Source organism: Geotrypetes seraphini, chromosome 10, assembly GCF_902459505.1.
Source record: "Geotrypetes seraphini chromosome 10, aGeoSer1.1, whole genome shotgun sequence".
NCBI classification, from domain to species: Eukaryota; Metazoa; Chordata; class Amphibia; order Gymnophiona; family Dermophiidae; genus Geotrypetes; species Geotrypetes seraphini.
This window is the reverse complement of record NC_047093.1, coordinates 4,725,505-4,847,400: the sequence shown is the minus strand read 5'-3', so window position 1 is coordinate 4,847,400 and position 121,896 is coordinate 4,725,505. Positions and strand designations below refer to the sequence as shown.

At 47.8% G+C, this 121,896-nt stretch overlaps 1 protein-coding gene across 3 annotated transcripts; it reads right to left on the bottom strand.

Annotated features, from left to right (window-relative positions):
- Window positions 1-276: 276 nt before the first annotated feature.
- Window positions 277-90,519, bottom strand: CYTH1 (cytohesin 1). Of its 3 annotated transcripts, none has more exons than XM_033960190.1 (13): window positions 90,094-90,519; window positions 29,102-29,184; window positions 28,448-28,512; window positions 27,737-27,803; window positions 24,777-24,895; window positions 24,380-24,460; window positions 23,684-23,796; window positions 21,751-21,899; window positions 21,005-21,116; window positions 7,224-7,300; window positions 5,682-5,753; window positions 1,348-1,502; window positions 277-962 (listed from the first exon to the last, which is right to left on the bottom strand). In XM_033960190.1, the coding sequence occupies exons 1-13, from the start codon at window positions 90,122-90,124 to the stop codon at window positions 884-886; spliced, it is 1,203 nt and encodes a 400-aa protein (XP_033816081.1). In that variant the 5' UTR covers window positions 90,125-90,519; the 3' UTR covers window positions 277-883. The 3 variants fall into 3 exon arrangements, with proteins under 3 accessions (XP_033816081.1, XP_033816079.1, XP_033816082.1); XM_033960188.1 differs by lacking the exon at window positions 90,094-90,519 and adding an exon at window positions 53,606-53,740 and having other exon boundaries at window positions 7,224-7,302; window positions 21,004-21,116; XM_033960191.1 differs by lacking the exon at window positions 90,094-90,519 and adding an exon at window positions 47,378-48,049 and having other exon boundaries at window positions 7,224-7,302; window positions 21,004-21,116.
- Window positions 90,520-121,896: the final 31,377 nt, after the last annotated feature.

Sequence of the window (121,896 nt, the reverse complement as noted above, 5' to 3'; positions counted from 1 at the left end):
AAGAGGACATGTCCGGGTTTTTTCGGACACCTGGTAACCCTAGTGTTAGAAATCGTTGCCGGTTGGGAGGTTACCTCAAAGCACCTGCCCTTCCAGCCCTCTCCTTCAAATGGAAAGGATTACACATCTGTTTAAAGGAACCTCCCTGCCATGCTGCTCCTTGGTATAATGAGGCTGACACAGGACACTTTTTAAGAGTTATTCCATTTATAGCTTCTTCAGAAGTGGCCACTTTACCATCAAACAGCAGCGACAACGCAAAATTAGTATAAAACAAGCACCAACAATGCTGTGTTACCAGCGTCACGTCTGCCCTCCCTCGCCCTGGCCCGCAGGGATTCTAAACAAAATCCTAGTATATAGAAACTTTACAGAACACAAGCAGGCACGTAAGGTAGCGTCAACAATACGTGAATGAAACATCCCCCCTTCTCAGGGCTGGACCCTCAAACCCACTCGGGGTGCTCAGCACTGCTGGCATTTTCACTGTACACAATTCCTCCATCTAGAGAAGTCCTTGAGGTTTTTTTTAGCTGTGTCACTCGCAGCCCAAGAAAACAGACAAGGAGTTTTCAAGATATTTGGACCTCTAGTCTTTTCAAATTAAAAATATATATTATCTATGTACATTTCTGGGCTCCTCTTTTCTGATTCAGCCTATATTAATACAGAAAGTGCCGAGGTCCAGACTCAGGGCTTTTGGTTTGCCGATGATCAGCGACTGCAAAAAACTTCAGAGATACCACAGCCCGGATTCCTCGGTCAGCTTTCTGTGCAGCAGCATCTCCCTGATCAAAAGGCAAAAAACCTTGTAAAACCTGAACAGAAAAATCCGTTAGACAACCCAGGCCCACTGAGAACTGCAAGGTGAAAGCAGCAAATGCTAATGTCGCTTTGTCGATGACACCTTCTTCTTGCGGGCGGCTAACATCTCATAGAAAGGATCCCGGCTGATAGCTGCTCTGGAAACAACAAAGCAGACACAATGGATCAACACACACGAACATCCAGAAAGCCACTGCAGTTTACAGGTTACTAACCAAAAGCCCACAAGACTTCTCCTCACATTACACTGCCTCTATTCCAGCTCTGCCATCCTCCACCCCCCACCAGCAAACAGGCCCCTGCAGCGGCTTAACCCTTGAACATCAGAAAAAGAGAGTTCCAGCAGTCGAAATAACTTTTCCAGTTCTGTGAAACCAGTCTGCCTTCAGGAAACAACTGCTCAGTTGCCAGTAGCCTCTCTCTGAGCTTCACAGAATATCCCGGTATCTATCTCGCCAGTTCCTCTCCAGGCTTCCAGAATATTCTGGGATGTAGCTATTATTCATGCTTATGATCACTTACTTTATGCATTTTATCCACTCCTCCTTCTCCTCAGGGGTAGGAGCAGAAATTCGATATACTGTGTGGTTGCCCTCCACCACCCGTCCATCAGCCTCCGTCTTACATGCTTTAATAACCTGGTCCTTGTTATCTGGGATGTAGAGTTCAAAGCAGTTCTGAAAACAAGAAAGAAAAAGGTAATTGGGAGCTAGTGACCCCATCTTCAAGCTAAGCACTACACCCTCCCTCCCTCCAGCAAGGCCAGATACATTTCCTTTCTCTTCCCCAGGAGCACCAGCACTGGCCACTGAGATTCAGGACATAGGAAAGAAGGGAGATGCTCTGGGGGGAGCACACGAGGGGGGCTCCCCCAGCAGCACACTTGCCAACAGTGTCAGTGAGGGGAGTGTGTGAGCACCCTGTATCCCATTCAGTGCCAGGATGGGGCAACCTGCACATCCCTGGAGGCTCACAAGTACTGCTTCACATTTCAGATCAGTGGAGGCCACTGGAATGAGGGGAAAGCACAGGAAGGCAGCCACATAAGTGTGTGTTGATTAGGTTGGGAGGGTAAGAGTGGAAGAACAGATGTGGAGATAGAGGGAAAGGGAATAGGAACTTGTATACCGCCTTTCTGGGGCTTTGGCATTTCAAAGCAGTGGGCACTGGAAGATTAAGTGACTTGCCCAGGGTCACAAGGAGCAGCACCGGGATTTGATCTCACAACTTGAGTGCAGAGGCAGCAGCTCAACCAGTTTCCTTGTGCCATTGGAAACAAAGTCTGTGAAGGGAATGAGAAAACAGTGAAAGGGGAGGAGGGTACTGGGAATCTGGGTATGAGGCAAAAAAAAGGGCTAAGCGGATGAGGCAAGAAACACAGAAAGCTGGCACTGAGTGGTTCACGCTAGAGCACTGTTCTTCAACCGCAGGTCCGTGGACCGGTGCCGGTCTGCATGAAATTTCTGCCAGTCCATGCAGGGCCAGCGAGATGGATGAACTTCAATTTCCTGCCAGTCCGCACAGGTCCGGCTTGATCAATGAGATGTAATTTTCAGGTGGTCCGTGCAGGACCAGCGAGATGGGGAGCCTCTGACAATGGCTTTCTCCCCTCCCAGCAGCTCTCCTTACTTACCAGCGCAGCGATTCACGAAGGCAGCCTTGGGATTTTTGCTGAGTCATGGCCGCCTCTGATGATGCAACTTCCTCTTTCCTTAAAGGTGGCGCGACCCATCAAAGGACCTGAGGCTGCCTTAGTGAATCGCTGTGCTGGCAAGTAAGGAGAGCTGCTGGGAGGGGAGAAAGCCACTGTTAGAGGCTGGGAAGCTGCTGGGCATGGTAAAAAAAAAAAAAAGGGACAGCTGCTACTGGACCTGGAGAGAGGGAGGAGAGATGCTGCTGGGAGGGGAGAAGGGAAAGGAATCTGGGAAGCTGCTGGATAAGGGAAAAAAAGGGACAGCTGCTACTGGACCTGGAGAGAGGGAGAAGGAGATGCTGCTGGGAGGGGAGGAGGGAAAGGAAGCTGGGAAGCTGCTGGACAAAGGAAATAAAAGGGACAGCTGCTATTGGACCTGGAGAGAGGGAGAAAGAGATGCTGCTGGAAGGGGAGGATGGTAGGGAGAAGGAAACAGCTGGCAGGGAGATTAGAGGAGGGGAAGGGGAGAGACAGGAATAAGAATGTAGAGAGATTGATAATGGGAAGGGTCAGCAGAGAAATAAGCAGAGAGGGACAAAGATGCTAGATCTGGTGTAGGAGAGATAAAAATGAAGAGAGCAGTGAAGCTGGAATGAATCATGTAAAAAGGAGAGAGGAGGCGCAGTCTGGATGGAAAGGGGAGAGGGGCATAGAAAGAAGACAGATACCATATGGAAGGGAGAGGGCAGACAGTGGATGGAAGGGGCAGATGCTGGATTGAAGAGACGGCAGACGCTAGAAGGAAGAGAGTGAAAAGAAGATGAAAGCGGAAACCAGAGACGATAAAAGGTAGAAAAAAAAAATTTATTTCTATTTTGTGATTAGAATATATCAGATTTGAAATATAAATCCTGCTAGAGCTGGTGTTAGACATAACTGGGGACTGCAAAGTCCAGGCAGTGGCTTAGGGTTCTCTCTGACCAGGGGGGAGTTGCCCTAGTTGCACTTCCCTAACATTATTCCTGTCATGTGTGACTGCGGTATTCTGTTACATGATATTTCTGTGTAGCATTATGTAATAATTTGGCTTATTCAGTTTTCTTGATAGTAGAGGGGATATATGTGAAGGGGAGGGGAGACAGGGGTTTTGTTGATCCTTGCTCTGTATTATTTGTATTTATAAAATGACAATTGTACAGAATATTGTTTCTTTTTATACTTTAATAAAATACATTCAATATAAAATCATAACTGAGGCTTGTGTGGATGGGATCAGATGGTTTGCGGGGACCGAGCTCGCGGAGACAGGGTGGAAACAGGGTTTTTAAATTTTAGTCCTAGTAGTTTGCCAGTCCACAAAATAATTATTTTATTTCCGCCAGTCCATAGGTGTAAAAAGGTTGAAGAACACTGCGCTAGAGGGCAACTGAAACCAAACCAACAACTGAAATTTGCAATTTGGGTTTGGCTCAAAACAAAACCCAAGAACTCCCCCCATAAGAATCACTCTCAGAGCCCCCTGCCCGCCCCCATCATGATCACTCTCAGCACCTGCACCCACTCACCATCTGCCATTGGAGACTGGAACCAGCTTAAGCAAAAGCCATCTCAGAATGGCTGCCAGGACTTCCTATGGAACTGGTGATTTCAAAGGTATGCCCAGTAAGGACCTTTGAGTAATGGACGATTGTGGTGGGTAGACAGGTGTGGAGTGGGCAGAGGGCCCTGGGAGGGTGGAGAGGGGGTGAGAGTTTCAGATTTCAGATGAAAATGTATTGGCATTTTTGGCCAAATCCCGAACCTGGATTACTACTGTATAATGCACTCTACAGTGGTCCAATTACAAGGATTTTGCATCAGCTCCAACTGACTCAGAAGGTTGTAAGTGAAATGACCACATCACAGCATTTCTGTCAAAACTTAGCTGGCTACCAGCACACACAGGGCTAAATGTAAAACTATATCTGATCTTCAAGGCCCTATTTGAACATGATCTCCCTCTACATACCTCCAAGGTCCTCCTAAGGAGCATAGCTAGCCACATCCCCAGCAAAGGATAATCCCTGCTGTCCCTGAAAGGCTTCACAAAGCAGGTGAAAGCCTGGCTCACCTTCCAAACCTTTCACTGAAGAAGCAATTAATTAGCTAGTCTCACAGGGACTAACACCGGCTGCACAAACTAGCGGGATTTTATGTGCAATTTCAGTCATCCTCATCACTCTCTATACATTCCACCTCTGCTTGCTCCCTTTACTGTCTGTTAAGATGTTTTCATTGTATTGTGTTGACTGATGTAAGTAACAGATTATGCTATGTATCCTGTTTTACAAGATACAAATACTCCTTGTTCATTGCCAATGTCCAGGTTATGCCCTTTATATGCGCTTAGACTACTGCAACTCGCTACTCTCAGGCCTTCTGCTTAGTCATCTCACTCTCCTCCAATCTGTCCAGAATTCGGCTACACGACTCATATTCTGGGAGAGCTGCTTTACTCATGTTACCCCTCTCCTAAAGTCACTTTCCATCCATTTCTGAATACAATTCAAACTCCTCTTACTGACCTATAAATGCACTCACTCAACTGCCCCTCAGCTGGTAAGTCGTTCCTTTCTGTGCCCTTCTCTTTTGCTGCCAACTCCAGATTCCATCCCTTCTGCCTTGCTGCGCTCTATGCTTGAAACAAGCTGCCTGAATCCCTATGGCGGGCTCCGTCACAGGCAGTGTTCGAGGCCCAGGTAAAAGCTCACCTCTTCGAGAGTGCTTTCAACTCTTTCCTCTCACCTTCTCATCCCCAGCCCTATATCTTGTGTCTGTCTGTCCAAGTTAGATTGTAAGCTAAGCTTTTCCGAGCAGGGACTGTCTATAAATGGCAAAATGTACAGCGCTGTGTACGTCTTTCAGTGATAAGTAGTAGTAGCAGTAGTTATACACTGCTTCGGGTGACTTTTTTCATAAAAGACCAGTGGGAGAGGGGCCAAATTTAAGACCTGCACAGGGGTCCAAGTACTCACCACTCCTGCCTCTGCATTTGGGAAAATGTCAAAAGTTCTCTCTTAAAATGAAAAGATGTGTCAAGTAGAAAAAGAGGTTTTAAGGAAACATTTTCCAGGTAGGTGATGAAGAATGAGAAGCTGTGCAGAAGCCCAGGGAGGGAAATCTCATGGGGCTTATGAGGACACAGGGGAACCATTCGGTGTTCGAAAATATGACAATTGCTCACTGGCTTTTTGGAGTCCTCCACCTCTCTGATGCTCAGGTTTTCTAGAGGAATGATTCCCCGAGGTTCCTTATCCTGGAAGTATACAAGAGACACATTACTCTGCATAGAACAAGCATTCTCTGTCTTGTCTTAAATGGGCTGATGCACGTTTGATTTTCCTGTGCTAGTCTTACTCCTGATGGGAGTACAACCCCTGCATTGAAGAACAGGCAATTGGGCGTGCAAAATACAGGTAAATCACTGCTTAAGAAACTGCTCCTGTGAAAACACAACTTTTATATGATCTAGGGTTTTTTTTTTTCCTTTTTTACTCCTTATAGAACTGAAGCTTTATTCCAGGTAGAGTGTGAGGAAACCCCCCCCCCCTTGACCTCACAAATGGCCCTGTTGATCCCCTGGCTCGCCCATAACTGACTGAGGTGGACTAAGTGCCCCCACCCTACCCATATACCTCTGAGGCAGGTGCAAGTCGTACCCCCAAGTTTAGAGGAGTGAGTGTTAGGGGAGTAGGGAAGGTAAGAGAAGACCCATCAGGGTCCCCTGAGGGGTTTTTAATCATCTCCTTTCCTGTCAGGAAGGAAGAGGTTTACTTGTGATGCAACCAAAGGCTACACCTCTCTGTTGCTAGTGCGCTGTTTTTCTCAAAAGGTGCACTTTATAACACAGTAGTGATTTGCATGCTACTGGTTTACTGCTCTGGGACGAGTGCCGGAACTTACTTTAACACCAACACGCAAAGAAATGGGTTATGAGAACTGACAAAGATGTCCACCAGCTCAACGAACACCTCTGCTTGACTTGCCCTTTATATGCCCGTGTTACCCAAGTCCCCACCCCCTAAACTGCCTACGGGCTCTGTACACTTCTCCTTGATGATCATTTGTTAGCCTTTAATATTGTACCTAAGTTCCCTCTGTTAGCTCGCTCTCTGAATCTGTGTTTGTTCCACTGTTACCCACCCTGAGCTTTCTGCGAGGGCAGGAAATAAACAGAAATACATTTCCGTGATCAGTATAATCGGATCTCAGAGAAAAGCAGCAACTATTCACAGAAAGGCCCAAGATTTAAACATTGTTTTTACCCAGTTCACCATTTCAACCAGTGAAATTAAAATGATTAAACCATTTAAGCTAAGGGGAGTCAACTAGACTGGACTGAAATAAACTACAGAGGTTACAAAAATGTCCAAAGCAGACAATATCTAAGCAAATCTCTTTTCTGCATATTCACTGGGAATATTCTCAAAACCTGGATTCCTCTGGTTTAAAGGTTCAGCAGAAGGAACAGTGAGAGACCTGCACACTGCCCAGCAGCCACCCACCCACCCACCCAAATGGGTTAAGCGAGGCCCAATTCACCCCTGAGAAGACAGAGCCAACCAACGTTAAAAATTAAAACACTCACTCACCAGCGAGCTGTGTCATTTCTACTTCTTTAAGCCCAACCCATATGAATGCGGTGAACACAGCAAAAGCATAACCAGGGGCTCCTTATCACACACACACTTTCATGCATCCTGAAGAATCGCCTCCTGTCACTCACCGTTGTGTACTCAAAGTAGTAAAGACAGTTATCTGTCAAAATGAACCAACGTCTCTTCCAGGTCTTTACTCGACCACCTGCAGTGCAGAGAAACATATTAAGACATACACAACCCCCCCAGCATTTACTTCTGATGGAGACAAAAGGGAGATGGGGGTAATGAGAGGGACAAAGGACTGAGGGAAGAAAGAACATGAGATAGAGGGATTCGGGAGAGGGCAGTGCTGCAGTCAGGTAAAGGGGCCTAATAAAAAGCAACCTTCATATGATTCTTCAAACTCAAGTGCTACAGCTGAAGCATTGCAGAAGCAAGCAGAATCTGTCTGCGTGAGGGACTCTAGGGTTGGGGGCAGAAGGGGGACAGGCAAGATTCTGGAGGTAGCAGGCAGAATGGCTGCACATCAGCAAAGCAAGAAAACAAGTGGATGTGGAAAATGTGTCTTCAGGAGGTGCAGCTAGGAGAACCCCCCCACCCTCCCCCACTTACAACAGACCAACTAAGCAAGTGGTGTCCACACTCAGTCCTTGAGGGCCCAAAACGGGTCAGGCTAGCTTAATAAAAATACATGGTTCTGGTGCTTCCATTGCATGAGCTTTTCAATGCTTCTTTAGGGTCTGGATTGATCCCTGAGGACTGGGGGAATGGTGGATGTGGTCCCTTAGCAGAAGGAGGAGGTTAGGAATTACAGGCCTGTCAGTTTGGACAGCAGGAAAGGGACTTGTCTATCGCCTTTTTGTAGTTATACAACTACAATTAAAGCGGGTTACAGACAGGTACGTTAAGCATTTTCCATATCTGCCCCTATTTGTCCTTGGGTCAGCCCTCTTAACATCTTTGAGGGTTATATTGAGGAAGGACCATCTGTAAAGGCTTCTCTTTTCGCAGATTATGCAAACTCTATAATAGGATAGACACCCCAGAGGGTATGGATAGCATGAGGAGGCATCTAGAGAAGCTTGAAGAATGCTCCACATATTGATAACTAAGGTTTAATGCTAAAAAATGCAGGGTCATGAACTTGGACTGCAAAAATCCAAAGAAACAATACAGTACAGGAGGTGAAGTACTTCCTTGGACAAAAGAAGAGCGTGACTTAAACGTCATCAAATCGGATGATCTTAAGACTAGCAAAACAGGTAGAAAAGGCAACGGATGCACAGAGAGACGAATGGCCATTAGGAAAAAGGAGGCCATAGTGCCATTGGAAAAGTCTCTGGTGAGGCCCCACTTGCAAGTTGATGGCGTCAGTTCAGAGGGCTGCTACGAAATTGGTTAGTGGTCCCTGTCATAATGCGTATGGGGGAAAGAGGGGCTATGACAGACATTTAAATATCTCAAATGAAGGAAAACTCCGGAAGGAGAGGACATAGGCTCAGGAGTCATCTAAGGAAATACTTTTTTTACAGAAAGGGTGGTGGATGCATGGAAAAGTCTCTTGGTGGAATTGGTGGAGACGGACTGTTTCTAAATTAATGAAAGCGTGGGATTTTTCAGGGAGAACAGTAGATAGTGGATGGGCAGATTGGATGCAGATCTCTCATGTATAATCATTACAGATATCCTGAAAATGAGACCCGTTGGCAGCCCTAGAGGACTGGGAGTGAAAATTGCTGACGGTAGATTCCTAGAGATTGGCGGTAGATTCCTAGAGAACTGTACAAATAGCTGCCAGTCCTTTGGGATGAATACTACAAATTCACAGACACCTAACTCCAGGGTAGGGTAGGGTAGGGTGACTCCCGTCCCCCCCCCAAAGACACCTCCTATCCAATCAGTGGTCTGGACCCAAAAGATCCTCTAGCTACAAACCAGATACTGTAAGCCCTCTGTTATCCCCACATTTCCACCTGCATCCCCTTGAAGAACAGATTCAGTCTAAACAAAATGCTCCAACCCACATCCATGCTGAGACACCCCCCAAATCCCTCCAGGGGTGTACAGCCTGAGGCCTACTTTTCCAGCTTAAACAGTTTAACCCCTTGGCCTTCATCCCCAGTTCTTGAATATGCATGAGAGAGATTTGCATAAAACAAGAGGTACTAGGCATGCAAATTTGTACCATCCATATTCATTAGAAGTATAGTGGAAACCGGACTTGTTGGCAGCCCTTGAGGACAGAGAAGACCAAGGGTTTAACCCATGATGAGAAAGGCAGGGAGCTTTCTTTAGAGAGGAATCCATGGTCACATTAAAAAGAAACCACAAATCATATCCCACTGATGTAACAAGAACAGCTGCCAGCATAAGAGAGTGCAGACACACTGGTATTCTTAGCACAAAGAAACAACGGCTAACGAGGAAGAGGCAGACAAACTCAGTAGTTAGAACAACAGTCCCCAAGAACTCCAACCTCACCCCTCAAAAACACCTGCCTCCTCCATCAATCCTATCTTCCCCCTCTGAACTTGCTGGTGCTTCTTTTGACTCTCCCCTGATTATCTAAAGAGCAGCCATGTTGGCTAATGTATCTCAAGCACTGTTCTCACTCTGAATTGCTCTGTTGACCTAATGTTGGTGATTTCATCAATGTCATGATGAGCTAGATCAGATCCAGAATGGGTTAATCTATTTTCATTAACCTGGCATTCTCTCTGCTTTCTGCACCTTGGGTTCAGGGTGTTCTGACCTATTAGAAGCTCAGAGCATCCTGACCAAGTGTAAAAAAAAAACCAACGGTGGGGGTGTCTTTATCTATTCTCTTTCACATCCAACTGCTGATACCATGGGCTGAGCTGAAAAGGCAACCCACTTCAGAGGGAGAAGACACCTGGTATGCAGGTGCCTGCAGGAGCTACAGAGGAGACCACCTGACATTCCCCTCTCACCCCGACCAATTTCTTAAGGATGCTGTGCTTGTCCCATCCTGGCCGTTGTTCACACACAACATTACCAAGAGCTGACCAAAGGAGGAGCCCTCAGCACAGATGGAACACCTTTGAAGGAGCAACTGGTTGGTTATGCAACCTTGTAAGCTGGACTGGGTTTGGGGGCAGCTTAAACAAACATAAGCAAAACCCAGAAACATAGAAAACAGTTCTTGCTTCTCAAACCAGGGGTTACTGCGATGGGTGCTTTATTCTTATTACAATATCCATGCAAGTGCATAGTAAAGTATAAATCTTGTAATTACGTATTTTTTTGAACCTTCACAACTAACGGGCTTTCTCTCCATGAAACATCTTGAAGGGGATATAGTAACAACTTAATTAGATTTCTCCTGTGAATCACTTTCAGCTATCCGCCTAATTGATAAAATTGTTATATTCATTAGTTTTTATTTTTCACTCAAGTTTACCATCTTGGATCTTAAATATGGGATTTTAAAATTGATTAAGCAAATGAGTAATTCTCTAATTTTGTATTTAGTTTCTTTTTTTGTAATATTGCTGATTGTCTTGATCATATTCTGAACAAGAAGTTATTCTTGATAATTTTCAATAAAATAAATAACTAATTTAACCCCTCCCCCCAAAAAACCCAAACAAACATAAGCAAAGCCATTAAGTATAGCTGAATTTTCTGTGTCCTAGTAAGAAAGGAAGGATACTTTGCAAGGTGATAGAGTTTCTGAACCGTTTGGTTTTGTATGTGTTATTTATAACATATTTCATTGTTCAGTGAATGGTGTTTTCTGAATTTTGAACCATTTTGGGGGACCCTTCAAGACGGGATATAAGTGTAAAGACAGATAGCTAACTAAAGCCAATATAACTTTTATGCTTTTTCAGATCATTTATGAATAACTTGACAGCGTTGGCCCATTCCAAGACACCTTTCTGCCTTTTCCACTATGAAAAATCATTTAGTATACGTCCCCCTTTTTTTCTAATGTTTAGCTATTGATCCATTAAGAGGGAAGTTTTCAAAGCCATTTATCTATGTAGAGAGCTACATAAATGCTGCCCACTCTACTTGTGGGTACAGCTAGGCCCGATGCTCACACAGGAGATGTTCCTGGAGCTGGGGTCAGGAAGGGATTGTTACAACACACACACTTTTAGGAGTACATGCGTTTTGGTTCAAAAACGGTGGTGCTAGTGACTGTGGGGGTCTTTCCTTTGGAAAACTTGAAAAGCAATATTTATACTTTCGTTCACTTTGAAAATCAGTAAAACGTAACTACGTTGGAAAAAGAAAGTTTACCCTCTAAAAGGACAACTTTGTTTCACTAATAGTCTTTAATGAAGGATCTAATCAAGAGATTCAAAGAAAAACCCCTAATCCTATTAACTGGATCTTCTTCTGCCTTTAAAGAACTCCAAAAGAAGCTGTGCCAATCTTTTCTCAATATCTTCCATTTATCTATGCGACATTTATAAAGAACATGATCAAATTAGCAGTTTAATGATTCTAATAGAATTAAGACCTATTATTCTAAGTTCCATCAGTCACCTGTAGAGACAGCACAGTTACTTACCGTAACAGGTGTTATCCAGGGACAGCAGGCAGATATTCTCTACATGTGGGTGACGTCATCCACGGAGCCTCGACGCGGACAGCTTTTCAAGCAAACTTGATTGAAGATTTCAAGTTTGCTGATGCTGCACCACACATGTGTGTGCCTTCCCGCTCCACTAAAGGGCGCATCCCTTCCTCGTGGTCTTCAGTTCAGATAGCTAGCAAAGAAGCCAACCCTGGGGAGGTGGGAGGGTTGCGAGAATATTCGCCTGCTGTCTCTGGATAACACCTGTTACGGTAAGTACGGACAAGCAGGCAGCATATTCTCTACACGTGGGTGACCTCCAAGCTAACCAAAAAAGGGACGGAGGGAAGTTTGGCAATTTAGGAAAACAGATTACGCAAAATCGACTGGCCAAACCGGCCGTCGCTCCTGGACAAAATATCCAGACAGTAGTGTGAGGTGAAGGTATGAACCGAAGACCAAGTGGCAGCCTTGCAGATCTCCTCAATTGGCGTGGACCTGAGGAAAGCGACAGAAGCCACCATCGCTTGGACTTTATGTCCAGTGACCCGACCATGTAGCGAGAGACTAGCCTGAGCGTAGCAGAAGGAAATACAAGCAGCCAACCAGTTGGCAAAGTGCGCTTGGAAACAGGACATCCCAACTGATTAGGATCAAAAGACAAGAAAAATTGAGGAACCTTCCGATGAGACTGGGTGCGTTGGAGATAGAATGCCAACGCCCTCTTACAGTCAAGAGTATGAAGCACCACTTCACCAGGATGAGAATGGGGTTTAGGAAAAAACATTGGAAGAACGATACTGATTAAGGTGAAAATCTGACACCACCTTAGGCAAGAATTTGGTATGAGTGCGGAGGACCACCTTGTCATGATGAAAAACAATAAAAGGAGGGTCCAACCAAAGCCTGCAGCTCACTAACCCTTCGAGCAGAGGTGAGGGCAAGCAGGAAGATCACCTTCCAAGTAAGGAACTTCAGATGAGCTTTGTCCATGGGCTCAAAAGGAGGTTTCATCAATTGAGCGAGAACTACATTGAGATCCCAAACCACAGGGGGAGGCTTGAGAGGAGGATGGACATTCAAGAGACCCCCTCATAAAACGAGAAACCAAGGGGTGGACAGAAAGCGTCTTCCCATCCAGCTGCCGATGGAAGGCGGCAATCACACTAAGATGTACACAAACAGAATTCGTCTTGAGGCCAGACCGAGACAAATGCAGCAAATAATCCAAGACCGAAGGTAAAGAAGCAGACAAAGGTTCCACCCGATTCGAAGCACACCATGTGACGAATCTAGTCCACTTCTGGGCATAACACTGCCTAGTAGAAGCTTTCCGAGAAGCCTCCAGAACATCCCTCACCAACTGGGACAACTCAATGGAGGAAGTTAGGTGGAAAGGAACCAAGCCGTCAGATGTAGAGACTGCAGATTGAGATGCAACAGTGAACCCCGACTCTGAGACAGCAGAGAAGGAAACACAGGCAGAAGTAGAGGATCCCTGACACTGAGTTGAAGAAGCAGGGAAAACCACGGCTGCCGAGGCCACCGAGGAGCGATCAAAATCATGGAGGTGCGAGCAGACCTGAGATGGACAAGCGTCCTCAGAATCAATGGGAAGGGAGGAAACGCATACAGGAACCGTCCCGTCCAATCCAGAAGGAACGCATTGGTCTCGAGACGATCCAGGGAGAACACCCTGGAGCAGAAAAGAGGCAACTTGTGATTGAGGGGTGAGGCGAAGAGATCTATCTGCGGAGTCCCCCACTGAAAAAACACCTTACGCAGAGTCTGGGAATGGAGAGATCATTCATGCAGCTGCAGGAGGCGGCTTAACTTGTCCGCCAGGCAGTTGTGCTTGCCCTGGATGTAAACCGCACGAAGAAAGACGTTGTGGCGTAATACCCAATCCCAAAGGCGCAGAGCCTCCTTGCAGAGAGACAGGGAACCCGAACCCCCCCTGCTTGTTGACGTAATACATCGCCACCTGGTTGTCCGTGCGTACCAGGACCACCTGATCCTGAAGCAAATGACGGAAGGCCACCACCGCATTGTAAATGGCCCGAAGCTCCAACACGTTGATGTGGCAACGACGGTCCGCACTCGACCAAAGGCCCTGCGTATGCAGACCGTTGAGATGCGCCCCCGAAGCACACGCCAAGGAGTCCGTGGTCAGGACTTTGTGATGCTGAGGAGCGAGAAAGAGCAACCCTCTGGAAAGATTGGAAGAGCTGGTCCACCAACGGAGCGAGCATTTCAAGGAGGGAGTCACCGCAATGTGATGAAAAGCGGGATCCCGATCCTGTCGCCACTGAGGGACCCTTAGATGTAGTCGCACGAATGGTGTGACATGCACAGTGGAGGCCATGTGTCGCAATAGGACCATCATCTGCTTGGCCGAGACCGAAGCTAGCAGGGAAACCTGCTGGCTCAGCTGCACGAGCGTGGCCTGCCGAGGAGGCAGGAATGACTGGAGGCGAACCGTGTCCAGCACGGCCCCGATAAAATGAAGGGATTGAGAGGGGCACAACTGAGACTTTGGGAAGTTCACCTCGAACCCCAGACTCTGAAGGAAGGTAATAGTCTGATGGGTCGCTGAAATAACCCCCTCTTTCGTTGAGGCCTTGATCAACCAATCGTCGAGGTATGGAAAGACCTGAAGGCCCCTCGACCGCAGAGCCGCCGCCACCACCACGAAGCACTTTGTGAAGACTTGTGGGGAGGAAGCCAGTCCGAACGGGAGGACCCTGTACTGCAGATGCAGGTCCCCGACCTGGAAGCGAAGGAACCGGATGAATCGGCATGCGAGTATAGGCCTCCTTCAGATCGAGGGAACACAACCAGTCCCCCCCTCGTTCATCAACGGGTACAAAACAGGGAGCGAAAGCATCCTGAACTTTTCTCGAACCAGGAACTTGTTCAGCTTCCGGAGGTCCAGGATAGGACGGAAGTCTCGGTCTTTTTGGGGACCAGGAAGCACCTGGAGTAAAAACCCCGTCCCCGCTGACAAGGGGGAACCTCCTCCACTGCCCGAAGGCGAAGAATGGCCCGAGCTTCCAGAAGGAGCAAGGGAAGCTGCGCCCGATTTGAAAGAGACACGACAGGAGGACTGTCTGGAGGCAACTCCCGAAAGTTCAGCGAGTACCCCTCTCTGACAACGTTGAGGACACAAGCGTCCAAGGTAATGCGGGCCCAATGGGGGTAGAAAGCCCGAAGACGGCCCCCAATAGGAAGAGGGGCGAACGTCAAGGCAGCGGGGGCCAGCCTCCTGCTGCCCAGCCAGTCAAAAGGACAGCGCGGGCTTAGACACAGCCGGGGTCTGAGGTTTCGGAGGAGCCTGCTGCTGCTGCTGGCGCTGAGGAGGAGGGCGAGAGAAGGCAGGGGTAGACTTTTGCGGGTACCGCCGGGGCGGCAGCCGATAAGCCTTAGGAGAAGTGGGCTTCGGCTTGGGCTGCACCAAAGAGGCAAAGGAACGCTTGTGCTCCGAGAGGCGCTTAGTGGCCGCCTTGATCGAGTCGTCAAAGAGTTAATTCCCCAAACAGGGAAGATTGGCCAAGCGATCCTGCAGATTGGGGTCCATATCGACGATGCGGAGCCACGCCAAACAATGCATGGCCACCGTAAAGGCGGAGACCCGAGAGGAGAGCTCAAACACATCGTAAGCCGCATGGAACATGTGCAGATGCAGCAACAAAAGAGAGTCCACCACCTGCCCAAACTCCGCACGGCGGTAGACGGGCAAGTCACCCTGAAAAGCGGGCAAGGACTTGACCAGGACCTTAAGATACGAGGTGAAGGTAAAATTATAATTTAGGACCCGGTTGGCCATCATGGAGTTTTAGTAGAGACATCTGCCAAACTTATCCATCGTCCTCCCCTCCCGGCCAGGTGGGACCACCGCGGAGATCCTGGAGGGATGACTCTTTTTCAGAGAAGATTCCACCAGCAGGGACTGGTGGGAAAGTTGTGCCTTTTCAAACCCCAGACAAGGGACGGTCCGGTATCTAGACTCCATTTTGGACGGAATGGCCGGGACCGCATAGGGGGTCTCCAAATTCTGGAAGAAAGCCTGGCGCAGCACTGGATTCAAAGGGAGCTGCAAAGACTCCCGAGGAAGACAAGGTAGGTCCATCTCCTCCAAAAACTCCTTGCTGTATTTTGAGTCGGACTGGAGTTCGAGATGGAGCGCCTTCCCCCTGTCCTGAACAAACCTGGTGAAGGAAGATGGCTGACTGTCCGACCGGCCCTCGGGGGTGGTCGAACGAGACCGAGGCGCCGCTAAAAAGAGGGAGAAGCCTCCCGAGAGTAATGCGACGGCCTATCAGTGCCCTGTCCCGAGCCCCAAGATGCCCTGCTGAGGGAATGGGGCAGGGTTGAGGATTGCCGACGCCTCGAGGACGGCTAAGGCGAGGACCCTGGGGTCCAAGGCACCGAGGTCCTCCGACGCTGAGGCGACATTCCGCGGGAACACGGGAAGCCGCGGTCTCCCAGAGCGGAGCCCCGGACCGGGAAGGTGACTTAAACAACCGGGGATTGGATAAAGACAACTCCGAGACCCGGAGATCACTGGCAGGGTAACCACCCGGGGACCTACCCTGCCTCGGGGGGGGAAGTCCCGGGGCTGTTTCGCCGAACGACAAGACGGGGTCGAGGCACGCCTCGACCGGCGCTTCGACCCCGAATGCCCCGAGGGCGAAGAACACCTTGAGAGTCGAGAAGAGTCCGAGGAGGGCTGCTGAGACCGATGCACCTTGCCCCGAAGGGCCTCGACACTACGCTCAGGCTGGTCCAGTGCACGTGAGGCCAGGGTCAAATGGGCCAAAGCCGAGGAGAGCTCCGAGGATATCATAGCCCTTAACATCTCCTGGAACACAGGCACCGAAAGCATAGAAGGCATATCAGGTGCCAAGGTGCATTCCACCGAGGGCGACCTCGATGTTGAGTATTCCCTGGAGGCGGAAGCACGCTTTAAGGGCTTGGCCAGTCTCGACAGGGCCAGTGGAAGAGCACTCCCACCATGAACGGCCGGAGACTCCAAGGTTGGCTTCCTCGTCAGCGCTGACCCTGAAGAGGAAGAAAGAGGGGACTTACCCGGAGCTGAGGTCTTCGAGGCCGAGGTCGATCCCTTTGAGGCCGAGGTCTTACTCGGGGCTGAGGTCTTCGAGGCCGAGGTTGAGGCCGGGGCCGAGGTTGAGGCCGAAGCCGAAACCAGGGCCGGTTCCACAGCAAAAAGTTCAGCCATGCGGGCCCGACGACGTTGCAGGGCACAGTTCTGAAAAGTCGCACACCTGGGACAAGCGTCGGTCGAATGGTCAGCCCCCAGGCACAAGATACACCACCGATGCGGGTCGGTGATGGACAGCAGCCGACCGCACTGGGTGCACTTTTTAACCCGGTAAGAGGCCGGAACATAGGAAAAACAGGCCGCAGCCGAGCGAGGCCCAGCGGCCATGGCAACCCGGGAGCCCCCAGATGCCGAGTCCAAAAGAGGATTTTTTTTTTTTTTTAACGATCTAATGAAGGCAAAAAGGCGCACAGCGACTCCTAGACAAAACAAAGCTGTGGTGCTAGAAAGGCACGGAACACATGGAGAGAAAAACAACAGGGCTTTCTGGCTCCGCGGAAAACTAAGAACTGAAGACCACGAGGAGGGGATGCGCCCTCTAGTGGAGCGGGAAGGCACACACATGCGTGGTGCAGCACCAGCAAACTTGAAATCTTCAATCAAGTTTGCTTGAAAAGCTGTCCGCGTCGGGGCTCCATGGATGACGTCACTCACATGTAGAGAATATGCTGCCTGCTTGTCCTGGGATAACTATTTAAACAGGGAAGTTACACTGCTAACCCTCCTCTCCTCTGGCATTGAGCTAGTTTTAGTAGCTGTCAGTAGCTTAAGGGGGCTTATCATGTTTCTATGTAAGTAGCTGTGCAATTTCATATTTAAACTGCTAGAACCACTGGGTGATTGCCATCTGGTTCTGATGATTTGCTACTTCCTAAATTATGAATTGCTTTAAATTACCTGTCCCCTTACTTTGAAGTAGTTCTTCAAATTTACCTCTTGATTTAGGAATTTCTCTGTTATTCTCTTTAAAATCAGAGAAATGAAATGAAGAAACTTGATGGTAGATAAAAGGCCAAATGACCCATCCAGTCTGCCCATCCGCTATTGGCTAGTACAGAGGACTGTGCATCAAGAGACCCAGGTTCAAGTCCCACTTCAGCTCTATGATATGGATAGGCAGGCTAGATAGGCCAATATGGTTTTTATCTGCCTTCATGCAAGCAATTGCTTCAGTTTCTGCTATGGACTTTTCTACTAAGTGCCTTATAATAACCCTGTCAGGCAACAGCACCACTGATTCTGTATTAGACTTTTATTTCTTTGGTATGATAAATGATTTCTGACCTTCCCTATCTTAAACTTTGATATTTAAGCTATTAAGGGCATCCTGTCTCCAAAAATTGCCAATCTAGGTCATATGACAGAATTGCTCAACCGATGATTCGAATGGGGAGCTTCCTACCCTGTTGCTCACATCCAGAAGAGGTGGCAATTCCTATGTCTATCAGGCAAGACCCGCCCTCCAGAGGTTCGGCTACACTTTTTAACCCAGCAAACTATTGCAAGCCTTGACTATGTCTTTTGAGAGAAACTGCCAGTGTTTATTACAATTTAATCGCTTGTTCTCCCCTGTTGCAAGCAATGTACAAAAAAAAAAAGAAAAATGAATGAAAATCCCCCAAATCAAAATTAAATAAACAGCAATGATATCTTACAGTACTTTAACAAGTCAACCTATTCAGGAAAACTAAACAGCAAAAACCTAAACATTTAATAGTCAAAACAATTTGTCCTTTAGATTAGCAGATCCTGAGAATTGTGCCAAATAATGTACAAAAACCTTACCATGTGCCTTTAAAACGAGCTCCCTGAAGGCCAGATGACGTTTGACTTTACCAAAAGGTTTCACGATTTATGGAGTCTAGAATGAACCCTTTGGCATTTGTATGATTTGACCTTTTAGTACAATGCATTTTATTAATGGCTTCCCATTCACACCTTCAAAACTAAAACACAACAAATAAGATAAAATGAAACCTTTTTATTGGAGTAACTTAGGCCCCTTTTGATCAAGCTGGCCGCTGCAGCCGAAGTTCCAAGGCTCACAGAATTCCTATGAAAAACCCCTAACACGGGCCTAAGCACATTATTTGGCTAACTTTCAAAGACAGAAGCTTCTTATTCAGTTGAGAAAAGATAACAAATATAAGAATTTTATAAGTGTAACACAGCTGTCGTCTTTTCCGCATTTCTGATCTGAATAAGGTGATTAGTTCATAGTTCAACAAAAGGGATCATTTTATCTTCTTTATTTCCTACACCATTTAGTGCGGTGGGCTGAAAACCAGGGAACTGGGCTTGATTCCCACTGCAGTTTCTTGTGACTTTGGGCAAGTCACTTAACCCTCCAATGCCCACTAGGGACAGAGAAAATAAAAATGTGAACCGCTTTGGCTGTACAACAAAAAAGGAGGAGATTGAATTCATGAATCCACACCGGCAAAAGAAAGCACAATCCAGGCCAGATTTTCTCCATCAGGCCATGCTTACTTATCCAGTCATTTTGTCTTTTTCTACTGCACGGAGATGTCACGTTCACTGGTGACTAGAGAATGACAAGGGGACAATTTGCCCCCGTCTCCGCAGGAACTCAATTTCCCTGTCCCATCCCTGTGAGTTTTGTCGCTGTCCCTGCCCCATTCCTATAAGACAGAGCTTGCTGGAATGGGGCAAAGGCAAGAAAAGAACTCGCCGGGACAGGAAAAAATTTGTTCCCATGTCGTTCTCTACTGGTCATATTCTTGCATAGATTTTGTACCTTTGTCTTACTCATTTGGCCATCAATCTTATTTTTTTTGGGGGGGTCACAGGGCACATATTTATTTTACTTTGAATCATTTATAACCCCCCTTCTTCAGCCTCCTGTAGTTCTACCTGTTCTAAGGCAAATGTAACTTTTCATCCAAGTCTGAGACATCCCTTTCGCACACTGTGTAAAGTCACGTGCACTTGTGTGTCTTAATTATCCCATTGTGCTTTCTTTTGATGGGTCTCTGTTTTTCAAACAGACTTGGAATTAGATTCCCGCTTGTACCATTTTGTTGCTAAGCAGCTTCCTCATTCTTGTTGAGCGTGAAAGTTCAGGTTCTTAGGTGTCAAAAAGGGCCCAAGACGAATTCGAAGCAGGTCATAGCACTGCTGCACCTAGGCCTGCCTTTTCCCACGTATGTGTGTGTGTTGACTTACATGGAAACCTGCAAGAACCTACTGAATACCAAAAATAAATGACAGTACTCTCTTTACATCCCCCTTCCCCACAGGACATCCCTGGGGACTGTGTACTGAAGAAAAGCAGCACGAGGTCCATCAAACAAGAAACAGGGAAAGAAAAGCGGCCATCCTAGCGCCCAGCGAGCCAGCCATGAGCTGCACTTACGTACCTCCTGAAGATTTGGGCAAGTAAGAAAGCAGCCAAAGTCAGGGAAACATACAAACAAGGGAGAAAAGAAAATTAAAACCAGAAATACAGCCTGCAACAAAAGATTCTTAACAGCAGTTGGCAGGTACTTTTTACAAAACAAGCAACTGTAAAGAGAGTAACAAGCTTCTCAGCTCCTTGTCCCGTGACACTGCAGAATGCCACATGCTAAAAATAATCATCAAATAAAGAAAAAGATTTGGCTGGTGCCACGGCAGCTCCTGAGGGTCCAAGGGCCAAGCATGCAAAAGGTTCTTCAGCCACCGGTTACATATCTGCTTTGATGGGAGTCCAAAATGCTCTTCAATATATTATTGCAATTTTTAAGCACAAAACTTTTTTTAAAAAAACTTGATGTTCCAATGTTTTAACTAAATAGTTGCTCTCTTCCTCTCTCCCTAATGTTTTGATTTACTGGAATTCAGGGGCCTCTCCCCATTTTCAAAATCCTTTCCAAACTCTGCTCCCATCAGGCCTCAAAAAAACTAAAAAAGAGATTTACCACATTTCTCTATATATTTCCACACCCAGCTGAATACATTATATACTCATCTGTGTCTGGAAACCTGATCAGAATCTCTCTGTAAATGAAGGGTTGTGTAGAGGGAGAGCCATGCACTCAGCTCTTGTGCTGTCAAGAAGGACAGGGGAAATAAGAAAGAACTGGTTCTTCCATAAGCAGGTATGAAAGAAAGTCACTTCTGTGCAGCTGACCTACCTGGGAAAGTCTCCTCTTTCATAGAAAGGGAGTGTACCTATGCTCTCCAGGCTTCCACATAGCTCCCTCACCACCCCGTCATCTCTCACGTATACTCACCGAGTTTAAGCAGCCAGCCCTCTCGATCAGGGTTGAAAAAAGTATGCGTGAGGTCATTACCATCATCCTCTGGGATTTTAAAAGGTTCGTTCTTGATGCTGTCGTAGAGATTCTGTAAGATAAAGAAATACTGCACAGTTACCTGCTGTGGGTGGCATCAAAGATTTCACGAGAAAACAGGTTTATTTCTCATAGATAAGCGCACTGGATTACAGAAGAGTAGTGTCTCCAAATGCAGAAACAGGACCACTGCTCAGTTGGAACATAAGAAAAGCCATACTGGGTCAGAGCAATGGTTCATCCAGACCAGTCTCCTGTTTCCAGAAACCCAAAGAGTAGCAACAATCCATGCTACCAATCCAGGGTAAGCAGTGGCTTCCTCCATATCTCTCTCAATATCAAACTATGGATTTTTCCTCCAGAAACTTGTCCAAATCTTTCTTAAACCCAGCTACTCTAACTAAGGCTTAACTATTCTTTTCCTTCTATTTGTTTTTAAAGTATGTGCATGTAATTTCATTGCGTGTCCCCTGGTTTTTGAAAGGGTGCAAAAGTGATTCACTTTTAGATGGCTCATTCTGTAACACAGATCCTGAGGGGTTTGATTTGTGGCTGGAGAGATGCAGGCGGGAACTTGCTAATATATCCTAAGCTTTTCATATAGCCCTCGATATAGCATACAGTGAGCCCCAGAGGACGTTTTGACATTGCTGCTATCCCCTTCCCCCACGATTCCTCATACTGACCCGCAGCAGCTCCTCAGGCAGGTCTCCTCCAACATTGATGCCCCGGTTCATGGCAATGAATCTCTCCACACTCGGCTTGTCTTTGACATTGGGGTTATGCAGGCTGGTATTGAGCATGATAATGGCAAAAGACAGAACGTAGCAGGTATCTGCAAAAAAAATCAGAAAGCTTGCAGAAATCATCTGTTTAACCTCAAGAGGGAGGGGAGTCACAGTATTCTTTATTTAGCAGGACAGGCAACATATAGCCCCAGTACCAGAGAAAAATGTGACCCTTCTCGTTCAGAGCCCATCGACCTAAGAAGCTGCTCCAGAGCTAGGTGGAATTGGACGAATGACCAAAGCAAAAATCCAGTGCAAGGCAGCAGTTCTCCCTACCAGCCCAAATTTAGCTTCCATACCTCTCTCCTGCACCTTGCTGTGTACCGTGAGAGCCAACCCTTCTTCAGACCTCTCCAAGCAAGCCTCACCAATAGCTCTGCTACTTAATGCCCTGCCCTCTTCTGTGCAAGGATAGTGTATTTCTGGAAAGACAGAGCCAGTCAACTGGATCACTTCCTGCCACTCCAATAACCAGACAAGGAAAAGAGTGGAAACGGACAATGGACAATCCACAGGAGCCAGCAGGATAAAACAATGCTTGTTTATTTCAGTCCAAGATATTGAAATAAACAGGCATTGGACTGAAATAAACAAGCTGGCTCCAGTGCATTGTCCGTTCCCAGTTTTCCTTGACAACTTGGCTCATCGTTTTCTCGTCCATCACAGCTCTGCCATTCTGGGCTCCAGAGATGAAGGCTTTCTGGACTAGGTGTACTCAAAAGGCTTCTCCAAGGGCAGACAATCTATGCAATAGACTGGCTAACCCCCATTCTGCTGTTACACTGCTGTCTTTTTCAAAATATTTTGATAGTGTTTAATGAAGGGAGTGGGGATGCTTAAAATTTAAGCTTCTTAAAATGCTGATCTGCATTGTCCTAGAGATTAGGTGAGGAGTTTATTAGTGTACCTCTCCGGGGTCTATGAATAGCTTATTGCCTAATCTACTGAGCCCCCCCTCTAAAATCAGCTGGAAGAATGATCCAGAACTTGGCTAAAAAAATGTACAGTCAAAGCCCAAGAGAGCAGTACAATTCAGGAGGGTGAAGAACTTCTGGGCATGAAAGAGGAGCAGAATTTGGATGATCTCAAGGTGGTCAAATAAGTAGAAAAGCAGGTGATAGTGTCTGAAAACCCGACCTTCAAAGAGATATAAACAGGACAGAGTTGGCTCAGAGGGCGGCTGTTAAAATGGTCAGTGATCTCAATATGGAGGGAAGGAGATATGGCAGAGATGTTTGAGGTATAAATGCACAGAAGGCTCATAAATTGACACTGGCCCAATCATGGAAGCAAACTGCGATTCCTGATATAAAGAAGATGCTGCACAAATTGCATTAGATGTGTTTAATGTCAAAATTGACTGCATACAAATATGGTCGAGTGGAACTGAGGTGCATTGGTTTATATCTGGGATTTGATCATCATTATATGCTGGATAAATGGGGGCAAAAGGTGAAATGGTTTGGGAGGTTTGTTTCTTTCTAAATTCAGTGCACATCACATGTATAGATTTCTATGAGGATATGTGACTTTAGCTTGTATTCCCCGATTAACCGATTGTGATGTATGTATATGAAAAATAGTCAAAATAATTGGGACAAATACAGGGGAGGAGGAGAGAGGGTGTGGATGGGCAGACTGGATATTTATATTAAAAAAACCAACTTACCGTCTGCTTGTAGCCTCCAGAAACTCTACAAAAGTCTTCTCTCTCTTAAGCCTTGCATCCACGGACTAATACAACCACCCTGCACAACCAGGTGTGTTTGCAAAAGCTTTACTATCTGCCATCCTTTTCTCTATTTCTATTTTCCCCCACCCTACCATGTACCTGTGGACTGAAAGACACCTGGGTTGCACTGACAATACCGCTGTGCGAATGCCTCCATCATCCGATCAATTTTCTGAGCCTCTCCTGGCAGTCGGAAGCTCCACAGGAACTGCCTGAGGAAGATCATAAGAACATAAGAATTGCCGCTACTGGTCCATCGTGCCCAGCGGTCCGCTCCCACGGCGGCCTTTAAGTCAAAGACCAGTGCCCTAACTGAGACTAGCCCTACCTGTGTACGTTCCGGTTCAGCAGGAACTTGTCTAACTTTGTCTTGAATCCCTGGAGGGTGTTTTCCCCTATAACAGCCTCCGGAAGAGCATTCCAGATTTCTACCACTCTCCTGACACAAGTGGTGTATATCGCACTCCCCGTCTGCACTGGAAATAAAGCTGCCGGTCCAAGAAGACTAGTGTGTGCCAGACACAGCAGTTGCATCAGGAAACCCCTCCCCAACAGGCTGCCAGTAATAGTGTATGGCAAATGCAGTATCAGCACCAGGAAAAAGACCCCCCCAAGCTAAAGGAATGGTGTATGCCACTAGCTGCACCAGAAAAAATGTTTCTTCTCACCCCCCAGGCTGACAGTAATGCAGCCCCCCAAGGTTGAGGGTAATAGTATATGCTAGACACAGAAGCTGCACCAAATTGAAATAAGGCCCCTCCCCTCCTGTGAGACAGAAGGCTAATGTACACTCACCGCAGGGCCTGCACCAGGTTGAGATCCATGAACTCGTGCAGAACTACAAAGGCATGAAGCACCTGGATGTTAAATTCATCTCTGGAAAGAGAAACAGAGCAAGTTGAAGCACATGGAGGAGGGGGAGAAAGCAAATCCTCCAATATCTGTAGAGAAAGGAGCAAAACACTCAGCACAGACAAGCTGATATCACGAGCTTTATTCCCCCCTCCCCCTGACTTACAAAGCCCTTCAGATGGCCTTGTTTCATCTAGCCCCGAGGTGATAACTGCAAGTGGATGCTGCTGTGCTGTGTTCCATCAGAGACCCCATCCTTCCACTGTACAAGGAAAAGAGGCCCCTCCTCAAACACTGTGCAGGGCCTGTGCCTTTCTCAACATTCATGAGCTCCACCAACCTCTCTCCCAGGTAGTCCCCGATGGCGGTCTTGTTCAGACCCTCCCCTTTATAGAGGAACTGCGCAATGTCCTCACACGTGTTCTTCAACAGCTCATTCTCAATCAAGAACTGGATTCCCTGGAACAGAAAGATAATTAGACGGGGAGGAAAGAGAGACAGAATCCCTTCTCTGCACTCGTATTCTCTTCCCATTTCTCATAATTCAGTTCCATGTTCTACGCCAGCGGTCTCAAACACGCGGCCCGCGGGCCACATGTGGCTCTCCAGGTGTTATTTGCGGGCCGCGGTCTGGATGCGATCAACAGCATTTCTCTTCCCCTTTCCCTTCCTTTTGGAGCAGCAGCGTGTCTGGCCGGCTCGTTCCGTTCAAAGCCGCGGGTTGGCGGCTCCTCGCGCTATCCACTCCTGCATCGGAAGACTCTCTGACGTCACAACATCATAGAGGCTTCAGACGCAGGTGCGGATCTCGCAAGGAGCCGCCACCCGCGGCTTTGAACAGAACGAGCCGGCCAGACACGCTGCTGCTCCACAAGGAAGAAAACGGAAGGGGAGAGGGAAAGAGAAATGCTTCTGCTACATAGGAAAGGGGGACCCTAGGGAAATGCTGCTGCTGCTTTACAGGGAAAGGGAGAGGGAGGGAAAGGGGAAGAGAAATGCCTCTCCTGCACAGGAAAGGGGGAAGGGAAATGCTGCTTCTGTTGCTGCTGCACCCAATTGGGGAAAGAGAGGGAAGGCAGGAGAAGGGAGAGGAGAGGAACAAGAGAAGAAGCCAAGTTCATGGGAGGGAGGGAAGGAAAGGAGATATCAGACCATGGAGGGGGAGGGAGAGATGCCAGGGCATGGAGGAAGGGAAGGAGACAGATGCTAGACCAGGGGAAAGGAAGGAAGGAGGGAGGGAGAGAAAGGAAGGAAAGAGATGCCAGACCATGGAAATAGGACGGAAAAAGAGAGAGATAGGAAGGGAAGACATGGAAACGTAGATTTTGAAAAGAAAGCAGAAATATTGAACATTAAGTTAATGCCAAAGATGGATGCAAGGCAGAAAGTGAAGACGGAGAGAAAAACAGTCAAAGGACAAGAAGGCCCTGGAAACATAGTTGAAAGCACAGAAAAATAAAGTCACCAGACAACAAAGGTAGAGAAAATGATTTTATTTTCAATATAGTGAATGAAATGTGCCAGTTTTGAGAAAGAAAAGATATTAAACTTTAAATGTGAGGGCTGCAGAAAAATAGTTAATGTCTTATTAAAGAAATGACAATTTTGCATAAGGTAAAACTTTATAGTTTATATATCTTTCCTTTTAACTGTTAAAGGAAAGTTTTATCTAATATAATAAAACGGTAAGCCGCGCATGCGCACTTCCTATGCGTGCGTCCGTTTTCCATGAGCTGTAGCACATAGGAAGTGCGCATGCGCGGCTTACGGTCTGGCCTCACGCGAGACAAGACAAGTGGCATGCGCGCCCTTCCCTGCTCTCCACCGCTGCCGACCGCTAGCACCCCCTGCCCTCTCCGTCGCCTCCCGGCTCCAGCGGCGTAGGCAGCACTATAAACATGCTGCTTCGCGCCCTTCTCTGCCGATTTCCTCTGCCGCGTCTCTGATGATATCATCGGAGACAGACGCGGTAGAGGAAATCGCCAGTAGAAGGCAGCGAAGCAGCGTGTTTAAAGTTCTGCCTACGTGGCTGGAGTCCCGAGGTTTGTCGGTGGTGGGAGGGTCAGGAGCAGGCCGGATCCACAACGGCAGTAAAAGAAGGGGGAGGGGCCGAATGGAGCAGGGAAGATAAGGTAAGAAAAGGGAAAGGGGGAGTGGGGGAAAATGCTGCTACTGCTTCTACACAGGAAAGGGGGGGGGATAGGAGGGAAATGCTGTTGCTGCTGCATAGGGAAATGGGGAAAAATGACAGACAGACAGTGGGAGGGAGGGAGACAGAACGAAAGAAAGACACAGGGGCAGGGAGAGGGACAGAAAGACAGACAGAGAAAGGGGGCCAGAGAGAGTCAGCGGGAGAGGGAAAGGGGGCTGCTTTGGGGGGAGGGGTGTGCTTGGGGCAAACAGCTTTGCTCTGGGGGGGAAGACAGAAGGGGCCATGGAGAGACAGGGAGAGGGATAGGGGGCTGCTTTGGGGGGAGGGGTGTGCTGGGGGGAGACAGAAGGGGCCATGGAGAGATAGGGAAAGGGGGCTGCTTTGGGGGGAGGTGTGCTGGGGACAGACAGCTTTGCTCTGGGGGGGGAAGACAGAAGAGGGCCATGGAGAGTCATTTGGGGGGGAGGTGGGTGCTGGCCGCAGACAGCTTTGCTCGGGGGGGAGGAGGAGACAGAAGGATACAAACAGCGGCCAAGGAGAGAGAGATAAAGAAACACAGACAGACAGACACATCTATTCTAGCACCCGTTAATGTAACGGGCTTAAAGACTAGTAAACTATAAAGAGTTTTACCTCATGCAAAATTGTCATTTCTTTAATAAGACATTAACTATTTTTTCTGTGGCCCTCCAAGTACCTACAAATCCAAAATGTGGCCCCGCAAAGGGTTTGAGTTTGAGACCACTGTTCTACGCTGTTGTGTCTCTGGTTTTCTGAGATTGTTTCATGATTCAATTTGCTCTTTAACTTTTCCTCATTGATTTATGTTTACTGTTATGTTAATAAAATTATAATCTTGGGTGAATCTCTTCATAAAGGTGGTTAAGAAATACGAGAGAAGGAAGCCCATTCTACCTCCGATATGTCCCATCATTTTAAAAGAAAACCAAAAAAACTCTGTGGAGTGACATCGTCACTCCACAGAGTTTTTTTGGTTTTCTCTGGATTTTCTTCTTTGTGGATATTTTGGGGTCAATTCCGTTTGTTGTTTTCCATCATTTTAAAAGTCTTATTTCTTGCTCATCCCTCTATTAAGCTGGATGCTGCCCTTCCCCCCTCCCCCTCCCCCTCTAGGGAAGGTACCTTACCTTTTTGGGGTCCATGTTAAACTTTTTCCTCCCCATAGCCACCTGCTTGTTCCTCTGCATGTTCTTCCTTCAAAAGAAGAAACCGTAAGTTCATACTCCCTGCGCCTGTATCCGAAGATCTGGCCCGCTCCCCAGACCATCACTGCCCCCTGCAGGCTATTTCCTACATCTGTCTCATCATTATGCACTAGAAAATCCCCCACCTGTTTGGTGATTGCAAAGCCAGTGACTCCAGTATGGGCAGGACACAAGCTGCTGACACACCCACACCATGTAGAATGTGTCACCAAAGATTTCTTTTGCATCGCAAACTGGGTGCCCCGACGACACCGGTAAGGAGAAGAGGTGAGGGTACAGACATGCCTCTCGCAGTGAGAGGCATGTCCTGTAGGCAGTCAGCCGCTGCCGACGACTCTTCTCGCCATCGTCTCTCCTCCTCTTCCCGCACCTCCCCTCCTTCAGGATCCCCCACCAAAGTGACGGGTTCAGGGTGGCGGCCAGATGGGCCTTCACGCACTTCCAGGTGCTTTCCAGCCAAAACATTTGCGGGACACTGCATTAGAAGATACCAGATGGCTGGGCAATTTTCCTCCTGTGCATGGGACCGACTTTTAAAATAAGAAAGCAAAAGGGGAAACGGACAGTTTGAAAAGCTTTAACAGGACTGACCGAACCCCACAAAAGTTTGGCTGCCTCCCTGCCACACCTCACCTCTCTTCCGTGGATCCAAGATTCTCAATTTCATTTGTGACTTCTGCTATCTCATCCTTCAGCCGCTGAGATTCAGAAATGTAAATAAAAGAAGAGGAACGGAGATGTAAATTATACTGCACATACGTACCCTAAGAAAAACATTCAAAGGGAAGGGGGTGGGGGCTACCCAGTGAAATTTAGGACAAGGGAGGATGGGAGACAAACTTGGACTTCAGGGGATCTTTTTGTCAGCTGACATATTTCCTCACTGCAGCACATGGCCATACTCCTGGGGGGGGGGCATTCAGATATCCTGATGGTTGCTCCCCTTATCCTCCTCAACCTTTAAGTTTTACTGCTAAATGCCATTGTGAGAGTCGGTGCTCACTCTCTCTAAGGAAGAGCAACCACACAGGGGAGAAAGTAAAAAGGAGAGGAGGCAGCAGACAGCAGGGCTTGAGCTGTGGTTAAACTGATTAAAGCTACAAACAGGAAGCAGGGTGTGCCTGAACACAACAGAAACATCCAGATGGCTGGTGGTGGGGGTGTCATCCTCCTTGACTTCATGGATGTGTGGGCATTGCGAGCGTCTGCACGTCAAGCACGGCGTGGCAGCCTCACTTTGCTCTCCCATCCCCCAGCACAGCCCTGCAGACTGCTAGACTGAATCACCTGTATGTCTGCCAGCAGTTCCTGCTTGCGACGCCGGATGTTATCCAGTTCCTGCTGCTCCTCTGGAGTCAGATCACTGGGAACTAAGAGAGGAACAGAAAGAAAGGGTTCAGCAACAGACCAAACTGCGCCACGTGGGACTCAGGTGTGCAGCCCTGGCATGGCGCTTCATTACAGGTGCACCCAGCCCCAAAAGAAGACAAACTAACTCAAAAAACATAATATCAGCCCTGCTGGGTCAAAACAATAGTCCCTCGAGCCCAGTATTCTGTTTCCAACAGTGGCCAGTCCAGGTCCTGAAATGAAGGGATTTAGGAAATATTTATTTATTGAACAATCTTATATCCTGCTTAGAACCTACGCAGATTACAATAATAAAACCAATCACTAACATAGTATAAAATCCAACACCTTTCATCTGCTGCTCCTTGTTCTTGTAGCTCTTGAAGAGTTACGTTGGGCTTGGCTGTCCCTGAAAGACTTAAATAGGAGATTGTATCTGAAAGAATGGAGGGTTAAGTGACTTGTCCAAGATCACAGGGAGCCAGGATAGGATTTGAGGACGCTGCAATATAAAATCCATTTCAATGGGGACCAGATGACATTCTCATGCAAATCTCCCTGTTTCTCAACCCACTGCTCCAACCATGAGGCTCCTCCTCCACTCCAAGCATTGTAGATGGCTTCCATGCAGCTCTCCCCCCCCTCCCCTTCCACCACCAAGAGATATGCAGTGGTTTTCCTGAAGTCTACCTTAACCTAGTAGATAATGGCAGATAAAGATCTCAACTGTCCATCCAGTCTGCCCAACAGTCATCATTAAACCAACAATGAACATGGAATAATTTGTTTGGTTTTGGGGTTTTTTTTGCTGACCAGAGAGGCACAATTGATCTGACGCCATAAAATCCTGGCAACATTGTTTCTACCTTTACTCGAGTTGGCATTTGCCTGTTGATATCTGAAAGAAGAGAAGGCATCACTCAAAGTGTACCACTGCCATTGTTGACCTCTAATGCCAACCCATTCTTGGAGGCCCATTGTGAGTTTTGATGCTTGGCTTGGGTTCCTGTGCTTTGGATTCCTTCTCTCCTGTTTGCCTCATCTTTCTTTGTCATTTTTGGGACACACTACGGAAGTCCACCTGACACATCACAACTACTGGAGTTGCCGCTGAAGCCCTCTTCGGCCCATCATAATCTGTCTTTTCGTATATGGGACACAGACTATAGAAGTCTTCCTGGCACTGATCTTAGCACCACTCCATCTATCAACGTGCATAGTCATTTGAGTTTTGCTTTTATATGATCCTCTTTTTAATTAGGAATACTCCTATGTTCATCCCATGCTCTTTCAAATTCTGTCACTTTCCATTGCCTTCAGGCATTGACCACCCTTCTTGACGTTATTCCTACGTCTACCACCCTGCAACCTCAATTCATGTACTCTAAGTTTTTACCATTTTTCTCTCTGGAAAATATTTGTTTCTATATTAACACTATTCAGGTTTTGAAATGATGGTATCACATCTTCCCTGTCCCTCCTTTCCTCCCAATCACCAAGCCGTGGGCAGTGCCAAGCCAAGCCGCTCAGAAAGAATACAATGTTTTCTTTTATTTACATTAGTTTGCAAGGTTTGGGATTTTGGTTTTTTTAAAAAAAGTGACTATTTCAGGCTGTGCCTCTTTCCTGCACTTATCTCAGGTTTTTTCGGCAAGCCCACAAGATAACCCTAGCTTACATTTCCAACATCCTATCTTTGTGAAGTGGGTTTTCTGCAATGACAGCAACCAAAATGAGATTACAGAATAGACTGGACATAAGGAACAGACTTCAGGTGTCGCTGTCTCCCATCACCCCCAGACGAGAGAATCTAGTTGCAGGGAAACGAGCTCAGGGCTCCCACTGACTCTGCATTATGTTGAGTTGTATTAATATATTACATATGTTACAATGTAATAATAATAGAAACAAAAAGTATTTATATTATACATAATGCACTTGAATCCCTCCCCTCATTCCGTGGAAAATTTGTCTTGCATGAAAATGGTCCAAGGTACAAAAAAAAGGTTGGGGGATCAGTGCTCTAGGGCAGCGTTTTTCAAGTCAGTCCTAGAGCACCCCCCCCCCTTTGCCAGTCAACATTTCAGGATATCCACAATGAATATGTATGAGATTGATTTGCATACATTGCCTCCTTTGTGGATATTCTAAAAAGCTGACCAACTTGGGAAACACTGCTCTAGGGTGAACATAGTCAAGTCTTCCAATCTTTTCTCATGTCTTTTGGAGCAAACCCCAAATCCTTTTTCTCATCTTCCTATGATCTACTTCCAGCCTTTTTGAACCTCCAAAACCGAACACAATACTTCAAGTGAGGCCACATCAATGACTTGTACAAAGGCATCAACAGCTCCTTTTTTCTGCTGGTTAAAACTCACTCTGTGCAGTCCAGCAGCTGTAAGCAGAAGAAAGGAGACGATGATGATGATAGAATAGCGCTCTGGGGGTGTGGCAATACGGCAACAGGAATCTTTGCTGTAGAGTGAGTGCTTCTGTTTCGCTGCTTTTACTAGTGCCTCTAAAAACAAGAATACTAGGACCATTTAATTTGCTTAATGACACAGGGACATATTTTTCCCTGTTCCTGCGGGAACTCATTTTCCTGTCCCAGTGAGTTCTTTTCCTTTCCTTGCCTCATCCCTGCAAGCTCCGTCCTCATCTGCACAAGCCTCAAACGCTTGAAAATCCTAAGTAGCAACATTCTAGAGCTCAGATTGTGATGTCATAATGCCTCATTCCACCAATGCCTAAGCTCCGTCCTCATCTGCACAAGCCTCAAACGCTTGAAAATCCTAAGTAGCAACATTCTAGAGCTCAGATTGTGATGTCATCATGCCTCATTCCACCAATGCCTAAGCTCCGTCCTCATCTGCACAAGCCTCAAACGCTTGAAAATCCTAAGTAGCAACATTCTAGAGCTCAGATTGTGATGTCATAATGCCTCATTCCACCAATGCCTAAGCTCCGTCCTCATCTGCACAAGCCTCAAACCCTCTAAAATCCTAAGTAGCAACATTCTAGAGCTCAGGTTCTGATGTCATAATGCCTCATTCCACCAATGCCTAAGCTCCGTCCTCATCTGCACAAGCCTCAAACGCTTTCAAATCCTAAGTAGCAACATTCTAGAGCTCAGATTGTGATGTCATAATGCCTCATTCCACCAATGCCTGAGCTCTGTCCTCATCTGCACAAGCCTCAAACGCTTTCAAATCCTAAGTAGCAACATTCTAGAGCTCAGATTGTGATGTCATAATGCCTCATTCCACCAATGCCTAAGCTCCGTCCTCATCTGCACAAGCCTCAAACGCTTTCAAATCCTAAGTAGCAACATTCTAGAGCTCAGATTGTGATGTCATCATGCCTCATTCCACCAATGCCTAAGCTCCGTCCTCATCTGCACAAGCCTCAAACGCTTGAAAATCATAAGTGTTCGAGGCTTGCGTGGTTAAGGCAGAGCTTACGGGAATGGGACAGAGACGGTGACAAAACTCGCAGGGATGGGGCAGGGAAATTTACTTCCTGCTGGGACAGGGACAAATTTGTCCTCGTGTCATTCTCTACTCAAAATGCCCTCACCTCCAATCCCCCCTTCCCTTTCTTCCCAGATTACGGTTGAGTTCTTCTACACAAAGTTCAGAATATTCACCTTGAATTCTCAACCAGGCCACCCCACCCTCCCTTCTACCTGTCCACTCTGCCACCTTTCCTCCTTTTCTGAAATCAGTGAAGAGGAAACTACACATTGACTCTGCTCAAAACCTACTACTTGCTCCTCTGATCTGATTCCAACCCACCTGTTCAGCACTCTCTCTTCCACTGTCATTCCCCCTCAATCTATCACTCTCTACTGCAACTGACCCCAATGTCTTCAAACATGTAGTAGTTATACCTGTCCTCAAAAAACCCTCACTAGACCCCACATGCCCCTCCTTTCCTTCTTTTCCAAGCTACTTGAATATGCTATCCTCTGCCACTGCCTAGACTTCCTTTTATCTCAAGCAATTCTTGACTCACTTCAATCAAGTTTTCAAGTTTATTAAAATTTAGATAAAACGCAAATCAGGACTTCTAAGCGTTTTACAATAAATAAATACCCACTAAACAATACTTGACAAACATAAAACAATAGGAAAGTTGGGAGAACTACAAATGAAAAGTAAAGGCTTTCATCCACTGCATTCCAAGGAAATTGCCCTTCTGAAAATCTCCAATGACCTGTTCTTGGCCAGATCCAAAGGCCTCTACTCTATCCTCATTCTTCTCGATCTATCTGCTGCATTCAACACTGTTGACCCTCACCTAATCCTTGATATACTGTCCTCACTTGGATTCCTGGTTTTCTTCCTATCTCTCCCACCACACTTTCAGTGTGGGTCCTCCTCCACTACTATCCATCAGTATATACCAAGGCTCTATCTTGGGACCTTCTCCTTTTCTCCGTTCCCTCAGTGCACTGATCTCCTCTCATGGTTTTCAATCTATGCTGATGACTCCCAAATCTATCTCTCCACACCAGCCCTCTCTACAGGTATCCAGGCCTGAGTCTCAGCCTGTCTGTCCAACACTACCATCTGGATGTCTCACCGCCATCTAAAACTGAATATGGCTAAGACCGAGGCCCTTATCTTTCCACCTCCCCCCAGTTCTCTATTTCCGTGAAGAACACTCTCCTCCTCCATGTCTTGTCAGCTCGCAAACTCAGGTCAAAGACTGTGTCTGAATTCAAGAAAGCATGGGACAAGCACGTGGGAGATATTAGACAGAGGAGGAGAGAGTAGATGCTGTGGATGGGCCATTTGGCCTTTATCTGCCATCATGTTTCTATAACCATAAAGCTCTATGACCTCACAATGCAGGTGGAAAGAGCATTAGACCAATGGTTCCCAACCCTGAACTGGAGGACCACCAGGCCAGTCAGGTTTTTGGGATAACCCTAATGAATATGCATGAGAGAGATTTACATATAAAGGAGGTGACAGGCATGCAAATCTGCCCCATGCAAATTCATTAGGGCTATCCCAAAAACCTGACTGGCCTGGTGGTCCTGAAATGGACTTTAATACTAAACTAAACTAAACCTTAAGTTTATATACCGCATCCTCTCCACGGAAGTGGAGCTTGGCACGGTTTATAAGAACTTAAAATATAAGGAGAGAAAGGAAAAGGTTTACATGAGCTTATATATAGAATGGAAGAGTAAGGGGGAAACAAAGAGAAACAAAGTTCCAAATATGCAATAAAAATTCAAGTTCCAAATATACAATAAAATAATCCACATGTATGATAAAAATCCACATACAAATGAAAGGACCTAGTTCGATAACGGCACAGGACCCAACACAGACTTCGTTTCAACAAAATGTCTTTTTCAGGGGGTCCCTAAAAGTCCAATGTTGATCAATACATGGAAACATACTGATATGTGGAGCAGCAGCTGTTATCGAATTAGGTCCTTTGACTTGTATGTGGATTTTTATCATACATGTGGATTATTTTATTGCATACTAGCTGATGCCCCGGCGTTGCACGGGTATTTAATTATAGCAATAACACTGTAAATGGATTCAAATAAAGATACTTTATAGTGGTGAATGAAATTATTTTTTAACAGCTTTGTAAAAAGTACAATATTCAAATTATAATGTGAAATATTTGACAAAATGAATACAACTAACACAAAACTTGATTATAAACAACATTTTTAGTTTCACCTCCAGGAGCAAGAACATATAAATTCTTGGGTGAACCCACCCTTGATCAAGCAACATAGAGTTGACCATGGGAAAAACAGGGGGATCTTAAATCCACTCCACAGTATGTAATAGTCTGTCCCTGTGATTTGTTGATTGTGATAGAGAATGCAAGTCTCACTGGAATTTGCAATCTCTTAAACTGAAAAGGAAGATCTGTTGGAATAAGTGGCATCCAAAAGTTCCAGTATTGATTTAAACAACTCAATATGTGGAAACTCAGGTTGAAAAGAAACTCCATGTAGTTTGTTCCCGGTTCAGAATGGAACCTGTGTTCCTAGTTCAGGATATGTGAGTACTCATGTAATGTAATAACATTATGAACTGGGGTGCATGAAGGAAACAGTTACAAACACAGTTAGAACATACAAACTTTATATGTATGGTGTCCGTGGTAGAATAGAAACGATGTCCCTAGTGGTTATAGTGTCATAAAAAGTTTTATAGTTGGAATTACTGTGAGAATGGCAGCTTTTTACATTTTTTCCATTGACATGAATGGGTGAAATCTGATTTCCTGTTTGTAGCTCCGCACACGTGTGCAGGTGGGCCGCGAGACCCCCAGAACATATCACCCCAGGTAGTGAGGGATCTGCATACCAAGTTTCGTTCAAATCGGTCAAGCCGTTTTTGCGTGATCGCGGCACATACACACACACATACATACACACATACATACCTCCGATTTTATATATATAGATTTGGAACTTTGTTTCTCTATTAAAGTCCATTTCAGGATCATCGTCTCTCCACAGTGCTTTTTTGGTTTCTCTTGGACTTTCTTCTCTGTGGATCTTTTGGGGTCATTCCCCTTTGTTTGGCCTGGTGGTCCTCCAGGACAGGGTTGGGAACCACTGCATCAGACTAAGGGAGAGGAGGAGATAGTGGAAGCTGCGGATGGGCCATTTGGCCTTTATCTGCCATCATGTTTCTATGTATGTTTCTATCTTTGACTCCCGTCTCCTTTTCTGCTCAGATCCAACAAACTGCTAAAACCTGTTGCTTCTTCCTCTATAAAAAAACAAGGAAGGCAACCAAGTCACATCAAGGTCTGCGTGGGGGAAGCCCACAGTGCCAAACTTGTCTCACAACTTATAAGTTTCCCCCACGCAGACCTTGATGTGACTTGGTTGCCTTCCTTGTTTTTTCTAGTTTAGGATTTGTTTGGCAAATCAGGAGTGTCTTGTTGTTGTTGCTTCTTCCTCTATAGCAGAGGTCTCAAAGTCCCTCCTTGAGGGCCGCAATCCAGTTGGGTTTTCAGGATTTCCCCAATGAATATGCATTGAAAGCAGTGCATGCACATAGATCTCATGCCTATTCATTGGGGAAATCCTGAAAACCCGACTGGATTGCGGCCCTCAAGGAGGGACTTTGAGACCCCTGCTCTATAGTATTACAAAAATCTGACCTGTCCTTTCCAAGCACACTACCAAAACACTTATCCATTCATCCATCACCTCTAGCTTAGATTATTGCAACTTGCTTCTCTCAGGTCTTCCACTCAAACATCTCTCTCCCCTTCAATCTGTTCAAAATACTGCTTTATATTCCATGAGAGCCGCTACGCTCACATTACCCCTTGTCTCAAGTCACTTCATTGGCTTCCCAGCCACTTCCGAATACAGTTCAAACTCCTCTTATTGACTTACAAGTGCATTCACTCTGCAGCCCCTCAATATCTCTTCTCATTCATCTCTTCCTATGCTCCTCCTCCCCCTCTCCCCGTGAGCTCTGTACATTGGGTATGTCCCTCCTATCTGTTCCCTTCTTTTCCACTGTCTACTCCAGACTCCATCCTGCTGTGCCATATACCTGGAACAGCCTGCCTGAGTCATTACGTCAAGTTCTGTCTCTAGCAGTATTCAAAATCCAATCTAAAAGCCCACTTTTTAAAAGCCATTTTCAACTCCTAACTCCCAAAGATACCTTTGTCCAATCCTATCATTCTCTCTGCAACAAACTCCTCAACCCCTATATGTCCTGTCTGTCCAAATAGCACAGTTACTTACCGTAACAGGTGTTATCCAGGGACAGCAGGCAGATATTCTCAACATGTGGGTGACATCACCAACGGAGCCCCCTAGCGGACATTTTCACAAGCAGACTTGCTTGAAGACCTTCAAGCTTGCGATTGGCCTGTGCATACGTGCGTGCCCCTCCCGCCCGACCTAGGGCATGCGTCTCCTCAGCATGTCCTTAGTTCAGATAGCTAGCAAAGAAGCCAACCACGGGAAGGTGGGTGGATTGCGAGAATATCTGCCTGCTGTCCCTGGATAACACCTGTTACGGTAAGTAACTGTGCTTTATCCCAGGACAAGCAGGCAGCATATTCTCAACATGTGGGAGACCTCCAAGCTAACCAGAATGGGATGGAGGGAGAGTTGGCAATTCAGGAGAACAGATTTTGCAAAACGGACTAGCCAAAATGGCCATCACGCCTGGAGAAAATATCCAGACAGTAGTGCGAGGTAAACGTATGAACGAGGACCACGTGGCAGCCTTACAGATTTCCTCAAGAGGAGTAGAGCGGAGGAAAGAAACAGACGCCGCCATCGCTCCGACCTTGTGGCCTGTAACTCGACCCGGCAGGGAGAGACCAGCCTGAGCGTAACAGAAAGAGATACAAGCGGCCAACCAGTTAGAAACGGTCCGCTTAAAAACAGAGCAACCCAAGCGATTAGGATTGAAAGAGAGGAACAGCTGGCGAGCAGAACGATGAAGAGTGGTATACTTCAAGTAGAAGGCCAGTGCACGCTTACAATCAAGAGAATGCAGAGCCACTTCTCCAGGGTGAGAATGGGGCTTCGGAAAAAACACAGGAAGAACAATGGATTGATTGATGTGAAACTCAGAAACAATCTTAGGCAAGAACTTAGGATGGGTACGGAGAACCACTTTATCATGATGGAAGACAGTGAAAGGTGGGTCTGCTACCAAGGCTTGAAGCTCACTGACCCGACGGGCAGAAGTGAGAGCAATAAGAAACACAACCTTCCAAGTAAGAAACTTCAAGTGAGCTCGCGCTAGCAGCTCAAACGAGGGTTTCATCAAGCGAGTAAGGACCACGTTAAGATACCAAACCACCGGAGGAGGTTTAAGGGGCAGGTGAACGTGGAAAAGGCCTTTCATGAAGCGGGAAACCACAGGATTAACAGAGATAGGCTTCCTGTCAATCGGCTGATGAAAAGCAGCAATGGCACTAAGGTGGACTTGAGTCCAGCGCTAGACAAGTGTAACAAATATTCCAGGACATCAGATAAGGAGGCGGATAGCAGCTCCTGCTGTCGAGAAGCACACCAGGAAGAAAAGCGGGTCCACTTCTGATGGTAACATTGGCGAGTGGACTCCTTCCGAGAAGCCTCCAGGGCGTCCATCACAGGCTGTGAGAACTGGAACGAGGGCATTAAGTCTCGAGGAACCAAGACGTCAAGTGCAGAGACTGAAGGTTGGGATGAAGCAGAGAAACTCGACTCTGCGTAAGCAGAGAAGGAAAAACAGGCAGAAGAAGAGGCTCCCTGGAGCTGAGTTGCAACAGAAGGGAGAACCATGGCTGTCGGGGCCACCGAGGAGCTATCAGAATCATGGTGGCACTCGCAGACTTGAGCCTGATGAGTCTTCAGAATCAGAGGGAATGGAGAGAACGCATACAGAAACAGGTTCGTCCAGTCCAGCAGAAAAGCATTCGCCTCGAGCCTGAGAGGGGTGTTAACCCTGGAACAGAAGTGGGGTAACTTGTGATTGAGGGGGGATGCAAATAGATCAACGTCCGGAGTCCCCCAACGAGCAAACATCTGATGCAGGGTCAAGGAATGGATGGACCACTCGTGAGGCTGCAGAAGACGACTCAACTGGTCCACCAGACAATTGTGCTGGCCCTGAATGTAGACCGCTCAAAGGAATATGTTGCGGCGAATGGCCCAATCCCAGAGCAGCATCGCCTCCTGGCACAGGGACCCCGTGCCCCCTTGTTTGTTGACATAGTACATGGCGACCTGGTTGTCTGTGCGGATCAGCACCACCCGGTTGCGAAGCAAGTGACAAAAAGCCTTCAGGGCGAGGAAAATCGCTCGAAGCTCCAGCAGATTGATGTGACAAAGGCGGTCGGCACTGGACCAAAGACCCTGAGTGCGAAGACAGTGCAGATGAGCCCCCCCAAGCATAGGCCGACGAGTCCGTCGTGAGGACCTTCTGCGGAAGGGGGGCATGAAACATAAAACCTCTGGAAAGATTGGAAGAGAGCATCCACCAACGGAGAGACTTCTTCAACAAAGGAGTCACGACAATGAGTCGAGAGACAGGGTCTCGATCCTGGTTCCATTGGGACGCAAGAGTCCACTGTGGAATATGTAGGTGAAGTCTGGCAAAAGGAGTCACGTGAACCACAGAGGCCATGTGACCAAGGAGGACCATCATGAGCTGAGCCGGGGCTGAGGACAGATGGGCCACCCTCTGGCATAAACGAACAAGGGTCTCTAGACGAGGCCAAGGCAGGAAGGAGCGGAGACGGACCGTGTCCAGGACTGCTCCGATGAATTCCAGAGACTGGGACGGACAGAGGTGGGACTTGGGGAAGTTCACCTCGAAGCCGAGATTCTGCAGGAGCAAGATGGTCTGATTTGTTGCTCTCAGAACTTTGTGGCACAAGAACGCTTTGATCAACCAGTTGTCGAAGTAGGGAAACATCTGCAGGCCGTGGAGACAGAGGGCCGCAGCTACCACAACTAGACATTTTGTGAAAACCCTCAGGGAGGCCGCCAGGCCGAAGGGAAGGACACGATATTGGAGGTGGAGATCCCCCACCCGGAATCTCAGATACCGGCGAGAGGCTGGGTGTATCGGAATGTGCGTATATGCCTCCTTGAGGTCCAGTGAGCACAACCAGTCCCCCTCGTCCAAGAGGGGATACAAGGTAGGAAGGATGAGCATTCTGAACCGTTCCTTGACTAGAAATTTGTTCAGAGCACGGAGGTCCAGGATCAGGTGCAGATCCCCCGTCTTCTTGGGTACCAGAAAGTACCGGGAATAAAATCCAGTATTCCACAGGTCCGTAGGAACCTCCTCGACCGCCCGAAAGCGAAGAAGGGCCTGAACTTCCTGCAGAAGGAGAGGCAGCTGAGACCGGGCAGAAGGAAACTCTCTTGGAGGAAGGTCCGGGGGTATGTGACTGAAGTGCAGGGAGTACCCTTCCCGGATGATGGAAAGCACCCAACTGTCGGTGGTAAGACTTTCCCACTGGGTATAGAAATGATGGAGACGACCCCCGATGGGGAGGGGGGAAGACTCCAGGAGGAAGGGAGCCCAAAGGCTCACACTGGAATTGTCAAAAAGATGGCCCAGGCTTCGCCGAAGCCGGAGGCTGGGCCTTAGCCAGGCGCTGCTGCTGCTGTTGCGGCCGCTTTGAAGGAGGCCGAGAGAACGCAGGAGTAGATTTCTGCGGATACCTCCGGAGAGGAATTTTATAGTGCCGAGCCAGAGGGGTCTTCGGCTTAAGTCTCACCAGAGAGACGAAGGACCGCTTGTGTTCCGAGAGGCGTTTAGTGGCCGCATCTATGGAATCATCAAACAGCTCATGACCCACGCAAGGGAGATTGGCCAGACGATCCTGGAGATTCAGATCCATGTCCACAATCCTGAGCCAAGCAAGGCGACGCATGGTGATCGTAAACGCCAAGACCCTCGAGGACAACTCGAAGGCGTCATAGGCCGCCTGAAACATATAGAGGCGGAGCTGGGAGAGGGTCTCCTCGAGGAGACGAAACTTCTGACACCGAGTCTCCGGTACATCCTCCCGGAATGAGAGGAGGGCGTCCACACAGAACCGGAGGTAGGACGTGAAGATAAATTTATAGTTGAGGACACGGTTTGCCATCATCGAAATTTGTTCATCGTACGGCCCTCCCTGCCTGGAGGGACAGCAGCGTAAACCTTCGAGGGGTTGGACTTCTTCAAGGAAGACTCAACCACCAAGGATTTGTGAGAAAGCTGGGAACTCTCAAACCTCTTAACCGGGATGGTCCGGTAGTGGGACTCCAACTTGGAGGGAATAGCCGTAACTGCATAGGGGGTCTTCAGGTTCCGGAGAAATGTTTGCTGAAGAACCTGGTGCAACGGCAAGCGCAGCACCTCACGGGGCTGATGATCCACACCCATTTCCGCCAGGAATTTCTGGGTACAACAGGACTCAGACTTGAGGTCCAGGTCCAAAGCCCTACCCATGTCAGAGATGAAACGAGTAAAGGAGGAGTTTCAAGAAGAAGATTCATCCTCCTGAGGAGACCCTGAACAAGATCTGGGGGCAGCTGAGAAAGAGGGAGAAATTTCCCTCGAGTAGTGAGCCGGGGCCTCAGAATCCCGCAAATGGGAAAGGGAAGAGGCTCGACTAAAGCGTCTGGGGGGCGTGGAGGAATGACTCTGTGCAAGGTGGACTGGGGAGGACCTCGGAGTCTGAGGAATCAGCTGGTGGAGCCTCGAAGAAGACGGGGCAAAGGAAAATTTCGAAGAAGACCCCTTAAGAGGCTGGAGTCCAACTCGAGGACAATGGTGTGCCTGGAAGGCTTCTATGTTGGAGAACTGCCTTGAAGGGGTGGAGAAGACCGGAGCTTTTTATGAGGGGCAAGCCTCGACAAAGTAGCGGGCGAAAAGCGGGCCCAGATCCTTGACCCTCGAAAAGTCACAGGGAACTCGGGGGATGACGAATCGCTCGAGGGAACCCGACGAGTCTTGCGGGCACAGCCCCGAGACACGAGATAAGGATGCTCAGGCTGGTCAGACCAAGGCTGGGTCGAGTCCGAGGTCAGAGGCATCAAGGTCGGGGCAAGATGGCTCATCACCCAGGAAAACTGTGTGGTAAGTATAGCCTTAAGCATGTCCTCAAACATGGGCACCGAGACCAAGGGCTGTTGGATCGTAGGTGCAGCAGTGCGCTCCTTCGGGGGCGACCTCGAGGAAGAGTATTTCCAACGTGAGGAGGCACGCTTAGAATGATGTCTCGAAGACGCCGAGGCAGGCTTCTTTGCCGACACACCTGAGGAGGCAAGAGGAGACTTACCCGAGGATGGAGTAATAGGAGCCGAGGCCAGGGCCTTCGAGCCGAGGGGGATTTCGAGGCCGAGGCACCCAATGAGGGCGCCGAGGCCGAGCTCGAGTCCTATCCCGCAGGATCCAAGGGGCCAAAAAGTTGAAGAATCTTGGCCACCCTCTGACGAAGAGCCCGCGGTTGCAAAGTTGCGCAACGAGGGTACGATTTAGCGCGGTGCTCCGCACCCAGGCACTACACACACCAGCGTTGAGGGTCGGTGATTGAGATAACCCGGTTGCACTTAATACAGTTTTTAAACCCGGAACGAGGCCGGGATATATGAAAAGAGACGGCCGCGGCCCCGCGAGGCTAGGTGGCCAGAACAAGACCAGGGAACCCTGCCAAAAATACTCGAACGGAAAAAAGAAAATAAAGACGCGGGCACAGTGACTTAACCGAAAATAACCAAATAAGCTGCGGTGCAAGAGGGACAACGAGATCGCGCGAAGCAAGGGAGCAGTGCTTCTAGCTCCGCGGAAAACAGAACTGAGGACATGCTGAGGAGACGCATGCCCTAGGTCGGGCGGGAGAACCTCGCGCGCATGCGCGGGCTAATCGCAAGCTTGAAGATCTTCAAGCAAGTCTGCTTGCAAAAACGTCCGCTAGGGGGCTCCGTTGGTGACGTCACCCACATGTTGAGAATATGCTGCCTGCTTGTCCTGGGATAATAGATTGTAAGCTCTTCTGAGCATGGACCGTCTATTTCATGATAAATGTACAGCGCTTCAATGCTGTAAAATGATAAATAGTAATAGTACACATCCTAAGAGAAAAGGGTTGTCAAGGTGGTTCCTCTGGCTGCTAGAACAATAGCCCACTATGAAGCAGAGATGCCCATGTGGCTGTGCAGGGAGGAAAACTCTCTGCCCTTGGATCAGAAGTTGCACTCTCCCCTCCATAATGGCTGACTGACAAACAGGCAACTGCTGAGATTTATTCTGTAGTAGTAATGCAAGAGGAGGATCCAGGACAGGGCGAGATTGCCAAGGGAGATCTGTGCTTCGATACCTGTGAAGATTCCAGTGGTTGTGTCACAGAGCATTCGGGAGGCTCTCCAGAGACTGAGCGGTATCGTAGAGAAGTCTGTGGAGGACATGTCTGCCCTGGTGAGTTAAATTGATTGAGAGTTTAGATGGCACCAAAAGGAGTTTACCACTGAGACTGAGACTCTCAAGGAAGAGGTTATGGGCTCACAGAACTTGATGGCATCTACTGTGAAAAAAAAAATTCTACATAGGAAGACAGAGTCTTCTATTCAAGTTTTCGTTAAGACTCATTGCCTCAATTTTCCTAGGTCCCTGAACCTTTCTACCGCAGAAATATTTGATTGAGGTTGAGTTTTTTCCCTACAGCTATTCGGCCTTTAAATAAGGTCTACTATATTTCCTCTAAGAAATTAACTCAAGATGTAAGTCTGACCCCTCTAGATATTTCAGTTGTGTTGGAAACTTTTGTCTGAGAATTCTGAAAGGACCACCTTAGTGGTCTCATTCGTGTTTGAATAATTTCGTAATTTCCACGGTCTGTAACAAAACAGACAAGAACTGCCTTTTTGGCCTTACAGCAGGAAGTTCTACCTTTGGAAGCAACATTTCATTTGGCCTATCCTTATAAATTCCTTCATTGTTGCAGCTGTCCCGGTCTTGCCGTGTGTGGGTAGGTAGAACCGATGTTTCAGCCATCATGCTCTGGCTTTCTTCAGGGTGAGCTCATAGCATGATGGCTGAAATGTTGGTTCTACCTACCCAGACATCTGGAAGAATCATGACTCCAGCCATGGAACCCGTGGAGAACTAATTTTATTCAAGTTCATTTTTGACATTTTTTCCTTTAGTATCTCCTTACATTCCTCCTTCAATAATGACTTTTCTAATCTTTAATCCATGTTTCTGTTACTAGTGTTTAACTTGTGAATTAAGTTAAAATAAATCCAAACAAAAAAGAAAGGAGTTGTTGAGGCCACTGTACAAGTCATTGGTGTGGCCCCACTTGGCGTATTATGTTCCATTTTGAAATCTGCATCTTGCTGCTTTACGGACTTTTCTTCCAGGAATTTGTCCAACCTTTTTAAATCCAACTGTGCCAACTGCTTTTTCAACGTTCTCTGGCAACAGATGCCAGAGCTTAATTTGAGTGAAAAATGTGTTTTAAATGTACTACTGAATACTTCATGGTGCGTCTTCTAGTTCATTCGTTATTTTATACATGTCTATCGTCTCTCTGTTCAGGCATCTCTTCTGCAAGCAGAGGCAACTGAGAAACAGTCTAATAGAGCAGTAGGGGAAGGCACCTGTAGGTACCTCACCTTTGAGCTACAAATCCAAATCCAATCTATTTACCTCTTCTTCAAAGAAACATGATGGCAGATAAAGGCCAAATGGCCCATCCACAGAATCCACTATCTCCTCTTCTCCCTATTGGCTGAGGCTCTTAACATTTGCATCTCCTCTTCCTATAGGCTAAGGCTTTTTGCACCTGCATTGTGAGGTCATAGAGCTTTATGGTTATAGAAACATGATGGCAGATAAAGGCCAAATGGCCCATCCAGTCTGCCCATCCGCAGTAACCATTATCTCTTTCTCTCTCTGAGAGATCCCACGTGTCTATCCCAGGTTTTCTTGAATTCAAACACAGTCTCTGTCTCCACCACCTCTTCCGGGAGACTGTTCCACGCATCTACCACCCTTGCTGTAAAAAATGTATGGTATTTCCTTAGATTACTCCAAGCCTATCATCTCTTAACTTCATCCTATGCCCTCTCATTCCAGAGCATCCTTCAAATGAAAGAGACTCGCCTCATGTGCATTTACGCCACGTAGGTATTTTAACATTTCATCCCCTTTAGCGTGTCAGTCTCCACTGACCCTCTTCCAGTTTCGCTCTATTCTTCTTGAGATGGGGAAAAGACAACTGCTCATAATACTCGAGGTTGGGTTTGCATCACTAGACTTATACAGAGGGATAATAAGTTCTATTTTTCTTTTCCTTTCCTAATAATTCCTAACATTGTTCCCTTCTTCAGAGATTTCAGCGTATTGATCACAACAATCTGAAAAGCCTTTTTCTGTGTGGCAATGCACAATGTGGAACCCAGAATTGTCTGTCTATATAGATTTGATGATCTTTCCTTCTCTGTATCACTTTGCAATTTTAGACACCCAGGTCTTACAGGGACCTCCTGTGATTTAGCTACTTTGCACAATTTTATGTCATCAGCAAAAAAAATGATCATAATAATAATAATAATTTTATTCTTGTATACTGCCAAAGCCATAATAGTTCGAGGCGGTTTACAATAAGAAGTACTGGACAATCAGTGAAAAAAAAATACAATACAAATCATCAGAAATACATACTAGATAAAAAATTAAAACAGTGAATCAGGTTACAAATCGATCAAACAACTGTGTTTTTACTAATTTTCTAAAAATAAAATAAGATGGAGCACGCATAATAATATTACCCAGCCAGTCATTCATTTTTCCTGCCCGAATTGCAAGAGTTCTATCCAGAAATCTTTTAAAATGACAAGCAAACCCTGGGGTATCCACTATTCACCGTTTCATATTTGGAGAGAGAACCATTCAGTCCTACTCTCTGTTTCCAATTACAAATTCATGAGGCTCTGCCTTCTACCACAGGATTTTTTTTTTTTTTTAATTTCCTGAGTCATGAAGGACTTAGTCAAATGACTTCAGAAAATCCGGATATATTACATCCACTAACTCACCCGTCCATATGTTTAGTAACTCATTCCCAGAAATAAAATAAAATCCAACTGATTGGTAAAGCATATCTTCTTTCCTTAATCTAGTGTTTGCCCTTCTCTGCTAATCGCTGTTGAGCCAGATGGTCAGCAGTCTTACTCTTCAAACAAGCTTCAATCATTTTGCCTGGCCTAATACCAGGCTCCCTTTCTGAAATCACCCTTTTAAAACATGGGCACAAAGGGTGACCAATTTAAATGGGAAGTCAGTAATTTCATTTTGAATTTTGGAAAAGGCCATCTGGCTCCAGTGATTTGCCAATTTATTCCAATATCCACCCTGAAAGAATGTTTCTAGCACAGGTGCCTCCTTGAAACTCTCCTCTGTAAAAGAGGAAGCAAACAATTAATGTATCTATGTGTGTGTATGTATATATATATATATTTTTTTTTTTTTTTTTTTTTGGGGGGGGGGTAAGGCCTTTCCTCTGAGCATCTCGTTTATCTCTCAGTCATCTAGAGATTCAACAGACCACCTCACAGGCTGGGGCTTTGAATATAGCTGAAAAATATTTTGTGTTTTTCTCTCTGTGCAAATGCTCTTCTGCTTACGTTATTGAAGTTTTATATATATTAAATTTAATTATGTTTATGATATACTCTGTGACCTTGAGCAAATTACCTCATCTTCTACTGCTGTCTAGAGCAAAAAACTACCTACAGCACCTGAATGTCAACCTAAGCGTGTGTCCCTTCTCTCACAATGGTCCAGATTCAAAAGCAATGCTAGAAAGTTCTTCTGCACTCAACGGGTGGTGGACACCTGGAATGCGCTCCCAGAGGACGTGATAGGACAGAGTACGGTATAGGGGTTCAAGAAGGGATTGGACAATTTTCTGAAGGAAAAGGGGATAGAGGACTTCTACACAGGTCCTGGACCTGTTGGACCTCTGGTCTGACCCAGCAGAGGCACTGCTTATGTTTTTATGTAATCTTCTCCATCTTAGATGCAAGAATCTTAACAGAGAGAAAATCCAGGAAAGCAATGTTCATAAATGATGACACAGTTGCATTGTCAGCGTGTCACACAGGATTACAGAGATGAGGGTCTCCTTTACTCAGAGTGCACAGGCCAATTAAAGGACAAGCTGCCAGCAGAGGATGCTGCGTGTGTGCACACAGGGAGCAAAGAACGGGAGGATACTGTGTGCGCATGTGCACATGAAATGAGGGAGGGTTGGGGGTATGAGGGGGTGCTGAAAAGTTCTCAGCCCAGTCAGCCAACCAACTTCCTAAATTCTGAGCATTACTTTACCACTGTAGCTGAAAAGAGTGTCATCCGATTTCGTTAAGTGCCAATTTGCAGAATTGAAATTTTCGGTTTTGACATTGTTGGGCTGAGATCTTTTCAGCACCCCCTCGTATAGTGTGTGTGTGTGTGTGCACGCATGCAAATGCTGCGTTACTGTCACAACTGGAGCATTTCTCAGCTGTGAGCAGACATTTCATGGAAAATCTGCCAATGTGTCAGACTCATCTTATTTTCTCAGAAGGAAGGGGAGGAAAGGTCTGAACACAAGGAATCCCAGCCATGCCCCTTCCCAGATTCCTCAATTACACATGGAAGAAAGGCTCCCTCTAAGGACAAGGACGGACAAAGACACGCTGCATCACCTTACCAGATGCCCTCAGTCTATCCTGTCGTCCCCTGCCAGACAAAGAGCAGAGAGTGCGCAAAGTCTGCCCTCACAGTCCATGGTGCCTCCTTTGCCAGGGTGAAGGAGCAGCAGCGATTCCCAATTCCCGGCCTGCTACCCGGCTCAGTACATCTCCATCAAACAGGCACCACCTCCCTGATGCAGCCTGTGCCTGATCTGCCCCCTTTAACCCCTGCCTGTCTGTACCAGCTGCTTATACGCATGCGTGCTCTCTTTGGCCTCCCTTCACAAGCTCATCTTGATGGGAAACCTGGACATTTTCAACTACCCTATAAAGTCTTCAGTATCCAATGACCAAGTTACACCAATGAAAAAAACGTTCATTTTAGTAGTGGGAAAACTATGAGCCCTCTTACTGTAATTAAGCAGTGCTTTAATTAGCTATGGGGCAGGCATTCCTTTGTGAAGTGCTGAAGGATCTCTTAAATCAGGAAGAAGTCCTCAATCACATTTAAAGCCTGTACAAATGGCACTTTTGCCCAAAGCCTTTTAAAGACACTGCACTTGGTCTTCCTGAATCTCTGTAAGGATGAGACAGAATCGGTCCCAATACAAACCACTTTTATGTCAATGACTCTACACCACTCTTTTGTGCAAAATCTAAGACGGTTTTAGGATCTCTTTTTCTAACAGAGAAAATCAAATCCTTTCCATAAAACGGCAAGAAACAGGAGCTGTAACTTGTATGTGTACATTATGACTGTTGCAGCCGCATCTAAGTGGAACCGACATTTTGTCCACTGTGCTTTGGCTTTCTTCAGGGTACGGCTGAAACATGAGTTGTCCTCCGTCAGTCATAATTAAGGACCCTGTGCTTGGCAGTGCTTTAGAAATAATAAATAGTAAGCCATTCTAATTCTAATTCAAGGTGATAACTTTGGGCAATATTGATTTTAAACTTAAATTTTTTAATATTTATCATATTATAGACAAGAAAAACATCCCAGTACACAATTAAGTCAGCTATATCAATCTCCATATCAATCTTCATGTGTGCATGTATAAATATAGATATAGATCCAGCCACTAAGTCACATCCTTCCAGAAAGGCTCTCACTAAACAGTGAACTTTTAAACATGTTTTGAACCACTGAACATTCAGGCCCTACAATGGAAAACCCATCTGAACAAGCCTCAACATAATAGTACAATGATGGCTGACGTAATTGTTTTCCAATTACACCGATGAATCCACAGAACTTTAAAGGTTACTTTGAAGTAGCTTTTCTGAGCCAGCCAAACACCACCCAGCGCTGGAGGACAGTTGAAGTAGTAGCAACGGCATTTCTGTTTTATTTGTGTGCGTTCTCTTAGGCTTCACCATTGGCGTCATGATTGTAGAGGTTGTCCAAGTCTTGCTGCATTAGAGTAAGTGGAAAGGTGAATTTAAATATGATACTTGGGTGGGAACGACAAGGAACTTAAGAGGTGGAGGGGTAGGGTAGAAAGAGGGAACGACAAGGACTTGAAGACTACCAGAGATGGGGCTCAATGCACTGAGTAAAGGCAGGTTGATCCAGATATACAGCGCAGCAAGGTAGAAGAGATGGAGTCAAGAGTTGGCAGTTGAGGCGAAGGGTACCGACAAGAGAGACTCACCAGATGAATGGAGTTGCCGGGGTGGAGTATAGGGAGAGATACTGAAGAGCTGCAGAGCAAATACATTCGTAGGTCAGTAAGAGGAGTTTGAACTGTATGCGGAGAATGGACAGGGAACCTGTGAAGTGATTTGAGGAGAGGGCAACATAAACAAAACACCACTGGTGGAATACAGCAGAATTCTGCACAGATTGAAAGCGAGAGAGAAGGATTAGTGGAAGACCCGCAAGAAGGAAGTTGCAGTAGTCCTGGCAAGAGGTGACGAGAGCGTAGACAGCGTGCTCAGAAAGGAAAGGACATATTTTAGCAATGTGGTACAGAAGAAATAAGTTTTGGTTGTGTGTTAGATATGGAAAGAGAAGGAAAGACACGACTCAAAGATGACTCTGAGGTTGTGAACCGATGACACAGGGAGGATAAGAACGTTATCCACCAAAACAGAATTGAGAAAGGGGAGAGGCAGGTTCAGAAGGAAAGATAAGGGGTTCAGTCTTGGACATATTTAATTTTATATTGCATCTAGAGAAGCAAGCTGATACTCAGGCCTGTATTTCTGTAAACATTTCAGGCATAGAGCGGTAGATTTGAGAGTCATCAGCATAGAGGTAATACTGGAAGCCATGGGAAGAAGTGTAGACGGAGAAAAGAAGAGGTCCCAGGACAGAGCCCGGAGGTACGCCAACCACTTGACCTCTCGGTAAACTATACTGTAGAGAGACATTAGCATTATAGCTCTGTTCTTTGGTATTGTGTGTTGTAATGTCATTTCCATGGATCTGTAGTTTTCAGACTTGTCCTTCTTTGTCCTATTTTGTATTTATGTTTATATTTGCTCATTTTTATATCCCACGCAGTCTCATGATTGTCCAAAATGTGGTCAGGCCCAGGCTACCTTGGGCCCTATGTTTTGGTCTTGTCCTCTTATAGTGTCCTTTTGGACTCGATTGGGACATTTTACATCAGCATTGTGGGATAGGCGGTGGACCCCTATCCCATGAGCATTGTTTGGTTTTTATATGATAGTGTCGCCTAGACCTAAAGGTATGTCTGCGTTTGTTGCCCGAGCCATGCCAATCCTGTCCAGCTGGTTGTCCTGTGATCCACCGAGATCGGCAATGATTGTACAAGCCTCCTTAGAACGTAGACAATTTGTGGACATTGACTCTTGTGCAGGCGATCGCTTTCGTCTGATTTAGGAGCACTTCTAGAGGGACCTTACACCACTCGCCTTTTGAATACGTGATCCTTATCCTGTTAAATTATATTTTGTGCCTATCTTGGGATGTGTTGGTAGGGGGGGGATGGGGGATGGGTAAGGGGTTTCTATATTGTGCCATTATACTAAGAAAACGTTGTACTTTGCCATTGTTTGTGTTTTTGCACTTGGGTTTAATAAATACATTTAAACATATTTGCTCATTTTACTATTGTTATACTATTAAACAAAATTTTAAGTTTTATGTTAAACCGTATCTGATTTTCAGCAGTTTGGGTGAATCTCTTCAAAAGGCAGTTAATAAAGCCCAATAAACAAGTGAAAGAAAAGGCAAGTGCAGATTCTCTTCCCACAGTCCTGAGGAGTAAGTTTATGATGAGATCTATGAAGCGAGACGAGAGAAATCTCATCATGGCAGCAGACGGTGCCCGAAACCCCATCCTTGCACCTGAAAGAGGCTCGAGTGCAAAATGCAGAACAAAACTCAGGAGCCAGATGCCCAACTCAAACACCGAGAACGGCTCCTGGTCTGCAGAACATCCAGCTTTTCCAGATTACTTGTCTTTTTAATTAAAGACTCTCTTTCTTCTCTGGCATGTTGCTTTATGCTGTTTTAATGTGGTTAAAATGAAACTGGCAATTTGACTTTCCTCAGTGCAGAATCTCTTGAATTGAGTCTGCCCCTGTGACTCACTGACAGCTCAGGATGTGGCACATTCATTACTAAGCAAGGCCCAAAATAATCCAGACCAACACTAGAAGCTGGGTACTATCCATTCTCTCTCTAAGGGATCCACCGGACTGTGACTGTGCTCTCTTCCGTTGTGCCATCCAGTACTACATCACTTCATTGGCCACCACAAGCTCTGAATAAATCTCATTAACGTGGTGAGAGAAACCAATTCCTGGACAACCCGGAAGTCCACAGGCTGCCATGCCAGAGACATCAAAGCATGGCAAATAGACCAAGATACCTTGAGAAACAATGAGGACTGCTGACGATGTCTCAGATTTGGGCTCAACAAAGAAGAATCCAATGGGTCTGTAGTAGACCAAAAATAAAGAACTGCAGAGATGATGTACAAGATTCAGGATCCTTATTGAAGACAATTAACCGTTGCTTGATTGGTTGGAAACTGGGACCTAACACGGTCTGTGTTTCGAGTCACACTTCTTCCTCAGGGGTCACTGACAATTCCAAACTAAGAAGCGTTTTATGACAGGAACCTCCCGCCACCTGTTTTTAACAAATTTCATGGTTCTTGGTCTTTCAGATTGGGGCTCCCCAGGGCTCCGTCCTCTCTGCCAGCTCATTTGACATCCAGTACCATCTTACAGGAAGAAAGATGCTGCTTCCTACATGATATACGCCAGTGTCCCGCAAACTTCTTTTTTTTTTGCTCTGGCACATTAACGGAGCAAATGTTTTTCTGTGGCACACCTACAACCCCGGCCACACTCCACGTGAACCTCGTCTCATTTTCCCTGTCTGGAAGGCCTTTGAGCATGCGCGGATGTCAAAACGATGTCATCACGTCAATGGCCGCGTATCCTCAGAGGTCCTCCAGCCACAACCCCGAGACCAGGGAAAACGAGGTGCCGACGCCAGAAGTGACACTCATGTGTCCTTCAATCCCTGGCGGCACACCTGGAATCTCACTGCGGCACACAGTTTGCAATTCACTGATATATGCAGACAGGATTCTTTTCTTCTCAAATAATTTTGACCTTTATTTAATGAAATGTAAGTTATTGTTATTCATAAATAGGTTCTGACTAATAGGCTTCACTTTTCTGTAAATCAAGTGCAGGGTCTAATCGCACAGTTTATGTGTCGACAACTACATTAAACCGTTACGGAGTGAACTTTGCTGTCTGGGAATTATTCTGAATTCTCGATCAATGATGGCAGACTCTTACTCCAGGCTGCGTGTCTGCTGAATACAGGACCTGTGAAATCTGAAAGAGCCTTTCAGGTGGTACAGAATGTTCCAGGACACATTTTAATTGACTATGCAAAGTTCATGCACTTACCCTGGCCTTTTTGTCTCTCTATGGGATGAAGTTTCATATTCATGTAACAGAAGGACTGATGGGTAGCCGGTCTGGTTCTATGCACCAATCTTTCTCAGAACCAGCCCAACAAGAATGGGTGTGACGTGACTTCTGGGACCTCACCTCTTTCTAGGACACCCTTCAAGTAATTTAATAAGCTCCCAGATCCTGGCACTACCTACATTTATTAGCAAAATCATTACAAATGCCCCCTTCATTCAATCCTGCAGACTAAACTCTTTCCATCAGCCCTCCAGACATTTCGAGCCATGAGGGAGAACTATGTAAATCCACTAAGGAGACATTACCTGTATGCAATTTACCAAGAAACTAGAGAGAACCACACACATGAATCTGACCTGTGAGAGAAGAATCATTCAACATACCTATGCGCCAAGAGACTACCAGAGGGCAGCCACCCCAGACACCTGTGTACCACGAAACCGCCAGAGGGCAACCTCACAAACATGCACACACTGAAAATGATGTGGAGGACCACTCACAGGGAAGGGTCAGAAATTGGGAAGGGTATCTGGAATGTGCTCATGGAGACTAGTGTTAGGGGCTGAGTATGATATGAAAGCACCTCTCGGGGGGTTACAGTGCAAGTCCAAGAAATGCCACGTAATCAAGATAAAGAAAGAGAAATTCAAATTCCTACATTGACAATTGAATAAAAAAAAAGAAACTTTCAAACTGCAGCAAACTTGAAAAGCCCCTAATAAATTTGTGTTTAAGAATGTGGAGTAGAAGTTCCTCATTTCGGTGAGTGACGTAAAGCTTCCAGTGCAGCATATACAACTCTGGCTTCCTTACTGGGAAGACTAGATGGGTTGGGCTTTACGTGCCCTCATTTATGACGTTCCTGTGTTCAAAGGCCCAGAAGTCCCCTCCCCCAATAAGTCAGGGTCCCAGGTAGGGGTGTCGAGCTCGAGCCTCAGCACCCTGAGGCTGTGGGTTCAAATTCCACACTGCTCCCTATGACCCTGGGCAAGACACTTAATCCACCACTGCCCCAGGTACATTAGACAGACTGTGAGCCCACTGGAACAGACAGGGAAAATGCTTGAAGTACCTGTACGCAAGCCGCTGTGAGGGTGGTTGTAAAAAAAGTGGCATATAATCCCTTCCTTTCCCTAAGTGAAAAGAGCAGTGTCCTAAAGGGAGCGACATATATGACTGAGTCACTCTCCTGCAATGCTGTTCTCATTCCTCCCCCCAAAACTGCATCACTTCCATAGTAGCAGTAGCAGACAGTAACCCCTTAATCCTACACTTCTAGACCCCCTCCCCAATACTGCCCAGCTGTCCCCACTCACCACTCCCTGCCTCCGAGTTCAACACCATGTCTGCGCTGTGAATCCCAGTTCTAGCTTCTCTCAGCACTGAAACCGAAGTAAACCACCCCGTTCCACTACAGAACTGCCAGGAAGCACGTCACGAGGGCCCCAAGGCCAGATTACTGCCCACACCCTGTTCCTGTTCCTAAGGCAGGTTTAACCTCTTCCACGCCCACTGGAGTGTGTGAGCGAGTCTAGGAACCGAGGAAGCCAGATGCTGCAGTTGTGCAAGTGATTAGGAAGGAAGAATTCTGAAGCACTTTATTAGCATCAACATTTTACAAAGTGTCAAAATAGTCATTGGGATAAATTCAAGAACTGTGTTGTGGAGAGAGAGCCCCAGCGAAGAATGTGTCCCTCATTCATTCAAGCAAGGATCCCCTATGTGGTGTTTAAATTGAATGTCAAAACTAGAGTCACTTCTTTTCTAGTCTGGGAGTATATTTATTTGTCTGATACCTTGCTATGTCCCTCTCCCCAAACTGAACCAACACACCTGCTCATAAGGCACGGTCCTTTAATGATAGAAGGACAATGCAGATGGCCTTGAATTCAGCACCACGCTTCCAATTCCTTTTGTAGTCTTCTACCCTCTCTACCTTACTTACTGGGTCAGACCAATGGTCCATCAAGCCCAGTAACCCGTTCTCACGGTGGCCAATCCAGGTCACTAGTACCTGGCCAAACCCCAAAAAGTAGCAACATTCCATGCTACCGATCCAGGGCAAACAGTGGCTTCTCCCGTGTCTTTCTCAATAGCAGACTATGGGCTTTTCCTCCAGGAACTTGTCCAAACCTTTCTTAAAACCAGCTACGCTATCCGCTCTTACCACAACCTCTGACAATGCGTTCCAGAGCTTAACTATTCTCTGAGTGAAAAAATATTTCCTCCTATTGGTTTTAAAAGTATTTCCCTGTAACTTCATCGAGTGTCCCCTAGTCTTTGTCATTTTTGACGGAGTGAAAAATCGATCCACTTGTACCTGTTCTACTCCACTCAGGATTTTGTAGATTTCAATCCTATCTCCCCTCAGCCGTCTCTTTTCCAAGCTGAAGAGCCCTAACCTTTTTAGTCTTTCTTCATACGAGAGGAGTTCCATCCCCTTTACCATCTTGGTCGCTCTTCTTGGAACTTTTTCTAATGCCGCTAGTGCCGCTATATCTTTCTTGAGATAAGGAGACCAGAACTGAATGCAATACTCTAGGTGAGGTCGCACCATGGAGCGATACAGAGACATTATAACATTGTGTGTCTTGTTAACCATCCCTTTTTAAATAATTCCTAGCATCTTGTTTGCTTTTTTGGCTGCTCCTGCACATTGGACAGAAGGTTCCATCATATTTTCTTGGATGCTAACTCCCAAGGTGGACCCTACATCTGGAAACTGTGATTCAGGTTATTCTTCCCAATGTGCATCACTTTACATTTGTCCACATTAAATTTCATCTTCCAATTTCCTCAGGCCACCTACAATTTTTCATAATCCGCATGCATTTTAACAACTTTGAACAGTTTAGTGTCATCTGCAAATTTAATCACCTCACTCGTCGTTCCAATTTCCAGATCATTTATAAATAAGTTAAATAGCACTGGTCCCAGTACAGACCCCTGTGGCACTCCACTGTTTACTCTCCTCCACTAAGAAAAATGACATTTAACCCAACCCTCTGTTTTCTCTCTGATAACCAATTCCTAATCCACAACTGAATTTTGCCTCCTATGCCATCCGTGACTCTTTAATTTTCTTCCCTTTGTACCACCCCTTCATTAACAGTATATACTGATCGACCCTGGGTCCTGTAAGCTCTCTCTTGCGTGTTTAATGTACAGCGCTGCATGCATCTGGTAGCACAATAGAAATAATAAATAGTAGTAGCTTCACGAAGACTGGGCTGTGGTCCCTCCATGTCTCCAAGAGCTGTACTAGCTCTTGACATATTAGATTTGTGGGAAACCCACATATGCCCATATGAGTGTCTCATCGCACACTTCAGGCCCTCTGTGTTGCTCAATTTTGATTAGACAGTGGCTCTGAGACACTTGTCCTCATTAGACCCCAGTAACAAGACTTGGATAAAGCACTAACACTCAAGACATCCCAATGACTTCATTTAATGGTGCAAGACAGACAAGGGTCGAGCCCTGCCTTACACCACAGGCTAGAGGTTTAATAGCAGAGGACCAGTCGCCCACCAGACCCTGTCAAATTCTTCTGCTTAGAAACCATTCAAACTGTTTCATAGCTGTGCCTTTCATGCCGCACGCTGCCCACACAGCCCAAAGATTAAAGCAACAGGTTGAGAACCAGGGCAATCACGTCAAAATCCCACTGTGGCTCCTTCAACAGGAAATTGTGGGATATAAATGTAATAGATAATATCAGCCTTATCTAAGTGGGTTACAAAGGAACATATATAAATCATAAAAGCACACAAAAATAGCTGTTGCACCTGAACATAACTCACCCTGAATTACAACTCAAAAAGGCCTGAACTAAATGCTAAATCCCTTCTCTCTCTCCCCCTTATTCAGAAGTCATAGTCAACCAGATGAAAAATTAAGACTGAAAACCGATGAGTCTGACCTCGGTACCGGGAAAGATGGTAGAGGCGGTGATAAAGGACTGCATCATTGATCATCTTGACGGACACAATCTGATGAGGACCAGCCAGCACGGCTTCAGCAAAGGAAGATCTTGCTTGACGAACTTGCTGTGACTTATTTGAGGGAGTAAACAGGCAGATAGACAAGGGTGACCTGGTCGACATTGTATATCTGGACTTTCAGAAGGCATGCGACAAGGTCGACAAGGTCCGCATGAATGACTACTTTGAAAAATTGCAAGCCATGGAATCGAGGGTGAAATACTCACATGGAATAAAAATTGGCTGATGGATAGGAAACAGAGAGTGGGGGGTAAATACTCGGACTAGAAATGTGTCACGAGTGGAGTGCCGCAGGGTTCGGTGCTTGAACCCTTGCTCTTCAATATATTTATAAACGACCTGGAAATTGGTACGATGAGGTGATTAAATTTGCAGACGATACAAAGTTATTCAGAGTAGTGAAGACGCAGGAGGATTGCGAAGACCTGCAACGTGACATAAACACGCTCGAGAAATGGGCTGTGACATCGCAAATTAGGTTTAACGTGGATAAGTGTAAGGTGATGCATGTTGATAACAAAAATCTTATACACGAATGCAGGATGTCCCAGAGTGCAGTACTTGGGAGACTTGGGAGTACTAGTCGACAAGTCAATGAAGCCGTTCGCGCAATGCAAGGCGGCAGCAAAAAGGGCAAATAGAATGCTAGGAATGATTAAGAAGGGGATCATGAGAGGGGGAAGTGACGTCATCCTAGCGCATGGCTGCCTGAATCTGGAGCTCCGTAGGGGCCGGTGAGGAAAAGAGCTTTTTCAGCTTCCAGCGCTAAAACGCGCTTATTATTAAGATCGCGGTTCGCGGGTGAAGCCATGGCAACGCGGAAGAAACTTGATAAATTTAAATATTTCGGCGAAGGAGGAGAGAAAACAGCGAGTGAGGCACAGGGGAGTGCAGGAGACGCGCTTAAAATGGCCGCGGGGCCGTCGGCGCCGACAGAGCTGGTTGAAGCTGGGACTTTGGCGATCTCGGGGGAGCTCAGTGAGACGGTGCACAAGTCTTTTCAAACGTGGTTCCAGGACCTGAAGGATGAAATGGTAGGAGTGAGAGTGGATGTGAAAGCTGCCCTGGCGGAGCTCCGTGCGGATGTGGGGGAGTTGGGGGCCAGAGTGTTAGCCTCTGAAGAGCACGTGGAAGCCCTGTCTGCCACAGTTACTGGGGTCAAGGAATCCACAGGCCATTTAACATCTGAGCTGCAGGAACTACAAGCGCAGGTGGAGGATCTTGAGAATAGGTTTAAGGGAATCCCGGAGGGGGAGGCATATCGTGATTGCAAGACTGTGGTGCGAGAGTTTTGCCAGAGTCTCCTAGGTGTGGATGGAGCTGAGATACCTGAGGAGATTAAACTACAGAGAGCGCATCGGAGCTTGGGTCCTGTGAGAGGACCTGGCTATAAAGATATCATTGCTTGCTTTGCGGATTTTTCCCTTAAAGAGAAGATTTTGCAGATGGCACGGCGTCACCCCCGGTTTCGTTGGAAAGAGTTGGAAGTGGGTGTCTACCAGGACCTAGCATGGTCTACACTACAGAAGCGCAGGGCGTTCAAAGAGGTCACGCAAGTGCTGAGGGATGGTGGCCACAAATACAGGTGGCTGTTCCCCTTTGGGGTCTGGCTTACTATCAACGGGAGGTCTCGAAAGGTGGCTACGGTCACGGAAGCCTGGACAGCTATGAAAGAGCTGGGTTGTGTGAATATCCCGAAGACGATGCCAGCGCCGGCTACAGCTAGTACTTCGGGAGTACCTGGCGCTTGGTCTACAGTTCTGCGCTCTGGCAAGCGAGCAGCTAAACAGGGGACTTGATGATGAAGAGGACTTCCCATCTAGACTATGCTTTAACGAGGCCACTTTGACTGGCATGTACTGGGAGAGGTGCTGAGTGGTGTGCCATCTCCGGTCTGGATCTTGGAAAGAGACTCTGCACTTTCTAATGTTTCTCTTTAGCTTTACTAGCGGCTTGTTTTGCTGCAATTTTTGGTTTTGTGTTGTTGACATGGGGAGCTGCTTGGGCTAGTCGCCTGGGGTACTTTTCACTTTCTAAGGGTTGGCTAGACCTTCACTGAGGGGGTCAGCTTCAGGTATGGGGGGGGGGGGGGGGGTTGGGAGGGAGTAAAAGTAAACTTCTTACTATTGGATCATGGAATGTAAACGGTTTAAACAGTCCGGGTAAACGTAATATAGTATATCGTGAATTGAATAGATTAAAATGGGATATATGTATGCTGCAGGAAACCCATTTGAGACCCAGACATGTGGGGGTCTTGCGGTCCTCTTACTTTGAGCAAGTATGGACGCATCAAAGTGGTCAGTCTGCTAAGAAGGTGGGCGGACTGGCTATTCTTATCCGAAAGGGCTTGGGTTTTACTGTTCAGAAGGTGTACAGAGATTCTGGGGGAAGGTGTCTGGCTCTGCAGGGTACAATACAGGGCCGTCCTATCACTGTAATTAACATTTATGGTCCTAACGGGGGTCAGGCGGCCTTCTATGGTTCTCTTACAGATGATTTAGTCAATTTTGTTAGGGGGTCTGTATATTTGGGGGGGGGATTTTAATGTCACTCCAGATGTGCTGCTGGATCACTCCCGGGGAGGACCTCGATCATCGTCCCGAGCTTCTCGCAAGGCTTTTCTTGCCCTGATGTCCTCCTTGGGCTTGATCGACAGTTGGCGCTTGCATCACCCATCCCAGAGGTCGTATACCCATTATTCATCTGTTCATGGTTCTTATGCTAGGATTGACAGTATCTGGACTCATCGTAATCAATGGGGGGGAATCAGAACTGCTGAAATTGAAGCTATACATATCTCTGATCATGCGCCTGTCTGGATAGCTTGTGAAGGCTGTTGGGATGTGGGGCATCATCGGACCTTTTGGAGGCTAAATGAATCACTGTTAAAGCATACAGAGGTGGACAGGGAGGTGGGAGAGACTATTATCAACTATCTTCATGACAATGATAATGGCGCGGTGAGTGACTCCATATTGTGGGATGCCCTTAAGGCTGTGATCCGTGGGGTCTTTATTAAATGGGGGGCGCGCCTTAAGCGACAGCGGGAGCGACGAACTGTATCCCTTCAGGAGACTTTGATATCTTTGGGGAGGCAACACCAGTGCTCTCCAGATCCAGAAGTGTTTGCACAGCTTCTGAGAGCGCGACATGAACTTTCTCTTCTACAGATGGAAGAGATTGATTTTTATAGACTAAGATTGCGCCAGACGATATATGAATACAGCAATAAAGCGGGCTCGCGACTTGCTCGATACATTAAATTGAAACAAGCAAGAACCACTATTACCCGAATTAGGGATATGGAGGGGAAAATGCAGTGTACGGATGGGACCATTAAGAAGGTTTTTCTTTCCTACTACACCAAATTATATGGGAAAGTGGAGGGGGTACAATTGGACTCTATCACGGCATATTTAGATAAAGTGACATTGCCACACCTGGGAGACTCGGATATGGGATATCTTAATAGTCCTGTTTCCTTGGGGGAGGTACTGGGGGTTATCACCAGGCTGAAATTGGGAAAGTCCCCGGGTTTAGATGGGTACACTAATAGTTTTTACAAACAGTATCGGGTCCAGCTAGCTCCTCTATTGGTACGGGTTATTAATGGGGTGAGGGAAGGGAATTCACTACCGCCATCGATGGGAGACGCGGGTATCTCGATATTGCTTAAACCGGGGAGAGATTCTGATAGTTGTGGTGCGTACCGGCCCATTTCATTATTGAACACCGATGCAAAAATTTTGGCTAAAGTTTTGGCTCTCAGGCTGGGGAAGTGCTTGCCTAGCCTGATTCATATGGATCAATCGGGGTTTATTCAAAGACGCCAGGTTGGAGATAATATCCAAAGAACGCTGCATCTTCTCTGGGAGGCGCAGCATAATTTGGATAAAGTAGCTCTCTTAGCAGTTGATGCGGAGAAAGCTTTTGATCAGGTGGGTTGGGACTTTTTATGGCAGGTCATGGAGCGGACGGGGTGTGGGGATTTCTTTCTGGCTTGGGTGCGAGCATTCTACCGGTCACCGAGGGCGACTATCAGGGTGAATGGGGACTACACAGAATTTTTTTCAATTGAACGGGGTACACGTCAGGGGTGCCCTCTCTCTCCGCTTTTGTTTGCACTGTCTATTGAACCCTTAGCTATCCACATACGTGAACATCCAGACATGAGGGGTTTATGGATTGGGGCTCAGGAACATCGGCTTGCGTTATTTGCTGATGATGTTTTGTTATATGTATGTGACCCTGAAATTTCCCTCCCTATCTTGTTAGACATTTTTGCCGAATTTGGTATGGTGTCCGGTTTTACGGTTAATCTGGATAAGTCGGAATTGTTGGGGATCACCTTGACTGCCGATGAAGAGAGGGGACTGTCGGGAAGATTCCCGTTTCGTTGGGCTTCTGGGGCGCTGAAATATTTGGGGATCTATATCTCTCGGGATTTGTCTCAACTGTACACTTTAAATTATACCCCCATTATTAGGCAAATCAAGGTGGACTTGCAGCGGTGGTCTGGGCTGTGGTTGTCTTGGTGGGGACGGATAGCGGTTATTAAAATGAATATTTTGCCTCGTTTATTATTTCTTTTTCAAACACTGCCTATACCGCTCCCGACTGTGGTGTTAAAAGAACTTCATGCTCTCTTCTTCCGGTTTATCTGGAAGGGGAAACCGCCTCGGATCTCTCGTCAGTGTCTGTGGCTGCCCCGTGAGTCTGGGGGACGAGCACTTCCCAATTTGTTCTGGTATTATAGGGCTGCACAATTGCGAATTTTGTTGGATTGCGATATAGCGGAACAAAAATGTGTAGTACAATTGGAACAGCAATTAATGGGTACCCGGGTTTTACGAACCTTGATTTGGTACTCTTTATCTGCACGGGTGGTTTTTAGAACTTTGAGAAACCCTATTTTGACGCACCTTTTGCGGATATGGTGGGAGACGCGGAAGAAATGGGGAGCAGGGATGGTGCCTTCGCTGCTGGGGGCGTTGGGGGATGAACCATTTTTTCCGGCGGGTAGGGAGAGTTCGGTTTTTAAGCGCTGGGAGCGTCAGGGACTCCGGACGTTCTCAGATGTCCTTCATAGGGGGATCCTGGTGTCCTTTGAGGCTTTTCAGAAGAGTGCAGCTTTGCCTAAGGGGGATTTTTTAGCTTACTCCCAAACCCGACATTTTATTCAATCACAGGGCTGGACTGGGGATTCGATCAGGACAAGGGCTCCCTTGGAACATCTGTGGCTTACACTTCGTAACCTGCCCAAACCCATTTCAGTTCTCTATCAATATTTTAGGGGCTCGGTTGTCTTTCACCCTAAATACAAAGGTCTTTGGGAACGGGACTTGGGGTGTTCTTTCTCAGAGAGGGAGTGGACCCAACTTTGTCTTGAGGTGGGCAAGGCATCCTCTTGTGTTCTTATACAGGAGAATGCCTACAAGGTGTTTACCAGGTGGTATTATACCCCTGCTAGGTTACATAAAATGTTCCCGAGATCTTCTGCAATGTGTTGGAGGTGTGGGGGGGCTGTTGGCACCTTTTTGCATATTTGGTGGGATTGTCTTCCTTTACAAATCTTCTGGAAACATGTTGTTGGCTGTTTATCCCAATTGTTGCAAATTGTGCTCCCGTTGGTGCCAGTGGATTGTTTACTGGGCTTACATAATGTGTGTGAACACACTTGGCAAACTAAACTCCGCAGGTGGGGATTGGCTGCAGCTAAATGTTTAATTGCTAAATCCTGGAAAAGATCCGAGGCACCTGTTATGTTAGAATGGTATTTGCAGTTTCATCAATTGTGTACCATGGAACTTTCAATTGCTAAACGTCATGGGCCCTACTTTTCATCTATCCGAACTTGGACTGTTATTATGGACAAGATTGATACTTTGGTTTAAGTTTACTGGGGCTGGGGGGTTTGGGGGGATTGTTGTTGTGGGGATAACTTCCTGAAGGAACAACAGGGAGATGTCCACTCTGTATATTTCGGTTTGCTTGGGAGGGGTGGGGGGATTTGTGATTCATTGCAGGGGATATCTGTTTAGCAATGTTGTTTTCTTCTTGCTGTATTGTGTTTTCTGAGCCTGTTGTCTTCTGTTCAATAATATGGAGTGCTTGAGCCTTGATATCCTTATTTTGCTTGTATAATACAAAACTTTTAATAAAGATTTTCAAGTTAAAAAAAAAAAAGAAGGGGATCATGAATAGATCAGAGAAGGTTATCATGCCACTGTACCGGGCCATGGTACACCCTCACCTGGAACACTGCATCCAGCACTGGTCACCATACATGAAGAAGGATACAGTACTACTCGAAAGGGTCCAGAGAAGAGCAACTAAAATGGTTAAGGGGCTGGAGGAGTTGCCGTAAAGTGAGAGATTAGAGAAGCTGGGCCTCTTCTCCCTTGAAAAGAGGAGACTGAGAGGGGACATGTTCGAAACATTCAAGATAATGAAGGGAATAGACTTAGTAGATAAAGACAGGTTGTTCACTCTCTCCAAGGTAGAGAACGAGAGGGCACTCTCTAAAGTTGAAAGGGGAAAGATTCAGTACTAATGTAAGAATGTTCTTCTTCACCCAGAGAGTGGTAGAAAACTGGAACGCTCTTCCGGAGGCTGTTATAGGCGAAAACACCCTCCAGGCATTCAAAACAAAGTTCCTGCTGAACCAGAACGTACGAAGGTAAGGCTAATTTCAGTTAGGGCACAGGTCTTTGACCTAAGGGCCGCCGCGTGAGTGGACTGCTGGTCTGATCCAGCAGCAGCAATTCTTATGTTCTTAACCTGCCCTCATTACAGGCCCTGAGAAAATCACCCAGTAGTGCTAAAACTCTGTTTGCAAAACCCAAGAACTTCCTTTCCTCAACAAAAGCTGAAGTTAAGTCCTAATGGAACAGGATCTTCGTGTCCTATGGGGAAGGAGCTTGGCCTTGTTGCTTTGGGGTCCTTTGTGAGCCCTGGATTCAGAGACTCAGCTTGTACAGATGTGATAGGAACAGGAATTCCTAGAGCTGCTTCCAGAGCCCATTTCCTCTGCAGACTGACCTTTGCAACTGGCTTCTAAACAGAGACTAACATTAACCATCATGGAAATTGGTACCTGCAGACCACATGTGAAAAATGCACTTAGGGGCTGATGCAGGAAATGGTACAGACACCTGTGCGCTAGTTTCTGGGCACACAACGTGAAAAAGAGTTTTGTGTTAGAAGCTAATCCAGCGTTAGACAGCTGTGTGCAGCATATTAAAATGAACGGGAATGAGACATAAGGCACTGGGCCTCAGTACAGAGGGGCAGCGTAACCAAGAACTTCTGCATTAGAGTCTATGGGAATTTCATGCCAGTTTTTTTCATTTTTGCTGCAAGTATAACAGTACCTGAAACCTTTTAAGACAGAACAACGTGGGAAACGCTTTTTACCTATGCGGATGACATTTTTATATTGATCGAGATCGACTGAAATATTACCAATTTAACTTTTAAAATAAACCACTGTATTTCCAAACTTCAAACCTGGGCTATGTCTTGCAGATGAGGTTAAATGCAGCCAAAACTAAACTTCTGTGGTTAGGCCTAAAATTGGATTATCTTCCTTCCATTTTGAAAACTAATCCTCTTGTATTTTAGCTTATCTTTTAACTTATTGTTAACCGTGTCGAGCTTCCTCTGGTTGAAGACCCGGTATATAAAGAAGTTAAATTTGAGTTTTAGTGACGATTCTGTGCATGATAAAAAATTGTATCTGTGCATGCACTGGAACATTCCTCTGCACATAAATATTAGCATTGCAAATATTTATTCCACCAATCTATCTCCACATGAACAGATATGTGCTGACACTTTCGATTTGCTCAGACATGTGCGAACTAGCAGCTACCCTTGGCGCACAGCCTCATCCATAGAAATCCAGTAGGCTTGCTCTGTTGAGCACATCAGTTCTACATACGAGATTGGAGAAACTGGGCCTCTTCTCCCTCGAACAGAGGAGACTGAGAGGGGACATGATCGAAACATTTAAGGTACTGAAGCAGATAAAGACAGACTGTTCACCCTCTCCAAGGTAGGGAGAGCGAGAGGGCACTCTCTAAAGTTAAAAGGGGATACAAATGTAAGGAAGCTCTTAGAAAACCGGAACACTCTTCTGGAGTCTGTTATAGGGGAAAACACCCTCCAGGCATTCAAGACAAAGTTGGATAAGTTCCTTCTAAACTGGAACATACGCAGGTGAAGCTGGGCTCATTTAGAGCACTGGTCTTTGACCTGGGGGCCGCCGCGTGAGGTCTGACCCAGCAGCGGCAATTCTTATGTTCATTACATTGGTGAGCAAAACTTAAGCATGAGTCATTCTGGAAGCTCAAAACTAGGGACTCTCAACAGTTCTCCCTCTGGAACTAGGTCATGTGTTGCCTTGCATTGGAGAAGCCAGGGTTTGAACTGGCTCCATCCTGGGACCCTGGGGACTATAGGGTGGGTGCTCTGACTGCTGAGCCACAACAGGGGTCAGGAAAGAACCCAAATGGTGTAAGCGAAGGCATCAGAGTTTCAGGAAGCAAAAAGATAGGAAAAATCTCAGTGACAAGATGCAGAATGGGCTCCTGTAGGTTCAGGTGAGCTTTGCACCTCTGGAAACTACTGGATGGAGGCAGAACCTTGGTGACTGATGGCTAAAAGGGCAGCTCTGAAGTTATAGTGTGGAAATTTTTTTTTCAAGTAGGAGGAACTCACTGAAGTAGACAAGTTCATGTTTATATTTGTAGGGCAGGAAAAGAAAAAGCAAGTAAGGATAAGGGAAACTGGACTGTAATGAGTCTACGTCAGTCTGCAGTAAGCGTATTAGGAGGGCAAGGGTTTCAATGCCAAAATAGTTTTCCATTTCACATGTAGATAAAATAGTACACCTCACAAACAGAATTAAAGTGGAAGCCAATACGAGCCCCAGGACAACACAACACGGCAAACACTCTCACCACTATCCCTATTAAACCTTTACTGACTGGATCCAGACTTAGGAAGTCTCTTTCTTACTTGCTGGTGTAAAAATGAGGGGACCCAGTATTGCAGAGATCTTCAGAGATAGGAAGCGCCACACTGAGTCAGATCCTTGTTTCCAACGGTCATCAATTTAGATCACAAAGTCCCCAAAAGAAGAATCCAAGGTGGATTTCCCCAACTCGTACCTTATTAATAAAGGTTTATGGACTCTTCCTCCAAATCTTTTTTAAACTCAGCTAAGCCAATATCTTCATGGAGTGTACTTTTTGAAGGATTACATACGAGTCGACCTCTTCCACTCCACTCAGAATTTCATAGACCTTTCTTGTATTTTATAGAAGAGGAATGCCAGCCCTTCTTTGTACCTCTCTGATTCTGCTATATATTTTTTGAGATGAGGTTGCACCATGTTGCGATGTTGATATTTTTTTTTGCTGTATTCCTTTCCTAATAATTCCCAATTGCTTTTTTGGCATCTGATTCATACTGGGCAGAAGATTTCAACATATTGCTCACAATGACACCTAGATTTTCCTGGGTTGTATCTCCTATCAGGGAACTTTGCACCACAAAGCCATAGTTTGGGATCCACTGAGCCACATTAAATTTACTTTACAATTTGAATGCCTCCAAGCTACCCATCTACAACCCCACTCGCACCCTCCGCTCAAAGTCAGAGATACGACTTTGCACCCCCCCCGGAAGATCCCTGCTCACAGAAACAGCCCACAAACGATCCTACAGCCACTTCATTCCTCACCTTTGGAACCAACTCCCCCCCCAACTCAGACAACAAAACTCATTATTAACTTTCAGGAAATCGGTAAAGACCCTCCTCTTCAACTAAAGATCTCCTCTGTCTTCTCCCCCCCTTACACCCCCCTCCACTCTCCTATCTCCCCCCAAAAAACTCCAATATAACCCTCTCTTACTCTCTCCACCAACAAATTGTATCTAAACGCATATAACTTTCCTTAAACTAAACTACTGTATTTCGCCCTTCTCTCTTTCTGCTATACTCTCCCTGTACTTAATTCTCTCCAAATTCTATAAATCCAATGACTAAACCTGTTGTATTACTTATATGTCTTTTTACTCTCCACTGTGTATGTTCATTTGTAGACCGTTCTGAGCTACTGGGAGGACGGGATAGAAATCCAAATAAATAAATAAATAAATAAATAAATACAACTTCTCACAATCTGAATACCACTTAACTTTGAATAATGTTGCTGTATCATCTAAATCTAGTCTCTTAATTCACTGTTTCCATTTCCAGATCATTGATAAATATGCAAGAAAGCACCAATCACAGTTTAAATGAGGGCTCGGGGACTAGTACCTCGACAAAGGCTGGTTCTGATTAAGGCTGAATCCCAAATGAGGCCACAACCCTAGAAACAGTACTTGAAACTGTGGAGTTTTTGCATGCCCAAGAATTCCCCAAGACCAATGCCTGGACAAAACTGCAAGGAAGCAGAATTCAGAGCCCCCCCAATTATGTCCAAACTGAAGACTGAAGATGGGAAAAGGAAAAAAATTCTTCCAGAATATTTTAAAATCACTAGGTTTCAATTCCAGTTTCTGCAACTCAAGACTCAAATGGGCTGAAGGATCAGTCCAGGCCCGTAAGGACTAGATCCGGCACATATGCACACACATTACAGACAGATACATGTGAGAAGACGACAAAAGGGTTTCCAGACCGCAAGACAATTTCCTGCATGAGTGAGTTGCATCAGAGCAGCAGCAGGCAAAACAGGAAGCTGACCCTATGCCATATCCTGCCTTACCATCTCTTGCCCAATACATAATGGAAAGGGTGGGGGTTAAACCAGTTGCAGTCCATGGCAAGATATAAGACATGATTTTTGGAGGAGGAGAACCCACTCTAACAGGAGCAAAATCCTCCACTGCTCCCAGGTGACCACCAACATGACCGAATTTAGAACCTTTCTGAAAATGGGAAGGTGGGGCTCTCGCCCATCCCACTGCCACCTTCCAGCCTGCTCCAGGAAAGGCAGAACTGGAGTGTGACGAGAGGAAAAGCAAGGAATGTTTACTGCTACAATCCCTGTGAGGTACCAGTGAGAAATATCACATGTTCCCACAAAAGGATGGAAAAGGGAATGTATTGATTTATATGGATCTATTAATCACCTTTTCATGAAGATTCACCAATACAGTAAAACCTTGGATTGCAAGTAACTTGGTTTGCAAGTGTTTTGCAAGACAAGCAAAACATTTGAATAGATTTTAACTTGATATACAAGCAAGGTCTTGCAATACAAGTACATACAGTATACACACACCATATCATCATAACTGAGCCACTGGTTCTTCTCTCTCTTCTCTGACACTGTGGGAGTGTTCTAAATGGCGAGGTTTTGCAATACAAGTACATACAGTATACTCACATCACAACTAAGCCAATGGTTCTTCTCTCTCTGACGCTGCGGGAGTGGAGTGACTGTTCTAAATGAGCGAGATCTTGCAATGTTACAATTCCTAGACGCAATCGGAATCAGAGAAGTACTGAACTGGTTTCGAGGTTTCCTTATATCACGCACCTACCAAGTCCGTTTTAATCACGATCTCTCAGATATATGGAGCAATCCATCTGGCGTGCCACAAGGATCACCGCTATCCCCTTTGCTCTTCAATGTTTACATGTCCTCGCTGGGTGCACAACTATCCCAGCTGGGGATAAAACAATTTAGCTACGCTGACGACTTCACGATAATCATCCCATTCACCAACTCTGTCTCGGAAGTCACCCCCAAAGCAACAGAAGTATTAAATCGGATGGAGCAATGGATGACCGAATTCAGACTAAAACTAAACTCAGAGAAAACAAAATTTTTCAAAGCAGCGCCATACCCACTCGACACTAAGGCACCAATGTGCATCAACAACCTCAGCTATCCAATTCAATCCACTAAGAAGATATCGGGTGTAACATTGGACCAAAACCTGACCATGAAAGACCAGGTGGACTCCTTGATCAGAAAAATCTTTCACACCCTCTGGAAACTTCGGTCCATCAGAGCTTACTTCGATGCCTCATCATTTTGAATTCTAGTACAATCCCTTATTCTGAGTCAACTCGATTATTGTAACATCGCCTACTTGGCACTCTCCCAGAAATACATGCGGCGATTGCAACTGGTTCAAAATACAGCGGTTAGACTACTTTGTGGATTGAAGAAGTTTGATCATGTGACACCTTCCTATCGACTTTTACACTGGCTACCGATGGAGGCATGTGTGAAATTCAAGTTTGGTTGTTTTTGCTTCAAGGTACTTTATGGCTTAGCCCCTAAATACATAACAGACCTTTTCTCTTTCTCAACCAACAGACACAAGCGAAGCTCACACCTGAACTTCGTTTCTCCACCGGTTAGAGGTTGTAAATTTAAAAGTCATCATCAACATCTTCTTGCACATCAAGCAGCATTATGGGGTAAAGACCTTGAACAATTGCTTGTGCCTACTACCTATGGAGAATTCAGGAAACGCCTGAAAACGCATCTATTCCTGAAATACTTAGGAAACCAACCTATTCAATCTTAGTCCTTAACAACCGAGCGCAAGAACCACCTGTCCCTAAATCTGTACTTTGTTTGTTCATTTAATCTGTAACTTTGTTTATTCACTCAATCTGTAACATTTTCCGCATAGAACTTCACGATCCTGCGGTATATAAACTGTTATTATTATTTATTATTATTATATGAGTACATACAGTATACACGCGTCACATCATCACAACTGAGCCGATGGTTCTTCTTTCACTGACGTTGCGGGAGTGTTGTGACTGTTCTAAACGAGCGAGGTCTTACAATACAAGTGTGTATAGTATTTTGTATTAAAGTTTCTGGATTGTGGAACGAATCGTCTGAGTTTCCATTATTTCCTATGGGGAAATTCGCTTTGATAAACGAGTGCTTTGGATTACAAGCATGCTTCTGGAACAAATTATGCTCGCAAACCAAGGTTTTACTGTACACTGAATAGTAATCGAGTACTCTTAACTAATTTCTCTGTCCTAGCAGGCTCACAATTTAACTGTGGTACCTGGGCCAATAGAGGCATTAAGGCAGGGGTGTCAAAGTCCCTCCTCGAGGGCCGTAATCCAGTCGGGTTTTCAGGATTTCCTCAATGAATATGCATTGAAAGCAGTGCATGCACATAGATCTCATGCATATTCATTGGGGAAATCCTGAAAACCCGACTGGATTCCGGCCCTCGAGGACCGACTTTGACACCTGTGCATTAAGGCCTAGAAACACCAAACAGGGTCAATAAGACTGCATGGGTCCACTGGAGCCCAAAAGAGTGACTGATGCTCAAACTAGTTTGCATGCAAATGATTTGAGCGGAGGTTCATCAAAATCCCTGTCCGATCCTGCCGAAGAATTGCTGTGAGAGCGACTCTCACACATGCAGGGGAAGCCGCCTGCCACTCAGCTGTTCAGGGCAGGAAACTTTTTTTTTTTTTTTAATGGACACAGATGTTGTGCAGGTTACCCACACACAGTATCTGTCCCCATTAAAAAAAAAAGTAATGTCACCCCCCCCCCCCCACGATGACAACTGCAGCTACCTGAACCCCCTGACGATGATGGCCACCCCTACAACAGCGACGCAACTAGGGAGACATGAGGTATGCCCACTCCCTCCTGCCTCAGCAAGCCTGTTGTGCATCCGGGCCACCTGGACTTCCCCACCCCGACTCTCCCCCTAGCACTCCCCCATGCTCTTCCAACAATAGCCCAAAAGACAGCCCTGGTGGTCTGGGGGGGGTTTCAGCTCAGAACACCCCCCAGCTCAAGAAACACCCCCCAGCCCCTCTGCCATACCTCATTGTAGAAGCCAAGAGGGATGCCCACTCCCTCTTGCCAGCAGGCCTGCCTCTTCAAAATGGCGGCCTTCCCCTTTCATACTGGGATACAACAGGGAGGGGCCTAAGGCCATGATTGGCCTGAACACCTTAAGCCTGTCCTATGGGAGGGGCCTTAGGTATCAGGGCCTTAGACCACCTTCCTGGTGCATCCTGGGATGCACTGAGGTGGGGCCCAAGACTCCAAATGGCCTGGGCATATAAGGCCCCTGCCATAGGAAGGGCTTAAGGTATCCAGGGCAATCAGGACCTTAGGCCCCTCTCCAGTGCACCCCAGGATGCATCAGGAAGGCCAAGGCCTGCCATTTCAAAGAGGTGAGCCTCCTGGCAAGAGGGAGTGAGAATCCCTCTTGCTGGCTTTTACAACGAGGTATGGTAAGGGGCTGGGGGTGTTGCTTGAACTGAAGGGTTCTGAGCTGACTCCTCCCAGCCCACCAGGACTGTCTTTTGGAGTCTTGGTGGTAGGGGGGTCTTCATGTAGGGTGGGGGGTGTTGGGGGAAGCATGGAAGAGTGCTGGGGGGGAGGGTCCAGGTGGCCCGGATGCAACTGGGTTGCTGAGGTAGAAGGGAGTGAGCATCCCGCCTGTCTCTCTAGGTGAATCGCTATCGCAGGGGTGGCTGTCATCATCGGGGGGTTCAGGGACCTGTGGTTGTCATCGGGGGGGGGGGGGGCAGCTCGGCTTGCGTTTTTTTTTTAATAGGGCAGATATTGCGTGTGTAACACACACACAGCATCTGTGCTCATTAAAAAACAAATGGTACATGTTATAAACATATTAATTTCATGGCTGAACTATGGGTAGACAGGTAAACAACTGGTCTTGACCAGTCGCTTTTTTCAAATTGTTAAAGCAATCACTTTTTTTTGTGCATCGCGAAGCAATGTTAGAGCATCAATTACTTGGCTAGTTTAAATGGCATTTCAATATTAATGACCTTAATTGTAAAGCTGGATTGGAGAATGAGCGATAGTGCAGAAAACCATGTGGTGAACCATTTTGTACATTGGGCCGGCAAATTCAATCATCGCGAGTCCAGTCAAAACTGTTTTAGCAATGATTGCTGACTTTAGTGCATCTGGGCCTAAGTGACTTGCTCAGAGTCGTAAGGAGCAGGCTAGGATCGAAATCGCAATCTCAGGGTGCTGAGGCAGCAGCTCTAACCACTAGGCCACGCCTCCTTCCAGCTCACTTGACAAGCTCAGAGAAGGAAACAGCGAAAAGGGCAAACGGAGAGGAAGGGATGTAGAAAGCCATGTCACGTACCTGGTTCTCCAACAACTGAGGGACACAGGAATGCCTGGAACGTGGATGCACAGAGCTCACCAACCGTGGCCAAGGTGTATCCCAGGTAAGTCCAGAAAGTGGTACAAGTGTTACCCCACGATCCTTAAAAATATCACACTACTCTGCAGCCTCCTTCGTGACCACCACGTTTTACACTGGCTCTTAGTGAGTTTAGGGTTTGGTGCTGGGGCCGATCCTATTCAATATGTTTGTGAGTGACATTGCTGAAGGGATAGAATGAAAAGTGTGCCTTTTTGCAGATGATACCAAGATTTGTAACAGAGTAGACACCGAAGAGGGAGTGGAAAATATGAAAAAGGATCTGCAAAAGTTAGAGGAATGGTCTAATGCCTGGCAACTAAAATTTAATGCAAAGAAATGCAGAGTAATGCATTTGGGGATTAATAATCGGAAGGAACCGTATATGCTGGGAGGTGAGAAGCTAATATGCACGGACGGGGAGAGGGAACTTGGGGTGATAGTGTCCGAAGATCTAAGGGTGAAAAAACTGTGACAAGGCGGTGGCTGCTGCCAGAAAGATGCTGGGCTGTATAAAGAGAGGCGTAGTCAGTAGAAGGAAGAAAGTGTTGATGCCCCTGTGCAGGTCATTGGTAAGGCCCCACTTGGAGTATTGTTTTCAGTTTTGGAGACTGTATCTGGAGAAGGATGTAAGACTTGAAGCGGTCCAGAGGAGGGCGACGAAAATGATAGGAGGCTTGCGCCAGAAGACGTATGAGAAGAGACTGGAAGCCCTGAATATGTATACCCTAGAGAAAAGGAGAGACAGGGGAGATACGATTCAGACGTTCAAATACTTGAAGGGTATTAACATTACATTACATTACATTACATTAGTGATTTCTATTCCGCTTGTACCTTGCGGTTCAAAGCGGATTACATAAGAAGAAGCTGGACATTTCCAGGAGGGTACATGACATTTAGGGTAAGACATAGTTACAGAATGAGTATAGACTTGGTAACATTGGATGAGAGCAGTTATATTACATTACATATCAAATCTTTTTCCGGTTTTTGGTCGGTTGAGGATTTGGTGTCAGGGAGTGGGTAACCTGGTCGGTGTATGTGGAAGAGGAGATTAGGTGTTATGAATATGCTTTTTGAAAAGTAGCGTTTTGAGTTCTTTGCGGAATGCTTTGAAGTCAGATGTTGAGGTTAATAATCTGGTTATGGAGGGTTCGAGTTTTGCTGCATGCGTTGAACCAGGACATAATTTGAGGTTGAGGGGTGGTAGATTCAGGGGAAATGTTAGGAAATTCTACTTTACGGAGAGGGTGGTGGATGTCTGGAATGCGCTCCCGAGAGAGGTGGTGGAGAGGAAAACAGTGACTGAGTTCAAAGAAGCGTGGGATGAACACAGAGGATCTAGAATCAGAAAATAATATTAAAAATTGAACTAAGGCCAGTACTGGGCAGACTTGCACGGTCTGTGTCTGTATATGGCCGTTTGGGGAAGGATGGGCTGGAGAGGGCTTCAATGGCTGGGAGGGGTGGATGGGCTGGAGTAGGTTTTGACGGAGATTTCGGCAGTTGGAACCCAAGCACAGTACCGGGTAAAGCTTTGGATTCTTACCTAGAAATAGCTAAGAAGAAAAAATTTAAATTGAATTAGGTTGGGCAGACTGGATGGACCATTCGGGGTTTTATCTGCCGTCATCTACTATGTTACTATGAGTGGGGGAGGATGCCACAGCAGTTCTGGTTATAACCTCCCCCATCCAATTTCATACAACCCATGGACAGCAGTCTACGACTCAGCACTTTAGCCCCAACGAGGGCATCCATCAGTCAGCAGACACCTCCACTACAAACGGAACATACAGCTTCACTCTATGGACCGTTCACGGGGGGGGGGGGGAGGAGGGCACTTCAGAAGCTTCTCTATATCTATCTTCATACGCCAAGTCTAGTGGGGAGGTTTCTTCAGCTCCCACCAACTCTGCTCACTTCTAATGCCCAGTGGCACCGGCTCTGACTTGGATGGAGCAAAAAACTACTAAAATTGTCTGTTGATCCTTTTCAGTCCCTCTTATCAAGAGCTGAGAATCCCAAAAGCTAGGAAGGTTTCCCACATCTACTGCTCTTCCCGACTGCATCTATCGAATAGCAACAGCAGGAAGAAAAGAAGAGGGCCAGATGCGAAGCAGGCAACTCAGAGAGATTGAAAGAAGCAGCTTAGAGCGATTAGATCGTACTTTGATGACAAATCATTCAGATTATTAGTTAAGTCTCTCGTCCTGAGCACTCTGGACTACTGTAATATTGTTCATCTGGCTGGTAACCAAAAATATCTGGCTCAATTCCAGTTAATTCAGACCACAGCAATCCGTCTGATTTTTTAATTGAAAAAAAGTCAGACCATGTACACTTCTCCCTCCGAATCCATGGTTTCAGCATCCGTGGATTCAGTTATTCGTGATTTTTTTTTTTTAAAGCTAATTCCAGACATTCCCCACCTCCTTCCCAGAATCCCAGACCTTACCTGGTGGTCTAGCGGTCTTTTGTGGCAGGAGCGATCTTCCTACTCTCCTGCCCCATGAAGATCACTAATAGAAAATGGCTGCGGGGAGTTCCCGTCGTAGTCTCTCGAGACTACGGGAACTCACAGCAGCCATTTGCACAGGGCAGGAGTGTAGAAAGACCGCTAGACCACCAGGTAAGGTCTGGGATGCCGGAAGGGAGGCGGGAAGGTCTGTAATGAGGCAGGAGTGGGTCAGAGCCGGCCGAAAACTTAGTCGTGATTTTTCACACTTCGCGGTCCGGCTCTGCACCCAACCCCCGCGAATACCGAGGGAAAAGTGTTATAGGGAGCTGCACTGGCTCCCCATGGAAGCTAAAGTGCAGTTTACATTTGGTTGCCTGTGTTATAAAGTAATATCTGGTAGATCAATTAATTTTTTCCCATCATTGACATTCTACTCAAATAGCTACACTTTCTGAATTTCCATTGCCCAAAGGTTGGCGCTATAAAAGATATCGTAATTGATTATTGTCATTTCAAGCAGCCACTTGGGATGCTGACTTTCATCAGTTATTCGTTGCATCTACATCATATGAAAACTTCAGGAAATTGTTAACGATCTACTTATTTAAGATTTTTGAAAGACTGAATTTGTTCTTTACTCTGTGTTTGTAGCAGTTCTTTGCTTTGTTCAACCGCATAGATCTGAAGAGTAATGCGGTAAATAAATGTGACGTTATGATTGGTTGTACAAGGCTGCCCACACCTGCACCTGAATGGATGGAGGTGGGCTGGGGCACAATCTATACCAGAATGTGGAAGGCAATCCGTCCCTAGTGAGAGAGATGACCAGAGGAAAGGGCTAGTATTGGGGAGGTAGCTCAGAGCCAGATGTTTGGAGGGTGAGGAGGAAAGCACACAGCTGAAGGAGATGTGGAGGGTGAACGTGCAAAAGGGGTGAGAGAAGAAATTGGGTAGCAGGAAGGTATGCCCCAAGGGAGAAGAGAAGATGGAGACAACACAAGGAAACAGTCCTGCCTCTCGAGACCAAAATGGAGCTCGACTCGCTTAACAGTAACTAAAAGTAACGGTCAGAAAATATTAATGTGACTGATTTCCAAAGTGTTTGGCAAACAAAATATTCAGAAAAAAAATCAAAATAATCAGCCCAGAAACAGTAACAAACTCCTAAAAGCACCTAATGGAAGTGAAAAGTGATATTAGTGTGCCCTTCAAACACCCATCCTCCGGGTACCAGGAAGTGTGGCCCAAACAGACGTCTGCAGGTGCAAAGGAGACAGACGGGAACCAGGAATGCTCTGAATGCTGACCATCCCACCCCCCTTCTGTTGCCACAATCAAGTTCCAAAAGTGAAATCATGAAGATAACATGAACCAAATCCTCCCTTAGTAAGACAAAGGTGTGGTAGTGGTGATGGTTTGGAGGGGGAGTTTTTCCTATCCCCGCAGTTATTTCTCAAGCATGATGGGGACTGTAGAGCTGTTTTCTAACCTTTGCATACCCAGGAGGTGACCTGTCAAAAGCGCAACGGACTTTGGCGTGCCGACAATCCCGTGGCGACATTTGTGCGCAGGACATATGCATGCTGCCGCTACCGCCATTGTTAAGGCTTTCTGTTAGCACTGTGAGGGGGTGTGGGGGAGGCCCGCTACATTTACAAGTGCTTGCGCTCCCATTGGGGGGGGGGGGATTTCCCCCCCAACAGGAGCACGAGGACTTATAAATGTAGTGGGGGGAGGGTTTCACCCACACACCCCTCCTCACAGCGCTAACGGAAAGCCTTAAAAGCTGGTGGAAGCAGCAATGCGCACATATCATGGGATTGTCGGCATTCCAAAGTCTGGCGCGCTTTTGACAGTGTATCACCCAGGATGCTATGATTCTCCATGTATTATACATCCTCAACGTCTGTCATCCTCCCTGAACACTCACACTCATCCATCCCAGTACTGGGGACCCAGAGTCAAAGCGCCGCGTGCCTCCCCCATCACTGCCACTGAACCTGACCTTTTCTGCTATTTAAAAGCAGCCCTCAAACACACAGACTAAGTTGTACGAGTGGAATTCAGCACCTCTTTGGCTCATCTGAGATTTACGTAAGAATTACCATACTGGGACGTCCATTAAGCCTAGCATCCTGTTCCCAACAGTGGCCAACCCTGGTCACAAATACTTGGCAAGATCCCAAACAGTAAAACATATTTTATATTGCCTATCCTTGGATAGAGGATTACTACACAGCAACTGGACCTGATGGGCCTCTGCTGGGCATGATGGACCTCTGGTCTGACCCAGCAGAGGCACTGCTTATGTTCTTATTTCCTCACATCCATCTTAATAATGACTTATGGATTTAGGAAGGTATCCAAACCTTTTTTAAACCCTGCTAAGCTGCTTTCACCAACAACGAATCCCAGAGTTTAATTACACATTGAGTGATGTTTGTTGGCTCATGTATTCGATATACGGTCTGTGGTATGATCAAAGCGGAAACTTCCTATCAGTGGCTAGAACTCAGCGAGATGCTTGAGGTGCTACAGTAAGCCCACATCTTGCTGTTTAGATAACCTAGCAGGCAGCAAAACCTTTTCTGGCTACCTAACTTTCACTACTTTAAAGACCATCAAACCCCAAACCACAGTGTAAAGCGCAGACCTCTCTCAAGTCAGCTGTACAAATGACCTTGAAACAGAAAAAACACAAAAAGCCTCACCATATCCACTATACACCCCCTAAAGATCCCACTCAACCTCCACCACAAGCACCCTCCCACACACACTCTTTGATATATAATAATTATTTTATTTTTTATATACCGCCAAAGCCAAAGTAGTTCGAGGCGATTTACAATAAGAAGAGCTGGACAGTCAGCGTAGGTATAACAATGAAGTCCTTGAATACAATGAATTTTTAGAATAATAGTGATATCTTTGAATATGTCATACTGTGGTCTGTACCCCTAAAAAGGGAGAAAGAGGAAACCAAAACCTGCCAGAGGCAGATAATCTGTCTTGCGTTGTGTTGTGTCCATGCGCATTAAGTGATCATTATGGGAAGATGCAGCCCTATGGGTAGAGGATGTGATACAAGACATGTGCACTCCTAGCCCTGAGTTGATTACATGGGACAGTTTCCCTCTCTTCCTCAGAACTTTGCTTTGTGCCAAGCAGACTGTCTTTGTCATGAGCAGACAGAGCTGCTGACCTGTAAGTCCAGCTGGGTTTCAGCAGCTGAGATTGGCAGCTAGTCAGATATTTAAAGCAACAGGCCAACTTCCAGCTTTCCAGGACATGGCTGGCAAATGGCCTTGCTCCAGGTCAGATTCCCTGGGGAAACCCCAGTGCCCTGCTCTCTCGCTCGAGAAATAGGAGCAGACCCCCTGCAGTCCCTCTGTCACCTGCAAAGGACTGCATAAGAACATAAGAACTGCCGCTGCTGGGTCAGACCAGTGGTCCATCTTGCCCAGCAGTCCGCTCACGCGGCAGCCCTCTGGTCAAATATCAGCGCCCTAACTGAGACCAGCCCTACCTGAGTATGTTCCGGTTCTGCAGGAACTTGTCTAACTTTGCCTTGAATCCCTGGAGGTTTTCCCCTATGACAGACTCCGGAAGAGCGTTCCAGTTCTCTACCACTCTCTGGGTGAAGAACTTCCTTACGTTTGTACGGAATCTGTCCCCTTTCAATTTTAGAGAGTGCCCTCTCGTTCTCCCTACCTTGGAGAGGGTGAACAACCAGTCCCTATCCACTAAGTCTATTCCCTTCAGTATCTTGAATGTTTTGATTATGTCTCCTCTCAATCTCCTCTGTTCGAGGGAGAAAAGGCCCAGTTTCTCTAATCTTTCACTATATGGCAACTCCACCAGCCCCTTAACCATCTTAGTCGCCCTTCTCTGGACCCTTACAAGTAGCATCATATCCTTCTTCATGTAGGGCGACCAGGGCTGAACGCAGTACTCCAGGTGAGGGCGCACCATGGCCCGGTACAGCTGCATGATAACCTTCTCTGATCTATTCGTGATCCCCTTCTTAATCATTCCTAGCATTCTGTTCGCTCTTTTCGCCGCCACCGCACATTGCACGGACAGCTTCATCGACTTGTCAATCAGAACTCCCAAGTCTCTTTCCTGAGAGGTCTCTCCAAGTATTGTCCAGGACATCCTGTATTCATGCATGAGATTTTTGATACCGACATGCATCACTTTACACTTATCCACGTTGAACCTCATCCGCCATTTCGATGCACCATTCCTTGAGCCTGATTATGTCACGTTGCAGATCTTCGCAATCCCCCTGTGTCTTCACTACTCTGAACAACTTCGTATCATCCGCAAATTTAATCACCTCACTCATCGTACCTATGTCCAGATCATTTATAAAGATGTTGAAAAGCATGGGTCCAAGCACTGAGCCCTGCAGCACCCCACTGGTGATGCTCTTCCAGTCTGTGTATTGTCCATTTACCCCCATTCTCTGTTTCCTATGCTCCAGCCAGTTTTTAATCTACGTATTTCACCCTCGATTCCACGGCTCACAATTTTCTGAAGTAGTCGTTCATGTGGAACCTTGTCAAACGCCTTCTGAAAATCCAGATATACAATGTCGACCGGGTTGCCCTTGTCTATCTGCTTGTTTACTCCCTCGAAGAAGTGCAGCAAGTTTGTCAAACAAGATCAGCCTTTGCTGAAACCATGCTGGCTGGTCCTCATCAGACCATGTCCATCCAGATGATCAATGATGGAGTCCTTTATCAGCGCCTCTACCATGTTTCCCAGTACCGAGGTCAGACTCATCGGTCTGTAGTTTCCCAGGTCTCCTCTCAAATCTTTTTTGAAGATTGGCGTAACATTTGCCACCTTCCAGTCCTCCAGAATCTTTCCTGATTTGATTGACAGATTGGCTATTAGCTGAAGCAGTTCAGCAATAGTCCCTCTCAGTTCCTTGACGACCCTCAGATGGATACCTTCCGGTCCTGGGGATTTATCACTCTTGAGCCTATCAATCTGCCTGCATACCTCTTTTAGACTGACCATTAGCCCTGTTAGTTTCCCATTTTCGCTTCCAGCATATAGCCTGATGGGTTCCGGTATGCTGTGTAAATCTTCTTCGGTAAATACAGACGCAAAAAATGTCTTCGGTTTGTCGGTGATTGCTTTGTCCTCCTTTAGCGCTCCCTTTATTCCATGGTCATCCAACGGTCCCACCACTTCCTTTGTGGGTCGTTCCCCTTAAATATATCGAAAGAACGGCTTGAAGTTCTTCGCCTCCTTGGCTATTTTTTCCTCGTAGTCTCTTTTGGCCACTTTTATCCCCTTATGGAACCTGGGTTGATATTGTTTGTGCTTGTTCCAGTTTTCATCCGTTTTTTTACCTTTTCCATTCCTTAAACGAAGTTTTCTTGTCTCTGATCACTTCCTTCACCTCTACAGTGAGCCACGCCGGTTCTTTGTTCTTTTTCCTCTTTGATCCCTTGTTGATATGCGGTATATATAGATTTTGCGCCTCGATGACTGTGTCCTTAAAAAGGGACCAAGCTTGCTCTAGTGTTTTTACAGTGCTTATCCTCTTCTTAATCTTCTTCCCTACCATGAGTCTCATCCCTTCGTAATTCCCTTTTCGGAAGTTCAGTGCTATGGCTGTGGTTTTGGAACGATGTTTCTCCCCTGCGTCCAGATCGAAGCGGATCATATTGTGATTGCTGTTTCCCAGCGTCCCTTCTACTTCTACATCTTGTGCCAGTCCTCGCAGGCCATTTAGAATTAAGTCCAGAATTGCATTTCCTCTAGTATTTTCCTTGACAAGTTGTTCCAGGAAACAATCGCCTACAGCATCCAAGAACTTGGTCTCTCTAACGCAGCCGGAGGTGCCTAAGTTCCAGTCTATTCCTGGATAGTTGAAGTCACCCATGATAACTGCGTTGCCTCCTTTGCAGTTGTGTTTAATATCGTCCGTCATTTCTCTGTCAATTTCTTTGGACTGCCCTGGGGGACGGTAGTAGATGCCAATCTTCGTTTCCAGGCCATTTGTCCCTGGAATTTTGACCCAGACTCTAACTTAGCCGTCAGTTATGGCGTGTTCTCTCTAGTAGATTCAATTTCTTCTTTGACGTATATGGCAATGCCCCCACCTTTTTGAGCCACTCTATCTCTGCGGTATAGTTTGTATCCCAGTAGCACAATGTCCCAGATGTTTTCCTCAGTCCACCTGGATTCCGTGATGCCTATGATGTCAACGTTATCTTTTTGTGCCATAGCTTCTAATTCACTGCAGTTACATGACTAAGGGCCAGATTTTCAAAAGGCACCCTGCCTTTAACGATGGTTGTTAAATCGGTTCTAGACGGTTTAGCATGCCAGTATTTTACCTGCCGAGTCTTTTCCGAGCAGCCTCCGACTCTGCCATGCAAATGTAGTACAACGAGGTCATTAATATTAAAACAAGCACGCCGGGTGATTTTCCAAATGAAGCGTCGGGGTTTTAATGACCCCAAATTACTGACTGGTTCAGAGATGCCGGTACTGTGAAAAGTGCGTCTCAGGCACATGTATCTGGTGGAGGCTCATGATAAAAACATTAAAAGGACACTATTAACATAAATTATAATCATGGGCAAAACATTTTGAAAGCACACGTCTCTAACGCCTGAATTAGAGGGTGTGTCTTATGTGCATGCTTAGGGATTACCAGAAGTCCGGATTTCCCCAGACATGCCCTCCTTTTTGAGGGCACGTCCGGGGGTCTGGACAGCTTTTCAAAACCTGGCACTTTGTCCGGGTTTTGAAAAGCTTCCTGTAAAATTCGCTTCAGGAGGGGGCATCCGCAGATGCCGTCTGGGGGTGTGGCTAGGGGGTGAATGTGGCGTGTTGCAGGTGAAACTGGGCGAGTCTGTGGGCATGGCCATGGGTCCGGATTTTCCTTTGGGAAAATCTGGTGACCTTATGCATGCTTGTTGAAAGCTGATGATTGACCCTCCTCTCCCTTCCCTTCCATCCAATAGCACTGGCATGCCTATGACTGACATGACGATGTAGCCTTTGTTGGTAGTTCTCTGCCCCTCCTATCCACCCATGCACACATTTATGCCTCTTTCCGTGGACTATTCTGCACATGTGCTGATCGCTATCTCTGGCAACTCTTCTCATGGAAATTAGGTGATCCTCTGTGAACCTCATTTGCATGCGACATTCCTCAAAAATCACTTGTCTTTTCAGCCTGTCGGATTTTGTCAGCGACATTAGAGAATGGCTCTCTAAAACCCATCTGCTTAATTAGATCAATGACTGGAGAGAAGGAGCAGGGAAAGGACCCAGGAGGAGAGAGAACTGTTGGGTTTGGGGGAAGAAGTGGATTGAAAACCAGAGAAGCCAGGATTTGAGTGTTACATGATGCTTCCTGTGGCCTTAGACAAGTCGCGATATTCTCCACGACCTCGGATCCAAAATCTTAAGGCCGTTAATGCAGATGATAGTAACTAGGTCTGACTGCACACATCAAGGCTGTAGCAACCCCACAGCTTTTAGACTGCAAAGTCTGTTCTCCCTGAATGTAGCTCACTTTAAACTAGCAGCGTAAAGGCCAGAGCTATCTGAAGGAAAAGAGAGCCTAGCATACACTGGGCCAGAATCATGCCCGAGTCATGCAGGGCAAGCGGTGGTTCCCACTATCAGAGGATGGCGTGTTTTTGGTGGAATAACCTTCCACTAGAACGGTGTCAAGAAGCTTATGGGATGATTCACGAGACCCAGCTCTTCCCTTGAACTCCTGCAAAATGTCATTTCTAGGTTCTTGCCGGTTGTTTGTGTGATTTTATGGACTGGAAGGTGATCAATAAATAGTAAGAAAGGCGTGTACCGAGAAGGTGGGGGAGGGGAGCAGGTTGATGAAGCTCCGACAGTCACAGTAGCAGAACCTGGGCAGAGGACGTGGGAAAGGAAGTAGCAAAAATGCAAATTTAAACAAACACGGTAACAATCCATAGATGCCAGTAAGCAAATGAGCCACTGACTAGGTCAAAGCTAGTCAGAACTAGTCTCTAGTGTTCCCAGATATTGGAGGTCCTTTCCCTTGCTTAGTGCTGAACTTGCTCTTCTCTCTACCGCTTTATCCTTCTTGCAAAGCCTCTTTTTTTGTTCATTTTGCCCAATTCCTGCTCCCCCCCCAACCCCAGCTTCTTAGTTCCTGTTTGTTCTCTGACTTCTGATCTTGCTGCAGAGGGAGGAAGTCCTTATTACAGTAATGTGTGCGTGCGAGTCATTTCTGAGACAGTTTCAGTTCCTTCTCCCTCTTCTTATAAATACCCCAGACTCAATTGTGTGATCCTACTTCAGGGGGATTTTGCGTAGGGTCTCAGGGAGCGTGGGAATTGAGGTGCTTTGCTAGAGGTGTTTGTGGGTTCCCAGGAATGATGTGCATTGGTGGAGCGATGTGTGAGGGTCCTGATAAGAAAAATGAGGTGTTGAAAGGCAGGAACAAGGCAAATTAGAGGGGGGTGGGGTGGAGTATCAGAAACAGGATGTGTTATATCTCCTTTTACATTACATTTGTGATTTCTATTCCGCCTGTGCCTTGCGGTTCTAAGCGGATTACAGTTAAAAGAGATCAGGACATTACCGAGAGAATTACATTACAACGATTTAAGTAAATTACATGTTGTGGTATAGAAATACAAGTATAGAATAACTTGACAGGGTTCAAGTAGTTACAAGGTTCAGTGGGGAAAACAATATAGGCAACTGAAGAAAGATACCTAACTTTGAAGGAATCAGTTAAGTGGATACCTGAGATGCTTATTTAGGAGTTTGGATATTTTTCGTAAATGAGGTTCAAGGGGATGACTAGTGTGTTATTTGCATGTGCATGTGCGATTGGGGAGGGGATTTAGATTTTACTGCTGTCAGTGATTTAGCTTCAAACTTTCTGAAATTCCTCAAGTTAAAATGCAGACAACCTTCTGGTCCTGCTCATTAGGCCTCTCTGTGCAGTGTTTGGGTATCATTTTAATGACTTTTCTGAGCTGCTTCCATCCTCTCTCCAGCTCTTGTTCAACATAAGAGGCTGATGGATTTTTGTGTATCTAGCCCTCTGCCTTCCCCATCAGTCCTTTACATTATATTCCAATAAACCTGCAGAACGTGGGGCTCAGAGAAACTCCCAGCTAGTAGCCCTAGAATTTTTCTAGGAGGTTAGCTGGAGGGCACCAGGGCTCTGGTACTGCTGCTGCTGCTAATCTGGGAAAGGAGATAACCTGGCTTTTGGTGCTAGAAAATATAGCAAATGATGGTAGATTGAAAAAGAAATGGTGCATCCAGTCACCTCCTCTCCCCACATCTATATAATAAAACCGTAGGCGGCGCATGCGCAGTCTTATCGGCGTGCTTCCGTGATCCGTATGTCCGTGGCCGCCAAGACTGCAGCATGCCCCGCTCTTTCTACGGCCCCACGCGGCCCCACGTCATCACCTACTCTCCACCTTGCGCCACCAATCACTGTCATCACCTGCTCTCTACCTCGCGCCACCGATCACTCCTCCTGCACTATGCCACGCCAGGCATGTCCGCAACCGGCCTTGAGCTCCTGGGGGCCGGCGGCGTGAGCCGCCCGGCGGTGCAGTGCTGAGGTCCCGCCTCCGCCCTACACGGCGCCGCCAGACCCGGCCCTACACTGAGATCCGCGATCGGGTTGCCATGGAAACCCCGCCGCAGCCTCGCGGCTAGGTAGGGGGACAACAATCGCGCTTATGTTCAAGCCGCCGCCACGACTCCTCTCTCGAACCGCACCAGGATCGAGAGAGGAGCTGCGGCGGGGGCTTGAGCATAAGCGCCATTGTTGTCCCCCTACCTAGCAGGCGGCCTTCCTCACCCGGCCCCACCGTTCCTTCAGTTCAACTCCGCCTATGTTAAAAGGAGCTGCTTTGAAATTGGAGCCCTGCCGCCACCGTAACACGTTCCCTTTGCCGCGGTCCCATATGTCAGAGAAGGAGCGGGACCAAGGCAGAGGGGAATGTGCTACGGCAGTGGCAGGCCTCCGATTTCGACGCGGCTCCTTTTAACATTGGTGGAGCTGCACTGCACTTGATGGAGGGAGGGAAGGAAAGGTATTTGTGCACTGTTGAGCCCCTCTTTGCCCTCAGACCCTCTCCTAACTGCTCCCTCCTGTCTCAGACCACTGGGGGGAGGTGCCTGTCTTCAGCTGCCGGGATGGAGGGAGGGAGGGAAGAAGAAAGAAGGGGCCCTGGCAAGCGTGTTATCAAAAGCCAATCAAAGCCTGGGACCCCTACATGATATGAATAATGACCAGACAACAAAAGGTAAGAAAAATAATTTTATTTTCTGTTTTGTGATTACAATATGTCAGATTTGAAATGTGTCTTGAGGGAGGCTGCTGCCACGGCTTTGGACAGAGGGGTACCATTTTCGTGGGAGCCGGTCTTCGGAGAGGCTTGGGACGTGGGGACGGATGCGGGAGGGGCTGCCGCTGCGAAGGGCTTTGGTGGGGGAGCCAGCCAGACCGCAAGTGTGGGGACGTTGTAAGCGCGGATTGGTCAAGGAGCCGCCGCTGCTGAGGCTTTGAAATTGCTCTCCCACCGTCACTCCCTCCCGCCCCGGCTCTGCCTCTGCCCCTGCCCAAGTTCAAAAGCAGGAGACATCTAGCACCCGTTAATCTAACGGGCTTAAACACTAGTAAGGAATAAAGTTACAGGTTTTTTAAGCTGAAATGCTGGGTGCTTGGTTTCCACTCTCTTTCTTCTTGGGATCCTCTGGGCATATCCCACTCTGTTTTCTCTCCACCGTCTCCTACAGGAAAGCATTCAAGGTGAAAACATGGGTGATGGGACAAAAGACATTGCAGCACAGACAATTCGGCGCAAGACCCTAGAGCGCTGCCTAAAAAGTTACTTTTAAAGAGCTACGACAGGGGGTGTGGGGGAGAACCCCCCCACTTTACTTCATACTCTTCACGCTGCCGTTGGGGGGGGTGCAACCCCCCACATTATAGAGAAAATTTAACTTTTTCCTAAAAAAACGGGAAAAAGTTAAGTTTACTCTATAATGGAGGGTTCCAACTCCCCCCACCCCGGCACGGCAGCGTGAAGAGTATGAAGTATCTGGGGGGTTCCCCACTCACATCCCGCGTCAGAGCTCTTTAAAAGTCACTTTTTAGGCGGCGCACTGGGGTCTTGCGCTGATTTGTCCGCGCATGAATGACTATGAACCGAAAACATATTTTCCAGACATTGCTCTTGAGCCCAATATCTTGATTAATGTCATTGCGGGAGGACCTCAGTGAAAACTCTGTTCTCTGTGATACAATGTAGATTACATTACATTACATTACATTACATTAGGGATTTCTATTCCGCCATTACCTTGCGGTTCAAGGCGGATTACAAAAGGTTAATTTAAAAAAACAGAGTTACAATGATTAGCTAGAGAGGTAAGTTGTAGATCTTATGAACATTTAGCGGGTTGTTGAGGGTGGGGTGGTTTGTAAGAGAGTTAATAGGTGGTCATATTGGAGATTCTTTTGTTATTATTAGTGCAGTAATGGGTAGATCAAATGTCAGTTTTAAAGTTACTAAGAGGTCGTGGTGTTATTGCTGCTTCAGGAATTTCTTGAAAAGTGTGGTTTTTATTTCTTTTCTGAACGTCCTATAGTCTGGGGTGGTCATCAGAAGGTTGGAGATCTGGTTGTCCAGCCTTGCGGCTTGAGTGGCTAGGAGGCCGTCGTGTAGTTTTGTTCTTTTTACTTCCTTGATTGGGGGGGGTATGAATGGGGAGTGCGTTTTTCTGTGTCTGGTAGTGGGTGCTTGGATGAGGCGATTGTTCAGGTATGATGGGCTGTCTCCGTGTAGGGTTTTAAATAATATGCAGTAGAATTTGAATTGGATTCTTTCTTGGATTGGGAGCCAATGTGAGTTAATGAAGGCTTCAGTGATGTGGTCATGTTTTTTCAATGAGTAGATGAGTCTCAAAGCTGTATTTTGGATTGTTTGGAGTTGTCTTATCGTAGTTGCAGGGCATGGAAGTAAGAGGATGTTACAGTAGTCCAATATACCTAGTATTAGGGATTGTACTATAAGTTGGAATTGTGTTCTTTCAAAGAATTTTCGGACTTGTCTCAGATTTCTCATGACTGCGAATGATTTTTGAATTGTTTTATTTATTTGCGGTTGCATAGTGCAGCATCTGTCTATGGTCATGCCAAGTAGTTTTATGGTGGTTTGGATGGGATATTTGATTGCGTTTATATCTAGGTTGGTTGTGGTTTGGATCTTGTCATTTTCGAGGAGGATGAATTTGGTTTTGTCTTGGTTGAGTTTAAGTTTGTGATTTTTCATCCAGGTTGTGACTGTTTCAAGTGTTTGGTGAAGTTTGTCTGTCATGGTAGGTTTAGAATGATCGTATGGGATGAGGATGGTGATGTCATCCGCATAACTATAGGTGGTTATGCCCAGATTGTCCAGATGCGTTCCTAGAGAGGCAGTGTAGAGATTGAAGAGGGTAGGGGATAGTGGAGATCCTTGTGGTACGCCGCAGGGGTTTGACCAGGATTCTGACTTTTCTTTGTTTGATTTTACACTGTAGGTTCTGAGTTTTAGGAATCCTTCAAACCAAGAGTATACTTTATCTGAGATGCCTATTGCATCTAAGATCTGTAGAAGGATGTTGTGGTCTACTAAGTCGAATGCCGCCGTTAGGTCCAGTTGTATGAGAAGCATTTTTTTCCCTTTACTAAGTTGTTGTCTGACGGTATCCATTAGTGCATTAGTGCATTTCAGTCTTTTTGTGGCCCTGAGTAACCTGCTGGGGGTGCAGAAATATAATGCACTTACGAAAAACCCCACCCGGGTTGTGACCCTGAAACATGAGTTTTGTAACCACATTTGGGATCCCAACTCACCGAACAAAGGCACCCTCTCTAAGACATCGGAGGTGACTAGCGGAGTGCCGCAGGGCTCAGTCCTCGGACCATCCCTTTTTAACATATTCATAAGGGACTTGACCCGAGGGCTTCAGGGAAAAGTAGTGCTGTTTGCCGACGACGCCAAACTGTGTAATATAGTAGGTGAAAGCTATCTCACGGATGGTATGACGCAGGATCTGATCAAGTTGGAAAACTGGTCCTCAACATGGCAGCTGGGCTTCAACGCAAAGAAGTGTAAGGTGATGCATCTCGGCAGCAGAAATCCATGCAGAACATACACCTTGAATGGAGAAACACTAGCTAGGACTTCAGAAGAACGGGATCCAAGGCAAGGCAAATGCTGGGATGTATCAATAGAAGCTTCGTCAGCCGTAAACCTGAAGTCATAATGCCACTGTACAGAACCATGGTGAGACCTCATCTGGAGTACAGTAATTCTGGAGGCCACATTACTGTAAAGATGTACTTCAAGCTGAGTCAGTCCAGCGAATGGCCACTAGGATGGTCTCCGGACTCAAGGGACTCTCATACGAGGAAAGACTGGGCAAGTTGCAGCTCTACTCTCTAGAGAAGCGCAGGGAGAGGGGTGAGATGATTGAGACATTTAAGTACGTCACAGGTCGTGTCGAGGTGGAAAACGACATATTCTTTCCTAAGGGACCTTCAGTCACAAGGGGGCACCCGCTCAAACTCAGAGAAGGGAGATTTGGTGGTGACACCAGGAAGTATTTCTTTACAGAAAGGGTGGTGGATCACTGGAACAAACTACTGGTGCAGGTGATCAAGGCCACTAGCGTGCTCGACTTTGAGAATAAATGGGACATCCACGTGGGATCCCTACGTGGGTCGAGCAGCACTCAGACTTAATGGGGTGGGTCAGTAGAGTGGGCAGACTTGATGGGCTATAGCCCTTTTCTGCCGTCATCTTTCTATGTTTCTTTCTAAGAGCCACCAAGATGGGTGGAAACAATGAAAAACTACACAATTAAGAAATGGTGAAAGAGAATGAAAGAGCCCTCAAGCCCAACACCCCTTCCAGTGGACAATAGATGGAAACAGACAGGAATGAGACCTCTCATTAGGATATTTAACTTAACTTGGATCAAATAATTATTATCTAAACTTAAATCTCCTATATACAATTAAACTTTTTACTAGTTATTCCATCCAGCACACATAATAATCTAAACTCATACCAGTTATTTTTTTTTAAGTGTAGATATGTAAATCAAAAGAAAGAGACATCTTGAAAGAGTTTGTAAGAAGAACAAATCATTTCCCCCTCTTTTACTAAGGCGCGTTAAATGTTAACGCGTCCATAGAATATAATGGATCCGTTGGCATTTAGCGCACACTTTAGTAAAAGGACCCCTTTGTAAGTAAAAACAGGAAAAAGCGGCCACATCTGAAATCGTAAGGAGAAAGAAGTTAGCTTTCATAGACTAGAAAGATCATAGAAAGAGGAAGACGAGCAAAAATATCTGGAAAAATTAAGAGAAGCTACTAAAATAGTTTATGCAAATGGAGGAAAACAATAGACCCATTGCTGTATTTCTTTGTTGGTGTGACGAAAGGAGACCAGTGGACAGAAAGCTTTCGCCAAAGTTCCTCATGAGAGACTGCTGAGAAAATGAAAGTCATGGGCTAGGAGGCAATGTTCTGTTGTGGCTTAAGAGTTGAGCTAAATGACCATGTTTCTCAGTGGAGGATTGCTGTGCCACAGGGTTCTGGCCTGCTATTTAACATATTTAGAAATCATCTGAAAATTGGAACAAGTGTGATGATTGAATTTGCAGATGACACTAAAAGTTGTCAAAATTGCAGGAAGACCTTAGGAAATTGGGCAGATGAAATTTAATGTAGACAAATTCCAAATGATGCACATTGGGAAGAATAATCCAAATTATATTTACTAGATGGTAGGGTCCAAGGTGTCATTGTAGGCAATATGCTAAAACCTTTTGCCCAATATGTAGGGGTGGCCAAAAAAGCAAACTGGAAGCTAGGAATTATTAGAGAAGTAATGGTAAACAAGACTAACAATATTATAATGCCTCTGTATCGTCCATTGAGTACTGCGTTCAAGACTGGTCACCATTATCGCAAAAAAGATATACTGGGATTAGAAAAGGTTAAAAAAAGAGTGACTGAGATGATAAAGGTGATGGAACGTCATTCATATGAGGAAAGAGGTTAGGGCTCTTTAGCTTGTAAAAGACGGCTGGAGAGAGATATGGTTGAAGTCTATAAAATCCTGAGTGTTGTAGAATGGTTAGAAGGGAATCGGTTGTTTTACTCCATGAAAAGTTAGAAAGACTAGGGGCCACTCAATGAAGTTACATGGAAATATTTTTTCACTCATAATAGTGAAGCTCTGGAACGTGGTAACAGTGGTTAGCAAAGCTGGGTTTAAGAACAGTTTGTTCAAGTTCCTGGAGGAAAAGTCCATAGTTGTGAGTTCAAACCCTATGCTGCTCCTTGTGACCCTGGGCAAGTCACCTAATCCTTTAGTGCCCCAGGTATATTAGAGAGCCCACCGGGACAGACAGGGAAAATGTTTGAGTACCTAATTTGTAACCCATTCCAAGCTCCTCCGAAAGGACAAGCAAACATTGAGTAAACCTGTTATTTGAATGTTCTGATTTATGATTCAATATGCATCAGTATTATTCCTACCTTTTTCTATCTCTCATTTGAATTTCAATGCTGTGAAGTGGTTTTGAAACTGTTTCATGGAACTCCTACTATTTACTATTAATTATTTCTATAGCGCTGCACAGTTACAAGGAAGAAACAGACAGTCTCTGCTCAAAGAGTTTCTAATCGAAACAGGATGTCATGGATTCAAATAAGGGGGCGGAGGGGAGTCCAGGACAATCCAGCCATTGTGACATCACTGATGAGGCTGGCTCTTATTGGTGGAATGAGGCATTATGACATCACAAGCTCAGCTCTGCTTCCCAAAGACTACTACTACTTAGGAGTCCCTGCTCCAAAGAGCTTACCCTCTAAACAGGCTCAGGAGAAGGGTGAGGGCAGAGGACTGAAGGTTGGATGAAGTTTCGCTGCTGCTTTTGACGTTGCCTGGTCTTTTTTTTTTTTTTAACTTGTTGCTCTTTCTCGCTCGAGCGCGCGGATGAATTAGCCTCGTTCCGACGCAAAGCCCCCACCCGCGCGCCCCGTCTCCCCCTCACTCACCCAACTCCTCCGCGCCGCCCTCGTCCTCCATGGCGCCCACAGCGCTTTGCCTTCCGCCCCGCTCAGTGCCGGCACCGCGACACGCCCACAACGACCTCGCCGACGCGCATTGGCCCGGCCGCTGCCACCTGCTTCCGAATGCGCACGTGCGGCCAAATGGCGCTCGCGACGAGCCGGCACGAGCTGCTGCTGCTGCTGCCTCGAGCTTCCTTTCCCCGCCCCCACCCAAAAGCAGAGGCAGAGGAAATCAATTGAGTTCATTCTCACTCCAGCATCCCATGGCTTCCATACTATAACCTTATGAAGAATACACAGAGCGCGCAAAGAGAGGGGGAGGGATCCAGGGTGTCTCTCCCCCACCACATCCAATATTTCTCCTTCTCTTAGACCCCGGACTGGGGGCAGCATCTTTCGCCCCATGTCTCTCTCCCACCACCACATCCAATATTTCTCCCTCTCTTAGACCCCGGACTGGGTGCAGCATCTTTCGCCCCATGTCTCTCCCCCACCACATCCAATATTTCTCCCTCTTTTATACCCCGGACTGGGTGCAGCATCTTTCGCCCCATGTCTCTCTCCCACCACATCCAATATTTCTCCCTCTCTTATACCCCAGACTGGGTGCATATTTCGCCCCATGTCTCTCTCCCACCACATCCAATATTTCTCCCTCTCTTATACCCCGGACTGGGTGCAGCATCTTTCGCCCCATGTCTCTCTCCCACCACATCCAATATTTCTCCCTCTCTTATACCCCGGACTGGGTGCAGCATCTTTCGCCCCATGTCTCTCTCCCACCACATCCAATATTTCTCCCTCTCTTATACCCCGGACTGGGTGCAGCATCTTTCGCCCCATGTCTCTCTCCCACCACATCCAATATTTCTCCCTCTCTTATACCCCGGACTGGGTGCAGCATCTTTCGCCCCATGTCTCTCTCCCACCACATCCAATATTTCTCCCTCTCTTATACCCCGGACTGGGTGCAGCATCTTTCGCCCCATGTCTCTCTCCCACCACATCCAATATTTCTCCTTCTCTTAGACCCCGGACTGGGGGCAGCATCTTTCGCCCCATGTCTCTCTGCCACCACATCCAATATTTCTCCCTATCTTATACCCCGGACTGGGTGCAGCATCTTTCGCCCCATGTCTCTCTCCCACCACATCCAATATTTCTCCCTCTCTTATACCCCGGACTGGGTGCAGCATCTTTCGCCCCATGTCTCTCTCCCACCACATCCAATATTTCTCCCTCTCTTATACCCCGGACTGGGTGCAGCATCTTTCGCCCCATGTCTCTCTCCCACCACATCCAATATTTCTCCCTCTCTTATACCCCGGACTGGGTGCAGCATCTTTCGCCCCATGTCTCTCTCCCACCACATCCAATATTTCTCCCTCTCTTATACCCCGGACTGGGTGCAGCATCTTTCGCCCCATGTCTCTCTCCCACCACATCCAATATTTCTCCCTCTCTTATACCCCGGACTGGGTGCAGCATCTTTCGCCCCATGTCTCTCTCCCACCACATCCAATATTTCTCCCTCTTTTATACCCCGGACTGGGTGCAGCATCTTTCGCCCCATGTCTCTCTCCCACCACATCCAATATTTCTCCCTCTCTTATACCCCGGACTGGGTGCAGCATCTTTCGCCCCATGTCTCTCTCCCACCACATCCAATATTTCTCCCTCTCTTATACCCCGGACTGGGTGCAGCATCTTTCGCCCCATGTCTCTCTCCCACCACATCCAATATTTCTCCCTCTCTTATACCCCGGACTGGGGGCAGCATCTTTTGCCCCATGTCTCTCTCCCACCACATCCAATATTTCTCCCTCTCTTGTACCCCGGACTGGGTGCAGCATCTTTTGCCCCATGTCTCTCTCCCACCACATCCAATATTTCTCCCTCTCTTATACCCCGGACTGGGTGCAGCATCTTTCGCCCCATGTCTCTCTCCCACCACATCCAATATTTCTCCCTCTCTTATACCCCGGACTGGGGGCAGCATCTTTTGCCCCATGTCTCTCTCCCACCACATCCAATATTTCTCCCTCTCTTATACCCCGGACTGGGTGCATATTTCACCCCATGTCTCTCTCCCACCACATCCAATATTTCTCCCTCTCTTAAACCCGGACTGGGTGCATATTTCACCCCATGTCTCTCTCCCACCACATCCAATATTTCTCCCTGTCTTATACCCCAGACTGGGTGCATATTTCGCCCCATGTCTCTCTCCCACCACATCCAATATTTCTCCTTCTATTATACCCCGGACTGGGTGCAGCATCTTTCGCCCCATGTCTCTCCCCCACCACATCCAATATTTCTCCTTCTCTTAGACCCCGGACTGGGGGCAGCATCTTTCGCCCCATGTCTCTCTCCCACCACCACATCCAATATTTCTCCCTCTCTTAGACCCCGGACTGGGGGCAGCATCTTTCGCCCCATGTCTCTCTCCCACCACCACATCCAATATTTCTCCCTCTCTTATACCCCGGACTGGGTGCAGCATCTTTCGCCCCATGTCTCTCCCCCACCACATCCAATATTTCTCCCTCTTTTATACCCCGGACTGGGTGCAGCATCTTTCGCCCCATGTCTCTCTCCCACCACATCCAATATTTCTCCCTCTCTTATACCCCGGACTGGGTGCAGCATCTTTCGCCCCATGTCTCTCTCCCACCACATCCAATATTTCTCCCTCTCTTATACCCCGGACTGGGTGCAGCATCTTTCGCCCCATGTCTCTCTCCCACCACATCCAATATTTCTCCCTCTCTTATACCCCGGACTGGGGGCAGCATCTTTTGCCCCATGTCTCTCTCCCACCACATCCAATATTTCTCCCTCTCTTGTACCCCGGACTGGGTGCAGCATCTTTTGCCCCATGTCTCTCTCCCACCACATCCAATATTTCTCCCTCTCTTATACCCCGGACTGGGTGCAGCATCTTTCGCCCCATGTCTCTCTCCCACCACATCCAATATTTCTCCCTCTCTTATACCCCGGACTGGGGGCAGCATCTTTTGCCCCATGTCTCTCTCCCACCACATCCAATATTTCTCCCTATCTTATACCCCGGACTGGGTGCATATTTCACCCCATGTCTCTCTCCCACCACATCCAATATTTCTCCCTCTCTTAAACCCGGACTGGGTGCATATTTCACCCCATGTCTCTCTCCCACCACATCCAATATTTCTCCCTGTCTTATACCCCAGACTGGGTGCATATTTCGCCCCATGTCTCTCTCCCACCACATCCAATATTTCTCCTTCTATTATACCCCGGACTGGGTGCACCATCTTTCGCCCCATGTCTCTCCCCCACCACATCCAATATTTCTCCTTCTATTATACCCCGGACTGGGTGCACCATCTTTCGCCCCATGTCTCTTCCCCACCACATCCAATATTTCTCCCTCTCTTGTACCCCGGACTGGGTGCAGCATCTTTCGCCCCATGTCTCTCTCCCACCACATCCAATATTTCTCCCTCTCTTATACCCCGGACTGGGTGCAGCATCTTTCGCCCCATGTCTCTCTCCCACCACATCCAATATTTCTCCCTCTCTTATACCCTGGACTGGGTGCAGCATCTTTCGCCCCATGTCTCTCTCCCACCACATCCAATATTTCTCCTTCTATTATACCCCGGACTGGGTGCAGCATCTTTTGCCCCATGTCTCTCTCCCACCACATCCAATATTTCTCCCTCTCTTATACCCCGGACTGGGTGCAGCATCTTTCGCCCCATGTCTCTCTCCCACCACATCCAATATTTCTCCCTCTCTTATACCCCGGACTGGGTGCAGCATCTTTCGCCCCATGTCTCTCTCCCATTACATCCAATATTTCCCCCTCTCTTAGATCCCGGACTGGGTGCAGCATCTTTCGCCCCATGTCTCTTCCCCACCACATCCAATATTTCTCCCTCTCTTGTACCCTGGACTGGGTGCAGCATCTTTCGCCCCATGTCTCTCCCCCACCACATCCAATATTTCTCCCTCTCTTGTACCCTGGACTGGGTGCAGCATCTTTCGCCCCATGTCTCTCCCCCACCACATCCAATATTTCTCCCTCTCTTATGCCCCGGACTGGGTGCAGCATCTTTCGCCCCATTGATAGTGGGAAGCCGGTGGACATAATATACTTGGACTTCCAGAAAGCGTTCGACAAAGTTCCAGACGAAAGACTTCTCAGGAAACTACAAAGCCATGGCATAGAGGGGGATATACAAAGGTGGATAGGCAAATGGCTGGAAAACCGAAAGCAGAGAGTGGGCATAAATGGGAAGTTCTCCGACTGGGAGAAAGTGACTAGTGGTGTACCCCAGGGCTCGGTACTTGGGCCGATCCTTTTTAATATTTATATCAATGACCTGGAGGAAGGAACATCCAGTGAGATCATCAAGTTTGCAGACGATACAAAACTATGCCGGGCGATCAGATCACAGGAGGATAGAGAGAAACTCCAGAGCGACTTGTGTCGGTTAGAAACATGGGCGGAGAAATGGCAGATGAAGTTCAATGTGGAGAAATGCAAGGTAATGCATTTAGGCAATAAAAATAAGGAATACGAGTATACAATGTCAGGTGCAACTCTGGGGAAGAGTGAACAAGAAAAGGACCTGGGTGTACTGATAGATAGGACCCTGAAGCCGTCGGCACAATGCGCGGCAGCGGCAAAGAAGGCAAATAGAATGTTGGGCATGATAAAGAAAGGAATCTCGAGTAGATCGGAGAAAGTTATAATGCCGCTTTATAGGGCAATGGTCAGACCACACTTGGAATACTGCGTCCAACATTGGTCTCCCTACCTAAAGAAGGATATAAAACTGCTGGAGAGGGTGCAGAGACGAGCAACTAAACTAGTGAAGGGTATGGAGAAACTGGAATATGAGGATCGACTTAAAACACTGGGATTGTTCTCCCTTGAGAAAAGGAGACTGCGTGGGGATATGATCGAGACCTTCAAAATACTGAAAGGAATCGACAAAATAGAGCAGAGAAGATTATTTACATTGTCCAATTTGACACGGACTAGAGGACATGTAATGAAGCTAAGGGGGGACAGGTTCAGGACTAATGTCAGGAAGTTCTGCTTCACTCAGAGAGTGGTTGACACCTGGAATGCCCTCCCAGAGGAGATTATGACGGAATCGACCGTCCTAGGCTTCAAGAGCAAACTAGATGCATATCTCCTTAAGAGAGGCATATAAGGATATGGTGGACTATAAATTAAGCCAGGTGTACACCTGGCAGGGCCTCCGCGAGTGCGGATCGCCGGACTTGATGGACCGAAGGTCTGATCCGGAGAAGGCAGTTCTTATGTTCCATGTCTCTCTCCCACCACATCCAATATTTCTCCCTGTGTTATACCCCGGACTGGGTGCAGCATCTTTCGCCCCATGTCTCTCTCCCACCACATCCAATATTTCTCCCTCTCTTATACCCCGGACTGGGTGCAGCATCTTTCGCCCCATGTCTCTCTCCCATCACATCCAATATTTCCCCCTCTCTTAGACCCCGGACTGGGTGCAGCATCTTTCGCCCCATGTCTCTCTCCCACCACATCCAATATTTCTCCCTCTCTTAGACCCCGGACTGGGTGCAGCATCTTTCGCCCCATGTCTCTCTCCCACCACATCCAATATTTCTCCCAGTCTTAGACACCGGACTGGGTGCAGCATCTTTCACCCCATGTCTCTCTCCCATTACATCCAATATTTCCCCCTCTCTTAGATCCCGGACTGGGTGCAGCATCTTTCGCCCCATGTCTCTCTCCCACCACATCCAATATTTCTCCCTCTCTTAGACCCCGGACTGGGTGCAGCATCTTTCGCCCCATGTCTCTCTCCCACCACATCCAATATTTCTCCCTCTATTATACCCCGGACTGGGTGCAGCATCTTTCGCCCCATGTCTCTCTCCCATCACATCCAATATTTCTCCCTCTCTTGTACCCCGGACTGGGTGCAGCATCTTTCGCCCCATGTCTCTCTCCCACCACATCCAATATTTCACCCTCTCTTATACCCCGAACTGGGTGCAGCATCTTTCGCCCCATGTCTCTCTCCCACCACATCCAATATTTCTCCCTCTCTTATACCCCGGACTGGGTGCAGCATCTTTCGCCCCATGTCTCTCCCCCACCACATCCAATATTTCTCCCTCTCTTGTACCCCGGACTGGGTGCATATTTCGCCCCATGTCTCTCTTCCACCACATCCAATATTTCTCCCTGTCTTATACCCCGGACTGGGTGCATATTTCGCCCCATGTCTCTCTTCCACCACATCCAATATTTCTCCTTCTATTATACCCCGGACTGGGTGCACTATCTTTCGCCCCATGTCTCTCCCCCACCACATCCAATATTTCTCCCTCTCTTGTACCCCGGACTGGGTGCAGCATCTTTCGCCCCATGTCTCTCTCCCACCGCATCCAATATTTCTCCCCCTCTTATACCCCGGACTGGGTGCAGCATCTTTCGCCCCATGTCTCTCCCCCACCACATCCAATATTTCTCCTTCTATTATACCCCGGACTGGGTGCACCATCTTTCGCCCCATGTCTCTCCCCCACCACATCCAATATTTCTCCCTCTCTTGTACCCCAGACTGGGTGCAGCATCTTTCGCCCCATGTCTCTCTCCCACCACATCCAATATTTCTCCCTCTCTTATACCCCGGACTGGGTGCAGCATCTTTCGCCCCATGTCTCTCCCCCACCACATCCAATATTTCTCCCTCTCTTATACCCCGGACTGGGTGCAGCATCTTTCGCCCCATGTCTCTCTCCCACCACATCCAATATTTCTCCCTCTCTTATACCCCGGACTGGGTGCAGCATCTTTCGCCCCATGTCTCTCTCCCACCACATCCAATATTTCTCCCTGTCTTAGACACCGGACTGGGTGCAGCATCTTTCACCCCATGTCTCTCTCCCATTACATCCAATATTTCCCCCTCTCTTAGATCCCGGACTGGGTGCAGCATCTTTCGCCCCATGTCTCTCTCCCACCACATCCAATATTTCTCCCTCTCTTAGACCCCGGACTGGGTGCAGCATCTTTCGCCCCATGTCTCTCTCCCACCACATCCAATATTTCACCCTCTCTTATACCCCGAACTGGGTGCAGCATCTTTCGCCCCATGTCTCTCTCCCACCACATCCAATATTTCTCCCTCTCTTATACCCCGGACTGGGTGCAGCATCTTTCGCCCCATGTCTCTCCCCCACCACATCCAATATTTCTCCCTCTCTTATACCCCGGACTGGGTGCATATTTCGCCCCATGTCTCTCTTCCACCACATCCAATATTTCTCCCTGTCTTATACCCCGGACTGGGTGCATATTTCGCCCCATGTCTCTCTTCCACCACATCCAATATTTCTCCTTCTATTATACCCCGGACTGGGTGCACCATCTTTCGCCCCATGTCTCTCCCCCACCACATCCAATATTTCTCCCTCTCTTGTACCCCGGACTGGGTGCAGCATCTTTCGCCCCATGTCTCTCTCCCACCGCATCCAATATTTCTCCCCCTCTTATACCCCGGACTGGGTGCAGCATCTTTCGCCCCATGTCTCTCCCCCACCACATCCAATATTTCTCCTTCTATTATACCCCGGACTGGGTGCACCATCTTTCACCCCATGTCTCTCCCCCACCACATCCAATATTTCTCCCTCTCTTGTACCCCGGACTGGGTGCAGCATCTTTCGCCCCATGTCTCTCTCCCACCACATCCAATATTTCTCCCTCTCTTATACCCCGGACTGGGTGCAGCATCTTTCGCCCCATGTCTCTCCCCCACCACATCCAATATTTCTCCCTCTCTTGTACCCCGGACTGGGTGCAGCATCTTTCGCCCCATGTCTCTCTCCCACCACATCCAATATTTCTCCCTCTCTTATACCCCGGACTGGGTGCAGCATCTTTCGCACCATGTCTCTCTCCCACCACATCCAATATTTCTCCCTGTCTTAGACACCGGACTGGGTGCAGCATCTTTCACCCCATGTCTCTCTCCCATTACATCCAATATTTCCCCCTCTCTTAGATCCCGGACTGGGTGCAGCATCTTTCGCCCCATGTCTCTCTCCCACCACATCCAATATTTCTCATTCTCTTAGACCCCGGACTAGGTGCAGCATCTTTCGCCCCATGTCTCTCTCCCACCACATCCAATATTTCTCCCTCTATTATACCCCGGACTGGGTGCAGCATCTTTCGCCCCATGTCTCTCTCCCATCACATCCAATATTTCTCCCACTCTTATACCCCGGACTGGGTGCAGCATCTTTTGCCCCATGTCTCTCTCCCACCACATCCAATATTTCTCCCTCTCTTATACCCCGGACTGGGTGCAGCATCTTTCGCCCCATGTCTCTCTCCCACCACATCCAATATTTCTCCCTCTTTTATACCCCGGACTGGGTGCAGCATCTTTCGCCCCATGTCTCTCTCCCACCACATCCAATATTTCTCCCTCTCTTATACCCCGGACTGGGTGCAGCATCTTTCGCCCCATGTCTCTCTCCCACCACATCCAATATTTCTCCCTCTCTTATACCCCGGACTGGGTGCAGCATCTTTCGCCCCATGTCTCTCTCCCACCACATCCAATATTTCTCCCTCTCTTATACCCCGGACTGGGGGCAGCATCTTTTGCCCCATGTCTCTCTCCCACCACATCCAATATTTCTCCCTCTCTTGTACCCCGGACTGGGTGCAGCATCTTTTGCCCCATGTCTCTCTCCCACCACATCCAATATTTCTCCCTCTCTTATACCCCGGACTGGGTGCAGCATCTTTCGCCCCATGTCTCTCTCCCACCACATCCAATATTTCTCCCTCTCTTATACCCCGGACTGGGGGCAGCATCTTTTGCCCCATGTCTCTCTCCCACCACATCCAATATTTCTCCCTATCTTATACCCCGGACTGGGTGCATATTTCACCCCATGTCTCTCTCCCACCACATCCAATATTTCTCCCTCTCTTAAACCCGGACTGGGTGCATATTTCACCCCATGTCTCTCTCCCACCACATCCAATATTTCTCCCTGTCTTATACCCCAGACTGGGTGCATATTTCGCCCCATGTCTCTCTCCCACCACATCCAATATTTCTCCTTCTATTATACCCCGGACTGGGTGCAGCATCTTTCGCCCCATGTCTCTCCCCCACCACATCCAATATTTCTCCTTCTCTTAGACCCCGGACTGGGGGCAGCATCTTTCGCCCCATGTCTCTCTCCCACCACCACATCCAATATTTCTCCCTCTCTTAGACCCCGGACTGGGGGCAGCATCTTTCGCCCCATGTCTCTCTCCCACCACCACATCCAATATTTCTCCCTCTCTTATACCCCGGACTGGGTGCAGCATCTTTCGCCCCATGTCTCTCCCCCACCACATCCAATATTTCTCCCTCTTTTATACCCCGGACTGGGTGCAGCATCTTTCGCCCCATGTCTCTCTCCCACCACATCCAATATTTCTCCCTCTCTTATACCCCGGACTGGGTGCAGCATCTTTCGCCCCATGTCTCTCTCCCACCACATCCAATATTTCTCCCTCTCTTATACCCCGGACTGGGTGCAGCATCTTTCGCCCCATGTCTCTCTCCCACCACATCCAATATTTCTCCCTCTCTTATACCCCGGACTGGGGGCAGCATCTTTTGCCCCATGTCTCTCTCCCACCACATCCAATATTTCTCCCTCTCTTGTACCCCGGACTGGGTGCAGCATCTTTTGCCCCATGTCTCTCTCCCACCACATCCAATATTTCTCCCTCTCTTATACCCCGGACTGGGTGCAGCATCTTTCGCCCCATGTCTCTCTCCCACCACATCCAATATTTCTCCCTCTCTTATACCCCGGACTGGGGGCAGCATCTTTTGCCCCATGTCTGTCTCCCACCACATCCAATATTTCTCCCTATCTTATACCCCGGACTGGGTGCATATTTCACCCCATGTCTCTCTCCCACCACATCCAATATTTCTCCCTCTCTTAAACCCGGACTGGGTGCATATTTCACCCCATGTCTCTCTCCCACCACATCCAATATTTCTCCCTGTCTTATACCCCAGACTGGGTGCATATTTCGCCCCATGTCTCTCTCCCACCACATCCAATATTTCTCCTTCTATTATACCCCGGACTGGGTGCACCATCTTTCGCCCCATGTCTCTCCCCCACCACATCCAATATTTCTCCTTCTATTATACCCCGGACTGGGTGCACCATCTTTCGCCCCATGTCTCTTCCCCACCACATCCAATATTTCTCCCTCTCTTGTACCCCGGACTGGGTGCAGCATCTTTCGCCCCATGTCTCTCTCCCACCACATCCAATATTTCTCCCTCTCTTATACCCCGGACTGGGTGCAGCATCTTTCGCCCCATGTCTCTCTCCCACCACATCCAATATTTCTCCCTCTCTTATACCCCGGACTGGGTGCAGCATCTTTCGCCCCATGTCTCTCTCCCACCACATCCAATATTTCTCCCTCTCGTATACCCTGGACTGGGTGCAGCATCTTTCGCCCCATGTCTCTCTCCCACCACATCCAATATTTCTCCTTCTATTATACCCCGGACTGGGTGCAGCATCTTTTGCCCCATGTCTCTCTCCCACCACATCCAATATTTCTCCCTCTCTTATACCCCGGACTGGGTGCAGCATCTTTCGCCCCATGTCTCTCTCCCACCACATCCAATATTTCTCCCTCTCTTATACCCCGGACTGGGTGCAGCATCTTTCGCCCCATGTCTCTCTCCCATTACATCCAATATTTCCCCCTCTCTTAGATCCCGGACTGGGTGCAGCATCTTTCGCCCCATGTCTCTTCCCCACCACATCCAATATTTCTCCCTCTCTTGTACCCTGGACTGGGTGCAGCATCTTTCGCCCCATGTCTCTCCCCCACCACATCCAATATTTCTCCCTCTCTTATGCCCCGGACTGGGTGCAGCATCTTTCGCCCCATTGATAGTGGGAAGCCGGTGGACATAATATACTTGGACTTCCAGAAAGCGTTCGACAAAGTTCCAGACGAAAGACTTCTCAGGAAACTACAAAGCCATGGCATAGAGGGGGATATACAAAGGTGGATAGGCAAATGGCTGGAAAACCGAAAGCAGAGAGTGGGCATAAATGGGAAGTTCTCCGACTGGGAGAAAGTGACTAGTGGTGTACCCCAGGGCTCGGTACTTGGGCCGATCCTTTTTAATATTTATATCAATGACCTGGAGGAAGGAACATCCAGTGAGATCATCAAGTTTGCAGACGATACAAAACTATGCCGGGCGATCAGATCACAGGAGGATAGAGAGAAACTCCAGAGCGACTTGTGTCGGTTAGAAACATGGGCGGAGAAATGGCAGATGAAGTTCAATGTGGAGAAATGCAAGGTAATGCATTTAGGCAATAAAAATAAGGAATACGAGTATACAATGTCAGGTGCAACTCTGGGGAAGAGTGAACAAGAAAAGGACCTGGGTGTACTGATAGATAGGACCCTGAAGCCGTCGGCACAATGCGCGGCAGCGGCAAAGAAGGCAAATAGAATGTTGGGCATGATAAAGAAAGGAATCTCGAGTAGATCGGAGAAAGTTATAATGCCGCTTTATAGGGCAATGGTCAGACCACACTTGGAATACTGCGTCCAACATTGGTCTCCCTACCTAAAGAAGGATATAAAACTGCTGGAGAGGGTGCAGAGACGAGCAACTAAACTAGTGAAGGGTATGGAGAAACTGGAATATGAGGATCGACTTAAAACACTGGGATTGTTCTCCCTTGAGAAAAGGAGACTGCGTGGGGATATGATCGAGACCTTCAAAATACTGAAAGGAATCGACAAAATAGAGCAGAGAAGATTATTTACATTGTCCAATTTGACACGGACTAGAGGACATGTAATGAAGCTAAGGGGGGACAGGTTCAGGACTAATGTCAGGAAGTTCTGCTTCACTCAGAGAGTGGTTGACACCTGGAATGCCCTCCCAGAGGAGATTATGACGGAATCGACCGTCCTAGGCTTCAAGAGCAAACTAGATGCATATCTCCTTAAGAGAGGCATATAAGGATATGGTGGACTATAAATTAAGCCAGGTGTACACCTGGCAGGGCCTCCGCGAGTGCGGATCGCCGGACTTGATGGACCGAAGGTCTGATCCGGAGAAGGCAGTTCTTATGTTCCATGTCTCTCTCCCACCACATCCAATATTTCTCCCTGTGTTATACCCCGGACTGGGTGCAGCATCTTTCGCCCCATGTCTCTCTCCCACCACATCCAATATTTCTCCCTCTCTTATACCCCGGACTGGGTGCAGCATCTTTCGCCCCATGTCTCTCTCCCATCACATCCAATATTTCCCCCTCTCTTAGACCCCGGACTGGGTGCAGCATCTTTCGCCCCATGTCTCTCTCCCACCACATCCAATATTTCTCCCTCTCTTAGACCCCGGACTGGGTGCAGCATCTTTCGCCCCATGTCTCTCTCCCACCACATCCAATATTTCTCCCTCTCTTATACCCCGGACTGGGTGCAGCATCTTTCGCCCCATGTCTCTCCCCCACCACATCCAATATTTCTCCCTCTCTTGTACCCCGGACTGGGTGCAGCATCTTTCGCCCCATGTCTCTCTCCCACCACATCCAATATTTCTCCCTCTCTTATACCCCGGACTGGGTGCAGCATCTTTCGCACCATGTCTCTCTCCCACCACATCCAATATTTCTCCCTGTCTTAGACACCGGACTGGGTGCAGCATCTTTCACCCCATGTCTCTCTCCCATTACATCCAATATTTCCCCCTCTCTTAGATCCCGGACTGGGTGCAGCATCTTTCGCCCCATGTCTCTCTCCCACCACATCCAATATTTCTCCCTCTCTTAGACCCCGGACTGGGTGCAGCATCTTTCGCCCCATGTCTCTCTCCCACCACATCCAATATTTCTCCCTCTATTATACCCCGGACTGGGTGCAGCATCTTTCGCCCCATGTCTCTCTCCCATCACATCCAATATTTCTCCCTCTCTTGTACCCTGGACTGGGTGCAGCATCTTTCGCCCCATGTCTCTCTCCCACCACATCCAATATTTCACCCTCTCTTATACCCCGAACTGGGTGCAGCATCTTTCGCCCCATGTCTCTCTCCCACCACATCCAATATTTCTCCCTCTCTTATACCCCGGACTGGGTGCAGCATCTTTCGCCCCATGTCTCTCCCCCACCACATCCAATATTTCTCCCTCTCTTGTACCCCGGACTGGGTGCATATTTCGCCCCATGTCTCTCTTCCACCACATCCAATATTTCTCCCTGTCTTATACCCCGGACTGGGTGCATATTTCGCCCCATGTCTCTCTTCCACCACATCCAATATTTCTCCTTCTATTATACCCCGGACTGGGTGCCCCATCTTTCGCCCCATGTCTCTCCCCCACCACATCCAATATTTCTCCCTCTCTTGTACCCCGGACTGGGTGCAGCATCTTTCGCCCCATGTCTCTCTCCCACCGCATCCAATATTTCTCCCCCTCTTATACCCCGGACTGGGTGCAGCATCTTTCGCCCCATGTCTCTCCCCCACCACATCCAATATTTCTCCTTCTATTATACCCCGGACTGGGTGCACCATCTTTCGCCCCATGTCTCTCCCCCACCACATCCAATATTTCTCCCTCTCTTGTACCCCAGACTGGGTGCAGCATCTTTCGCCCCATGTCTCTCTCCCACCACATCCAATATTTCTCCCTCTCTTATACCCCGGACTGGGTGCAGCATCTTTCGCCCCATGTCTCTCCCCCACCACATCCAATATTTCTCCCTCTCTTGTACCCCGGACTGGGTGCAGCATCTTTCGCCCCATGTCTCTCTCCCACCACATCCAATATTTCTCCCTCTCTTATACCCCGGACTGGGTGCAGCATCTTTCGCCCCATGTCTCTCTCCCACCACATCCAATATTTCTCCCTGTCTTAGACACCGGACTGGGTGCAGCATCTTTCACCCCATGTCATGTCTCTCTCCCATTACATCCAATATTTCCCCCTCTCTTAGATCCCGGACTGGGTGCAGCATCTTTCGCCCCATGTCTCTCTCCCACCACATCCAATATTTCTCCCTCTCTTAGACCCCGGACTGGGTGCAGCATCTTTCGCCCCATGTCTCTCTCCCACCACATCCAATATTTCACCCTCTCTTATACCCCGAACTGGGTGCAGCATCTTTCGCCCCATGTCTCTCTCCCACCACATCCAATATTTCTCCCTCTCTTATACCCCGGACTGGGTGCAGCATCTTTCGCCCCATGTCTCTCCCCCACCACATCCAATATTTCTCCCTGTCTTATACCCCGGACTGGGTGCATATTTCGCCCCATGTCTCTCTTCCACCACATCCAATATTTCTCCCTGTCTTATACCCCGGACTGGGTGCATATTTCGCCCCATGTCTCTCTTCCACCACATCCAATATTTCTCCTTCTATTATACCCCGGACTGGGTGCACCATCTTTCGCCCCATGTCTCTCCCCCACCACATCCAATATTTCTCCCTCTCTTGTACCCCGGACTGGGTGCAGCATCTTTCGCCCCATGTCTCTCTCCCACCGCATCCAATATTTCTCCCCCTCTTATACCCCGGACTGGGTGCAGCATCTTTCGCCCCATGTCTCTCCCCCACCACATCCAATATTTCTCCTTCTATTATACCCCGGACTGGGTGCACCATCTTTCACCCCATGTCTCTCCCCCACCACATCCAATATTTCTCCCTCTCTTGTACCCCGGACTGGGTGCAGCATCTTTCGCCCCATGTCTCTCTCCCACCACATCCAATATTTCTCCCTCTCTTATACCCCGGACTGGGTGCAGCATCTTTCGCACCATGTCTCTCTCCCACCACATCCAATATTTCTCCCTGTCTTAGACACCGGACTGGGTGCAGCATCTTTCACCCCATGTCTCTCTCCCATTACATCCAATATTTCCCCCTCTCTTAGATCCCGGACTGGGTGCAGCATCTTTCGCCCCATGTCTCTCTCCCACCACATCCAATATTTCTCCCTCTCTTAGACCCCGGACTGGGTGCAGCATCTTTCGCCCCATGTCTCTCTCCCACCACATCCAATATTTCTCCCTCTATTATACCCCGGACTGGGTGCAGCATCTTTCGCCCCATGTCTCTCTCCCATCACATCCAATATTTCTCCCTCTCTTGTACCCTGGACTGGGTGCAGCATCTTTCGCCCCATGTCTCTCTCCCACCACATCCAATATTTCACCCTCTCTTATACCCCGAACTGGGTGCAGCATCTTTCGCCCCATGTCTCTCTCCCACCACATCCAATATTTCTCCCTCTCTTATACCCCGGACTGGGTGCAGCATCTTTCGCCCCATGTCTCTCCCCCACCACATCCAATATTTCTCCCTCTCTTGTACCCCGGACTGGGTGCATATTTCGCCCCATGTCTCTCTTCCACCACATCCAATATTTCTCCTTCTATTATACCCCGGACTGGGTGCCCCATCTTTCGCCCCATGTCTCTCCCCCACCACATCCAATATTTCTCCCTCTCTTGTACCCCGGACTGGGTGCAGCATCTTTCGCCCCATGTCTCTCTCCCACCGCATCCAATATTTCTCCCCCTCTTATACCCCGGACTGGGTGCAGCATCTTTCGCCCCATGTCTCTCCCCCACCACATCCAATATTTCTCCTTCTATTATACCCCGGACTGGGTGCACCATCTTTCGCCCCATGTCTCTCCCCCACCACATCCAATATTTCTCCCTCTCTTGTACCCCAGACTGGGTGCAGCATCTTTCGCCCCATGTCTCTCTCCCACCACATCCAATATTTCTCCCTCTCTTATACCCCGGACTGGGTGCAGCATCTTTCGCCCCATGTCTCTCCCCCACCACATCCAATATTTCTCCCTCTCTTGTACCCCGGACTGGGTGCAGCATCTTTCGCCCCATGTCTCTCTCCCACCACATCCAATATTTCTCCCTCTCTTATACCCCGGACTGGGTGCAGCATCTTTCGCCCCATGTCTCTCTCCCACCACATCCAATATTTCTCCCTGTCTTAGACACCGGACTGGGTGCAGCATCTTTCACCCCATGTCTCTCTCCCATTACATCCAATATTTCCCCCTCTCTTAGATCCCGGACTGGGTGCAGCATCTTTCGCCCCATGTCTCTCTCCCACCACATCCAATATTTCTCCCTCTCTTAGACCCCGGACTGGGTGCAGCATCTTTCGCCCCATGTCTCTCTCCCACCACATCCAATATTTCACCCTCTCTTATACCCCGAACTGGGTGCAGCATCTTTCGCCCCATGTCTCTCTCCCACCACATCCAATATTTCTCCCTCTCTTATACCCCGGACTGGGTGCAGCATCTTTCGCCCCATGTCTCTCCCCCACCACATCCAATATTTCTCCCTGTCTTATACCCCGGACTGGGTGCATATTTCGCCCCATGTCTCTCTTCCACCACATCCAATATTTCTCCCTGTCTTATACCCCGTACTGGCTGCATATTTCGCCCCATGTCTCTCTTCCACCACATCCAATATTTCTCCTTCTATTATACCCCGGACTGGGTGCACCATCTTTCGCCCCATGTCTCTCCCCCACCACATCCAATATTTCTCCCTCTCTTGTACCCCGGACTGGGTGCAGCATCTTTCGCCCCATGTCTCTCTCCCACCGCATCCAATATTTCTCCCCCTCTTATACCCCGGACTGGGTGCAGCATCTTTCGCCCCATGTCTCTCCCCCACCACATCCAATATTTCTCCTTCTATTATACCCCGGACTGGGTGCACCATCTTTCACCCCATGTCTCTCCCCCACCACATCCAATATTTCTCCCTCTCTTGTACCCCGGACTGGGTGCAGCATCTTTCGCCCCATGTCTCTCTCCCACCACATCCAATATTTCTCCCTCTCTTATACCCCGGACTGGGTGCAGCATCTTTCGCCCCATGTCTCTCCCCCACCACATCCAATATTTCTCCCTCTCTTATACCCCGGACTGGGTGCAGCATCTTTCGCCCCATGTCTCTCTCCCACCACATCCAATATTTCTCCCTCTCTTATACCCCGGACTGGGTGCAGCATCTTTCGCACCATGTCTCTCTCCCACCACATCCAATATTTCTCCCTGTCTTAGACACCGGACTGGGTGCAGCATCTTTCACCCCATGTCTCTCTCCCATTACATCCAATATTTCCCCCTCTCTTAGATCCCGGACTGGGTGCAGCATCTTTCGCCCCATGTCTCTCTCCCACCACATCCAATATTTCTCATTCTCTTAGACCCCGGACTGGGTGCAGCATCTTTCGCCCCATGTCTCTCTCCCACCACATCCAATATTTCTCCCTCTATTATACCCCGGACTGGGTGCAGCATCTTTCGCCCCATGTCTCTCTCCCATCACATCCAATATTTCTCCCACTCTTATACCCCGGACTGGGTGCAGCATCTTTTGCCCCATGTCTCTCCCCCACCACATCCAATATTTCTCCCTCTCTTGTACCCCGGACTGGGTGCAGCATCTTTCGCCCCATGTCTCTCTCCCACCACATCCAATATTTCACCCTCTCTTATACCCCGAACTGGGTGCAGCATCTTTCGCCCCATGTCTCTCTCCCACCACATCCAATATTTCTCCCTCTCTTATACCCCGGACTGGGTGCAGCATCTTTCGCCCCATGTCTCTCCCCCACCACATCCAATATTTCTCCCTGTCTTATACCCCGGACTGGGTGCATATTTCGCCCCATGTCTCTCTTCCACCACATCCAATATTTCTCCCTGTCTTATACCCCGGACTGGGTGCATATTTCGCCCCATGTCTCTCTTCCACCACATCCAATATTTCTCCTTCTATTATACCCCGGACTGGGTGCACCATCTTTCGCCCCATGTCTCTCCCCCACCACATCCAATATTTCTCCCTCTCTTATACCCCGGACTGGGTGCAGCATCTTTCGCCCCATGTCTCTCTCCCACCGCATCCAATATTTCTCCCCCTCTTATACCCCGGACTGGGTGCAGCATCTTTCGCCCCATGTCTCTCCCCCACCACATCCAATATTTCTCCCTCTCTTGTACCCCGGACTGGGTGCAGCATCTTTCGCCCCATGTCTCTCTCCCACCACATCCAATATTTCTCCCTCTCTTATACCCCGGACTGGGTGCAGCATCTTTCGCCCCATGTCTCTCCCCCACCACATCCAATATTTCTCCCTCTCTTGTACCCCGGACTGGGTGCAGCATCTTTCGCCCCATGTCTCTCTCCCACCACATCCAATATTTCTCCCTCTCTTATACCCCGGACTGGGTGCAGCATCTTTCGCACCATGTCTCTCTCCCACCACATCCAATATTTCTCCCTCTATTATACCCCGGACTGGGTGCAGCATCTTTCGCCCCATGTCTCTCTCCCACCACATCCAATATTTCTCCCCCGGACTGGGTGCAGCATCTTTCACCCCATGTCTCTCTCCCACCACATCCAATATTTCACCCTCTCTTATACCCCGAACTGGGTGCAGCATCTTTCGCCCCATGTCTCTCTCCCACCACATCCAATATTTCTCCCTCTCTTATACCCCGGACTGGGTGCAGCATCTTTCGCCCCATGTCTCTCCCCCACCACATCCAATATTTCTCCCTGTCTTATACCCCGGACTGGGTGCATATTTCGCCCCATGTCTCTCTTCCACCACATCCAATATTTCTCCCTGTCTTATACCCCGGACTGGGTGCATATTTCGCCCCATGTCTCTCTTCCACCACATCCAATATTTCTCCTTCTATTATACCCCGGACTGGGTGCACCATCTTTCGCCCCATGTCTCTCCCCCACCACATCCAATATTTCTCCCTCTCTTGTACCCCGGACTGGGTGCAGCATCTTTCGCCCCATGTCTCTCTCCCACCGCATCCAATATTTCTCCCCCTCTTATACCCCGGACTGGGTGCAGCATCTTTCGCCCCATGTCTCTCCCCCACCACATCCAATATTTCTCCTTCTATTATACCCCGGACTGGGTGCACCATCTTTCACCCCATGTCTCTCCCCCACCACATCCAATATTTCTCCCTCTCTTGTACCCCGGACTGGGTGCAGCATCTTTCGCCCCATGTCTCTCTCCCACCACATCCAATATTTCTCCCTCTCTTATACCCCGGACTGGGTGCAGCATCTTTCGCCCCATGTCTCTCCCCCACCACATCCAATATTTCTCCCTCTCTTATACCCCGGACTGGGTGCAGCATCTTTCGCCCCATGTCTCTCTCCCACCACATCCAATATTTCTCCCTCTCTTATACCCCGGACTGGGTGCAGCATCTTTCGCCCCATGTCTCTCTCCCACCACATCCAATATTTCTCCCTGTCTTAGACACCGGACTGGGTGCAGCATCTTTCACCCCATGTCTCTCTCCCATTACATCCAATATTTCCCCCTCTCTTAGATCCCGGACTGGGTGCAGCATCTTTCGCCCCATGTCTCTCTCCCACCACATCCAATATCTCTCCCTCTCTTAGACCCCGGACTGGGTGCAGCATCTTTCGCCCCATGTCTCTCTCCCACCACATCCAATATTTCTCCCTCTCTTATACCCCGGACTGGGTGCAGCATCTTTCGCCCCATGTCTCTCTCCCATCACATCCAATATTTCTCCCACTCTTATACCCCGGACTGGGTGCAGCATCTTTTGCCCCATGTCTCTCCCCCACCACATCCAATATTTCTCCCTCTCTTATACCCCGGACTGGGTGCAGCATCTTTCGCCCCATGTCTCTCTCCCACCACATCCAATATTTCACCCTCTCTTATACCCCGAACTGGGTGCAGCATCTTTCGCCCCATGTCTCTCTCCCACCACATCCAATATTTCTCCCTCTCTTATACCCCGGACTGGGTGCAGCATCTTTCGCCCCATGTCTCTCTCCCACCACATCCAATATTTCTCCCTCTCTTATACCCCGGACTGGGTGCATATTTCGCCCCATGTCTCTCTTCCACCACATCCAATATTTCTCCCTGTCTTATACCCCGGACTGGGTGCATATTTCGCCCCATGTCTCTCTTCCACCACATCCAATATTTCTCCTTCTATTATACCCCGGACTGGGTGCACCATCTTTCGCCCCATGTCTCTCCCCCACCACATCCAATATTTCTCCCTCTCTTGTACCCCGGACTGGGTGCAGCATCTTTCGCCCCATGTCTCTCTCCCACCGCATCCAATATTTCTCCCCCTCTTATACCCCGGACTGGGTGCAGCATCTTTCGCCCCATGTCTCTCCCCCACCACATCCAATATTTCTCCCTCTCTTGTACCCCGGACTGGGTGCAGCATCTTTCGCCCCATGTCTCTCTCCCACCACATCCAATATTTCTCCCTCTCTTATACCCCGGACTGGGTGCAGCATCTTTCGCCCCATGTCTCTCCCCCACCACATCCAATATTTCTCCCTCTCTTGTACCCCGGACTGGGTGCAGCATCTTTCGCCCCATGTCTCTCTCCCACCACATCCAATATTTCTCCCTCTCTTATACCCCGGACTGGGTGCAGCATCTTTCGCACCATGTCTCTCTCCCACCACATCCAATATTTCTCCCTCTCTTATACCCCGGACTGGGGGCAGCATCTTTCGCCCCATGTCTCTCTCCCACCACCACATCCAATATTTCTCCCTCTCTTATACCCCGGACTGGGTGCAGCATCTTTCGCCCCATGTCTCTCTCCCACCACATCCAATATTTCTCCCTGTCTTAGACACCGGACTGGGTGCAGCATCTTTCACCCCATGTCTCTCTCCCATTACATCCAATATTTCCCCCTCTCTTAGATCCCGGACTGGGTGCAGCATCTTTCGCCCCATGTCTCTCTCCCACCACATCCAATATTTCTCCCTCTCTTAGACCCCGGACTGGGTGCAGCATCTTTCGCCCCATGTCTCTCTCCCACCACATCCAATATTTCTCCCTCTATTATACCCCGGACTGGGTGCAGCATCTTTCGCCCCATGTCTCTCTCCCATCACATCCAATATTTCTCCCACTCTTATACCCCGGACTGGGTGCAGCATCTTTTGCCCCATGTCTCTCCCCCACCACATCCAATATTTCTCCCTCTCTTGTACCCCGGACTGGGTGCAGCATCTTTCGCCCCATGTCTCTCTCCCACCACATCCAATATTTCACCCTCTCTTATACCCCGAACTGGGTGCAGCATCTTTCGCCCCATGTCTCTCTCCCACCACATCCAATATTTCTCCCTCTCTTATACCCCGGACTGGGTGCAGCATCTTTCGCCCCATGTCTCTCCCCCACCACATCCAATATTTCTCCCTCTCTTATACCCCGGACTGGGTGCATATTTCGCCCCATGTCTCTCTTCCACCACATCCAATATTTCTCCCTCTCTTATACCCCGGACTGGGTGCATATTTCGCCCCATGTCTCTCTTCCACCACATCCAATATTTCTCCTTCTATTATACCCCGGACTGGGTGCACCATCTTTCGCCCCATGTCTCTCTCCCACCACATCCAATATTTCTCCCTCTCTTGTACCCCGGACTGGGTGCAGCATCTTTCGCCCCATGTCTCTCTCCCACCGCATCCAATATTTCTCCCTCTCTTATACCCCGGACTGGGTGCAGCATCTTTCGCCCCATGTCTCTCCCCCACCACATCCAATATTTCTCCTTCTATTATACCCCGGACTGGGTGCACCATCTTTCGCCCCATGTCTCTCCCCCACCACATCCAATATTTCTCCCTCTCTTGTACCCCGGACTGGGTGCAGCATCTTTCGCCCCATGTCTCTCTCCCACCACATCCAATATTTCTCCCTCTCTTATACCCCGGACTGGGTGCAGCATCTTTCGCCCCATGTCTCTCCCCCACCACATCCAATATTTCTCCCTCTCTTGTACCCCGGACTGGGTGCAGCATCTTTCGCCCCATGTCTCTCTCCCACCACATCCAATATTTCTCCCTCTCTTATACCCCGGACTGGGTGCAGCATCTTTCGCCCCATGTCTCTCTCCCACCACATCCAATATTTCTCCCTGTCTTAGACACCGGACTGGGTGCAGCATCTTTCACCCCATGTCTCTCTCCCATTACATCCAATATTTCCCCCTCTCTTAGATCCCGGACTGGGTGCAGCATCTTTCGCCCCATGTCTCTCTCCCACCACATCCAATATTTCTCCCTCTCTTAGACCCCGGACTGGGTGCAGCATCTTTCGCCCCATGTCTCTCTCCCACCACATCCAATATTTCTCCCTCTCTTATACCCCGGACTGGGTGCAGCATCTTTCGCCCCATGTCTCTCTCCCATCACATCCAATATTTCTCCCACTCTTATACCCCGGACTGGGTGCAGCATCTTTCGCCCCATGTCTCTCCCCCACCACATCCAATATTTCTCCCTCTCTTGTACCCCGGACTGGGTGCAGCATCTTTCGCCCCATGTCTCTCTCCCACCACATCCAATATTTCACCCTCTCTTATACCCCGAACTGGGTGCAGCATCTTTCGCCCCATGTCTCTCTCCCACCACATCCAATATTTCTCCCTCTCTTATACCCCGGACTGGGTGCAGCATCTTTCGCCCCATGTCTCTCCCCCACCATATCCAATATTTCTCCCTGTCTTATACCCCGGACTGGGTGCATATTTCGCCCCATGTCTCTCTTCCACCACATCCAATATTTCTCCCTGTCTTATACCCCGGACTGGGTGCATATTTCGCCCCATGTCTCTCTTCCACCACATCCAATATTTCTCCTTCTATTATACCCCGGACTGGGTGCACCATCTTTCGCCCCATGTCTCTCCCCCACCACATCCAATATTTCTCCCTCTCTTATACCCCGGACTGGGTGCAGCATCTTTCGCCCCATGTCTCTCTCCCACCGCATCCAATATTTCTCCCCCTCTTATACCCCGGACTGGGTGCAGCATCTTTCGCCCCATGTCTCTCCCCCACCACATCCAATATTTCTCCTTCTATTATACCCCGGACTGGGTGCACCATCTTTCGCCCCATGTCTCTCCCCCACCACATCCAATATTTCTCCCTCTCTTGTACCCCGGACTGGGTGCAGCATCTTTCGCCCCATGTCTCTCTCCCACCACATCCAATATTTCTCCCTCTCTTATACCCCGGACTGGGTGCAGCATCTTTCGCCCCATGTCTCTCCCCCACCACATCCAATATTTCTCCCTCTCTTGTACCCCGGACTGGGTGCAGCATCTTTCGCCCCATGTCTCTCTCCCACCACATCCAATATTTCTCCCTCTCTTATACCCCGGACTGGGTGCAGCATCTTTCGCACCATGTCTCTCTCCCACCGCATCCAATATTTCTCCCTCTATTATACCCCGGACTGGGTGCAGCATCTTTCGCCCCATGTCTCTCTCCCACCACATCCAATATTTCTCCCCCGGACTGGGTGCAGCATCTTTCACCCCATGTCTCTCTCCCACCACATCCAATATTTCTCCCTCTCTTATACCCCGGACTGGGTGCAGCATCTTTCGCCCCATGTCTCTCTCCCACCACATCCAATATTTCTCCCTCTCTTATACCCCGGACTGGGGGCAGCATCTTTCGCCCCATGTCTCTCTCCCACCACCACATCCAATATTTCTCCCTCTCTTATACCCCGGACTGGGTGCAGCATCTTTCGCCCCATGTCTCTCTCCCACCACATCCAATATTTCTCCCTGTCTTAGACACCGGACTGGGTGCAGCATCTTTCACCCCATGTCTCTCTCCCATTACATCCAATATTTCCCCCTCTCTTAGATCCCGGACTGGGTGCAGCATCTTTCGCCCCATGTCTCTCTCCCACCACATCCAATATTTCTCCCTCTCTTAGACCCCGGACTGGGTGCAGCATCTTTCGCCCCATGTCTCTCTCCCACCACATCCAATATTTCTCCCTCTATTATACCCCGGACTGGGTGCAGCATCTTTCGCCCCATGTCTCTCTCCCATCACATCCAATATTTCTCCCACTCTTATACCCCGGACTGGGTGCAGCATCTTTTGCCCCATGTCTCTCCCCCACCACATCCAATATTTCTCCCTCTCTTGTACCCCGGACTGGGTGCAGCATCTTTCGCCCCATGTCTCTCTCCCACCACATCCAATATTTCACCCTCTCTTATACCCCGAACTGGGTGCAGCATCTTTCGCCCCATGTCTCTCTCCCACCACATCCAATATTTCTCCCTCTCTTATACCCCGGACTGGGTGCAGCATCTTTCGCCCCATGTCTCTCCCCCACCACATCCAATATTTCTCCCTGTCTTATACCCCGGACTGGGTGCATATTTCGCCCCATGTCTCTCTTCCACCACATCCAATATTTCTCCCTGTCTTATACCCCGGACTGGGTGCATATTTCGCCCCATGTCTCTCTTCCACCACATCCAATATTTCTCCTTCTATTATACCCCGGACTGGGTGCACCATCTTTCGCCCCATGTCTCTCCCCCACCACATCCAATATTTCTCCCTCTCTTGTACCCCGGACTGGGTGCAGCATCTTTCGCCCCATGTCTCTCTCCCACCGCATCCAATATTTCTCCCCCTCTTATACTCCGGACTGGGTGCAGCATCTTTCGCCCCATGTCTCTCCCCCACCACATCCAATATTTCTCCTTCTATTATACCCCGGACTGGGTGCACCATCTTTCGCCCCATGTCTCTCCCCCACCACATCCAATATTTCTCCCTCTCTTATACCCCGGACTGGGTGCAGCATCTTTCGCCCCATGTCTCTCTCCCACCACATCCAATATTTCTCCCTCTCTTATACCCCGGACTGGGTGCAGCATCTTTCGCCCCATGTCTCTCCCCCACCACATCCAATATTTCTCCCTCTCTTGTACCCCGGACTGGGTGCAGCATCTTTCGCCCCATGTCTCTCTCCCACCACATCCAATATTTCTCCCTCTCTTATACCCCGGACTGGGTGCAGCATCTTTCGCACCATGTCTCTCTCCCACCACATCCAATATTTCTCCCTGTCTTAGACACCGGACTGGGTGCAGCATCTTTCACCCCATGTCTCTCTCCCATTACATCCAATATTTCCCCCTCTCTTAGATCCCGGACTGGGTGCAGCATCTTTCGCCCCATGTCTCTCTCCCACCACATCCAATATTTCTCCCTCTCTTAGACCCCGGACTGGGTGCAGCATCTTTCGCCCCATGTCTCTCTCCCACCACATCCAATATTTCTCCCTCTATTATACCCCGGACTGGGTGCAGCATCTTTCGCCCCATGTCTCTCTCCCATCACATCCAATATTTCTCCCACTCTTATACCCCGGACTGGGTGCAGCATCTTTTGCCCCATGTCTCTCCCCCACCACATCCAATATTTCTCCCTCTCTTGTACCCCGGACTGGGTGCAGCATCTTTCGCCCCATGTCTCTCTCCCATCACATCCAATATTTCTCCCACTCTTATACCCCGGACTGGGTGCAGCATCTTTTGCCCCATGTCTCTCCCCCACCACATCCAATATTTCTCCCTCTCTTGTACCCCGGACTGGGTGCAGCATCTTTCGCCCCATGTCTCTCTCCCACCACATCCAATATTTCACCCTCTCTTATACCCCGAACTGGGTGCAGCATCTTTCGCCCCATGTCTCTCTCCCACCACATCCAATATTTCTCCCTCTCTTATACCCCGGACTGGGTGCAGCATCTTTCGCCCCATGTCTCTCCCCCACCACATCCAATATTTCTCCCTGTCTTATACCCCGGACTGGGTGCATATTTCGCCCAATGTCTCTCTTCCACCACATCCAATATTTCTCCCTGTCTTATACCCCGGACTGGGTGCATATTTCGCCCCATGTCTCTCTTCCACCACATCCAATATTTCTCCTTCTATTATACCCCGGACTGGGTGCACCATCTTTCGCCCCATGTCTCTCCCCCACCACATCCAATATTTCTCCCTCTCTTGTACCCCGGACTGGGTGCAGCATCTTTCGCCCCATGTCTCTCTCCCACCGCATCCAATATTTCTCCCCCTCTTATACCCCGGACTGGGTGCAGCATCTTTCGCCCCATGTCTCTCCCCCACCACATCCAATATTTCTCCTTCTATTATACCCCGGACTGGGTGCACCATCTTTCGCCCCATGTCTCTCCCCCACCACATCCAATATTTCTCCCTCTCTTGTACCCCGGACTGGGTGCAGCATCTTTCGCCCCATGTCTCTCTCCCACCACATCCAATATTTCTCCCTCTCTTATACCCCGGACTGGGTGCAGCATCTTTCGCCCCATGTCTCTCCCCCACCACATCCAATATTTCTCCCTCTCTTGTACCCCGGACTGGGTGCAGCATCTTTCGCCCCATGTCTCTCTCCCACCACATCCAATATTTCTCCCTCTCTTATACCCCGGACTGGGTGCAGCATCTTTCGCACCATGTCTCTCTCCCACCACATCCAATATTTCTCCCTCTATTATACCCCGGACTGGGTGCAGCATCTTTCGCCCCATGTCTCTCTCCCACCACATCCAATATTTCTCCCCCGGACTGGGTGCAGCATCTTTCACCCCATGTCTCTCTCCCACCACATCCAATATTTCTCCCTCTCTTATACCCCGGACTGGGTGCAGCATCTTTCGCCCCATGTCTCTCTCCCATCACATCCAATATTTCTCCCTCTCTTATACCCCGGACTGGGGGCAGCATCTTTCGCCCCATGTCTCTCTCCCACCACCACATCCAATATTTCTCCCTCTCTTATACCCCGGACTGGGTGCAGCATCTTTCGCCCCATGTCTCTCTCCCACCACATCCAATATTTTTCCCTCTCTTATACCCCGGACTGGGTGCAGCATCTTTCGCCCCATGTCTCTCTCCCACCACATCCAATATTTCTCCCTCTCTTATACCCCGGACTGGGTGTAGCATCTTTCGCCCCATGTCTCTCTCCCACCACATCCAATATTTCTCCCTGTCTTAGACACCGGACTGGGTGCAGCATCTTTTGCCCCATGTCTCTCTCCCACCACATCCAATATTTCTCCTTCTATTATACCCCGGACTGGGTGCAGCATCTTTTGCCCCATGTCTCTCTCCCACCACATCCAATATTTCTCCCTCTCTTATACCCCGGACTGGGTGCAGCATCTTTCGCCCCATGTCTCTCTCCCACCACATCCAATATTTCTCCCTCTCTTATACCCCGGACTGGGTGCAGCATCTTTCGCCCCATGTCTCTCTCCCACCACATCCAATATTTCTCCCTGTCTTAGACACCGGACTGGGTGCAGCATCTTTCGCCCCATGTCTCTCTCCCACCACATCCAATATTTCTCCCTCTCTTAGACCCCGGACTGGGTGCAGCATCTTTCGCCCCATGTCTCTCTCCCACCACATCCAATATTTCTCCCTCTCTTATACCCCGGACTGGGTGCAGCATCTTTCGCCCCATGTCTCTCTCCCACCACATCCAATATTTCTCCCTCTCTTATACCCCGGACTGGGTGCAGCATCTTTCGCCCCATGTCTCTCCCCCACCACATCCAATATTTCTCCCTCTTTTATACCCCGGACTGGGTGCAGCATCTTTCGCCCCATGTCTCTCTCCCACCACATCCAATATTTCTCCCTCTCTTATACCCCGGACTGGGTGCAGCATCTTTCACCCCATGTCTCTCTCCCATCACATCCAATATTTCCCCCTCTCTTAGATCCCGGACTGGGTGCAGCATCTTTCGCCCCATGTCTCTCTCCCACCACATCCAATATTTCTCTCTCTCTTATACCACGGACTGGGTGCAGCATCTTTCGCCCCATGTCTCTCTCCCACCACATCCAATATTTCTCCCTCTCTTATACCCCGGACTGGGTGCAGCATCTTTCGCCCCATGTCTCTCTCCCACCACATCCAATATTTCTCCCTCTCTTATACCCCGGACTGGGTGCAGCATCTTTCACCCCATGTCTCTCTCCCATCACATCCAATATGTCCCCCTCTCTTAGACCCCGGACTGGGTGCAGCATCTTTCGCCCCATGTCTCTCTCCCACCACATCCAATATTTCTCCCTCTCTTATACCCCGGACTGGGTGCAGCATCTTTCGCCCCATGTCTCTCTCCCATCACATCCAATATTTCCCCCTCTCTTAGACCCCGGACTGGGTGCAGCATCTTTCGCCCCATGTCTCTCTCCCACCACATCCAATATTTCTCCCTCTCTTAGACCCCGGACTGGGTGCAGCATCTTTCGCCCCATGTCTCTCTCCCACCACATCCAATATTTCTCCCTCTCTTATACCCCGGACTGAGTGCAGCATCTTTCGCCCCATGTCTCTCTCCCACCACATCCAATATTTCTCCCTCTCTTAGACCCCGGATTGGGTGCAGCATCTTTCGCCCCATGTCTCTCTCCCACCACATCCAATATTTCTCCCTCTTTTATACCCCGGACTGGGTGCAGCATCTTTCGCCCTATGTCTCTCTCCCACCACATCCAATATTTCTCCCTCTCTTATACCCCGGACTGGGTGCAGCATCTTTCGCCCCATGTCTCTCTCCCACCACATCCAATATTTCTCCCTCTATTATACCCCGGACTGGGTGCAGCATCTTTCGCCCCATGTCTCTCTCCCATCACATCCAATATTTCTCCCTCTCCTATACCCCGGACTGGGTGCAGCATCTTTCGCCCCATGTCTCCCTCCCACCACATCCAATATTTCTCCCTCTCTTATACCCCGGACTGGGTGCAGCATCTTTCGCCCCATGTCTCTCTCCCACCACATCCAATATTTCTCCCTCTATTATACCCCGGACTGGGTGCAGCATCTTTCGCCCCATGTCTCTCTCCCATCACATCCAATATTTCTCCCTCTCTTATACCCCGGACTGGGTGCAGCATCTTTCGCCCCATGTCTCCCTCCCACCACATCCAATATTTCTCCTTCTCTTATACCCCGGACTGGGTGCAGCATCTTTCGCCCCATGTCTCTCTCCCACCACATCCAATAATTCTCCCTCTCTTATACCCCGGACTGGGTGCAGCATGACAGATGACGTTTAATGCAAGTGGGAAAGAGGAACTCGTAATGTAAAGTTCCACATTAGGAATCACCACCACCCAGGAAAAGGATCCAGATGTCGTTAAGGGTACATCAAAACCCTCTGATCAGTATGCAGTGGTAGATAAGAAAGCAACAGAATATTAGGAATTATCAGGAAAGAAATGGAAAAGAAAAATGAGAATGTTATGCCATTGTATCACTCCATAATGTGGCCGCACCTCAAATACTGTGTGCAATTGTATTTCAAAATACGTATCGCAGAATGAAAAAAGTATCGAAAAAGGTGACAAAAATGATAAAAGGGATAGGACAACATCCCTATGAGGAAAGGGTAAAGCAGCTAGGGCTCTTCAGCCTGGAGAAGAGATGGCTCAGGGGAGATATGATAGAGGTCTCTAACATATTGAGTGGAATGGGTAGAAGTGAATCACTTGTATACTCTTTCCATAAATACCAAAGTGTAATTAAACTCTGGAATTCATGGCAGAAAATATGGTGAAAGCAGTTCGCTTAGCAGGGTTTAGATAATTTCCTAAAATATAAGTCCATAAGCTATTATTAGGATGGGAAAATCCACTGCCTGTTTCTGGGATAAGCAGCATAAAATATGTTCCAATCTTTTGGGATCTTTACCAGGTACTTGTGACCCAGATTGGCTACTGCATGATTGCATTAATTACATTAGTGATTTTTATTCCGCCATTACCTTGCCATTCAAGGCGGATTACAGAAGAGGATTTCTGGACATGTCCAGAGGTGTTACAGAGTGGAGCGGGTTGAAATGTTTCATTCGGTGTAAGTTAGTCTTCATGGATTTCTTGAATAGCAGGGTTTTTATTTCTTTTCTGAAAGTTTTGTAGTTTGGGGTCACGATTAGTAGATTGGAGAGTTGGTGGTCTAGTTTTGCTGCTGTGTGGCTAGAAGGCCATCGTACAGTTTTTTCCGTTTGATGTCTCTGATTGGAGGGTATGTAATTGGTGTCTGGGTTCTCCTGTGTCTGGTTGTGGTAGTTTGGATTAGGCGGTTGTTCAAGTAGGCTGGGCTGTCACCATTTATGGATTTAAATAATAGACCCTGAAAAACCAGACAGTACTGGCAATACTCCTTTACAGTCCAGTTGCTAAGGTGGGCCTCTCCAGCTCCTCAGACAGTCTTCACTACAGGGCAGGAAATCCATGTGAGGTAATGCACTGGGAGAACTGTGAGCAACACAAGCTAGCTTTTCTGAGGAGCCGAATGCTATTTCTCATTTATACCCAACCTTGTCCAAGGTGCAAGATGTAATGGAGCCATGGGAAACATCTCGTATTTGCAGACTACTGAATATTTAGACATGGAAAGCGTATACGCAAGATCCTGAGTAGTGAAGAAAGCCAGGTAAAGTTGGAATGCACAAAAAGGGCTGATTTCTAGAGCCAAATTGATTTTTTTCCTTTGTTGCATAGCACTTGAATACACTCTTACAGGTTTATGAAGAGTTAAAAGTTGTACTGAGTCAGTCCTCCTGTGTAGTCTGTTTGGTCCAGTAAAAATTCTGAATTTTTAGGCTTGAGCAGCACCTGAATAAGAGCCAAAAGCGTTATCTTCCTTGCAAACAACAGATTACAGCAGCTGCAACCTCGTGCAAGCCTCAGACTACCTTAACAGTTGTACATTAAAAAGTAGACTGTAGTACAGGCTGGTTGTCTTGGCAGATACAGTCAGAGAAACTGACAGTAGATAAAATACCATATGGCCTATCCAGTCTGTCCATCCATACTATTCTTACTTGATTTTCACAGAATTCTAGTAGTCAGTTGAATTGGTTTTCTATTTTGCAGGATCTAGCAAAAAGTAAATCAATTTGTCATCAATAAAGACTACATTATGCAGTGCCACCGCTGAATGGGAGCAGTCTCTTCGAATCATCTCTGAGCCTCCCAAACCTCAGACACTGTACTCTCCACTCTTCAAACTGTTCATTCTCCGATCTCGCTCTCAGCCACTGATCTTCAACGGCAGAAGAAGTAGACAGGAAGGAGCCAAGCACAGGAGAGAGTACAGCGACCGCCCGCATAAAGACATAAGACAGGGGAGAGAGCATCTAGTGGACTGTGAAGAAAGAGAAATGGAAGCAGAAGGAACCCGGAGGAGCTTCCCAGTGTACTGCATGGAGTGTCATATGTATGACTACCTTCCCTCGGGAAGACAGGCATACGTATGCAGTCGGTGTCAGGAACTGGAAAGCCTGAAGAAAGAAGTTGGTTGACTGCAGTGCAGGGTTCAAGAGCTGAAGGGCCTCCACATCTCGGAAGCACCGTTCAAGACAACTGAAGACCCCGCAGGAGAGAGCCACATCGAGGAGCAAGTAAGGGAGCTCGAAAGATTCATCGAGGAGGCCTACAGGCAGGTAGAGCAGGATCAGCAGCAGCGCTGGAGCGAGAAAGCTACGTCTACACGAGATGGAGGACAGGGGCCAACAGATGGAAGACAGGAACCAACAGATGCCAAGGATGAAGGACCGCATAGAAGATTCAAGCAAGCAGAGAGGGCGAAGACTGGCCAGTATCCCGGAAGAGAAGTACTGAACTACACCGAGGACACAGACTTGAGACCAGAGAGAAAGCCGAAGAAAGGGAAATCTGCAGTCGTCGTGGGAGA

Excerpts from the sequence above, each read along its gene's own strand:
- CYTH1 (XM_033960190.1), bottom strand. The coding sequence starts at position 90,124 with ATGGAGGACGAGGGCGGCGCGGAGGAGTTGG. Across the intron at positions 23,797-24,379 it reads AACCTGGTGCAGGCCCTGCG|GCAGTTCCTGTGGAGCTTCC; the intron begins GTGAGTGTACAT and ends GATCTTCCTCAG. Across the intron at positions 1,503-5,681 it reads TGGAGGACTCCAAAAAGCCA|AACTGCTTTGAACTCTACAT; the intron begins GTGAGCAATTGT and ends TCTTGTTTTCAG.